Source organism: Rhinolophus hipposideros, assembly GCF_964194185.1.
Source record: "Rhinolophus hipposideros genome assembly, chromosome: 13".
Classification (NCBI taxonomy): domain Eukaryota; kingdom Metazoa; phylum Chordata; class Mammalia; order Chiroptera; family Rhinolophidae; genus Rhinolophus; species Rhinolophus hipposideros.
In genome coordinates this window covers 31,248,837-31,364,352 of record NC_138059.1, presented here as the reverse complement: position 1 = coordinate 31,364,352, position 115,516 = coordinate 31,248,837, and the positions used below count along the sequence as shown (strand labels likewise).

Sequence of the window (115,516 nt, the reverse complement as noted above, 5' to 3'; positions counted from 1 at the left end):
TTGATCTGAAAAATATAGGGACTATGTGGACACCTTTTTTCTCTGGTGAGATTAAAGGAATGAATTGTATGCTACACATATTCTGTGACTCCTTCATGTTACCTCACCTGGGGATGTTAACACAATGGGCATAAGGAGTATTCATGGAAGTCACTCCCACACTCCAGCAATAACTTAACGCTGTATGGAAGTGACCGTGAACCACAGGAACTTTTCCCACTAAATGTAAACTAAAGTATCCCTAACTGCATTTCTGCCTAGCCAGAGACCAAAATGTCTACAGCCACTCCATGCTACTCAGAGAAGAGAGCATTGAGAAGTCTGAGTGCAAAGAGACAGCAGCCTTAATTGCATTGAAAATATTTTAAATTTGCAAGCTTTACAAAAACATTTGACCATGTAAACATACATCCAGAGTCCCTTCCAAGGTCTTGGAAGGAGCCATACAAGGGGAGGCTGTAATAGTTCCCTGTTGCCACTGTAACAAACTACTGCAAACTTAGAATTAAGGGCCAGCTCACTGGCTCAGGCGGTTAAAGCTCCGTGCTCCTAACTCCAAAGGCTGCTGGTTCGATTCCCACATGGGCCAGTGGGCTCTCAACCACAAGGTTGCCAGTTCAATTCCTCGAGTTCCACAGGGTTGGTGGGCAGTGCCACCTGCAACTAAGACTGAACACAGCACCTTGAGCTGAGCTGCCGCTGAGTTCCTGCATGGGTCAGTGGTTGGAGCCGTCCTCTCAACCACAAGGTTGCCGGTTGGACTCCCGCAAGGGATGGTGGGCTGCGCCCCCTGCAACTAGCAATAGCAACTGGACCTGGAGCTGAGCTCTAGCTGAGCGCCCTCCACAACTAAGACTGAAAGAACAACAACTTGACTTGGAAAAAAGTCCTGGAAGTACACACTGTTCCCCAATAAAGTCCTGTTCACCTTCCTCAATAAAATCTTTTTAAAACATGTACCACAGTTTCTTTAAAAAAAAACAAAAAAACTTAGACTTAAAACAACTCTAATTCTCTTATAGTTCAGGAGATCAGAAGTCCAAAATCAGTTTCAATGGGCTAAAATCAAAGTGTAGGCAGGGCTGCATTCCTTCTGGAGGCTCTAGGGAGAATCCATTTCCTTGCCTTCTCCAGCTTCTAGAGGCTGCCCATATTCCTCGGCTTTTGACCTCTTCCTTCATCTTGAAAACCAACAGTATAGCATCTTTTCTTTTCTCTGACCTCTGCTTCTATCCTTGCATCGTCTCTTTCTACTTTTGAACTTCCTGCCCCTTTAAAGGAAATTTGGCTTATAAGGAGGGATAACCCAGAATACTCTCTCCCTCTCAAGGTCTTTAACTTAATCACATCTGCAAAGTACTTTTTACTGTGCAAAGTAACATTGTCATAGGTTCTGGGGATTAGGATATATGGACATCTTTGAGGGGATATTATTCAAACCACCCCAAGGGCCCTGAAACTTAAACTCTATTCCCTTCAGATAAATCTGCCTCCTCTTCCTCATCACCAAAATCTATTTGGTCCTGGGTTCTGATTATGAGAGTTCTAATGGGAAGGAATACCTGTAATTACAACTGGGACAAATGTTACAAAAGAGGAGAGATGCTGTGAGGGAAAACAATGTCTCAAAATACGTGACTTAATTTAAATGGAAGGGCAGTGATGTCTTTGAATAAGGGATATTTAATCCGAGACACAAAGGATGAGAAGTTAATTATGCAATGAATAAGTGAAGTGTCAGAGAGGATGGTATGTGTGGCCTGGGAATGGTGATGTCAGAAGGCCAGTGCAGCCGAGTTGTATCCCTTCCATTAAATCCTTAGCACTATTACAATGAACAGCACATACTAGGTGCTTAAAAATATTAGCTTAGTAATTCTCAACCCTGACAGCACATTACAATCACCACAGGAGCTTAAAAACACTAACACCAAGGCCCAGTATTTGCATTTTTCAAAGCTGCTCAGGGAATTCTAGTGTGCAGCCAGGGTTGGGAACCACTATATTAGACACAACTAAATGAGTGAATGAATGAATGGATGAAGAACACATTCGCTTGGGGTAGGATTTTATTTTATGAAGTTTTCTTGTGTTTAAGGAAAAGAAGGGCTTTGTCTACATTGATTATATATTGTCTTAGAAAATGCAGAAAAGACTTTCAAAAACGTAATTGAAAGCTTATCAGAAGAGACTCAAAGTGATCTAGCAACCATCCCAATGTAACCAGTTGTCTCTGCAGAAAAGAAATGTGTTCAAATAACAAGGTGTTTAAAAAGCACACTGCACCTACAAGGGAAGAGGCACTTCTTTTTGAGCTCTAATTATAGTCCAGAAGGCACTTTGCTTTGTTGTTGTCCTAACAAATGACCATCAGAGGGAGACATGCTCCTGAAAGTGTTTTCCACAGGTGTCCTACCTCACATCAGACTAGCTTGAATCAGCTGTTGTTAAAAACACACTGGGTTCTCAAGGCATAATCATGAATAAGTCACAGGGTATGAGACAAGTGGCATATATCTACACCAAAATTAGATTCATTTCAATTCTTCAACAATTTAAACATTTAAATCACCAGGGGGGAAAAATGAAGCGTATATGTGTGCAGGCATTGTATTTGCAAAACTAAGGAAAAAATTTGAAGACTAGGAAGATAATATTTTCCTTCAGCAACCAGCACAACTAAAAATTAAGTATTCAAGCAAAACTTTCAGAAAAGGATCTTTCTCTCTTTCTTAATTGCAAAGTAAACGTCTTAGATCTCCTTGAATTTCTGGAATTATGAAGGTAACAGCTGAACCCCTGGAAAGAAGAGTTTGGTTCTTCACTGCAATACCCACTTGTTTTTCTTTGCATTGTCGAACCATACAAATTTTAACACATATATTAGACAAAATAATGTATGTCTAATTGGTACATATGTAGTGCCTTGCCCGGATTAACCTCCCCTTCCAAAAGTTAAGTAACTGATCATTAGTATGGGAATCATTTTTGCCAAGGTTTAAGCAAATATATTGCTTTTTCAAAGCCTTTAAAGGTGAGTAGTGAGAGACTGGGTTCAGTCAAGGGAACAGAACTACTGTGTTACAGAACAGCGAATTTATTATAGGCATTCCACCTCACACACAAAGAGGAGTCCAGAAAGTGAAGGTTTGAAAGGGGGTGTTGGAGAAAGATAGAAAGTCACAAACTAGTCTGCCTGAGGATTCTGGGAAGCCAAGCATCGCTTGGGGGTCACTGAAGTGGGACCACTAAGGAAGAGCTGTTGGAGAGGTCTATGTAAGCTGTTCCCTCTGTGTAGCTACTGCATCTGTGAGTCCCATACCAAGTATCTGGTGGTGGGCCCAGGGCTCTGTTGGTCAGTAGGGCCAGCAGGCAAGAAGAAGAGCTGAAATGAAGTTCAGAGGGGCAAGGACAAGCTGAAAACTGTGGGCACCTTGCATTTGCAAGCCACTGTATCTGACTGTGGAAAGACTTTCAGAATGTAATGCCACTTCCGTGCTGTTTCCCAGTTCTCATGCAAGGTTCTCTTTGGGCTAATTCTAAACTGGAACCATCTAGGTGAGGGGACTCTGGTAAACATAGTTCCCACTTAAACAAGTTGTTAAAAAAAAATAATAATCCAGTACACATATAGGCTCTTACAACTAATTTTGCAGATGAGAAAACTAAGGGCCATGTAGTTAGGTACCATGTTTCCCCGAAAATAAGCCCTAACTGGAAAATAAGCCCTAGCATGATTTTTCAGGATGACATCCCCTGATCATAAGCCCTAATGCATCTTTTGGAGCAAAACTTAATATAAGACCCGATCTTATTTTCGGGGAAACATGGTAGGTTGCTAATACTCACATTGCTAATTTGAAGCAAAAGCAAGCTCAGAATTCAAGTCAGAAGGGTCATCTTCCACTCCACTATCATTCCTCTCATCCTCTGTGGAACTAAATGCTCTAAGTATTTCAAGAAAATTGCAGGAAAATTCCATGCCTCACTTCCGTGTTCCCTTCCTAGGCCAAGAATCTATGAGCGGCCTACATACCATCACTACACATAAATCAGACTATCTTCATTCCATAATCTCTGGGCACCTGGATTACAGGGATCTTTGGTGAGAAGTTATGCCTGTGACCACCAGACCTCACAATCACTGAGTTAATGAGATAGAAGCTATTAGGCATGTAAAAGTAGTATCTTACTTAGGATGGAGGACTATGTGAGAACTTGGGTGGCAAAGAACTCTAGAAATGATCTCCCAAAGAACACTGCTGCATATTATTGAAAAAGTCAAAAAAATTCTCCAGAGTGCATAAGAAATGACGATGTTCACATATGTGATCATTTATTTTGTACTTCAAAACTACCAGAAACTTGAAAAGTCAATATGTTTGTAAATTTTCTCAGATGCAAGGAAAGGCAATAGGAGATAATATGGGGATAGCTCATAGCCTAGGCTAGCCTTGCCTTTTTAAAATTCCTTTCTGGACATGTTTCCTGTCTAACCCTTTAATATTCCCACTCCTGAGAGCCTCTGCTAGTTCAGGGTTTGTTAAGCCTGGGCAAAGGAGAAGCTAAAGAAGGGATTATGCTGATCCCAAAAGGCCCTGGGATGTCTGCTTGGTCCAAATAATGAGCAGCTTGGAGGATTCCAGCAATCTCTGTTGTTCAAGTGTTTTCTTCAACCCTAGAACGGCACTTAGCTCACCCCAGGGGCTCAAACTGAGTTGAAATTTTAGGCTTAGAGGGATCTTAACTCCCATATTAGTCTCAAAATAAACTCCTGGCGATCATTCAGACAGAAGCAAAGCATATCTCCTTCTAAGTCTTGAAATATACACCAGGAAGTGAACTTTATCAGAACTTGCCTTAATTCTGCTCTTCTCTCAAAACACTGATCCTGTGGTTTCATTTCCACCTTTACAAAACTGTGATGCCTAAATCAGGACAAAGCCCAAGGCTATTCCACTCTGACAACCATTTTCTGCAAATACAACTGGACTAATACAACTTTGGAACCTAACTCTCCTGACCAACAAGTAAGGAAACTTTTGACATTTTTATAGGGGGGAAAAAGTGAACAAGTAATGCAAATTGTTCTTAGTCTTTGCACTTGTTTTAAGGCAAACCGAATAAGACTTACAAATGATTTTTATTTTTTCAAAAAACCTGAAAAATGTGTTTTATATGTCTATCTTCCAACCTCACAAGGTACATTAAAAAAAAAAAAGGGGGGGGGAAGTAGTTGCTTTTTATGTTTGTTTTGTCAATCATCCAGCAGACTATATTTTTAAGTCCCACATAACGGGCAGTAAGATTGTAGAATTTTTCTATAGTGAATTCACACTCTAAGATCTCAGCCTATCTTTACTGTGATCCCGAGACTGCATGTCACCTGCTTTAATTTTCACAAATAAAAAAAGAAAAAAGGAGAGAAAAAGAGAAAAACAACCCATAGCTAATTGCAAAATTGTAACTAATGCTTACATACCTGATTGACATAAATCCAGTTAACTGTAAGAATCTTAGGTTTAACCACTGTGATGCATATTCAGTCGATATATGAAAATAAACTCTGATATATAATCTTTCTGCTGTCTTCCTTAACATGGTGCCATACACATGCTGGGAAGTGGATGCTTTCCCTTTGTGCATTAGCAGGTATACTTATTGGTTTAGTGTCTCTGGAAAGCATACTGCTCCACCAGCTATTGTGAAGCAAAATCTGGGAATCAACTCTATAGTGAATTGATTTTTAAATAGAACTTGTCTCCAAATGGTTGACTTTTCCAACGTCTATGTTTAATAACTGCCATTTCACTTGTTTTTCTCATCATCTTTGTACTGCTGAAAATCAAGTTCTGAACTTTCCTTGATTGGGACACAGAAGCAGGTTTACATCATCTCCTCCTCTGCACACTAGACCTTATTACAAAGGATTGGAGCTCCTTAGAAGTTCTGTAGGGACCAGTTTCCAGTGCAAATGAGAGTACCCATATGCACAGCAAAGCCAACACACATGTGCCAGTTTCAGCCTGTTGCTCAGAGCATCTCCACCCCAGGCAACTGCTGCACCACAGAACCCATCAAACATGTGCTCACGTGGACAGATGGAAAACTCATTAGGAAGTACAGCCAACTCTGTGTTCCCACATTTCCGGGAGAGAAACCACATTCGGCACACAAACAATGCAAAAGCATTAGGGTCAATGCCTTTAAATCAAGTGAATGTCTAACCCCTTCCAATATCTTACACAAGCAAAGCCCATATGGTTAGCTAAAGACTTTGCCCTACAGGAAAGTACATGGTTAGGGCTAGACCAAAGACGCAAGCTCACCGTGTACTTTTTCTAAAGTTCTATCTAATTTTTCGTGTCTGCAAAATTGTTATACAAATGTCTTATCTCTTAAGAATACAACAAATAACTATAATAAAGCAACTTACATGCAAAGTACAAATATAAAGTGGGGAAGAAAGTACAAATATAAGAGATAAAAGCCATCTTATAAGGAATTATTGGTTAGTCATGCTTTTTCTAAGTTAACTCAGCACATCTTATTTTTGGGTGATAAGAGCAAGCAAAATACATTTAACTTCATCTTGACTTTTTTTTCTAGGATCACTGATAACAGGATTGAGATCACCCTAATGAAGGAGAAAGGTCCTTTCCACTCTATCTCCCACCACCTTGAGTGCACACTGGCCCTCCTTCAGTGGCCGGGTGGACCACTGTCCACACACTGCAGGAGGAGGTACGAACAGGAAGCATCTGGAGAAGTAGCGTAGTCTCCATTGCTGAGTTTTCTTTTGTTTTGTATTTTAGGTTCACTTTGGCCACTATTTTCTCACTGAGGCTTAGAACCTATTTGATTTTCCACAAACTAAGACCACTTGGTGATTCTCAAATTCACTTTGGGGGTGAACTTCAAGTAATTTCTGACTTATACACTTAACAAAAAATTTGCTTCCCAATTGTCCACATGGGGATGCATGCAAGCCGTAAGTTCACTACTACATGCTGACCCTGACTGACACTTGGCTCTGGCGAGCACGTAAGCTCTTCAAACAAAGCCTGCACATGTTTCCTACCATAGGACTCAAGGGCCTTGGGGCCTAACTACAATTTAATCAGCTCTGCCCTTTATTCTAAGTATGATTTTTGTGAAATTTTCAAACTCAAGTTTGTTTGCTATGGTCAGAGAGCTTATGCCAGTTATTTTAGGAGTATGAACAGCCGTAGACACAAAGATGCATGTCTAGAAATGATGAGAGAAGTGATATTGGTGAATGTAGACATATCAGGAGAAAATCTGGCTGACTGAGGACCATTTTGCAGGTATATGAGGTGATACCTCATATGCTGGTAATTTCCAAAGACATGCCACAGCCCTTAGGAGTTACTTGAATGATTTCAAGAATTGCTTACCTTTATAAGGGTCAGGAGCTGGCTGATGCCTTTCCTGTGCTGGATGGCTGCGTTGTTGGGAAGGTCATTCCAGCAGCACCACCCAAAGAGTGAGGTCATTACCCCCAGGAGTGATGGGGGACTTCTCTCAGAGGCTGCAGCAGGGCAGCCACTCTGGCAGTTGGAGTTCAGACTTTTTAATCTGATAATGATATGTTTTGATCCAGAAGTGATTCAAACTCCCAAACTCCTCCTAGATAAAGCTAGACCCACTAATCCCTAAAGGGGCTAAAAGCGCCTTCTTCTCTCACAAAACTGCTAAGGAATGTGTCATTTTACAAAGTAAATTTTGAATTTTGTTTTCTGCTATCCCAGTTCCTTTATTCTTCACAGAATATACTGTGAATGCATTCATCACTTGAATTTTTCTTCTCATATTCTGATATATATTGATGATAATCTCAATGTCTTAAAAAAACTAACAAATACAATGCTTCTGTTTTTGCCATTCTCAAACAAGGGATAAACTGCTCTACTTATCTTATAGGGATGCTACATTTGTGTATACATATATGCTCTTAGCACTGTCTCCTAACTACTCCCTTAACCTAAAACTTTCCTAGCATGAAATAGATTTGCTGATCATTGCCCAAACACTGTATTCATTCTTCCGTAGGTGTTTATCCTTTCCTTTTCCGTGTGTGCCCCCATCTCTGCATCTACTTGGCTCTACTCTTTCTTCAAAGTCCCTCTATCCCTTGGGACTTCTTTCCTGCCCCCCAACTTCCTTTGACACACAGGTCCACACTATACATTGGATACCTAGTACCTGCTGTCTGGGATTACTCACTCTTATGTATCAAGTTGAAACATATCAAATTGACAACATTCAATTATTTCTGACCTATATAACAGCACTTGCATATAGTTCAACCTAATATATGCATCTTCTCCAAATACAAATTCTGTTTGCTTTCCTAGTGTCTACAATAGTCCCTTACACAGTGTAGGTGTTTGCTATTAAAAAGAAATAGACCTCGACTATTCTTAAGTTGACAAAACAGTAGATAAGCTTCTATTTTCATCTAATAAATTAATATACTCACCATGGATTATTTAGGATATTTATGATCCCTCCTGCCAAAATTTCCTACTATAGCCTAAGATATAAACATAAAACTTTATGGCACTAGAAGTTATGGCTAGAGGCATTGCTTTATAAATACTATGGGGCTTTAATAGATTCTACACTTCAAAAAGATCATTCATAAAATTTTCATCAGTAAATTCTATATTCACTAGAGTATATTTCGTATTCATTACATAATTAGTTAACAACCTGGTTAGAAAAGAACATTAGAATATTGCACTTTATCTAATTACTTTACATTACATACATTCTTCTGCCCTTCTCCCTACTACAGTCTTAATTCTATGTATAGTTAATTATCATGATAAACTGAATTTGGATAAGGAAAATCTAGTGAAAAAACATACATATTTTTAAAACTATGTGTAAAGTATCTGATATCAAGTGCAGGGCCCCATAGCTTTCCAAAACAAAAATATTCAAAATACACCTAGCATGATGATTATTGAACTGAATTCAGTATCCTGAGGACAGAATACAATTACAACGGGGAGAAACAGAGAACTGGGCAGCCTATTACCTTGATTATATGCATATTGGCAGGCCCAGAATTATGTAAGGAGACTAATCAGTACTTCATTCCCTGCTTGCTCTGGTGCTGTGGATGGATCAGTGAAGTCCAGATTTCATTTTCAATTAGTCCATTTCTTAGAGTCACATTTTCCTCAGCTGATGAGTCATGTCTTCAGAACTCAACTCCAAATGCACTTACAGTGTTTTATACTGAGCCTTTCATTCATGTACTGTCAGAACATATAAAAGATTTCATGAAGCCAGGTAAACATCTATTGGAGTAGTCGTGGGGAAGAACGAGCTTCATATTAATTGATTCAGATTTCCCACTTGTCATTTATGAGTCATTCAAAACAAGCTGTACAACTTTGCTCATATATCTTTTTCATTTTGAGATTAGCAAAGTTCTGCAGGAGTCTTGATGAATATGGTCCATCTTAATGTCACAAAAAAATTGTGAAGGTGTCAAATTTCTTTCATTGATGGTAGGAAGCACACTTTCAACTCCTAATCTCTTTCACTGTCAAGACAGCCATAGAGGACATTTTAAAAAGTGAGACTTTCTCTTCAAAGACCTTCTTCCTTTATGGTCCCCAAAACACAGTCAACTTCAGCTATCTTAATCTTGCTTTTTCTTGGTGGAAAACTAGAATAACCTTTCTGCTGTAAAGTAAACAGAGAGGTCAGATATGTACATGGGAGGAAATAACTTCCATAACAACAACAATAAAAAAGGACAAGGATGTTAATATTAAAAAGGCAACAGAAAGTTAACATTTGTTTAAGCAATGGCTATTATAAATGGTTTTATCCTGTAGAAGATATATTTGGGGTTAGGTGTACAACTGTTAGGGCTGAGAGCGCCCCTTGCTGGTATGCGCAGGTAGCTCCACCCAGAGTACCGTTTCAAACACTGGAATGTCTACAAGTAACACTTGAACTCAGCTTCCCCTGTCTTTTTCCCCTTTCTTACAGCTATGTGACTTTCACTTTTTAACTTCACCCCAAATCTTTAGTGCACATCCCACACAAATACACATTTTAAAAAACATAATAGTTATTTTAAAACATTTTAAGAGGTTATGGTGGCTACAAACCTCCAGTGACTGAGTAGTCAGCCTTCAGTATTTATGAAATCTCAAAGACAGGACCATGGAGACTACGCTTTGGCATTGGTAAAATAAATGTAGGACATGTCAACGGCAGATCAGCTAAAGAAAAAATTTTTTCTATGAGGGATTTGTCTTGATAGAGAGATCCCATGACAGAGTGGTTAAAGAAACAAACAAACTTTATTTGTTAAACCGCAAATAAAGGCTGCTTGGATCTGGACACTGGCTCTGCCATTTACTAGCTGCCATTTACTAGCTTGACCTTGGGCAAGTTACTTAACCTTTCTGTGTGTTTTCAGTTCTCTCGGCTATAAACCGAGGATAATAATAGTACCTGGGGTGTTATGAGGACTAAATGAATTATACATGGAAAGTAATCATGATAGTGCCTGGCTCAGGGAAAGCTCTATAGAAAGGCTTGCTATAAGGTATATAAATATCAAATCACTATGGCGTATGCCTGAAACTAATATACTACTGAATGCCAACTATACTTTCATAAAAAAATTAAAAATAATCAAAATGAAGAAACAAAAAAGAAAGATTTGCTAAAATAAGTTGGAATTCAATATGGTGGGATGGATACCAGGCCCGCTTCTGACACGCTGGCCCTGCTCAGAGCATTAAGGAAGTTTGCCTATTTGGCTGCTGCTCCTCTAAGAGGATAAGCGAATTAGCATCAATGCTGACCACAGTTGTGCTGTGAGTTGCATTGCCTGTTGTTCTAGGACAGTGGCTCTCAAATTTGAACACTGCATCAGATTCAGTGGGAAGATATGCTGAACACAGCTTGCTGACCTTCATCCCCAGAGTTTCTGATCCGGTAGGTACTGGGCCTGAGAAATCGAATTTTTAGTAAGGTCCCAAGGGATGCTGATACTGCTGGTCTAGGGAATACACTTTGAGAACCACTGTTCTAGAATAATTGTTGCAATCCTGGCTGTACATTAAATTACTTGGGAGCTTTTAAAAACTCTGTTACCGGTCCCCAGCCATCACTAGTTTTTAGATGTCTCTAGGTGATTCCAGTATGCAGCCAAAGTTGAGAACCGCAACTCTACATCGTCTCTCTGCTGCCAAATAGATGCATTTAAATGATGGAGTGATTGCCACCTACATTTTACAAATTAAAAAAAATTGAGGCTCGGTGTGGTGTTTCCCACTGAGGTGCTTGTTTATACATTCTGATTCAGGGCCTCTACCTCAGATCTACTGCATCAGTCTTTAGGGGTGCGGTCCAGGAGGCACATTTTAATAAGTACCTCAGGAGTCCCTTATATACATTTAGTTTATTACCTGAAAAAACATAGCCAGTAAGTGGCAGAGTCCTCATGTCCTGTCTCTGATCTAAGTAGCCAGATATATTATTACAAAAGAGAGAAAGCTTTATATTTTAATCTGTTTTAAAATTTTTTCTGAGGTTATTGACTTAAGAAAGGACCTTATATACTTATATATTTATAAATACTATCCCCATATACTAAGTATTTTTATATATACAGCAGAGCCTGTGACAAGAGCTAGACCAATAATAAATTCCATTCACATGCTGCTTAGAGGCCACCTTTATTTCATCCATCTACTCTAAGATTTGAACCTATAAAGGAAGAGTTGGCAAAGAAAATGGCTCTGGAGTCATATTGCCTGCTTCCTTCCACCATTGATTACTGTGCAACCTGGGGCAAATCACTTAACCTCTTGTGCCTCAGTTTCCTCAACTGATTTACAGGACAGTAGTGAGGATAAAAGTGCTCAGACCAGTGCCTGGGAATAATTAGAGCCTATTAATGCTTTCTATTATGATTTTTACGTTACTGTTATTGGCACAGCGGATCTAAATTCTTAAAAAGTATTTTATAAACTTAAAAGTTGTTTTATATAGAGTACACTGTAGAAAATCCATGAAACTAAAATATACAAACTAGAAAGAGAATTTTCCAAAAATGCATGGTTATAGAAGGTAATCACTAAAGAATTTTGCGTTCTTCTTTAAAAAATTTTATGTAAAAACTCAGAAAAGCATTTCTCCCAGCCCTAGCGGGGGCTACAATAAAATATACCATATGTCTCTGATGACCCTCTAATTGACCTACCCTACCTAGAAGAGCTGAAAAAGAGAATTCTGGCTTACTCTTGAAAGTAGAATGACATTGGTTACTTAGTGGGGGGGGGGGGGTGAAAAGGCAGATTTATCAAAATTATAATGTACTAATTACATAATTTTACTCACCGACTGACTTTGTTGACTTCGTTGAATGTGGTGTTTTTTACTTTTGCTTTGTTCCGGAACTTCAATCTGCTAAACAGATTAGTAAAATGTCAGTCAGTACAGCTCTGAGAAGCAAGCATGCAAATAACTTATTTAACTAGCACATTTCCCCTTCTACAATAATCCTCGTAATGGCCCAGTCAGCAGGCACACCCGCTTGTCATCTGCATAGTCTCTCTTCATTTTCAAGTGTCTAAATGGTACAGTAATTGAGTCGCCAGAAGTTACGTGAAGCTTAGGTGGTTGCCTATGGATATTGTGATTTAATGCAGATTCTAAAAGGACTTCACATGAAATGAACTTCTAAATCCTGAAATAATCCACAGAACTCCAATCCATATGCTGAATCAAAGCCAAATGGGGCTTTGATTAATCAAAAGGTACCATTAATCAAAAGGGAAGAATCAAACTGAAGTTTAAGACACTTAAATCTACCTCATGTACACAAGGTAAACTTAATATAACAGTCAGGGTCACAGCAGAAAGCAGATGGTGCCCTCCTGGGGTGACTGAGGAGAGTTTTAAAAAGGAACTATTTAATGGAGGTATGGACAGGATTAAAGGGAATTAAAGAAAGGATGCTGGAGCCACCAGGGGCTAGCAATAAGGGGGGTAATTCTTAGCACCTCTGGGCCTGAAAGGGCAAGGAGAGCAGCTGGAGCTGGAAGGGGAGTAGCTATAGCTGCCGGGAGGAGAGGCCACCTACTGGAGCACAGCCCTCAGTAGAGTGCTGTGCCAACTGTAGAGACCCAGAAGGCACAGAGTGGGAGAAATAAATACCCACTCTCGCTTTTCTTTCACTCTTCAATCTCACTAGGTTTCCCCATTGGTGAGCCTGGTTGGAGGTCAGAGGGCAAGGTCACAGCACACAAAGGTCAGTCTCCAGGGTACAGAGAAAGTGGAAGAGAGTAGAAAGTGAATCTGGAGGGGCAAAGAGAGGATCTGGTACAGCCAATAAATGTGACCTAGCCAGGGTTTTGGGGAAAGAGTTCTTAGACTGTTCTTACAGGAAAAGAACTACTGTTAAACAACTATACATTATGTACATGTCTTATCACTCTCTCACTCACTGTGCCTCTTTATTAATAGCCTTTCTCCTCCAACAAATAAGCTCCTTGATGCTTAGTCTTTAACCAATGCATGGTAAAATAAAGGCATTCATAAATGATAGAATTAGGGGTGAATTATTAAGTTGTTTATTATTGCTTATTATTCATGAACATATAGAGCAGGACATTTCCAAATAAATGGGGTAAATAATATGACACTGCAAAAGAGCATTATTTTTTAACTATGGTTAACTTAATTTTGTTGTAAAATGTATTGTTTTGAAGTATGCATAGGACTTCTTTTAGGTTAGTATTATTAATAGAAAAGTTCCTATATTTGAGGCCTATCTCAGTATTTAAAAATAAAGTCACTTATTAAGTCTCACTAATGAGAACTTAATACTCTGATGTTTTATGTGTTTTTCTATATTGTTATTATTACTATTATTATTTTACAATATTACATTATAGTGTATAAATAGTCTTGGGCAGTGAAATACAGAATTATGGGAAAACTCTTGGAATTTTTCTCTCTCCTAGTCTCCTCATCCTCTATATAAAAATAAATAAAATGCTAAGTAATTTCTGATATAATCTGTTTCCTTGACTTATTTCAATAAGGCTTTACTAGGGGAAATAAAGTTGGGGGGAAATCGTAACCCTTTTTCATAACAGTATTCCTGAACTCTCTCCTTCATCGATAGTTTCTGATAATCTAACCACTTATTCCTGCATAGCAATTTCCCCCCCGGCTCTCTAAAACTTTGTTTTCCTGCTATGCTCAAGCCATTTTCGTGATGGCTGTAACATGTCTGCATGAGCTATTCAAAATATTTTTTAACTGAATGAGCTATTCAAAAGCCAACATTCCTGGGGCATCAGATAGTACCGCCCTTGGTGTGCCCCCTCCTTACCACATCACAGGAACACACTTCAAAGCACCCATCTCTGAGCCCAGTGGCGTTTTACATAGTGTGACCTTACCCAAAATGAAAAACAAGTAAGAGAGAAAAATATATATGGTGATAGTAGTTGGGGAGGGGAGTGAGAGGTATGAGGCAAGCGGGAAGCAGAAGTTCATCTTGTTGTCTGCCATTTTTCAGAAAAGCTATGTAGAGATTCAGACCCACTTTTAAGTGGACCTAAGGAAAAAGTATACAAATAAAACAATTAAACTAGGTATGGATTATTAAAAATATAAAATGTTTTACACTTGATCTTAGCCAAAAGGCCGAGAAGCGATAACAAAATGTTTTACAATTCAGAATATTATTCACCAGCATCATCCTGATATCTCTCATGTATTTCGATTATGGTTCTATATACAAAATAATAACAGCAATGATGCACTTCCAGAAACTCCCTAGGAGTACATCTACTGCATAAAATACATCTGCTTTTTGTAGTTTGTGTCTTATATTTCATTACATGGCAGAGATTGCTGATAGCCTACTCCATTATTCATTCTGCCCTTCTTTCTTAGTTATGTGGGCCTCAAGAACACATACATCTGCCAAGAAGGACTCCTTATGATTAACTGGGCCTAAATTCATAATCAGAGTCTAACAACCATTGTTTAGAGGCCTCTCATGCACGCTGCATATTAAGGAACAACCCACAAACTGAGCTGCCAAGCCTCCTGCACTTTGTATTGCTGGCTGAGCTGAATCTTATAACGGAGTTCCTGGAATTGTATTTCCACCAATGCGCTGAGACCTGCCCTATCCTATTGGAGCTGTGCAACTATATACTTATTCACATCTTTTTTTTTCTTTTTAAAATTTTTATTGGGGAATATTGGGGAACAGTGTGTTTCTCCAGGACCCATTTGCTCCAAGTCGTTGTCCTTCAATCTAGTTGTGGAGGCTGCAGCTCAGTTCCAAGTCCAGTTGTCTTTTTCAATCTTTAGTTGCAGGGTGTGCAGCCCACCATTGCATGCAGGAATTGAACCAGCAACCCTGCTGTTCAGAGCTTGTGCTCTAACCAACTGAGACACCTGGCTGCCCCTCATCTGCATCTTTACCAACCAATCAGAGTGGCTCCATAATGACCATTTCAGACTTGTGGTTCTGACCAATCAGGACAGTACTATTTGGACAAATCACCTTGTGCAAATCTGGATTTCTTATTTGCGTAAAAATGGTTCAATGAGGTACAAGGTAGGCACTTTCTCTACATATTTAGGCCTCCCCTTTATCTCAGTGGAGAGCACTTTCTGTTTCCACTAGAGGCTGCCTCTCACTGGTTTGCAAACTGTTCACCTGAATAGTTTCTCCTCTTTCTCCATCCCAGACTGGGGACTCCTGTTGGCATTAAGATTCGTGGCAGTGACTTTGTTGACAGTAATAACATCTGAATTTATTTGGAGAGACAACAACATACCCTTCAAAAAGACTACACTTACCAGCTCCTTTGCAGTTAGGTGTGGGCCTGTGATGTGACTAACTCTTGGCCAATGAGCTGTAAACAAAAATTTTGTGTGGGACTTCTGAGACAACTTCTTAAAAAAAAAAAGAAGGGAGCCCTTCTTCATACTTTCCTCATACTTGTTGCCTAGAATGTGGCTATAATAACTGGATCTCAAGCAGCCATATTGAGCATGAGGTAAAAGCCACTGAAGATGCCAGAGCGAAAAGCTCTCTGATGACATCATGGAGCTACCATCCCTGCCCTAGACTCCCTATCTCTGAGCTTCCCTTAGATGAGAAAGAAACAAACTTTTCTTTTGCTGAAGATACTTATCTATTTCTAACTAGTACAATTTATTTTCAAATAAAATAATCCTTGTAATTCTATAGTGGTTAAAAGTAGCACATATTAACAAAACTTATTTAGGTTTTTCTGTAGGAGTATTTTTTATTTCTTCTGGTTTGCAGTTAATACTGCTTTTAAGAATTTAACATATTTTTTTACTGTTGAGCATTTACATTTTTCTTTAGTGCATTTGTTTGACATCAAAGTTTAATGATCTCTTTATAAACATTTCAAAACTTACCTTTGAAAACATTGCCTAAAGCTAACTAAGCTAATTAAGTTGGCACTAATTTTCTTCTTTTATTCTTTCCTTCTTACTAGGATAAAACAGTACTATTTAATCTGCTTCTAGAAACCATCCGCTTTATTTATGGGGCTCATTTGGTTACAATTTCTTCAATTTCTCTCCCCTTCCCCATATTTTTCATGATTATTAAAACCTTGAAATCTATGCTGCCTTGCAAAATAGAGACCTCAGTTTCCTAGTCCATACAAACCCTCTATGTGATATGTGTCAGTTCAGACTTTATGTGTTTACCTAGCAAAGAAGTAAATGTCACAGTCACACATTTATGTGGCTACTTTAAGCTCTACTTTAAGCTCTATAGTTGTTCTCGTCAACTGTACTTTGATACAAGTCCCAGAAACAGTTGAAAGCCAAACAGCTGATCTGTCTGCTCTTTTTCCCTGCCAGAGTCCCATTCTACCCATGGGTTAGTAGATGAAATTCCAGATTGAAATGTGGACTATCCCTACAATATCCTCTTGAAAACCCAATTTCCAAGAGGAAGGGTATTAACTTATGTTTCCAAGAGCCAAAATAAGAAATAAAATAAAAAGTTTGTGGAAATAAAACTTGAGAATTTGGATAAAGCAATACAAGTATCGACTGATACGCTGATTTTGCAACCAGGGAAAAACTATAGATTTCATTTTGTGTGCAGATCTAAGGAATGTAGTGTGGTTATTTTTCTTGAAAACTTTATAAATAGATCACTACTTTTTTTTATTATTATTGAGCAAACTCTTTAGCTCTTCATGGTAGAAGTACTTCCTGCATCAACTAGCTTACATTTTATTCAACCACATTTGAGGGCACTTCTCCCTTTTAATGGGGCTATTTCAGTTAATTACTTTTCTCTTTCTTCTTTTTATGTATATAATAACTGGAGCCTAAGGGGATCCATCCTGCCTAAGAGGTTAGATTTTATTACTCTTTTAAAAAGAGCGTCCTTGATTTTTTTATTGCTTTGATTTGCTACTCTAGTACATTTTGAATTGTTTAAATACCAAGAGGCAGTACATTTTATTTTCCTTGGAGAAATATTTTCAGTTCTGGAAGAAAGAGATAAAATACAACTATTTGCTTAGAAAAAAACTGCAAAGTCAAGAAAGCAATGTTAAACTAAAGATGTCATCCATCCTCTTATTTAAATGAAAACATTAGAGAATGTTTCCAAATGTTTTCTGTTGTATTTTTAAAGATCAGTGTAATATTCTGAATTACATTTATAAATGGCAACCAAGCATTAGTATTTGTAACCATGTTTTAAAAAGCAAACTGTACTGTCTTATTGGGGACATGCTTTTATGATCTTGTAACAAAGCAAGTAGAACAGTTTAAAACTTCAGTAACTCTTTTCACAGCCTGCCACCAACCCTTTCAATGAGTCATTAGGTTCTTATTAAAGAGATGTAGACTAGAAAAATAAGTAACAAAGTAACAAAGTAACTTTCAGAAAGTAACAAAGAAAGTAACAAAGCTTACTTTCACATTGAGAAAAAATTATAGGCGCAAAAGCTTCTTTTACTCAATGGCTTCTCCCAACTGATAAAGGCATTTTAATAAGGCACAGTGGAAGTATCATGAGGCTGGGGGTTCTTTCCAGAGACAAAACTGTAGAGTTTAAGATAACTGCTGTTGTGTTCAAGACCCCTCAAGATCCCGACTTTATGATGTAGCTTTTATAGTAAATCCAGAATCCTCCATTTGCGGGGAGGCAGAAACAAAGGACGCAGAGTAAAGGATTAGAGAGTTCTTAGCAATGTAAGAATGACTTCTCCTTGGAAAAAAGGCTTGAATGTTAAAGACTGAGCTCCCATGGGGCAGAGGTGGGCCAGTGGATTCCTTCCTTGAGGCCTAGACTCGAAGGCCTAGGTTGCTGATCAGGGTAGTTTAGTGGGAACTTAAAGTGAAACGTATACACAAATAAGAGCACTTACCATTTCTGGATTCTCTGCTGCTTGCTTTATCATCTTTTCTGAGATCATCTTTTTCAAGCAGCTACTCAGCAGAAAAGCCTAAAAAATCCAGAAAAAAAGAAGTCTCTCAACTGAAGAGATCTTCATTCTTTTCTTTCCCTCCTCACACCATGAAGCAAATTTTAAGTTCTGCCCTCCAATAGTATGAGTTTGGATTTCTTCAACTTCCATAACTTTGTGTAAGGTACAATTAGCAAGTAATGATAAATTTTCTCAATCATGTAGATATATTTACAGTAAATTTTTAAAAGACAGGTAAGAAATGTCATGGATCTCATTACCTCTCTTTTTCCCTTTTAAAACCTCCCCCTCACATCCCATTTTTTTTCTGTTACTTTGTAAGCAGCTCATGTTTTACAAGCAACAAATAATAAAAACTGCTTATTATTATAACCAAATAAGTGGATGCTGTTCAATCTGATAGTGAATTGTATGCACAATAACTGAGAGACCTATTCTGAGGCATAAATAGTAACCTGTCTGCTTGAAAGACTATATTAAGCACCTTACGGCTTTTACTGAACAAAAAGAAATTAGTTGTTTTTCTTCACTTTCTTATTTTTCTGGTATCTTTAATCGTTCACTTTCAAGTCTGACAGTTGCCCCCAATATCACCTGTGGCTTTACTGTTCGTTCATCATGGTGAGTCCAAGACGTGTTATGCATAAAAGCTGGGGCTTCCTTGTTCCAGGATCTTTACCCCTATGTGCCAAATTTAAGGTACCCAAATTTAAGGTAACTGCTGTTGGGTTCAAGACCCCTTAAGATCCCAACTTCATGATGTAGCTGTTATGGTAAATCCAGAATCCTCCATTTGCGGGGAGGCAGAAACACAAGGACACAGAGTAAAGGATTAGAGAGTTCTTAGCAATGTAAGAATGACTTCTCCTTGGAAAAAAGGCTTGAATGTTAAAGACTGAGCTCCCATGGGGCAGAGGTGGGCCAGTGGATTCCTTCCTTGAGGCCTAGACTCGAAGGCCTAGGTTGCTGATCAGGGTAGTTCCTTTCCCATTATTTTTTTTTTCTCTTTCCCATTTGTTCCTTTCCCATTAATTCTTTTTCTCTCTTGTTTTGCTCTCAGTTCTTGCCTTGCTCTCTGTTCCCTTTCAGCGCTACCAAGGTTTGAGACAAGTGATGCTCAAAGTTGAGGCTATGTGACCTTAGTATAGCCTGAGTTTGTGCTCACAGATGGTCACTGCAATGGGAGTTGGATGGGGCAGAGATGATGGAAAGGAGGAAAGAGAGAGAAAACTCAGATTGTGGTGGTAGCCCATGTAGAAAACTCTTGGAGGATAGCTCATAGAAATAATTAGAGGGAGAGTGGGCTACATAGAGAGACCATCTCAAAGTCTTGCAGGACTATAGAACATGATAGGAATTCATTTTATTTTAAGGGGACAGAACGGTGGGAAGAGAGAAGAAAGACACTGCCACTAATAAAGAAGAGTAACATACTCATATGCAGGGTTTATATACAACAACAACAAATGTTGACTTCTTGGTTTTGATAAGAACTAACCCTGTTTATCTGTGTATATATGTAACCTACATAAAACCAGGGTATAAAATAGTTAAACAACTACCGCTGAGCTGATGCAGCTGGGGAGGATGTTTAATGGTGTCCCACAGGTATGATTTGTATTATTATACAATGTACATAAATATGTAGGTTAGGACTCTGCTATAAACCAGGTAATGTTTATTAAATATGAAAGTACTGAGCTTTCGTTTAAAGGGTTGAATAAAGATTTGGGCCCAAGTCCTCAGCTGTATGTATTTGCAAGGCACACAGCCACATTTCTGGCTTTTGAAGAAGTAGCGCCTGGGTGCATATCAATAAACCCACACTCCAAAGGAAATAAGACCTTACTAGGAATCATTTAAAAGAATGTGTATTATACCTCTCTATAGTGGTTTAAACTCATTTGCTACAGACGAGATTAAAAGACCATAATAAAATTTAACTATTGCACTTAGCATTCTGGGGGAGGGAGGGTGGTTTCACTACTAAAATCTATCTCTCCAAGTGACTGCAAATCTCGCCTTAACAAACATCCTGCAATTTCCCTAAGAATGTTTCATATTAAACGTACACCTGAGGACCCATTTCTTTTACCTAGGATTTTGGTTTAGCACTTCATGTTTTTCAGAGGCCTTTGATGTCTATTATCTCATGATCACAACTGTACTCCAAGTAAAGAGTTGAACAGACCTTTGGTTACCTAAAACCAGAATGCTCCATGGAACTTAGTGTGAACACCAGGGACTCAAGTTGAGCATAACGTTGACAAAAGAATTACTTTGTTATTTTTGTTTCATTTTAGAACATTTGTAGTTTTGACTCCAAATTGAAATTTCTTAAGTCAGTTCAGTAAAAGGAAGTTTTATATTGAATTTAGAAAACTAGATCTTGTTTTTAGAATTTCTATTCCAATTTTAGTTATAAGCCTGTGGCAGACATGGACAGTTTGCTATCCAACAGCCCCTTTCCCTTCTAACAGAACACTGTTACAACAGATTTTGTTTCAAATGACAAGTGCTCAGCTCCAGGCAATGACTCATGCTTATTCTGAACTGATTATGAATCCTGTTCCTCTTTGCTACATGCTTGATTTCTAGACTCCCTTGCAGCTAGTAGTGGTCATGCAACCCAGTTCTGGCCAATGAGACATAATGGAAAGCCTACCGGGGGCTTCTGGGATAAAGATTTTGCTTTCCAGATCAAAGGGATAGCATTTATCTTCTTGGAAAAGATTAAGAGAATTGTAGGGATGCCAGTCATCTATCTGTGGTATTCTTATTGAGATGATACAAATCTATATTGTCTAAACCAGGGGTCAGCAAACAAATTCAGCCCCCATCTATTTTTATAAATAAAGTTTTATTGGAATATTGCTGTACCCACTTGTTTACATACTCTCTGGCTGCTTCTGTGCTACAACAACAGAATTACGTAGTTGCAACAGAGACCATATAAACCTCAAAATCTGAAATATTTACTATCTGGCTCTTTGAGAAAAAGATTATAGGCCACTGTTAGTTGAGTCTTCTCTTATCTAGTAACAAAATTCCTTTTTAATTGATATAAGGCTGTGGTGACTAGTAAAATAAAACAAAACAAAAAGCAAACAAATTATATTAGGTCAAAAAGAGATTGTGTAGCATATTCTAGTACTCTGCTCCAGTTGGTAATATACTTCGTCCACCCCAGCAAGCAAGAGAGCATTTCAGCATAGGAGGTTTTCATGCTCTGTCCTGAGAACTCACCTGTTTGGTGTAAATAACAAACCACTGCCAGCGACTATCCTCGCTATACTGAAATCTGAGCTCTAAATTCTGGTTCAGAGTTCGCTGGGGCCCATCCATATCCAACAGAGTCCCCTACAGAGAAAAAGATATGATTTAATATTCAGTAGAAATTTAAGTGTCTCTTATGTGTTGGCAAAATACCAAAACAAGTGAGACTGCCCTTATTACCAAAAAGCTATCAGTCTATGAGGAACCATGAGAGTAAATCATCACTATAGTTGGATATAATAAGTGTTTAAGAGAACACAGATCTATGGAAGTAAATAGGATGGGCATCTAATCCAGACCAGGAGGGTAAAGGTAGGCTTCTCAGAGTTGGGGGATATGAGCAGAAATAGAAACTAAGTTAGTCACGTGTGGGGTTTGGGGGGTGGGGGGCCTGGGGGAACAAATGGTTGCTAGCAGAGGAAATAAACGCAAATTCACTGAGGTGTGAGGGAACTTGGCACATTAGAGACATGGCAAGGGATTAAGTGTGGCTGAAGCACAGGCTGCAAGGCATGTGAGTGGTGAGAGAAGTTTAGGGAGGGAGGGGAGGGCCAGATTCCTGAAAGCATGGTAGAAAGTACCTGGGGTTTTTGCTCTACAGCATCTCTTCCATTTTCTCCTAGTAACAGTGTCTCATATTCCCTTGGGAAAACCTCCCCTCTTCTACTGTGGCTTTCTAGGAAGGACTATCAGGAAACACTGCCCTCCTGGCTGGTACCTGATCCAAGTTCATGCCAATTGAACAAATATTCTCTGTGCTCCTCATCTGATTACATAGCAGAGAGACTCAAGGAGCAGGTCTTGATAAAAGAAATTCCTAGAAAATTTGAGCTTCTTTTGCTCCTGATTTTCCTAAATCTCTGCGTCAGCGCTTTCTTTAAATCAGTGGGTTAACCCATATCCTTCCAATAAATTCCTTTTTTCACTAGAGCCACAATTGTTAGTTTTTCTATTGCTTGTCATCAAAGGGCCCTAACTCTTACAGATTTTACAAGCTAAGGAGTCTGGACTCTATTTTGAGGGCAACAGGCATGTATTAAAAGATTTTAAAAGCTAGGTAATAACACAATTAGATTTATATTTTAGAAATATTGGTCTGACACCATCAATGTAAGAAATGAACTGGGAAACAACTGCTTTGACACTGAACAACAAATAATACATGACTATTAACTCAGGGAGAAAAAAAATTGAGGTGAGTCCTACACTTTCACAGTTTACTGTCTGGAAGAGTCTCCAGGATTCAGAGCAGGGACGGGGGACCCAAATAGAGCCCCGAGGTCTTGCTGAGTTGAGGAGAGATAGAAGTTCGAAGAAGTTCAGGTTAGAATTTGTGGGACAGAAGACCAAAGATAAGGGCTTTATACAGAGTAAAAGCTCTAGAGAGCTCCTTTCAGATTTTTAGTTGAATAATGATCAGTTTACGTGTGGGGATGTACAGATGTGCATGCACATCTATGTATGTGAGGCTTTATATGGGTGAATTGTAAGGTATGTAAATTATATCTTGATAAAGCTATTACAAAGGAAGGGAATGATTGTGTGGTACCGGTGGAAGGACAGAAATATAGGTCAGTGGAATGGAACAAAGAATCTAGAAATAGACCCACACAAATATGCCCAACTGTTTTTTGACAAACATAGAGAAGCAATTCAATTGAGGAAAGATAGCCTTTGTAACAAACAGTGCTGGAACAATTGGACTTCCATAGGCAATAAAGGAACCTTGTTCTAAGTTTCACACCCTATGCAAAAATTAACTCAAAATGGATCATAGACAAAAATGTATAACCTATAACTATAAAACTTTTAGGAAAAAACCTAGGAAAAGAACTTCAGGATTTAGGGTTTGGTAAAGACTTGACACCAAAAATGCAATCTATGAAAGGAATAAACTGATGAATTAGACTTCATCAAAATTTTTTGTTCCATAAAATGCCTGTTAAGAGGACAAAAACCATAGAGAGAGAAACTATTTGCAAACCACATATCCAACAAAGGACTAGTATCTAGAATGTACTAAGTGCTCTCAAAACTCAACAGTAAACTAACAACCTAATTAGTAAATGGGCAAAAGATATGAAAAGACATTTCACCAAAGAAGATAGACAGATGGTAAATAACAACATGAAGAGATGTTCAGCATCATTAGCCATGAGGGAAATGCAAATTAAAATCACAGTGAAATACCATTACACACTTATCAGAATGACTAAAATAAAAAATAGTGACTATACCAAATGCTGATAAGGATGCAGAAAAACTGGATTACTCATACATTGCTGATGGGAATGTAAGTTGGAATAGCCACCCTTGAAAACAATTTGGCAGTTTCTTAAAAACTAACATGCAACTTCTATATGACCCAGCAATGCATTCCTGGGCATTTATCCCAGAGAAATGATGATCTGTGCTCAGACAGAAAAAAAAAAAAAACTATACATGAATATTTATAGGAGCTTTATTCATAATAGCTAAAACTGGATACAACCAGGTATCTTTCATTGGGTGAATGGTTACACAAATATTGGTCAGTCCATACCATGAAATACTGCTCAGCAAAGAAAAAAACCAAGTACTGATATACACCACAACCTGGATGAATTTCCAAAGAATTATGCTGAGTAAAAGGCTACATACTATAGGATTCCATTCATGTAACATTCTTTTATTTTTCTTAAGGTAATCAATTCTTTTATTTGTATTTCTACCTTCTAAAAACACTCAATTGTTATAATTCATCGTAGTCATGTTCTGTAAAGTCACTGTACACGCTGAATTACTGAATACTGAATCATAGCCCAACAGGAAATGCAGGTTTATGTCCTATGAACTCTGGTCACAACATTTTCATCAACTGACCAATACATAACCTCATTTTATGTGTGTTTCTGTTTTATTTTTAAATGGTTTTATTGAGGTATGGTTGACATACAATAAACTGCACATATTTAACGTATACAATTTTATGAGTTTAGACATACACATACATCCATGAAACCATGACCACAATCAATGTAATAAATATGTCTATCACCTCTAAAAGTTTCACATAATATTCTTGAAATGATGCACTATGGAAATGGCAGACAGATAGTGGTTGAGGAGTTAAGGAGTAGCAGTGGGAGAAAGTGGGCATAACTATAAAAGTGGACATAGCTATAAAAGGCCAACATGAGGGTGGTGATGGAAATGTTGACTCTTGATTGTATCAATGTCAATATCCTAGGTGGTGATATTGTACAATAGTTTTGCAAGATGTAATAATTGAGAAAAATAGGTAAAGAGTACACAGGATCTCTGTACCATTTCTTACAACTGCATGTGAATCTACAATTGTATCAAAATTAAAAGTTTAACTAAAAATAATGAACTGTTTAAAGCAAAAATAATTGTAATGTGGCATGAGGCTAACAATATATGTAGAGATAAAGTTTGGCAACCACTATCATAAAGGACAGAAGGGGCAAATAGAAATACACGGTTGTCATGTTTTTACACTTCTTGTGAAGTGGTATATTTGAAAGTAGACTAAAATAAGTTAAAGATGTATATTAAAAACTCTTAAATAATCATAAATAAATAAAAAAGGAATAGCAAATTTAAAAAGCCAATGGTACAAACAAGTGGAATCATAAAATAAGACAGGAAGACACTGATAAAATGCAAAAGGAATAGACAAATCCACAATTATATTTGAAAATTTTAACACTCCTTCAGTAACTGATAGAACAATTAGAGAGAACATGTAGAAGGATATAAGAGATTTGAACACTATCAACTGATTGACGTGATTGACATAATTGACATTTATAGAATAATCCACCCAGTAGCAACAGAATACACATGCTTTTCAGATGCACATGGAACATTTACTAAGATAGATGAAATTTGGGGCCTCAAAACAAATTCCTGTAAGTTCAAAAGGACTGAAATCATATGATGTATTTTCTCTCACTCTAAGAGAGAAAAAGTGAAGCAGGCAAAAAGGTTTGGAGGCTGTTGGATCCATCCACGCAGGAAATATTGAGACCAAGTGATGAGGGTGGAGAGAAAGGGAGAATTCTGAAAAATAACAAGGTTGTAGAATGCATATGTCTCCACCAGCAATTAAACATGTAAGGTAAGAGAGAGAGAAAAGTCAGAGATAATTTCAACGTTACCTGTTTGGTAATTAGGGGGTGGTAATAGAAGTCCCATTTACCAACATTGGGAACATAAGAGAAAGAACCCTAGGATGGGCATGAGAAAGGATGAGTCTGGTTTGGGGAAAGGTTGAGTTTGAGATGTCCATGGGAGACCTGCTGAAGATGTCCAGAAGGCAATAGGAAACACTGGGCCTTTTGAGAGGAGTCTGGGTAATTGATTTCAGAGAATACATAGAGGAAAGATGCTAGAAATAGAACCCCAAGAAACCAGCATTTTTGGAATTGTCAAAGGGAGACGTGGCCCACAAAAAAAGGGAGGAAGGAGAGGGAGACATCTAGTACTCTTCCAGATAAAAAATTCCTGTGGATTCTGTGGATTTAACAGATGGTAGTACAGTTGCTTTAGTAGTATTTGTCCTCTACTAGTTAACCTCAGTTTCCTGTGTAAAGTGGATATTCCCATTTAGTTCACTGAGTTATTTTAAGAATTAAATAATAGATGTGGCAGTGCCCCACACAGCACCTGGTACAAAGCATGTACTCAACAAATCCAATCATAAGGGCTTCTTTTGGAAGATGGCCATGTAGGTATGATGCCAGTGGACTTTAAGTATAATTGGCTGGTCAGCATCCAATTTCTAAGGGTAGAGATCGCGTCAGTACTAAGTATATATTAAGTGTTCTATACATGGTAGCTGTTGTTTCTGTATTCTGTTATTACTATAGCCACCCTTCAAGCAATAGAGAAGCCTATTGTTGGAAGGTGGAAAGATGGCTGTCGCTACTTCTGTGAGTGGGAAACTTATACCAAACAATAGATAAGGTTTACCAGTGCGTGACACTTACTGTGGCTTAGATGTTAGTTCACTCAAGGTAGATTCAAATGGCAACTTTGTCGCCCTAGTGTCAACATTGTCACCCCAAAACAATAGGATTTTAAATCACGAGTGGAGATGTCAAATCATGAGTAAGGCAGTGCCAAGATACTCACAAGGAAAGTGACCTGCCAGCACTTCACTCTGTTCATCTGGAAAATAATGTCCTGGGTCTGGTTATCAGGCAGGGTTATGCAGCAGCTGATCTCGTTATTGCCCACAGAAAGAATGGCCCCACAGCCCGGTTCCGGGTAGTCACAGGTACAAGGATCCAGCTGCATGTATCCATAATGCTGTACCTCCTGGGACAGCTCCAAAAACTGCTCCAAAGGAGGGTGTGGGAGATAGGAGGAAACAAAAGACCATTTGATGAAAACCTCACGTCAGAAGCTACTGCCATTCTAGGAGGACATATGGTATTAAGTTACAGTGAATGCACCTTTTTCTTCTGGACAATATGAAGGAAGACAATGTGCCCTGTGCTCTCTGACAATAAGGCCTGGGGTAGTTCGTGTTGGGTTCTAACAGGGCACAGACCATTTCTTCCTCATGGCATTACGTCTCTACTCCTGTTGCAGTGCTTGTTACATAGTGGGAATGAAAATATTGGATGTGTGAATGATAAATGAAGAAATGAGTAGAGGGAATAAACGAATGAGCAGATGTGATTCATCTCAGTAGATTATAACAGCAAAATAAACAAAAAGTACACATTTAAAATGCTGTCTTTTAAAAAACTAAGCTGAAGTCTATGTAGGAGGAAAGTAGTTCATTTTTACAGTAGTTCATTATGTGATGGTGGTATAATTGTCAAAGAAACAGATTTTGGAAATAGACACGAAATGAGAGCAAGAGTAAGTCTGCTTTCTTAATAGAGTTTCAGACAGCCCCAAGTGTCAAGGGAACACTTTTATGTGATGTTTTGAAGTTTAGATTTTCCCTCTGCTTCTGACATGACTTAAGAACAGAGGACAGCTGCAGTTCACAATTGTGGTCCCAGCATCCTATCCTGTTAATGTCTACTAAGGACTTTTCGTTCTTTTGAACAAAGTGATTATTGATGGTTGCATTTAAATAAACTGCTATCAGCTTGGTGACCTCTACCTTGTTCTTCCAGTTTTCACCATGGTCCTGCCTGCTAGTATGTGAGATGTGTGTGCACAGAGGGGAATTCTCACTTTATCAACTTTAACATATAAATTAGAAAACCACCCAGTGACAACCTGGCTCATTCCGGTTCCTTTCCTGAAGTAAGGTAACTTACACCTCCCTTTCAAGTACTACATGAAGCACTCTCTAAAAAATGCGCTGAGACACATGCAGTACCTTTGGTACAAGATGGGAGAAGTATTTGAGGCTCCTCTCCCTCCCAGCCACCTGTTGTACTAACTCATTGTGCTGTAGCCCAGACATTCCACTTAGGAGATGCATTAAGCTGCCAGGCCTCCTTTTGGGCCAGAAATGACAGGTTGTGAGTAGATGCTACCTGTGCAGGGGTGGAGTGAGGGGCTGAGTAATTCTGCCACACAAAGCACATAGTTTCATGCTCTTCCTACAAAAGTTTCTTATTTATTATATAGTATAAATCTTTAATTGTTTAATAACACTTCAAAAGTTGTAATAAACTTTTAGCTGCAATGCTCTAAAAGAGATGAAAACTTTTTGTTTAATTAAATATTAAGCTGCATTTCACAAGAAATTTGGTGATGAATAAGTAACTTGTTTAAAATACTTGCTGGCATTTGCCATTCAGCAAAAGGGTGCAGTCATATTACTGATTGCATGAAAACCAGAAGACAGAAATCTGCAAGGATTATCTACTTGAAAATAGTTTTCTTAAGAAGACTGTGGGGCACCCCCATTCAAGACCCCCGACCCTTTACTTTTAATATGCTATCCTCTTTATAAAACTCAAAAAAAAAGGAAAAAAGACCATATCTGGAAAAGATAATTTAACATGTGTAACTGCAGTAGGTATGTTTATATATTTTCATTTAGATCAGGGGTTTCCAAATGTTTCTGTGGAGCCACATAGTAAATATTTTCCATTTTGCAGGCATATAGTTTCTATTGCAACTACTCACCTCTGTAGCTCTAGCACAAAAGTAGCATTGGACAATACTCAAGTGATTGAGCATAGCTGTGTGCCAATAAAATTTTATTTACAAATACAGTTGCCCATACACCATAGTTAGCCTATTTGATTTAGATAAAATGACTGCTTCTTTAAATGAATTTCACTCATTTTCAGTTCTGAGTTTTTTTGTATATGTACATAAAGTAAAGCAATAGTTGCTAATGTGTTGGCTCCATTAGCAGAAGAATTTCACCAACATTTAAATAATGCTGGTGTTATAGCAGTATCTTTAGATGCTTCAAGAGAAAATCACTTAATTTGAATAATGATTCAATGTTTTTTCAGATAGTAAAACACTCACACACACCCTGTCCCCAAGCAGTGTGTATGACTCAAACAAGCCATATTTTAACAGAAGAAATGGACTCTGCTTCATTGTGTTGTCTTTTTTTATTCTTTACACTTAGTCAGTGTTCACCACTAAAGTATTGATTTTGAACAAAATGCAAAGAAAATTTAGAGGACTGAATTTAGAAAACAAATTGATGCATGTGAAGTTTTTAAAAGACCACCATAAAAATAGTATCATAAAGACTTCTGGTCAAGATGGAGGAGTAGATAAATACTGTGTTTGCCTCCACCCATGAAAATTACAACTAAACTACAGAACAACTATCATGAAGAACCACCTGAAGACTAGCTGAACAGAAATCCTACAATTAAGGATATAAAGAAGCCACAAGACTGGTAGGAAGAGTGAAGATGCAGAATGGGCTGGTCCCACATCACATGTGGGGGTTAAAAATTAGGAGGAATATATCAGCTGCAGAAGTCACCCCTGAGAATTAAGGGATACCAGTTTCACACCGGCTCCCCAGCCCAGAGTTCCAGGGCCAGGAAAAGAAGTCCTCATGACTTCTGCCTGTGAAAACCAGTGGGGATTGTGGCTGAATGAGACAAAGGGATGCTGGAGATCCAGACATTCCTCTTAAAGGGCCCATACATGGACTTACTTGCTGAGGGATTCCAGAACTGGGACAGGAGCTCAAAGGGCATTGAGGAAATACAGGGAGGAACTGAAATGTCTGGTTTCAGAGTGAGGGCTGGAAAGACAGCTTTCTTTCAGACAGAAGTGCTGGCAGATGCCATTGTTCCTTGGTTGAGTCCTCCCACTACAGAGCCTGCAGGCACAGGTAGGCACCAAATCTGAGTCTCCATCAAACCTGGCTAACACCATTCACCCAGCCCTGGTGATTCCCTGAAACACTGCCTTACCCAATTTGTGGGACCACCTAAGCCTCTTCCAGCAGTTTTTCCACACAAATAGCCTGACTTGGCTCATTCCGTGGACTTTCTAACATTTCTCAAACATTCACAACCCCCAAACAAGCAGCAGCTGGCTTAGGCATGCCCATAACTCTTGGTGAGTGGCCCCAAGCTCAGCACCAGTGGCAGCCAGCCTCCTAGTTCTCAGCTTAGCTCTTCCAGGTGCCTCCAAGTCTAGCACAAGTGGCAACCATCTACAGATCACTTTGTAGCTCATACCAAATGGCACCAGACTGGGCACACGCAGTGGCTGACCTTGGCCTGTACCAGAGCCCCTACCAAGAGGTCCCAGAAACCAACACACTCAGTGACCAGCTTCAGACCACACCAGACAACCACCTTACCACCTCCATAAACGACACACCCAAAGGGTAAAGTAGGCAGGCACCACTGTCCCACTAAAGTGAATCCTAATCTGTGGGGTCACCCCTGCACAACAGCCCCTCTACTCTAGTCACAGTCATTCCTCACAACCAAACATCCAGAGAGTCAATTCCTCCCAATAACATGCCAACAGCAATCAACATTCAACTACAATTGGAGGACGCACACAAACTACACAAGGGACATACCTAGAGCACCTGGCTCAGGTGTCTAGGGAGACTATGCCACTGGCCCACTCAGGACATCTATCAAATTAGTCCACTCTACCAAGACCAGGAGATATAGCAGATTTGCCTAATACATAGAAACAAACGCAGAGAGTCAGTCAAAATGGGGAGACAAAGAAGCATGTCCCAAATCAAAGAGCAGAACAAAAACTCTAGAAAAACAATGAAACAAAATGGATACAAGCAATCTACTAGTTGCAGGATTCAAAACACTGGTTATCAGGATGATCAATGAACTTAGGGGAAGAGTAGATGAACTCAGTGAAAACTTCAACTGTGAGATAGGAGACATAAAAATGGAGATAAAAAACATAAAAAATAACCAGTCAGAAATGAAATCAATAGTAGATTAGATGAAGCAGAGGCTTAAATCAGTAATTTTTAAACACAAGAAAGCAAAAATCACCTAATCAGAACAGCAAAAAGAAAAAAGAATACAAAAAAATGAGGAGAGTTTAACGGGCCTCTGGGACCACACCAAGTGAAACAGCATAGGGGTACCAGAAGAAGAAAAGGGAGAGCAAGAAATGTAAAACCTATTTGAAGAAATAATGATGGAAAACTTCCCTAAACTGGTGAAGGAAATAAACATACAAGCCCAGGAAGTGCAGAGTCCCAAAAAATATGAACCCAAAGAGGCCGACCCCAAGACACATAATTAAAATACCAAAGGTTAAAGACAAAGAGAAAATCTTAAAAGCAGCAAGAGAAAAACAGTTAGTTACCTAAAGGGAGTTCCCATAAGACTGCCAGCTGATTTCTCAACAGAAACTTTGCAGGCCAGAAGGATTGGAACGAAATATTCAAAGTAATAAAAAGCAAAGGACCTACAACAAAGATTGTAATACCCTGCAGGGCTCTCATTTAAAATTGAAGGAGAGATAAAGAGCTTCAAAGACAAGAAAAAGCTAAAGGAATTCATTACCACCAAGCCAGTATTACAAGAAATGTTAAAAGGACTTATTTAAGAAGAAGGGAGAAAACAAACAAATCAAAGAAGATCAAAAGTATGAAAAAAATGGCAATGACTATGTATCTATCCATTATCACTTTAAATGTAAATATATTAAGTGCTCCAATCAAAAGACATAGGGTAGCTAAATGGATAAGAAAACAAGACCCATGCATATGTTGACAACAGACCCACCTCAGATCTAAAGATACACATAGATTGAAAGTAAAGAGATGGAAAAAGATATTTCACACAAATGGAAATGAGTAAAAATCTGGATTAGCAATACTTATATCGGACAAAATAGACTTTGAAACTAAGGCTACAATAAGAAACAAAGAAGGACATTACATGATAAAAGAATCAATCCAACAAGAGTACCTAACCCTAGTAAACATCTATGTACCCAACATAGGAGCACCTAAATATATAAAACAAATATTGACTGACATAAAGGCAGAGATCGACAGTAACACGATCATAGTAGTGTACTTTAAAACCTCCATTGACACCAATGGACAGATCTTCCAGACAGAAAATTATCAAGGAAACAGTGGCCTTAAATGACACAGTAGACCACATTAATTTAATGTATATTCTTAGAACATTTTACTCCAAAGCAGCAGAATATACGTTCAAGTGCACATGGAACATTTTCTAAGATAGATCATATTTGAGGCCACAAAATAAATCTCAATAAGAAAAGACCACAATAGTATGAAACTAGAAATCAATTACAAGAAAAAAACTGAAAAAACACAAACACATGGAGGTTAAATAACATGCTAGTAAATAATGAATAGGTCAATGAGAACAAGGAATAAATCAAAAGATCCCTTGAGATAAATGAAAATGAAAACACAATGACACGAAATCTATGGGACACAATGAAAACAGTCCTAAGAGGCAAATTCATAACAATGCAAGCCTACCTAAAGAAAACAAAAAAAAAATCTCAAATAAACAATCTAACTTTACACCTAATGGAACTGGAAAAAGAACAGCGAACAAAGCCTAAAGTGAGTACAAGGAAGGAAATAATAATGATCACAGCAGGAATAAATGAAGTAGAAGCTTACACAACAATAGAAAAGGTCAATTTTCAGAGCTGGTTTTTTGAAAGATAAACAAAATCAACAAACCTTTAACCAGACTCATCAAGAAAAAAAGAGATAAATAAATAAAATAAAAAATAAATTTAAATAAAATAAATTTTAATAAAATAAAAAATGAATGCAAAGAAGTGAAATGGACACCACAGAAATATAAAAAAAAATTTAAGAAAATTTTATGAGCAACTATATGCCAAAAAATTGGACAATCTGGAAGATATGGATAAATTCCTAGGATTAGACAATCTTCCAAGGGTGAATCAAGAAGAAACAGAAAATCTGAACCAACCAATTACTACTAATGGAATTGAATTAGTAATCAACAAGCTCTCAACAAACAAAAGTCCAGGACCAGAGAGCTTCATAGGTGAATTTTACCAAACATTCAAAAAAAAAAAAAGTTAACACCTGTTCTTCTCAAACTATTCCAAAAAATTGAAGAAAAGGGAAGGCTCCCAAGTTCACTTCATGAGGCCGCCATTCCCTGATTCCAAACCCAGACAAAGAAATTACAAAAAAAAAAAAAAAAAAAGGAAAGAAAATTATAGCCCAATATCCCTAATGAACAGAGATGCAAAAGTCCTCAACAAAATGTTAGCACACTGATTTCAGCAAGACATTAAAAGGATCATACATCACAAACAAGTAGGATTCATTCCTGGTATGAAAGGTTGGTTTGATATATGCAAATCAATGTGATACACCACATAAAGAAAAAGAAAAATCATATTGTCATATCAATAGATGCAGAAAAAAACCTTTGATAAAATCCAGCATCCATTTATAATAAAAACTCTCAACAAAGTGGGAATAGAGGGAATGTACTTCAACATAATAAAGGCCTTATATGAAAAACCCACAGCTAACATCATATTCAATGGTGAAAAACTGAAAGAAAGCATTTTCCTTAAGATCAGGAACAAACCACTTTCACCACTTTTATTCAACATAGTATTGGAAGTCCTAGCCACAGCAATCTGACAAGAAAAAGGAATAAAAGGCATCCAAATTAGATAGGAAATAGTAAAACCCATTATTTGCAGATGACCTGAAACTATATATAGAGAGGACCCTAAAGATTCTAAAAAAATTAAAATCCATTAGAACTGATAAATTAATTCAGTAATGTAGCAGGATACAAAATTAATATTCAGAAATAGGTTGTTTTTATACAACAATAATAAATATCAGAAAGAGAAATTAATAAACCAATATCATTTATAAATGCACCAAGAAAATACCTAGGAATAAATTTAACCAAGGAGGCAAAAGATCTGTATTTGGAAAATTATAAGACATTGAAGAGAGAAATTAATGAAGATACAAATAAATGGAAGCACATACTCTGCTTATAGATGGAAAGATTTAACATCATTAAAATGTCTATAGTACCCAACACAATGTATAGATTCAAGGCATCCCTATCAAAATACCAATGGCATTTTTCACAGAACTAGAACAAATAGTCCTGGAATTTATATGGAACCCAGAAGACCCTGAATAGACCCAGTAATCTTGAAAAATAAGAACAAAGTTGGAGGTGTCACATTACTTGATGTCAAACTATACTACAAGGCTATAGTGATCAAAACAGCATGGTACGGGCATAAAAACAGACACACAGATCAAAGAAAGAGATAATAGTGCTCAGAAATATGCCCATATGGTCATTTAATCTATGACAAAGGAGGCAATAATATACAATGGAGTAAAGACAATCCATTCAATAAATGGTGTTGGGAAAACTGGACAGATACATGCAAAAAAATGAAACTGGACCATCTTACACCATATAGAAAATACACTCAAAATGAATGAAACACTTAAATGTAAGACCTGAAACCATAAAACTAGAAGAAAACACAGGCAGTCAACTCTCTTGACACTCCTGTTAGTAATGTTTTTTCTGATATCTCTCCTTGGGAAAGGGAATCAAAAGAAAAAAAAAAAGTAGGACTACAACAAACTAAAAAGCTTTTTGCACAGCAAAGGAAACCATTAACAAAGCAAAAGGGCAACCTGGTGAATGGGAGAAGATATTTGCCAATGATACATCCAATAAGGGGTTAATAAGCAAAATTTATAAAAAGATCATACAACTTGACACCAAAATAACCAACAATCCAATTTAAAAATGGGCAGAGAGCCTAAATAGACATTTCTCCAAAGAAGACATACACATGGCCAATAGACATGAAAATATACTCAACATCACTAATCAACAGAGAAAAGCAAATTAGAACCACAATGAGATATAACCTGATACCTGTCAAAATGGCTATCGTCAATACATCAACAAACATCAAGTGTTGGTGAGTATACTGAGAAAAGGGAACCCTCATGCACTATTGGTGGTACTGTAAATTAGTGCAGCCACTATGGAAAACAGTATGGAGTTTCCTCAAAAAATTAAAAATAGAACTACCTTATGACCCAGCAATTCCACTCCTGGATATTTATCCAAAGAAATCCAAAACACTAATTTGAAAAGACATATGCACCCCTGTGTTTACTGCAGCATTATTCACAATAGCCAAGATATGGAAACAACTCAAATGCCCATCAATAGGCGATTGGATAAAGAAATTGTAGTATATGTATATATGGAGTATTTTTCTGCCATAAAAAAAGAATGAAATCTTACCATTTGCAACAATATGGATGGACCTTAAGAGTATTATCTAAGATAAGTCAGAGTTAGAAAGACCAAATGATCTCACTTATATGTGAAATCTCAAGAACAGAATAAACAAGCATACAAAACAGAAACAGACTCATGGATATAGAGAATAAACTGATGGTTGCTAGTAGGGAAAGAGATTGAGGGCTGGATAAGAGAGATGAAGCGATTATAAAGTACAAATTGGTAGTTACAAAATACTCATGGGGATATAAAATACAGAGTGGGAAATATAGTCACTAATATTGTAAAAACTATGTATGTATAGTGTCAGATGAGTACTATACTTATTGGGAGTATCCCTTCATGAATTATATAAATGCCTAACCACTATGCTGTACACCTGAAACTAATATACAATAATACTGAATATCAACTATAATTTAAAAATATGTAGTCATGGAACTACAGCATAGGGAATATAGTCAATGGGATTGTAACAGCTATGTATGGTGTCAGACGGGTAGTAGACTTGTGGGGTTATAACTTTGTGAGGTGTGTAAACGTCTAATCATTATGTTGTTTTCGTACACCTGGAACTAATAAACAAAAAGAATATAATTAACATTTAAAAAAAAACCAAAACCCTTATATATGTTGCCTACAAGAGACTCACTTCAGATCAAAAGACACACAGACTGAGAGTAAAGGGATGGGACAATGATATTTCATGAAAATGAAAACAAACAAACAAAAAAATCTGGGGTAGCAATACTTATACCAGACAAAATAGACTTTAAAACAAAGGCTATATAACAAGAGACAAAGAAAGACCCAATAATTCCACTTCTTTGTGTATTTATCCGAAGAAACCCAAAACGCTAATTCAAGGGAAACATGTGCACCTGTATGTTCATTGCAGCATTGTTTACGATGGCCAAGATGTGGAGGCAGCCTGGGTGTCTGTCGATGGTTGAACGTATAAAGAGGAGGTGGTACATATACATATATATGTATGTATATATATAATGGAATATTACTCAGCCATAAAAAGGGATGAAATCTTGCCATCTACAACAACATGGATGAACCTACAGGGTATTGTGCTAAGTGAAATAAGTCAGGCAGAGAAAGACAAAAACCATATGATTGCCCTTAAATGTGGAATCTAAAAAACAAAATAAGTGAACAAAACAGAAACAGACTCATAGATACAGAGAACATTTTGATGGCTGCCAGATGGGAGGGGTGTTGGGGGGATGGGTGAAAATGGAGATGGGATTAAGATGTGCAAAATGCGTTATATACAGTCATTGGTATGTAAAGTACAGCATAGGGAATATAGTCAATAACACTTTAATAACTATCTATTGTATCAGATGGGTACTAGACTTATCAAGGTGATTACTTTGTAAGTTATATAAATGTCTAATCACTATGTTGTACACTTGAAAATAATATAATATTGTATGTCACTTGTAATCAAAAATAAAAAATTATTTAAAAGAATAAAAATTTTAAAAATAGTATTATAAAATCAGATAAAATAGTCATCATGGAAAATTTGTTTTGTGGCAAAAATACAAATTTTGTTAGAGCATAGCAGTATGGTTAAAACCAATATTCTTACTAAATGAAAAAGTTTATAGAGCATAAATGTCCTTAGAAGTGGTAATTGTATCCAAAGTAGCAGCAATATTCTAGCCATCAAAATAGATGCTGTAGGGATGGCCGGTTAGCTTAGTTGGGTAGCGCGTGGTGCTAATAACACCAAGGTTGCCAGTTCAATGCCCACATGGGCTACTGGGAACCGCGCCCTCCATAAAAGAAAAAAAATAGAAGCTGTAATTGTAAAAGTTTACAAACACGCAGAGAAATTGAACTCCAAAACTTCTGTGACAAAGCTATGATGGAATACCAAGGAGGAGAATATACTAAATCATGGCAGTATGTGCTTTTTCCTTTTCTTCCCCCAGGCTCATCAGTAAAATATCAGAGTGAATATTTTAGTGGTGAATAATGGCAAAGTCTTAAAGAATAAAAAAAGACAACACAATGAAACAGAGGCCATCTCTTCTGTTAGAATATGCCTTGTTTGTCAGACTTGCATGTACTTCTTGGGGGCAGAGGTGTGTGAGTTGGCACCATCTTCACAAAGTTTTAAAAATGGCTGTTTAGAAATATATTCTAAAGAATAATAGAATGTGTACTCAAAGACAGAGGATGCAGCTGCAGTGTGTAGGCAACTTCAGCCAGGAACCATACCAGGTGTTGGGTATGGTTACATTATTAGACACAGTCCTGAGCCTCCTGGCGCTCGCTGCCAAAGTGATTTATAGCAGCAACAGCTGGAAACAACCTGACTTTCAATCTCAGGAAACTGGTTAGCTACATGATAACAAAACATAAAACGGAATACGCTGTGGTCATTAAAAATGTTGAGGGTCTGTATTAATTCACTTGATAAAGGATTTACAATATGTTGTATTTTTTGGATTCTTTAAACAAAAAAGTCTTTATTAATTTTATAATCAGAAAAATCAATGAAAGTATTCTCGTTGCTTTAAAAGAGTCCCATGTTTAGTGCTTGATGGGCTTATAAATTACCAACAGCTCAATTCCAATATGTTTAACTCCCTTCCAAGGGATTTCTTTGGGTGCAATATTTGATTCACCTTTGTTTGGTTGTCTTCTTTCTGGAGAGCCTCTAATTTCTGCCTCTGCAACTGGGTTGGTTTGGCCCATTCTTTTTCAATGTCTTGTATTGCCTTAAAACGACATAAGTTGTAAAATTAGCAACTTAACAGAAATGAATTACTCTGACAAAAATGTACTCGTGTATGAAAGGCTATAAAAAACAGACCCAAGAGGACCTAGTATGTCCTAAAAGTTACTTTTTAAATTAGTGGGTATAGAAAGATTGTTCAATGGTTTGGGGACAGCCGGCAGCACTAGAGAAAGAAAATAAAGTTAGCTCTTTTCCCACACCACCCAATCAAATAATTTCAGATACATTAAACATCTAAGTGTAAAAAACACCATAAAAGATCCAGAAGAAAATAAAGGTTAATATTTTTATCTGATCTTGAGATAGGTAATATCTTTTTAAGATAAAAATACAAAATGTCACAACGAAAGAATATATAATACATGAAATATAAAACATCTGCACATAAAAACCACTAAGAACAAAACTAAGAAGTAAATGGCAAACCAAGGAAAATGACTGTATCCTATGTAGCAAAGAGTTAATATTATTTCCATAAAGAAATAGGAAAAAATGTCCTAATAGAAAACATCCCTAATAGAAAAATGGACAGAGGCTATGTATTGGCAATTGACAAAAATGAATTCCAAGTGACAAACATGCATATATATTTAACCTCACTAGTAATCAAACAACTTTTTTTCCCCTCTCAACTTGGCAGAGACTAAAGAATATATAATATTCAGGGTTGGAAACAGGAAGCTTCATATAGAATTGGTACAATTGAAATTGGTACAATTAGCCTGCCCTGCTTTTATTTATCATGCTTTGAAACGGTTTTCCATTGGTCTCAATTAGACTGTTAACCCCTCCAGGAAAGACCCTGTGTCCTTCACCTCAGTGTGGCTTGTCCAACATCTTACATACAGCAACATGCAATAATTCTTTGCTAATTATCAGGTGCTTACTCATACCTTAGTCTCAACATAAATCTATATATTTCATCCCTCAGTGATATTGGCAGGTTTTACCTTATCTCTACGAGGAGAATGAAAAGCTGAATAAATTTTTGACATTGCTGTTTAGAGAGAAAATGAGATGAGTTTAGAGAGAAGAAAAATAACTAATATTTACTGAGAACCTGTTTTAGATAGGATTTCTCAGTTACTTTTTCCAAACTATTATGTAAGGTAGGAAAATTACCTCATTTTATACATGGGTAAATTAAGATCTAGAGAGTTTAGGACTTTCAAGATGACCCAGCAAGTTGTCGCAAAGTTGGATTAAAACCCAGATCTGACCACTACACCAGGCCATCCTATCCCTTCCCAAGCCACTGAATTCTTGCCACATAAGAGCTACTCAACCCAAGACTTTCTTCTTGTTGCCAACTGTTCTCAAAACTGAACCTTGACACCACACTAGAATAGATTCCGCATGGGTGTGAAGAATTAAACACCATTTTCTGTCCTGAATTCTTCTTGCGGTCAGAGTCCTGTAAGGGCGGTTAGCTCAAGGCAGCGATGTCTGAGAGAAAGCCTAGCTAAATAAAGAAGGTAAACAGCAATCATGGCAGTAAGTCCTAACCGAAGACACATCAATAATCATTAGGGCACCTGGGACTCAAACAGATATTTAAATGTCCTATAGGAGAGGAAACATAACTGTTTTTCTTTCACTACGTTTGAAAATATTTTACCCTGATGAAACGTAGGCCCAGAACTGACCAAGCCTTCAATATGAGTTCACAAGTCATCGCTCAAATGCATTATATACAGCACCTCCCTCCAGATGAGGAAATCAAGTTTAGACAAATGTCTCTACTTAGTTATGTGGTTCCCCAAAGACTGGCTGATGGAGACTCACACAGAACCGAATTTTTCAAACCATGTGAAATTGCATAAGTCATGGTTTTCATGAGCTTCAATCACACATACGCTAGTGCTCTCTGCAGAGAGTACAATAGTGAGAAATAGAAAACATGTGCCTCTTTAAACAAGGCATCAGCCACTTGGCCTCAGCTGGTTGAAGCATGGCTGAGCAAGGCCAGGGATGTGTGATCAGCTTGGTGGGCCGTGAACAAGGGCACCGGGCCACGGGGGTATTAGGAGGCTAATGAGCAGCCCACAGTCCCCTCACCAAGCCAGGGGCCCTGCCTGGATGAAGGGCCACTTTTTTCAAACTTGCACAAAGTTACCATACGGGCACTGATGAAATACAGGCCCAGAATAGACCAAGCCTTCAGTATTTTTGAGAAAACCCCCAAATTTATAATTTTATATGCAATCTTGCATTTTGTTAATGTCAGTAAAATTTTTAAAAAGAAGAAGAAAAGAAACACATTGTGGGAATTCACTTGATCCTGGACATCACTGGACACATCTGCTTTAGAAAAATCAGAAGCGTAGGCCTTAATAGTCATATATGATAGCACCGTTATTTATCAGTACTCATAAGAACTTTTGCATTAACGCTTTAAAGGGATGATTGTTCCTCACTCCTTCACATATCCCAGGCACCCCGGACACAGCCTCTGCCCTTGGCAATTCAGAGTCTAGCTAGGGAGATACATATGTGAGCCAGTATTTACAATGCTAGGTAAGAAGCATCAGAATAGGGGGTTTAAACAAAACACATGACAGCAGAGGAGGGAGGCATTTTCTTTTGGGAGGAGCCAAGGAAGGCTTCCCAAAGAAGACAGCGATTTGGGGTCTCTCCCTCCCTCCACAGGGGTATTAGGACGCTAATGGGCAGCCCACAGTCCCGCTGACCTTGGGCCTCTTTTGATTTCTCAGAACCTCCCCTCAGATTCAGGGAATACTAATGATGACGATGGTAATGGCACAGGTTATTGTGACCTCACCTCCAACTTTTTGAAGACTTTGCCAGGCAAAGAGCTAAGGTTTGAATAACAGACTACTGAAGCTGTGAGAAAACTTAGGGCCTGTTAGCTCCACCTCACTGCTTAACAGGTTGTAGTTCTAGTTCCAGAAGGAAGAAGTGTCTGGGCCAAGGCCACATGGAGAAAGAGCCAGTGGCGGAGCAAGGGACAGATTCATCTTTGAAACTGCAATTCAATATGCTTTCCACAAACCCTCTTTTTTCCAGCTATTATATAAGCAGAGGAAATACCATCCATTCTCCCTGGGGTGCAATTCTGTAACTAAGACAGATAAAAATCATATTACGATGCTGGCCGTTCCTACCTCTCACCACAATGTGACCCTGGAAACCATGCCACAACGACCCTATTTCCCACAGGAACAATATTAGAATTAGGTAACGCATTCTCAACCAAGGATGTCCTAGCAAATAAACCATATATAAATGTAGTCACACAACAGCCTAGCCAACTGTCTCCCCGTGTCTTTCCTTAAGGAAAGAAGAGTCTGTGAGATTGTACCTTTCTGGGACTCTGTTCCGTCCTTGTGTTTACACCTTATGTCTCTCTGTCTGGTCTCCAAAAGATGGTTTGCAGCCAAAGACGGGTAAGATATCTCACGGGAGATACAATCTAAGCCAGGCAGAACTGAGTGGGAACCCCCAATGAGCTGCCTTAGAAAGATATGGGAAAGGGCCTTGCCTCCCCTGTCCCCTGCCTGGGAAAAGCTGTTGCCGGCTCTTTTCCCTCACACCTGTTTGTGAGAGAAGTCATGAGGACAATAAAGATAAGTTCTCTGCACTTATCTCAATGGAGCTGTTACAATATGAGAGACTTGACCCTGAGAAGGTACATCCCTTAAGTAAAACATCATGGGAACTTGTGCTTCGGCTGTTTATAGACAAAGGGTGATTGGAATAAACATTTTTCTGCTATGATGTATGAGTCTCACAGACCGTGTAAGAAACCATGTTACTTTCTTGTATTTGTATACCTATCAATAAAAACCTTCAGTCGGCCTTATTCTGGGCTCCAGTCCTCTGAGACTGAGAGACCCCTGGCCTTTGGAGAGATTTAACTGCATTAAGTCTCTTTGTTTCTTCTTAAAAACTTAACCCAAGCCACCCCTCCTCACACCCTCACTGCCCATGTTGTGCTGGACGCAACATATGAATAATAATGTATCATAATAGCAAGGATACACTGGTGATGAGCCTCAGTAAACATTTTAAATGGTAAATTACATACTAACTAATATAACATGGGTATAAGTACACTGAACATGATTATATGTGGATCAAAGTATATTATGAAATGAACTCAAAACTATGTTCTAGCCATAAAAATACAACAGTGGACATTAAACATGTATTGAGTGATACTTTGATATATCTTATCATTTATATCTAATTAAATTCTAATGAATTTAAAATCATTTTAAATTTTAAATTCCTTAGAATTTAGAAGAGTCTTATTTCTAGAAATGATTTAGTAGATGGTCTTGGTCTCTTAAAAAGTCACCTAAGGAGGACTGGACATTAAGGTTGTGACTTATCTGACATTCTGGTTGCTGGGATCCATTTTATCTGCTCAGTTATGCACCCAAGTTCTTAGCCCTGTGCCAAAAGCCAAGGTCCCTGCGTGAGGCTGGTGGTCTAGTGGGGGAGATGTGTACATAAATAATGTTCTATTTTGTCAAAATGAAGATACCGTTGATTCTCAGATAACCATGATTTTGTGTGACACTAAGAAAAAAACACTGTCAATTAAATAATGACACAGTGCCTTGTGACAGTCCTGTATGGTGTATAAGCCAGTCATGCCAGCCTCTTCCAGTAACTCCTTCCATTTCTTCTGAGGCATTTAGCAATTTCTCTTGCCTTCTACTGCACTGCTCAGCCTGTGCTAGGCAGACCATTTGTATATATCTTAGTATAAAGCATAGCAGTTTCCTGTCTCTGGGCACATAAAGCACCTGGCTGTTGCTTTGCAAGAAAATATGTAACTCCCGTGTTTCCCTGAAAATAAGACCGGGTCTTATATTAATTTTTGCTCCAAAAAAATGCATTAGGGCTTACGTTCAGGGGATGACATCCTGAAAAATCATGCTAGGACTTATTTTCTGGTTAAGTCTTATTTTTAAGGAAACACGGTATGGTCATTTCTTTAAAGATGAACATTGCTTTACTAACTATAAAAAGGAACTCTGCCACTCTTTGTTTTTTCAGTGTAAGTGATAACTCCCATTCTATGTAGAATTATAGTGTAACTAACTTGCTGAAGTAGTTTAAAATGCAAATAGGCTCAATACATGCAATATATCAGCAATACATCTACTCAGCTAAAGGGAAAACAATACAGCTTTGTATCAGTTAACTACTGCTGAATAACAAACCACTCCAAAAATATAGACTTGCTTAAAATAATACAATTAAAGCAATGCAATTGCTTAAAACAAAACCAAAGTCACCTAAGGAAGTATGAGCCAAGAAGGCTCTTTTCTTCTGCTGCTCTTCAGGAAGCCAAAGCAGCACACTCCACCCAGTGAATATTACAGTAGGCTTTATTAATGCTTGTTATTCCTTTGAAAAGCTCACTGAAAGTAATAACGGACCTGCATTTCTCCCCTCTCTTTAATTTCAGTTTATAAAAAGCTACAGAATATAGCAGCTTAGAATCATGCTACATAAAAGCCACCAGCAATAAGTATTGTTAAATCCCTTTTCTTCATCCCACTGAATCCTTTGTCAGCAAACTTTGTGTTTCTTCTTACAACGTGGAGGGAGAACATAAAACAAGTGTGGTAAGATTTAGGGTTTAGTCTGAGTGAGATGAAAAGACTTGGGAGAATCTGAACAGGGGAAGGATCTGACCTGCCACTCTGCCTGCTGTGTGAGAACAGACTGTGGGATCTCTCATGGAACTCCTTAAAAGAGGTTTCCACACCTCCCTCCCAGAGCTGCCAGGCCTCAGAAAGGATCGGGCTTCCCATGATGCTGACTTGGTGAACCCTGTCAGGGGTGCTGGTGAAGCAGGAGGGAGAACTGAGATGGAGGTAAGCAGCCGCGTATGATGAGGCAGCCTGTTGACCATTACACTGCTTAGCAGAACCTTCACCACGTGAGCTGGAGAAAGGAGTGGAGGCCAAACTCTAAATTTACTTTTCTGGGGGTTGGTGGGTAAGGGGAGACGGGATCAACTACATAATTTGCAGGGCCTAATGCAAAATGAAAATGCGGGGTGCCTTGTTCAAAAACTATTGAGAATTTCAAGATGTAGCAGCAGAGCATTAAACAAGCATTGGGTCCTTCTGAGTACATGGCCCAGTGCCGGCTTCACAGGCCACTTGCCTGTGAAGCCGCCCCTGGGGGCAGAAATGTCACTTGTTGGCTCAGGGAAAAAGAATATAATGCTAAAGTGAGATTTAGGGACCATGTGTAACTTTCAATTATCAGGGATGTCATTTTTAGGCTCATGTAGATTAGCCTAGACGAAGGGTGTCAGCTGCAAATTCAGACAATGATTGTTAAAATGGAGGTAAAATTCTTTTTTTTTTCCTCCAAACACTCTACTTTTTTATTTTGATACTTTTTACTGTGGTAAAAAATATATAACATTTATCACTTTAACCATTTGTAAGTGTACAATCCAATTGCACTAAAAACATTCACAATGTTGTGTCATCATCACCTCTCTCTATAGCTAAAACTTTTTTATCATCCCTAGCATAAATTCTTTCTCTTTTATGCGAAACAATAACTTCTCCCCTCCCCCAGCCTCTGGTAACCTCTATTCTACTTCTGTCTGTATGAATTTGCCTACTCTAGATATGGAGATAAAATTCTTAACTAGCATAATTTTTTCTAATGGCTTCAAACCCAAATGACTTATAATATATGGTGTTTTGATGGTTCTTGGTTATCCTCACCTGCATATAGATCAACTTTACAGCTGCTCTGCAGTCCATCAGCATGGAATCGAGGGATGGGTCCATGTACCTGCATAATTGAGGAGTATTAGGTTAATTAATTTAACAATGGGTACACCTGGGAGCTCATGGGCTCTGAAGTGGTGCCTTCTACACTTTGAACCTAGACCCCCTTTTCTAACCAAGCTCCACCCATCTACTTGCCTAACCTTCAATTTGTCCCTCCATCTCTTCTGTTTCCTGTCTCTATACTGTAAGCTCTTGCCTGGTGGGCACTGAGAGCAAAGATGCAAAATAATAATAATAATAATAATAATAATAATAATAATAATGATAAAAGCTTTAGGGGAATGCTCTGTATCCCTGTTCACACTCAGCCCCCCTTGAGTCACCATATCCTGTATGCGTTTTCCCCACCCACAATACCTGGCATTCTCATCTGCCCCGTGCCCACATTCATATCACCATCCTGTACCCAGGTGACCTTTGTCTCTTGCCTCAGCTGCTCCAGTAATCTCCTCACCAGGCTTTCTGCCTCAGTCGTGTTCCCTCAGTCTCATGCTCCACATTCCAACTGGAGTGGTCTTTCCTGAGTAACCTTTCGATTCTCTTAGTCCCAGGAGTTAGATTATTTATCCTGCTCACTTCCAAGTCCCTTCATGGTATTCCCCAGCTTTCATTTCCAATTTCATCTCTTACTCCCCTCCCTTTTTCTCCCCTCCCCCACATTCTACATTCCAACCATATTTTCTCCCTTCTCCCTCTGCCTGGAAGACCACTTCCCTCACTGACCTCCTTCCCTGGCTTATCTGCCCCTCCCGCAAGCCATATTTTCATGGCACCTCCTCTGATCCCTACTCTGCATGGGTGTGTTGGGAGCCCACTCTGTGCTTCCTCAGCACCTGAGTTTATCCTGATCACTGCTCTGATTAAGTTGATCTTGACATTAGGTGTGAAGACCCCTGAGCTTAAGGGCTGGGTCCTATTCAGAGTTGCTGCCTTGGCAAAGTGACTTGCAAATAACAGGGCTCCATGTCTGTCTAACGGAAGCAGAATCACCAGGATGAAATGAAATAACAGTTACTGTCTAAGCACAGTATCATGCTAAGAATTGACAGAAACTGTCAATAAAGGGTGAGCTACGGCTGGTCTATAACAAATCTGAAGGCAGAGGTAAGCAGAATCACTGCACTCAGATGTATAGGGTGAATAGACCGATAGCATTGGCTTAGATAAGGAAAAGGATGAAAATGTTACTTAAAGATCAACTTCATTCTTGGACGTGCAGAGACGCAACTGAAGTATTCCTATTCCTACTTATATTCCATTTAGCTATTTTACCCACTCTCCCAGGGGCCCCCTGCGGCAGAGAATAGGAACTGTTGCATCAGAGAGTTAAGAGGCTCCAGACCCATCCCAGACTGGGGCTCTCAGAGGCCAGGGTAGGCACCCTCTGGTCTGGAAGGAACTATATCATCATTGGAGTGATGCACCAGGGAATTTATGAACAGAGAAAGACTCCAACTAGGTCTCATTGCAAGGCCTCACCTGCTGGGAATCCCACAGCTCGTGGCAGTCGAGCTAGCCTCCCTGCTCCCAGCCAGTAAGACCTCACGCTGGAAAGCGGACCCGGCACCTGTGGGATGCTATGCCAGGTTCTCACGTTCCAGTGATCTGATTCTCACCTCTAACAGATGAAGTGGGACCTCCTTTTATCCCAGTTCCCATGAGCAAAGGCAATCTGCCTGGATACAAGATGCTGGCTTATTATGCAGTAGACATTTTATCATACACTTCACTTATGATCTAGAATTTACCTATTTAATAAAGACACAGGCAAAGCCCAATTTCTAATTCAAGCTTCAAGGTGAGGAACAGAATCCTCATTTGTCCTGTATCTCAAGTTCTCTGGAGAACTCATGAGCAAAAAAGTCTAAGCCCCAAGGATTTTTGTTGTTGTTGTTGTTGTTGTTACTATTATCAGCATTATAATCCTCAATATAACAATAACAAACCAGACCAAAAGTTACTGAGTATTTGACCCCATATAGATAACTTTATTTAACCCTCACAATAATTCTATGAGGTATACACTATTGTTATTATTCGCATTTTACAGATAGAGAAACTGAGGCTTAGAGAGCTTGTTGAATAACTTGGCTAAGGTTATTCAGCTAAACCCTATGAGGGTTGGGACTTAGATTCATATACTTTGATCCCAGAAATAACTGAGTTCAGCCTCTTGCTATACTAAGCAGCTTCCGTAACAGCTACTCTATTAATGCTTAGATGGAATTGCTAGGGGTTTTTCCTTTTCCCTTCTCAGGGTTTCACAGATTTTGACCATTTCTCAGAAATACTTTTGAATAACAGTAAATGAACTTCTAGGCTTGCTGGGAATATTCTTCCAGAATTCAAAACTGCAGACTAGAGGTCTAGCAGGGCATCACAAAGTCGAGATAACTACTATTCCTAGATTTCAAAATGCCTTTCTTTCAAGCTTCTGAGCTCAGATTACAGAATAACTGGGCTGGGAGAGGGTAAACCAAAGAAGCAATCCAATACAGCCATGGGAATAAACACTGGGAACTACAGGTTATATGATGTGTGTGGGGGGGGGTGAGCTGGGGAGTGTCCTACTTGTTATTTTCTGTTTGTTTGCTCTCCATAGAGCCCTGTTTTTCTGGGAGAAATGATAGTATTTTCTGCAAAGTGTCCTTTCAATCTGGGAATATAGCTGGCCCTGTTATAGATGCGTTTATTGTTGGAATCCTTTTAGGAATGTAAGCTGACTGTTTACAGTTCAAGTGCACTACGAGTTGGCGGAGTCTACCTTTTGCCTTCAGGGAACACCACAGTTCAACAGATGAATCAGACCTGCTTGTAACCATCAACAAGTTCCTTCAATTAATAGTCAGTAACCCATTCCAAAACAAGTCCACAGCCCACAATTCTTCACCATTACCTGCTTCAATCCCACCCCAACAGCCCTTGTTTTTCAAGCCGTATCTTCATGGCTGCCACCCTCAAGATACCACCCCTCGAGTATTTCCTTGAGACCAGTGAAAGTCATCCTCAACATCCTATCCTTTCAGACAAATATCCTTGTTCTTTCCCCACTCTCTCTCTTCACTGCTTTCCTCTTCACCTTCCCGAAATTCCTGCTCTGTTGTGAGCTGTTGGGCTGTGAGACTGACAGATTCTGATCAGCAATGGTAAGACAGCCTCGAATGCCTACTGTCACAACGCTTACTCACCACTTCCTGAGTCCGACCTTGCAGTTTTCCACTTCAGAACTTCGGAGACTCACATAAGGGAGTTCAAACTCTGCCAATTTTTTCATGACTAGAGAAAGGGGAGAGGGTGTCTTACGGGTTGAAACAGCACAAATAGTTTACATACAGTGGCCTTAAAATGAGAACACAAAGCACTATGTTGGAAAGAATAAAATACAATAATAATATTCTCTTACACATGTATGTAATTTTTAACTTTCTAAATTTTTTTTCAGAAAAATAAATAACATTTTATTCTCATAAAATACCAACACCTTGAGAGAGAGCGATTTTTACACTGTGATACAGATGAAGAAGCGGTATCTTATGGCCCCTCCTTTGATCCCTACTCTGCAAGGCTGTGTTAGGAGCCCACTCTGTGCTTCCTCAGCACCTGAGTTTATCCTGATCACTGTTCTGATCAAGTTGATCTTGACACTAGGTGTGAAGACCCCTGAGCTTAAGGGCTGGGTCCTATGCAGAGGTGCTCCCTTGGCAAAGTGAACCCTGGCAGGTTCAGAAAGATCCAGTGCCTTCACCAACACACCCCAGATCCCAGTGGCCACGCCCACACACAAACCCCTTAACTTCCAACTCAGAACCACCTCCCCACAGTTTCATGAAGACATCTGTAAACTACTTGGAGATAACTGATAGCATTTCAAAACTGAAAAATTTGCAATATCTAGAAATGCACTGTAGAGAAAAGTAAAAGCGATATGAATCATACTGTCATCTTTCACTATCTCATTGCATCTTTTTTAAGAATCTAAGAACTTATTTATGTCATCTGCATTTTCTAGCAAATATTCTTTAACAAGGAGAAATGATGGCGATGGGCTATGCCCTGACGCCTAGAATTTAACACTCCATCCACAAGGGAATTGTAGTGTGGCTTGGTGGTCAGCAGCCAGGGCACACTCGTGAAGGTGACACGGACATCATTTGGGACTGGGGCAGATAGGAGAGGAAGTGCAGTTACTGGAAAACCCTGACCTCTTGTTCCTATCTGTGCCACCTCTCTGGAGCTGCTCATCCCCAGCTCATCCTGAATACAGACACAACCTCCCACCCTTAAACTTTTGATCCAGGGGCTGAGAAACGTAGTAGAGACCAGACACTGGGGAGTTCCCCTGGGGGATAACCAGCCTCTCAGCTATGACTCCTGCATCTCCTGGGTGGAGTGCCTGCCCATACCTGCCCTCCCTGCATTCCTTCTCTCCTTACCAGACAGCTTGCCCTCCTTGTAAAACCGAATGAGAAATAGGCCGAAGTAGCCCAAAAGCTCCCGACATAGTCCAATTTTGTGTGACACCACCTTTAACCAAAGACAAGAAAAAGGGATGGGGAGGGGAGTTAAGAGTATCCACCATGCTTATAGTAATGTGCAGAAAGAAGTTGAAATTGCCAATAAACATCTATAAAAGTGCTTTAATGGGCTAGCAGACATTAAATGTTTTCTAAATCTAAAAATGGTACATACTCATTTGAGAAAATTTAGATATTCAAAAAAGGTAGAGTGAAGAAGAAAATCTGTCTTACCACAACGGGCCTGAACTGGCCTCAGCTGAGGCTGGTTGCCCCCCTCCAACATGTGGAGTCTCTGAGATCATTTTGGACTTTATTGTCCACTGGGGGGCAGCAGTCATTCTCCATGAACGTCTATACTTCTGTAAGAGTGCCCCCAGGGCCCTGCACATCCGTTTGCCTTCCTTGGGGCTGGATAGCCAGACTGGGAAAAAGGACATTCCCCCACCGCTTGGATGTCATATAAAAGTGTACCAGCTATTATCTGCCTTTGACATTCCAGGCCTGCTTCTCTCTCAAGTCTCCTGTGATGTTCAAGTCTAATTTATATGACATTTTTGCAGTGAACTCCTCAGATCCCAGGCTGGGGCTGCCCTGATTTCATATTTCTTTTTGACCTTCCCATCAAAAGGCTTTCATTTCAACACCAATGGGTTTGTTTTTACCAACGGGTCACAAGGCTGTAACATTCACCTGCCCTTAGTAGGACCATCCATGTTACTCTAGACTCTCTCCCTTTCCACCGACCCAGCCCAATCCCTCTTTAAGACTGGGCTCCTGAATGATTTCTTTGCATGCCTCACCTGAATTCTCTAGGTCATCTCTAACCCCCACAGACTCGCCTTTACAGCACTGTGTGTGAGCTGATGCTTCAACCGTGACTCCAAGTTCTCCTGGTGGAAGTTATCCTAATACCAGGCTCAAAGAGGGACCTTTTCTTGTCAGCGACCTGAAAATTAGCTGGTGAGGCAGTCTTATTAGGTGGATTGTATGAGAGGGTTTCCTTAGGACAGCTTTGCAAATAAAGAAGAGCCTGGGAACTTTATATAAGTTTACTCAACACTTAACCCCATTCTCCTTTCTACCTCATTCTCTTCCCCACACCTCTGTAAAACAAACAAACAAATAAACAAACAAAAAAACCCAAACCACAACGCAGGGCTCTGTGCATGGGTGAGTGTGCGCTGGTAGGTAACATTGTAAAGACATCTTGTACTAAAATAAATATGACCCATGTCCACTCAAATTATTATATTTCTCTCTTCTCTGACTCATTCCGTGAAGACCGCAAGCTTACATGCCAAGGCAGATAGAGGGGTGGGAAAAGGAGAATGGAGAAGCTTTTATATAATTTATATAGACATAAATACAAGCACCACCTTTTGAGAGGAGTAAGCATCTACGTAGAGACACAATATTTCCTTCTTAGCAAATATTAACAGTGCTTCAAAACACAAATGCCAGCAATAAAACCACATTAGCACAAATGCATAAAAAATGAAAAAAGGATTTTTAGTATACTGTTAGTCTTTAAAGAGTCCAGCAAGATGGAGGTGAAGTCATCGGTAACAGCAAAGTGAGAGTAACAAGAGCAAGTGTGCTTGAGAAGATATAGACCATGATTTTTAATTACAAAATTTAAATTAGTTTTATGCTAGATATAGAATTTCCCAGTCCCTGGAAGAGAACCCACATTTCTGCTTGGCCAAGTGCTCACTTTACCTTTTATAGAAACTCCACCACCTTGAAGGGAGAACCTCCAGTTAAACTTACCTGATGCTAATGACGTCAGTGTCATGGATTGGAATTTCTCACAAGCAATGTGATTGGAAGAGAGAAAGCACATTTTTCTGAGATTATAGATGTGTCTAATTAAATTTAAGCTATTAGCTGCAAGGTGAACAGGACAAAACAGGTGGTACTGTAGAATCCTAGCTTTACTGCCCTACTCACTATTTAGCACTCCCTCTACTATCAATAACAATACCAATTATGATCAGTAACCGGAACCCACTGTTGAAGGAACATGAACTATTTCTATAATTCCTTAAACACTGTCTTGAAAAGTTAAGTAACTTACCCAAACTCACACAGCTACGACATGGCAGCTGTCATGCGGGGCGGCCTGCCGGGTCTCTGCTCCCACTCCCCACATAAGAACACAGGATGTGGTGAGGCCAAAAAGTAACACCCACGGAGCCATAGATGGGGGAGTCATACCACTATGGTCTCACTGGAGGCTGGATTCACACAACGTGCGACCTGCTATCCGCTTTTCTGCCAACCGACCGACTCTCCTCGACTCTCCTCGATTCCACTCCCCAGTGCAGCCCCGGCAGTTATATTAGTGGCCAATGGCTCAATGGTTACAGCTGACAACCAACCAGCCACAGCTGACGGTCATCTACTACCCGAGCCAGTACCTTTCCACATGAGGCCGAGAGCCTGGAAATTGCTCTCTGGGGCTCTGTCCCCACAGCAGTATTGTTATTTGAATCCAGGACTTGTTCGAGCCGCAGCAGATAGGAGACCCCAAACTCCCACCAGCAGGCAATTCCAGCTGCAGGTATGTCTAAGTTGGCCAGTGAACCCAGTGTGTTGAAAAGATGTCAATAATGATGTCATCAGGCAGGGCGGGTACTCTCCAGTGCTCCACAGGCCCAACCATTTCCAAATTATCTTACATTCCTCAGCTGCACCTGAGTTACCCGCCTGGCCCCAGAGGTATCTGAGTGTGTGGTCCTCACTATTACTGTCCTCCTCCTTCACTCATGTGTCTGTCTCTCATTTTGTAGGTTCCAGGAAGGCAATTGAGGGAACTGTGATTTGGGGTTTTTAGGTTTCCCCTAAAACATTGAGCATCAATGGCGTTTGATGCTTTTTAGAAAGATCATTCTGGAAATCAGTATAGAAGATTAGCCAGACTGGAAGCTGGGAGACTAATTTCAGGGCTGCTATAGAAATCTAGCTGAGAATGATGAGGGCTCGAAATAGGAGGAGTGAATAGGAAAGAGACTTGGGAAACAGTGGCCGGAGGACTCAGGAGACAGGGAAGAGCCCGGGGTAACTTCCCATTGGATGGCCTCAGCAACCAGTCAGCTGATACCATTCAACCAGGTCAGCAATACAGGAGCCATGAAAAGGTTGAGGTCGGGTGTGTGCAGTGACTTTAGCAAGAAAAAAGGTCCAAAACAATCATGCTCAGACAGGGCCAAGACCTAGAGAAGGGGTGTTTCCTAATCTGGGGACGCAAACTGCTCTTCTGAGGCCAGGAGGGTACAGGTGGGCTTGAATCTGAATCTCTAAGCTAGAAAGAAGAGCCACAATGCAGGGAGGAGCCACCCAGCCCCATTGTCTTAGGTAAAGACAGCTTGAGAGCTGGGAGCCCAATAGGCAACATTTCTGTTCATTTCCGGCTCAGAAGGCATCAGATACCATGACCCTAGCACGAGAACTTTCTGTCCTTGGCAAGGTCCTAGAAACTTCCCCACTTCCTCCTGTTTATAAGTTTTTATGCTCCTAGGTATGTGTCTCTGGAGGATTAGAACAAAAACCCTCTGAAGGAAAGGGGATTGGGAGCATATGTGGATGTGAAAAGACGTGTCCCCTCAGCAGCCCAGCTCAGAAGGAGGATAGGCCTAGGGGAAGAGCTGGTAACGACCACATCTGAAGAAGGGGGGGATGCTTTCTGGGTCATCCTTGGAGTTCTCAGAAAACTGACTAACACCGGGAATGGTACAGAATTAGACCCACTGGGGTGTGGATTTCAGGGGCTTTCTCTGTGGGGGAAGAGGGACACGTCTTTCAGCCTTTGAGAAATCCACTGTCATTATCACTCTCTCCTAGAATCTGTCACCAGTCCACCTGAATGCAGCCTGTTTCATACTCATCTGGGCTCCACCCTCCCTCCTGCTCCCAACAATGGGGCACCCCATAATAAAGCACTTTTCATATTTCCAGGATACATCCCTGGCTGAGTTCCAGGAAACTGACAACAGCCTTAAGAATGCCCGAAGAGGTCTCCGGAAAATTGATGCCCACAGGGAAAGTAAAACCAAAGGGGGTAGGGGAATGGCTGCAGCTCAGATTCCTTGGTCAGTCTTCCAGAAAATCCCAGCATCTCTACCGATAAGTCATCCAGAGTAAAATGACAGGCAGGAAGCTTGTGGAAGATAACCATATCCTAGTCCCTGCCTTCAAGTAGAATACTTCCTAAGTTTAATTTTGGGGCTGGTCTTTAGATGAAGTTTACCTCTAGGACTCTTTCGACAGTGTCTGATGTTAGAATTTCAGCTTGAATGCTCCTTCCGTCAGGCAGAAATATGTCCAGAGAGGCTTTCTTGGTAGTGATCCTAAACGTGTCCTGTGAGCAAAGGGAAAGCATGGTAAGCCCACACAGCCTCAGTGGGGCCCCTCGCTGACAGTCAGCAGTGTCCTGTCCCAGGACCCTGGGGGTACACAGTACCCAGAAGCACATGAGAGCAGAGATTTGGAGGATGGAGTTTAGGGGGTGCAGGGTGGGGATTAGAAGGGATATGGAGAGAGGCCAAAGCAAAGCATAACATGCAGCTTGAATGATTTCTAAATAAACCACAAGGCGTCCACTTTAGGAAAGAATCATCCACGTGACCCTTAGTGGTCTGATTTTAACTCTCATTTTGAATATTTCCAGGCATCCCTAAAAGTCCATAATGTACAGTAATTTATGATTCTGCTATAGCAAAAATCTCAAGTGTGCAAACTCTGAGGCCTGGGGCAGCAAGTCACTGTCTGCGAATGGGTGCCCGGCTGAGTGCAAACGCCCCCAGCTCAGTGAAGCTCTGCTTGTGCTTATGTATTCTGTGAGGGGACGTATGTGTGCTAGAGGTGAGTGCAAATCTGGGGACCTGTGAGGTTCCTGGGTGGGGTGCTCTAGAATGTCAAGGACACACGAGACACTGGAAGGCTCTCAGAGTTTAGGAAAGTGCAAAGCTGAGGATAGTGCTCAGTTACCATAGAGAGAAGGACCCCCAGGAGGGGCATGGCCAGTGGTTGCCCAGACAGGCCTCATAGGGTAGCTGCAACTGGGGGTAGGCTGTTTTTAGCACCTCCCAAATGGGATCCTATCAGTTCACAGAGCTGCCTCATGTCCAGGAGGCTGATTCAGGTCACAGCCTTTCTCATCCCAGGATCTACAATAGGATTAACCCCTCATGTGCCATCATCCATTGTATGCACTAAGTTCACTTCTCTCCTAGGGGTTTAGAATGGTACCAGCTATGGGTCATCTCTGGGAGAACTGAGAGTCACTCAAATCGTTTTCTGTGTTCTAAGCCTACTATATAAGCCAGAATATTAGTAATGCAGAGGGCGGAGTCAGGGGTGCGCTGTGATCTCTTTTTAGGGACTAAAACTCTTTATCCAGCCCAAATATCCTTTCCGGTATCAGGCTGCGGAGAAGAGATCCAAATGGTCAACCTGAAGATTGGAGATTGCAAACTTGGGGCTCAGGTAAGCTGACCAGGTGAAACCCTTCCACCTTAACAGGCAACACCTCCCTTTTCCTTAGTCTTCCTGAACACACCCCCACCCAACCATGATCCTTCCCCCATTCCCAGACAACAGATTAGGCATTAGATTTTATAGGAAACCAGAGGGATCCAACAACTCAACCACATTGTCCAGTTATCTCAAAAGGCCAATCACATTAGTGTCAGGCTTATTTTGCTTAATTTTGCTATCAAAAGGCAAGCTTTGACTTTAAATTTTAACTCCCCCTCTCTCTCATACTTATAATTACTAAGTTTCTATGTAAGTTTCTATGATTCTGAACCTAAGCACTTTAGAAGAGAAAATCGGCTATTTTCCAAATTCAAAAGGTTGGTCCAAGAAAACAACATATGTTTATGAATGTATTATGTCTATACATATAGGCAACTGTATAAATAGCATATTATTTATGAATGCATGCATCTAATTTGTTATATACAAATATACTGTTAGGTCCTGATACTGACCATTGTGCTGTGTGCTAACTGCTTCACATACAGAAGCTCTTTTTTTTTTTAATTTATTTATTTTTTGGGGGGGGATTTCAAAATTAGCCCCTTTATTGTTGTATTGCTATCAAAGGTCATTTTGGATTGCAGGCACATTGTGAAGTGTCAGAGGAAAAGTGGGGCAGAAGGGGACAGGAGAAGAGCTCTGTGCAGTGCTGACCATCTCTTTACGGTGAGGAGAATCAGCCACAGAACAGAACACTGTTAGTTTTGCTGTGCTGGATAAAGAAAAGGAAGGGGTGGTCACCACAGAACCTGGGTGTGATCCTTGCACATCGAAGCATCATGACGGCAGCAGTGGCGGCTGCGGCCTCCGTGCCCTCCTCGTTGATCTCCACAAAGGACTTGTGCACAGCCTTGGACAGATACAGATCTCTCCGCGACGACATCCTGGAAAAGTCTGCCTTGCCCGTCTCAAAGGCATCGGTCATGCCCAGAGAGCAAAGGACATCCTTCATATCATAATTCTCCTCCAGCTTAAATCTAGGGAGGAACACTTCCACCTCTTCTTCATCCAGCATGTCTGGCTTTGTCCATTCTATGAATTTCTCATAAGTAAGTGCTTTTTCCACCTTTTCCAAACCGACGTCTTCATCTGGAAGCATGATGATAATGTTCAGCTCTTTGCCGACATAAGGAAGCACCAGAATTTTGGTAAATACTTCTCCTGTGTAGGTCGTATGAAAGGTGGATTTCTTAAACATCATTTGCACAGGTTTCTTCTCATCCTTGCTGACTTTAAATGGTCTTTCCTGGGTCTGCTGTTTGTTAAACTGTTTATCCCAGTTTCCCTTGAAGTAGATGGCATTCACCAGAACAAGAGGAGTCTGTGGACTCACTGAATTTGGAGACAGCAACTCAGTAATTTTACCTTCTGTCTTGTTAGCCACCCAGGTGTTTATGTGTTTTCTGGCCTCCTCTGTAGCTTTCAAAAAGTCAAGCTCTTCCATCTCTGCTTGGTAGAATTTGCGGCAGAAATCTTTGAAAGATGAGTTGAAATCATAAGACTTTTCTCCAAAGAGCCTGTTGGCAATTCTAAGCAAGTACTTCGTAACAGTCCTGTTAACTTCGGTGAGAATCAACTGGAAACCCTGGTGGACATCTTCACCCCCACTGCCGCTTTTATTTAAAGAAAATGCCTGGGCCATCTGGGCCGTGGTGTTTCCCTTTGCTCCCATGAAGACCATCGCCAGGGCAGAGGAGATGCTCAAGGGTGAGAAAAACACGTTTTTCGAGTTGTCTTCACCCAGCTTTTTCAACAGGTTGAAGGCAAAGGTGCCATTTATTTCTGATAGAGTATCCATGACGGCGAGTCGCAGACTGTCGGCGGTGCTGCGGGAATGAGCGGAGCTGCTGCCCAGAAGCTCTTTTAATTCTCAGAATAACTCCATGAGGTATATATACTTATTAATCTCCCTTTTTTCAGGTGAAGTAAAAGTTCACAAAGGTTAAATAACTTGCCTGAGGACACACTAAATGGTGGTAGAGGCAGGAGGCAAGGCCAGCTCCACATGACTCTAGGGCCTGGGCCCTAAATAGAGTGGACACATTCCCCCAGCTGGTCCAGGAAGGTTCTAGTATGAGCCTGGCATCCAGCATTGCTGTGGACTGAATGTTTTTGTCTCCTGGCCATGCTCTCGCCCCCACCCCACCCCGCATTCATATGTTGAGGCCCTAACCTCCAGTATGATGGTATTTGGAGAAGGGGCCTTTGGGAGAGGATCAGTGTCAGGTGAGGTCATATCTCATGATGGGATTAGTGCCCTTATAAGAAGAAAGACCGAAGAGCTTGCTCTTGCTCCATGCATGCACAAAAAACTAATTTATTTCTCATAGGTCTAGGAATTTCTGTTACTTAAGCTACCTAGTCTGTATTTTGTTATGGCAACCAAAGTGGTCTAATACAAGTATAATAATTATACACTCCTTTCACTCCCCAAATTGTCTGTTTGGATAAGGTATATAGCCACAGGTTATCACCATAATACCAGCATAAGGTACTATGTTATGCTGTTTCCCTCCACATAAAATAAGTTTCCGGCTACATAAGAATTTGCCACTTACTGATCACTGTGTTTGTCACTTTTCAAACAGTCCTGTGGCTTCTCCCTATCAGAACTGGCCTTGAAATCAGCAAATGCAGAACCACCTACCAGGTTTTCCCTCCAAGGAAGGGGTGGTCACCACAGAACCTGGTGTCCAGTGCTGGGACAACCATTTCCCAGAATCCTTTGAGAATCACTCGAAGCCCTTGCACAGAACGTCAGGGCCACTGGTTTGCCTCCTCCACAACATAGGCTCTGCGCAATCCCCATACAACCTCAGGCCATACTTTGTTCACTTCTACTTTTCCCACTCACTGCATGTGACCTTGTATAAACCTGAAAGGTTCCTTTCCCTTTTTATACTTCATTTCTTCAGCTCTAAAATAAGGATGGTAATAGCGCCCACCTGATAGGGCTCAGGTGAGGATTCAAGGAGGTAACACGTGGAACTTGGAACGGCACTCATTACAGTCACTGAAATGGCAGCTTTATTGTTTTGCTATTGTTGGAAATGAGGAGGAAGTTATAGCTTTGATTTGAATTAGTGGCAACAGATAAAAATTAAAGGAATCAAGGAAAGATTCAGGAAGATGTTTTCAATACTCATATCTAATCAAGTTTGGAGTCCTGTACATTTTACATCTTAAACTATCTCTTGAATCCAAATCCATCCCGTTTTCATCTCCAGAACCTTAGACCCACAGACATCTCCTCTCTCCTACATGCCTACCATGGCCTCCTTATTGGTCTCCCTGCCTCCATTCCATTCTTTCCCTCCTACAAAGCACTCTCCACACAGCAGCAAGATTTTACATATATACTGTTTGGGGTTTTTTTTCCAACTTAAGGACGTTTATTTGAGGTAGTGCGGGGGAGGTGATTAAAGCCCCCAAAGTCCTTGGCATGCCCTTTGGTACTCAAAACACAGGAGTGAAATATTTTTTAATGCAAACTTAACAATGTCCTCTTGCTTAAAATCCTCCAATGTTCTTGCATTGCTCATTGGACACTAAAGAGAAAAGCATTGTTTTTCTCTACTCACACCAATACTTCTGAGACTAACTACCTGGAGTTAGTACAGACCCCATAGGTTCAAGGCTCAGTCCCACAAGACTGCCCCTCCCCAGCTTCAGACACCAATCGCAAATCCAGGCCTCTCATACTTCAGGCCAACCAGCTATAAATTGGGGGTTCCCGTGACACCCTCCTCAAGTTTGACGATTTTCTAGAACAGCTCACAGAACTCAGGAAAGCTCTTTACTTACAATTACCCATTTATTATAAAGGATACAACTCAGGAAGAGCCAAATGGAAGAGGCAAGGTATGTGGGAAGCGGCACAGAGCTTCCATGCCCTCTCCACATATACCACCCTCCCAGCACCTCTGCATGTTCACCAGCCCTGAAGCTCTCCAAATCCTGTAGTTCAGGGATTTTTATGGAGGCTTCCTCACGTAGGCATGACCAACTATTAAGTCAATCTCTCACCCCTCCCCAAGGGGCTAGAAGTTGGGGCTAAAATTTCCAACCCTGTAATTATGCCTTTGACCAGTCCCCATCTCGAAGCTATCTAGGGGCCCCCAGTCACTAGTAATGCCATTAGCATACAAAAATACACTGTGTGTTTTTTTAAAAAAAAAACTGCAGTAACATTGGTTTACAACATTATATGTTTCAGGTGTGCAACATTATAACTCCACGTCTATATATGAGTCTAAGAAGTTCCGTGCAAGACAAGCCTATCACCCCATCACTCAGGAAATTACAAGGGTGCTTGGAACTGTGTCAGAAACCCAGTTCAGAGACCAAATATATATTTCTTGTTCAGTCACAGACCCCCAGCCTTTTGCCATGGGTCAGGTTGAGACAAGTCAGTTGGCAACCACCCCTTAATTTTCTTTTCTCCTTCTCTCTAGCAATTATCATGTTTCCCCGAAAATAAGACCCAGCCAGACCATCAGCTCTAATGCATCTTTTGGAGCAAAAATTAATATAAGACCTGGTCTTATATTACTTTATATTATATAAGACCAGGTCTTATATTAAAATAAGACATGGTATTATGTTATATATTATATTAAAGACCTGGTCTTATATTAAAGTAAGACCAGGTTTCATATTAATTTTTGCTCCAAAAAGCACATTAGAGCTGATGGTCTGGCTGGGTCTTATTTTCAGGGAAACATGATACCTGCAGGTTGCCTCCCGCAATGGAGTTCTGGTTTCATTAGAAAGAAAGAGGAAGGAAGTAAGGGTATTCTCCTTCAGCTGGGGCTGCCAATTTTGAAACAAATGGCCATTTTTTCAGAATGGAGAGAGGCTATGTGAGAATGAAGTCAACAAAGAGAAAAAGCAGAGCTTGGAATAAAGAGTGGGAAAAGAGTGCCAGCCAAACTTCGACTTTTCATTTAAATGAATAAATTTTGCATTTGTGACTTTAGTCCTTGCAACTGAAAAAGGTCTGACTAATAAGGAAGTAGCTGAACTCTACCTTATCCACTCTAAGTGTTTATTTGTTGAATGTTTTTGGCTTTTTTTTTTTAATTAATTTTATTGGGGTGACAATTGTTAGTAAATTTACATAGATTTCAGGTGTACAATTCTGTATTACATCGTCTATAAATCCCATTGTGTGTTCACCACCCAGAGTCAGTTCTCCTTCCATCACCATATATTTGATCCCCTTTACCCTCATCACCCACCCCCCACCCCCTTACCCTCTGGTAACCACTAAATCATTGTCTGTGTCTATGAGTTTTTGTTTCTCATTTGTTTGTCTTGTTCTTTTTGGTTTATATACCACATATCAGTGAAACCATAGGGTTCTCTGCTTTTTCTGTCTGACTTGTTTCACTTAGCATTATTCTCTCGAGATCCATCCATGTTGTCACAAATGTTCCTATATCATCTTTCCTTAACGCCGAATAGTATTCCATTGTGTATATGGAATTGTGTATACCACAACTTCTTTATCCATTCATCTATCGAAGGACATTTTGGTTGTTTCCATGTCTTGGCCACCGTAAACAAAGCTGCAATGAACATTGGCGTACACGTGTCTCTATAGAGAAATGCTTTTATATTTTTGGGGTAGATACCCAGGAGAGCGATTGCTGGGTCATATGGTAATTCTATTCGTAATTTCTTGAGGAACCTCCACACTGCCTTCCATAGCGGCTGCACCAGTCTGCATTCCCACCAACAGTGTATGAGAGTTCCTTTTTCTCCACAGCCTCTCCAACACTTGTTACTATTTGTTTTGTTGATGAAAGCCATTCTGACTGGGGTGAGGTGATATCTCATTGTGGTTTTCATTTGCATTTCTCTGATGATTAGCGATGTTGAGCATTTTTTCATATGTCTATTTGCCATTTGTATATCCTCTTTGGAGAAATGTCTCTTCAGGTCCTCTGTCCATTTTTCAATTGGGTTGTTTGTTTTTTTGTTGTTGAGTTTCATGAGTTCCTTGTATATTTTGGATATTAGCCCCTTATCAGAGGAACTGTTTGCGAAAATCTTCTCCCATTCAGTTGGTTGCCTCATTATTTTGTCAATAGTTTCTTTTGCTGTGCAGAAGCTTTTCAGTTTCATATAATCCCATTTGTTTATTTTAGTTTTTACTTCCATTGCCTTTGGAGTCAAATTCATAAAATGCTCTTTGAACCCAAGGTCCATAAGTTTAGTACCTATGTTTTCTTCAATGCAGTTTATTGTGTCAGGTCTTATGCTTAAGTCTTTGATCCATTTTGAATTAATTTTGGTACATGGTGACAGATAGCAGTCCAGTTTCATTCTTTTGCACGTAGCTATCCAATTCTGCCAGCACCATTTATTGAAGAGGCTGTCTTTTCTCCATTGTATGTTTTTAGCTTCTTTGTCAAAAATTATCTGTCCATATTTATGTGGTTTTATTTCTGGGTTCTCAATTCTATTCCATTGGTCTATGTGTCTGTTTTTCCGCCAATACCAAGCTGTTTTGATTATTGTAGCCCTGTAGTACAAGGAAAAATCAGGGAGTGTGATACCTCCAGTATTGTTCTTTTTTTTTAATATTGCTTTGGCTATTCGGGGTCTTTTGTGGTTCCAAACAAATCTGATGATTTTTTGTTCTATTTCTTTAAAAAATGCCATTGGGATTTTAATGGGGATTGCATTAAATCTGTATATGGCTTTGGGTAATATGGCCATTTTAACTATGTTGATTCTTCCAATCCATGAGCACGGAATGTCTTTCCATTTCTTTGTGTCTTCTTCAATTTCTTTCAAAAATGTCTTATAGTTTTCAGCATATAAATCCTTCACATCCTTGGTTAAGTTTATTCCTAGGTATTTTATTCTTTTTGCTGCAATTGCAAAAGGAATTGTTTTTTCTATCTCTTTTTCTGAGATTTCATTGTTGGTATATAGGAAAGCAATGGACTTTTGTACGTTGATTTTGTAGCCAGCAACTTTACTATATTCATTGATTGTTTCTAATAGCTTTTTGGTGGAGTCTTTAGGGTTTTCTATGTATAGCATCATGTCATCTGCAAAGAGTGACAATTTAACTTCTTCATTCCCAATTTGGATGCCTTTTATTTCTTTCTCTTGCCTGATAGCTCTGGCGAGGACTTCCAACACTATATTGAAAAGCAGAGGTGATAGGGGACAACCTTGTCGTGTTCCTGAACGTAGAGCAAAGGGCTTCAGCTTTTCACCATTAATTATGAGGTTAGCTGAGGGCTTGTCGTATATGGCCTTTATTATGTTGAGGTATTTTCCTTCTATACCAATTTTAGTAAGTGTTTTAATCATAAATGGATGTTGTATCTTATCAAATGCTTTTTCTGCATCAATTGATAGAATCATATGATTTTTGTCCTTTATTTTGTTTATGTGATGTATCACATTGATGGATTTGCGAATGTTGAACCATCCTTGTGCCCCAGGGATGAACCCCACTTGGTCGTGATGAATAATCTTTTTAATGCATTGTTGTATTCGATTTGCTAGAATTTTGTTTAGGATTTTAGCATCTGTATTCATCAGAGATATAGGTCTGTAGTTTTCTTTTTTTGTGTTGTCCTTACCAGGTTTTGGTATCAGGGTAATGTTGGCCTCATAAAATGAGTTAGGGAGTACTGACTCTTCTTCAATTTTTTGGAAGAGTTTGAGCAGGATTGGTATTAGATCCTCTTTGAAGGTTTGGTAGAATTCACTGGTGAAGCCATCTGGTCCAGGACTTTTGATTTTGGGAAGGTTTTTGATGACTGATTCAATTTCCTTACTGGTGATCGGCCTGTTAAGATTTTCCAGTTCTTCATGATTCAGCCTTGGAAGGCTATATGTTCCTAAGAACTTGTCCATTTCTTCTAAGTTATTAAATTTGGTGGCATATAGTCCTTCATAGTATTCTTGGATAATCCTTTGTATTTCTGTGGTGTCCGTGATAACTTCCCCTTTTTCATTTCTGATTTTGTTAATTAGTGTCTTCTCTCTTTTTATCTTAGTGAGTCTAGCCAAGGGTTTGTCGATTTTGTTAATCTTTTCAAAGAACCAGCTTTTTGTCACATTAATTTTTTCTATTGTCTTTTTGTTCTCTATTTCATTTAGTTCTGCTCTGATTTTCGTTATTTCCTTTCTTCTGCTGACCTTGGGTTTCGCTTGTTCTTCTTTTTCTAGTTTTTTAAGGTGTAACATGAGGTTATTTATTTGGGATTTTTCTTGTTTCTTGAGATAGGCCTGTAATGATATAAATTTCCCTCTTAAAACTGCTTTCGCGGCATCCCAAAAATTTTGGTAGGATGTATTTTCATTGTCATTTGTTTCTATGTATCTTTTGAGCTCTCCTCTAATTTCTTCTTTGACCCAGTCGTTCTTTAAAAGTATGTTGTTTAATCTCCATGTATTTGTGTTTTTTCCTGCTTTCTTTTTGCAGTTGATATCCAATTTCAAAGCTTTGTGATCAGAGAATATGCTTGGTATGATTTCAATCTTCTTAAATTTGATGAGGCTGATTTTGTGTCCCAATATATGGTCTATCCTTGAGAATGTTCCATGTACACTAGAAAAGAATGTATAGTCTGATGTTTTAGGATGAAGTGCTCTATATATGTCAATTATGTCCAATTCATCTAATGTGTCATTTAGGGCTGCGATTTCGTTATTTATCTTCTGTTTGGATGATCTATCCATAGCTGTCAATGATGTATTTAAGTCCCCTAGTATAATTGTGTTTTGGTCAATTTCTCCCTTTAGTTCTGTTAGTAGTTGCTTGGTATATTTCGGTGCTCCCTGATTGGGGGCATAAATATTGATGACTGTTATGTCTTCTTGTTGTATAGTCCCCTTTACCATTATGAAATGTCCATCTTTGTCTCTTGTTATCTTTTTCACCCTGAAGTCTGTTTCATCGGAAATCATTATGGCTACACCTGATTTTTTCTGGGTACCATTTGCTTGAAGTGTCAATTTCCACCCTTTCACTTTGAGTCTATGCTTGTCCTTGTAGCTGAGATGTGTCTCTTGTAGGCAGCATAGGGTTGGGTTTAGTTTTTTGATCCAATCTGCTACTCTGTGTCTCTTTATTGGTGAGTTCAGTCCATTTACATTCAGGGTGATTATTGATATGTGAGGATTTCCTGTCATTCTGTCTTTAGTTTTCTGGTAAGGCTGTGTCTCCATTGTTTCTTTGCCTTTTTGTTGTTGTCTGTTATTTCTGTGTGGTAGTATTCTATGATGTTTCCCTCTGTTTCTTCTTTTATTACAGTACATATTTCAGATTTGGATGTTTTTTGAGTGGTTACCCTTGAGTTTATGTAAAAGAAAGTTTGATATTTAGAGTATTCCAGTTTCTTCAGTACGCTTACTTTCTCTATTCCCATATTCCAGTTCAGGCCTTTACGCTCCCCCTTTTTATGTTTCGGTTGCCACAAGTTGTCCCTGTTGATGGTGGTCTAATAGCCTCCTTTAGTATTTCTTGTAGTGCAGGTCGTGTATTAGAAAATTCCCTCAGCTTCTGGATGTCTGGAAAGGTCTTTATTCCTCCTTCATATCTAAAGGAGATCTTTGCTGGATATATTATTCTTGGCTCATGATTTCTCTCTTTCAATAGTTTGAATATTTGGTTCCATTCCCTCCTAGCTTGTAGAGTTTCTGCTGAAAAATCTGATGATAATCTAATGGGCTTTCCTTTGTAAGTTACCGTCTTCTTTTCCCTGGCTGCCTTGAGGATTCTTTCTTTATCATTGATTTTAGACAGCTTCAATACAATGTGCCTTGGTGAAGGCCTGTTGGGATTGAGGTAATTAGGTGTTCTATTTGCTTCTTGGATTCGAGGATCCAGTTCTGTCCACAAGTTTGGGAAGTTCTCATCGACAATTTGTTTGAATATATTCTCTGTTCCCTTCCCTCTTTCTTCTCCTTCTGGTATACCCATTATTCTTATATTGCTCTTTCTGATGGAGTCAGAAAGTTCTTGTAGAGTTCTTTCATTTCTTTTAAGTCTCAAGTCTCTTTCTTCTTCCCTCTGTGTAAATTCCAGGTTCCTATCTTCGATGTCACTGATTCTTTCCTCCATCTGGTCAACTCTACTACCTAAGCTGGATATTTTATTGTTAATTTCTTCTATTGAGTTCTTAATCTCCAGAAATTCTATTTGGTTCTTTTTCAAGATTTCAATCTCTTTTGTAAAATGCTCATGGTGTTCTTTGATTGTGTTTCTGAGTTCATTAAACTGCCTTTCTGTGTTTTCTTGCATCTCGTTCAGTTTTTTCAGAATTGCGATCTTGAATTCTCTGTCATTTAAATCACAAAGGTCCATATCTCTAAGTTCCTTTTCTGGAGACTTTTCACTTTCTTTCTGAGCTATCTTGTTGCCTTGGTTATTCATGGCAATCACTGATTTACTATTTCTCTTCCTAGGCATCTACAGGAGTGTCTTCTGCAACAGGTTGATAGGTATGCGAAGAGCTTTTGGAGTTCCAAAGCTCTTTCTGCACCAGATTCAGAGCCCGTTTGTTTCAGCAGTTCTGTTTACTCCTGCAGGGATCCGCCCAGATAGGTGGGGCCAGGGGCGGGGTGAGTTGTGAGAGGTGGCCCAGAGCAACGGCGGCGACCACCACCACAGCCAGCCCCGCCTCCACAGCTCCCTCCCCCTTGCAGGAACCAGCCGAGCTGCGAATCCGTGTCTGCGGTCCACAGCTCCCAGAGCAGCAAACATTCCGTCCTCTGATCCGACACTGCCACTTTATCGCTTCTAGCACCGGGCAGGTGGGGGCGGGGCGAGCTCTGGGAGGGTAGGGAGGGGGCGGCCAGTCTCCGTGCCCAAGGCTTCCGTTCTCCGCTCGGCAGTGAGGGCTTAAACCACCGATCTCAGCCCTCTTCCCTCAGTCTTTGCTCCGAGGTCTGCCGTGAGCGAGCGTTGGGTTCAGCGGTTTTGTATGCTGCCCCCTCAGCCCTGTGGGCCGTAAGCGGAGCCCTAGCAGTCCGAGTCCTTCCCTCTCCCGCAGTTGCGGAAGATCCGGGCGCAGCGGGCTCCGAGCACTGAGCTAGGTCTGTGTCCTGCGCCCGCGCGGCTCCGTCTCCGCACTTCTCCTCTCCCTCCTCCCCCGCTCGCGCGATTCACCCACCTGGAGGTGAATTCAGTAGTGGGCCTCTTCGTCTTGCCTGTCTGCTGTGCAAGGAGTCCTTTGTGGAGTTATTGTTGTCCGATTCGTTGTAAATTCCAGGGGAGCGTTACAGAGCCTCACCTCACGCCGCCATTTTTTTTGATCCCTGTTTTTGGCTTTTTTATACTTAATTTGTTTACAGCTGGATTAGATGGCTGCTTAGATGATAAACTCCTTCAGAGCAGGGATTATGCAATAAATTTATTTTGAACAGTGCCTGCACAAATAGGTATTTGAAAAATCTTGGTGCCATATTTCTGAAAATAATCCAAGTGAGAGGCTGAAACAAAACTATGATGGTGTCATCTAAAATGGAACATTTAAACATTGCTTGTTTATACACATTACCTCCCTCTCTAGACCATCACTGCACATTTACAATACTGGTATTTTAGAAGAGAACATTAATATTAAAGTCTCCAATGTTCTGTTTAACACAGCAACAATGGTTTCAGTTGAGATAACTTTCTCTCAGTGGGTAACCTCCACATTAAGGCAGGCACAAGTTTCAAGGATCACCCAATTCTTTGCCATTGGTTGGAATGAGACACATTGGCTAGCAATTGGCCCTCAGTCTCCTTCCTTCTCTCTGGCATGTCCTATCAGTTACTTCAGTCAATAGAGTTCTGACTCATACTCTATTTCAACCTTCTTCACTTTCCCTGAACCACCAACCACATCCTTCAACCCACCAGGTGGCCTCGCCTCCTATAACTACAAAGGTAACATCAAGAAGGGACTCACTCTATTTATACTCATAAATCTTGGATGATGAACGTTGCCTAGCCCTATCTTTGTCTTTCTCTTTGTCTCACACTTGGTTTAAAAGGCATCCTTCCTCCACTCGATCCCAATTTATTCAGTCCTCCTTCCCCAAGTACTTGGTGCCATTGCTTATCAAGACCAAACCCGCCCACTCCAGTCTCAAACTCTCTTTTTCTACTGGCTATTTCCTACTAGCAGGAAAATTTACTCAAGTCTCAGTTTTAACAGAAACTCTGCGTGGATCCTTTCCAAGAAAAGAATCTGACTGGATAGACTGTGGGGAAAATTCTGTTTTCAGCACTGCGATAGATATGAAAAGAGTCATATGTTTAAAGACAACTAAACACATATTTTTCTTTTAAATGATGCCTTTTTAACTACAGGAATAACAAAAGTTGTTTTAAAAAGTAAAGGTAATCATAAAAATTATTTATTCAGCAGTAAGAAATAGTTACATATGTATTAAGGTGATCAAAATACTAAGGATTTATTTTTTTTAATTGTTACATAACAAAATTGGGGAGAAGAGGGGAATGGAAGAAGGCGATACTAGAAAGCTGGAGGAAAAAAAAATAGCTGAAACCCTCATCCCCCATAACAGGCAGTCAGTAGATAATGTCTACAAATTGAAGAACAAGAGAAAGTTAGAGATTTATGTCATTAACCTCCAGATTTTTAAATCTCTGAAGAAAAAGCTAAAAGATTTGAAAGCTATTGCCTCTGGAGAGCAGGAGATGGTTATGCTATAATCCTTTTTAGCGCTATTTTACTTTTTAAAATATGAGCACATTTTGCTTTGGAAAAAATTTTTTGAATATGGTAAAGAGGATAAATTATGGCATCGAAAAACCTTTATATTACGAGATAAAAGCCAGTGTGCAACCGGTAAAATATTCTAGGTTTGGCATTGTGATCAAGAAAAGTTTGCCTCTCTTTGTGATGTCTGAATTTTATTAGAATGTGTATAATTAGTAAAATGTAAAAGTAACACACAAAACACAATTAGAGGGAAAAAGCCAACTTGGTAGATTTGGAATGCAGAAAAACAAAACCTTAACTAAGCTGTCATCCTGATCTAGGGTGGATCAAGAAACAAAATGAACAATTCACACTACAAAATTGAACACATTTATCTTTAAGAAACATTGAAATTCTCCCACACCACGGACTGCCTGAACACACTTAAACCCATGTGCTAATTCCTTTCATCAAATTTAATAATGAGAAATTTGTTAATTTTCCAAAGATCAATCAGAATGCTTTGTTGATTCTCTCTGAGGTAGAGGAATGTCTGATAGCCATGGTGCTTATTCCTGAGTTTTCTTATCCAAGAAAATCCATACTTGGACTCGCCAAGCTCTAAATTTCCACCACTTTTAATAATGGGCCCTAATCATTTAGCTACAAGGGAAACATCCTTAAGAGGAAATGAGGAAAATGAGGAAATATATCCTTGAAACATAGCCACAATGGGCAAAACTTCCCAAATACATAAGTTACCCAACTTCCCAGGCACACAAAAGCCACTCCAAATACCTTCTCTGCCTTTTTCTCCCAAATACATTGTTCACACGAGGACGTAGAACATGACAGTTTAAGAACCAAGAACATAAAAAGGTCTTTAGTCTAAAGACTTCAGCTTTGCCTTTTCAAAAGTCCCTTCATCTACATCTAAGATGGCTATACTGCATCTTTTTAATAATAAAATCCAAATATTATCATTTATCAATATACGTCTTACTTCCCAAGCTCCTAGAGGCTGTATCTTGTTTACCTGTGTATTGCCTGCAACACTTGGAAATGTGTTCTGGTGGAATGGCAGTGTACTCTCAAGTAAGAGGATTCAAGTCTCAGCTCTGCAAGTTTCTTCTAGCAATTTTACCTTGGAAAAATTTATAAAACTCTGAGCCTCAGTATCCCTGTAATGACACTGCCTAGTTCTTATGAGGATTAAAGGATGTGTAATTGAAAATAGCTTAGAACTTAGAATCTACTAGGTGCTAAAGATATATTAGTTCCTCATTTGTTTGTGGATATTGTATACAATAGAATTTATAGTACTTCCAATAAAGCTATACACTTACATTAAAAACCAATTCCCTTCATCTCGAAGGTGATCGATCACAGAACATAGTAAGTCAAGTGAGTCTAGATACACAAAACAAGGGGACCCAGTGGGAGGCAGGGCTAGGTAGGCTACAACCACTCGAGAAATACCTCACAACCTCAATGGAGCAAGGGCTCTGGATCCAGGCTTCCTGGGTTCAGATCCTATCACTTACAAGACAGGTGTCCTTGGACAACTTACTTAACCTGAAACCTGAAAAACAGATACTAATAGCACCTCTTCTAACAAGTTGGAAGGGAGAAATGAGATACTGTACCTAAAGCACTGGCCTAGCCCAAATTAAATATCCCTGTAGAAGCAAACCCCTCTTATTTTTGCAGCTTGCCTTTGGCCATCGTTGGTAAAAGCTTCCCTCGGACTCCTGGAGGTCACATGTATTCATGTTTCTTATGTTGTGCATTCTTGCCCAGAGACGGGAAGATGTTCTTGTACTTGCTCAGCCCTGGAGAGCCAGGTCTGTGAGCCTGTGATTATTTAGCAATAACCACCTGGAAACTGAAGGCCAAAAACATATGAGATGCAGTGAAAATATCCAGGTGGGGTCTGTATAATACTGAGGTGAAGAAACTGCCTCATCCCTCTCCTTGGGCTCCTTCCATGGTCTGGCACATCCACGTATCACCACTGCTCATTCCTGCCCTCACAGTTCCCACCAGCCCTGCAGGAGCAATCCTTTTTGCTGCTGGTATTTCACTCTGGCCCTAGAAGGGGCCAGGGAAAGGGTCTACTGGCAGCTGGAGAAGGCCCACACCCCATAAGAAGTGGTGACTGCTTCCCTTTTCCTAATATCGGTCATGAGTCTCCCAGACCACCAGATATTACAGCTTTGTTATTTTTTCCTCTAATGGGAATAAAAGCTAGAGTAAAATCTTATCTCCCTGCCTACTCCAGAAAGCTACCAATACAAGCTACCAATCACTTTCTTTAGAAAGGCTCCTGACCAAGGTGCCTTCCACCACAGCCCCCAGACACACGCCCATCCTGTGTCAAGTCTCCAATGTTCTGTTTGACATGCAACACTGATATCAGTTGAGGTAAGCGTCTGTGGGGCTGATGGCTGGAAACACACACATGGTTAACCAAGAGACATGTTCTGCATCAAAATATGACATTAGTAAAGAAGAGCAATCTTACCATCTGTACCCGTTTTAAAAAATCAATGAAGACATCACTTCTCAACATGTTTGGGTCCACGGTTACTGAAAAACATGGACAGCAAGCTAGGTTAGCACGGGGCTGGGTTGACTTTTCTATTAAAATGCTCTGTCCTCCAGGGAACCCTCCAGGCCTTGCCAGCGCGCTGCTGCCTCCTCAAAGACAGTGGACCTTGTGACCTCTCAGATACATGAAAATCTGTAGAGCTTGCCTCCTCCAGGCAGCCCTGACAACATGAACCCCTCACACTAATGCCACATGACTCTTTCCAGGAATCTCCCTTTATTCATGCATACCCAAATCGCTCCATATCTATCTTACCAAAGTGGATGCATGAGACATCCCGATGATATGGATAAAGGCCATGCCTGGGAAAGTGACCCCACAGCACTGTGATCATTTGTGAAAGGCCAGTTGTTAAAGGAGGTTGTTTTTTTTTAAGATGTGAGAAAATAAACCAAGAGAGAACAAAAATTTTAAAAATATTACATTTTGGGTGGTGAACACACAATGGGATTTATAGACGATGTAATACAGAATTGTACACCTGAAATCTATGTAAATTTACTAACAATTGTCACCCCAATAAATTTAATTTAAAAAAAATATTACATTTTGAGTTGGGAAGGGCTTATTTAACAGGTCTGAAGGAGGTATATTCTCCATTACAAAAGATGAATGGGAAATAGATCACTTCTAAAATTTTCATTTACTGTGTTTTAAAAGAAAATGTGCAGCCATGAGAAATAACGAGGATAAGTCTATAATTGCTGATCTAGAATGATCTGTCAGATATATATATTTTAAGAGGAAAAAAATCAACATACAGAAGAATTTTTCTTTCTTTTGCTACGAAGGACATCTGTGGAATTGTTGGTGAAGTTTGAATAAGGTCTCTAGATTAGAAAACATTATTGTATCACTATAATTGCCTGATTTTGATAATCATATTGTGGTTATAGAAGGGAATGTCCTTGATCTTAGGAAATACAGAAGTATTTAAGGGTGAAGTGGTTTGTGTGTACAACACAAGTGTCTCAAAAATTATATTTATATGTATACATACACATACATACACACACATCATAACACAAACACACACAGGAAAATGAAAGAGAATGAAACAAATGTAAAATGTTAACATTTGAGAAATCTGAGTGAAGAGTATACAGAAATTTTTGTGTTATTTTTTTCGCGACTTTTCTGTAAGTTAGAAATTCTTTCAGAATAAAAAGTTTTTAAAAATCAGATAAAGTATGTAAATTTCAATTAGTGTTAAATCATAAAATCCTCTCTGAACCCAAGGTCCATAAGTTTAGTACCTATGCTTTCTTCTATGCAATTTATTGTTTCAAGTTTTATGTTTAGGTCTTTGATCCATTTTGAGTTAATTTTGGTATATGGTGACAGCAGTCTAGTTTCATTCTTTTGCACATGGCTTTCAAATGTTTTCGCTTCTTATTTCTTTTCTCCATTGTATGTTTTTAGTTCCTTTGTTGAAAATTATCTGCCCATATATATGTGTGTTTATTTCTGCATTCTCAATTCTATTCCATTGGTCTGTGTGTCTGTTTTTCTGCCAATACCATGCTGTTTTGATTATTGTCACTTTGAAGTATAAATTGAAGTCAGCGAGTGTGATATCGCCAGGCTTGTTCTTTTTTCTTTGGATTGTTTTGGCTATTCAGGGTCTTTTGTGATTCCATACAAATCTGATTCTTTTTTCTATTTTATGAATTTGATTACAAAGGCAGGGGAAGTAAAAGTAAAAATAAATGAATGGACTATATCAAACTAAAAAGCCTCTGCAAAGCAAAAGAAATCATCAACAAAGCAAAGAAGCAACCAACTGAATGGGAGAAGATATTCACAAACAATACCTCCAATAAGGAGCTAATATCCAAAATATATAAAGAATTCATACAACTCAACAACAAAAAAAGAAACAGGGCAGAGGACCTGAACAGCCACTTCTCAAACAAATGGCCAACAGATATCTGAAAAATGCTCAAGGAAAATGCTATTAGGAAAATGCAAATCAAAACCGCAATGAGCTACCACCTCACACCTGTTAGAATGGCTGTTATCAACAAGACAAGTAATAACAGGTGTTGGAGAGGTTGTGGAGAAAAGGAACCCTCATATACTGCCATTCGGGATGTAAGTTGGTATAGTCACTATGGACAACAGCATGGAATTTCCTCAAAAAATTAAGAATAGAATTACCATACGACCCAGCAATCCCTCTTCTGGGTTATCTACCAAAAAAAATCTGAAACCATTTTTCCATAAAGATATGTGTACCCCTATGTTCATTGCAGCATTATTCAGGGTAGTCAAGACATGGAAAAAACCAAAGTGTCCTTCGATAGATGATTGTATAAAAAAGATGTAGTTCATATATACAGTGGAATATTACTCGGCCATAAGAAAGGATGAAATACTGACATTTGTGACAACAGGGATGAATCTTGAGTTTATCATGCTAAGCAAAATAAGTCAGACAAAAAGTCAAGAACCATATGACTTCACTCATATGTGGGATATAAAACTGAAAGCATCAAATGAACAAGACAAACAAACAAAAATCATAGACACAGACAACAGTTTAGTGGTTATCAGAGGGCAAGGAATGGGGGGGGTGATAGAATGGGGTAAAGGGGGTCAAATATATGGTGATGCTAGGAGAACTGACTCTGGGTAGTGAACACACAATATGATATATAGATAATGTATTACAGAATTGTACACTTGAAACCTATATAATTTTACTCACCCCAATGTCACCCCTTTAAATCTAATTTAAAAATTTTTAATTTCAATTAGTATTGAACAAACAGGGATATAATACACTCTATTATACACTAACCTCAGATAGTTTCGGAGGAATACATAAGACACCTGTAATAGTGTTTATTTCTAGAAGCCTGGGGGTCTGGGGTGGAAGGAAATGTACCTTTTATTATATACAGTTGACACTTGAACATCATGGGGGTTAGGGATGCTGACCTCCATGCAGTCAAAAATCTGAGTATATCTTTTGACTCCCCCAAAACTTAACTACTAATAGACTTTTGTTGACTGGAAACATTACCAATAACTTAAATAGTCGATTAACACACATTTTTGTGTGTTATATGTATTACATACTATATTCTTACAATAAAGTAAGCTGGAGAAAAGAAAAAGTATTTCTAAAACCAAATACAAAGGCCACGTACTGTATGATTCCATTTATCTGAAATGTCCAGAACAGGCAACTCTATAAAGACAGAAATTAGTGTAGTTGAGTGACAGGGGCTGGTGGAGGAGAGGACTAGGGAGTGCTCTCGTGACTGATAATAGGTATGAGGTTTCTTTCTGGAGAGATAAAAATGTTCTCAAATTATATCATGGTGATGATTGTAAAATCCTGTAAATATACTAATAACCACTGAGCTGTATACCTAAATGAATGAATTTTATGGCGTATAACCTAAATCTCAATAAATCTGTAATGAAAAATCCAAATACTTACCATTTTGCAAATATTGTTCCAACTGGTCCCTCCTTTCATCCGCCATAGATGTAGTCATCGCAAGATAGTACTTTGGTGGAAAAGGAGGCAGGCAATTTCCAAAGACCCGTCTCAGCTGAAAGATCCAGAAAACCCACATTTATAGCCAAGAGTCTCTAATTCAAGATTAGTGAGACATCAAAGCCTCTGCTTAGGGCACACCCCACTCCAGCACTTTATTTAGTGGCAAAAAGGAGGGATACTTTGGCTTAAGGAGGAATTTATTTCAGTATTGGTTTCTAGAGATATTATTAGACATATCACAGAGGGATGACTTCAGTCTGAGTTTGGTAGGTTTGGGGTACATTTTGATTTTTCATTTGTTTTTACAAAACTTTCCACTACTCACATCATACAATTTCTTTAATTTATATCAAAATAGTATCTATGATATCAATGACAATGGTTAGGAATTTAATTCTCCACCAAATCTGAACATAACAGATGCTTACAGCTGTGCTAATATGGCAGCCACTAATCCACCTGTGGCTAACAATCCCTGGAAATGTGGCTAGTCTAAGTTGAGATGTGCCGTAAGTGTCAAAACACAATGCAGATTATGAAGACGTAGTTGCTTAAAAAGAGAATGTAAAAGATCTAATAATTTTTATATTGATTATATGTTGAAATGATAATATTTTGAATATATTGAATTAAGTCAAATATATTAAAATTACTTCAACTTGTTTCTTTTTATGCTTTTTAATAAGGCTACCAAAAATTTTTAATTGCATATGTGGCTTATTTTATATTTCTTTTGGACAGTGCTAGTTCATAGAATTCCTGTAAGGATAACATGCGATCCCACTAGAAATCCAGTCAGACCCTTCCCTCCCTCCTACCCATCCACATATGACCCAAGACCATGGCACTTATATTTATGCAAGTTAATAGTGGGTGCATTAAAAATAATTTTTAAATTAAGATAAGCAAAGTGTATCTTCTTCATTCCAGTCCTACACTTACAGTGGTGGCTTGAAGATAAGGCACAGCATCATTCTCTTTAAAATAGGAGAAAGGAAACCAGTCAGAAACCCAGTCAGGTTTTAATATGGCACCTCTGGAGCAGGAGGGCTAAAATTCTATTATCAAGACCAATGGCTTAGGGTGACCAGATGGCTCAGTTGGTTAGAGCCCGAGCTCTCAACAAATTGCCGGTTCAATTCCTACATGGGATGGTGGGCTGCGCCCCCTGCAACTAAGATTGAAAACAGTGACTGGACTTGGAGCTGAGCTACGCCCTCCACAACTAGATTGAAGGACAATGACTTGGAGCTGATTGGCCCCAGACAAACACACTGTTCCCCGATATTCTCCAATAAAAATTAAAAACAAACAAATACAATGGCTTAAAGAAAATGAAAGCAGAGCTGAGAGAAATGAGACTGCAAACAGGTAAGAATTTTAATTCCATGGCCTTTGTCACAAATACAGTGTGTATTTGGCAAATATTTACTTTGTACAGGTTCTAACTTCAAAATAATGGAGAACGTTACCACTTCTCTCCACCCCCACTGCTGTCAGCCCAGTCCAAAACACTGTCTCTTTTTCAGATTATTGTACTTCTAAGAGATCTCTCTGTTTATGCCCTTGACTTCCTTCAGTTTATTCCTAATTCAGAATCTAAGATGATACTTTAAAATGTAGGTTAGATCATTCTACTGCCTTGCTCAAATCCTTCATGGTTTCCCATCTCACTCAAATAAAGACAAAAGTCCTTAAAATGGTCTAGAACTGTGCCATCCAATATGACATCCATTAGCTACCTGTGACTACTTAAATTTAAACTTAATTAAAATGAAATTAAAATTCAGTTCTTCAGTCATACTAGCAACATTTCAAATACTCAATAACCACTTGAAATATAGCAAGTTCCTACTGAATTGGATGAAGCCAATGAGCATTTCCATAGCACAGAAAATGCTATTGAACAGTGTTTGCCTAACATCTAGAAAGTTGATAACTTTCTAGATGTTATTAATTGCCTGCCTGTAGGACAGATAGAGCATCCTGATGTGTTTTGTTTAGTCTGCTAGGTTGTTGTTTGATTTTTAGAGAATTTGAATTTGACCCCAACATTTATTTTTGTGATATAAAAATTTTTAAACTCGTGTCCTAGAGGGAATGTAGAATGGGATAGCCACTTTGGAAGATAGTCTGACAATTTCTTATAAGCTAATGTAGTTTCACCATATAATACTCTATAATATTTACTATGTAATATCCAGTAATCATACTCCCAGATAAGTATGCTAAATTTGAAAACTATGTCCACAAAAACATGCATGTGAATGTTTGTAGCTGCTTTATTCATAACTATCCAAAACTAGAAGCAACCACGATGTTCTTCGATATGTGAATGGAAAAACATAATGTGGTACATCCATACAGTGGAATATTATCCAGCAATAAAAAGAAATGAGCTGTCAAGCCATGAAAAGACATGGAGGAAACTTAAAAACATATTGATAAGTGAAAGAAGACAGTCTGGAAAAGCTGTATACTCCATGATTTCAATTATATGACATTTTGGAGAAAGCAAAATTATAGAGATAATAAAAAGATCAATGGTCCCCAGGAGCTTGGCATGGGGGGCATTGAATTGGTGAAGCAATTTTTTAGGGTAGTGAAATTATTCAGTATTATACTGTCATTGTGGATACATGATGCTATGCTGTTGTCAAACCTATTAAACTTTACAACACAACCTTAACATATGAAAATATTTTAAAAATCATTTAGGAGGTAGGAGAAAACCCAGGATGGAATGCAGAATATGACAAAAAAAATTAACCATATTACAAATGTCTGAAACATAGCAACGAAGGGAAACAAGTGGAGTGATCAGTGGAGTCTGTAAAACTAAAGGCAAAAGAAACTGTACATAAGAACTGTGTTCTAGTTGATAAAGTTGTTTCCTATGTAGGTACAGCTTAACAACTCAAATACTGCTATATGTGCATACAGAATCAAACAATTAAGTAAACACACAGATGGCAGGAAGTGGGAATCAGGTTTCTCACTGTTGGAGTGGGAGTTTACAGATAAGTAAGGGGAGTCGGCTAGAAAGATCCATTGGTAATGGATTACAGTTGGGGATATTGGTATAAACTCACGTTTAGCTTAACATACCAGGTATAATAAAAACTACTGTGAGGCTGATGGGTGGCTCAGTTGGTTAGAGTGTGAGCTCTAGGCAACAGGGTTGCCAGTTCGATTCTCATATGGGTCAGCGGGCTGCGCCCTCCGCAACTAGAGTGAAGACAACAAGCTGCTGCTAAGCTGCCACTGAGCTCCTGGGTGACTGGATGGCTCAGTTGGTTAGAGCGTGTGCTCTCAACCACAAGGTTGCCGGTTCGACTCCCACAAGGAATGATGGGCTGCGACCCCTGCAACTAAGATTGAACACCCTTGAGCTGAGCTGCTGCTGAGCTCCTGGGCTGCCAGATGGTTGAAGCATGTGCTCTCAACCACGAGGTTGCCGGTTCGACTCCCACAAGGGATGGTGGGCTGTGCCCCCTGCAACTAAGATTGAACAAGGGCAACTGGACCTGGAGCTGAGCTGCACCCTCCACAACTAAGACTGAAAGTACAACAACTTGACTTGGAGATGATGGGTCCTGAAAAAAACATACTGTTCCCCAATAAAGTACTGGAAATATACACTGTTTCCCAACAAATTCCTGTTCCCCTCCCCCAGTAACATCTTTAAAAAAAAAATCTACCGTGAATGTTTAAATTAAAAAAATAATTATTACAGTAAAAGACACATTGCCATTAATCCTCCTCAAAATACTTCCCCTCACTTTGAACATACTTATCCCATCATTCTTGCCACTTTCTGAAGCAGTTCTGGAAGTCCTCTTTAATGATTGTCTTTAGTTGCACTGTTGTGGTTGCCTTGATGTCCTGAATCGATTCAAAATATATACCTTTTATGGTCATTTTGACTTTAGGGAAGAGCCAGAAGTTCCATGGTGCCAGCTCTGGTGAATAAGGTGGATGAGGACACACTGTAATGTTTTTATTTGACAGAAACTGCTGTACCAGAAGCGATGTGAGACACAGAGCCTTCCCACTGTCATCAAAACATACAGTGAATGCTGCTGCCGACTGCCATCCAATGGAAAGGCAGGGCTCTTCAATACGGGAAATGGCACATCGAACCTTAGTAACAGTGTGTGACAAGTTTCAACTTGTTCAGTGCAGTCAGTCAGGTGCGAGCTACGTTTGAGAGAAAGTGTGGTTTAAAGTGTGCTGTAAATCATCCTCCATCATAACACTCCATGTCACACGTCGCTTCTGGTATATGGCAATTTCTGTCAAATAAAAACATTACAGTGTGTCCTCATCCACCTTATTCACTGGATCTGGCACCTTGCGACTTCTGGCTCTTCCCCAAAGTCAAAATGATTCAGGACATAGAGGCAACCACGAGAGCACAACTAAAGACACTCACGAAAGAGGGCTTCCAGAAGTGCTTCAGAAAGTGGCAAGAATGATGGGATAAGTATGTTCAAAGCAAGAGGAAGTATTTTGAGGAGGATTAATGGCAATGTGTATTTTACTGTAATATTTTTAAAATTTAAACATTTACCATATTGTTTGATCACGCCTTGTAGGTACAGATGATTACATATAGAACTATTTACATATATGTGTATACACACATATATATTCCTTACTCTGTCAGCTGAGAGGAACTGGAAGCAACAACAGTGCAGTAGCAACGAACACACCTAGAACCCAGATCTCGGTTTCTAATACTGTTCTCCAATAAAAGCTTCCAGGGCTCCATGGAGAAATGGCTGAATCTAGGACTGAGGCAGTAAAGATGCAAGATAAGTCTGGAGCACTTTGTAGCACCAGAAAACAAGGAAGTGCTCAAAACAACAACAGCAGCAAAAACAAAAAAATCAACAATAGAGGGATATGAAAGAGACATAGAAGCAAACTGAAAGTGCTCCCATAGGCCAAAGCTAGAATAATTTGAGCAACAAAATGAAGTAGTATTGAAGTATAACCCAAAATATAAATATCCAGGAGTCCATATAGATACAAATTATTGAACAAATAAATAAACAGAAGCGAATAGACAAATCTGTACAGAAGAATCCCAAATAATTTAGACACTCATCCCGCAAGGAGATAGAGTGTATCTTCCCACTCTTTAAGTATGGGTTGTGCATAGTGACTTCCTTCTAAAGAGTACACTATGGAAGGGGAGGAAGAAGAGTTACAGAAACCTGACAAACACTGCCTCAGTAAGGTGATCGAGGTCAACATGAACAGTAATAAGTCATGTTGCTAGCAGGTGCCCTTGATATGACGTGACTAGAATGGCATTTGACCTTTGTGGTCTCCCTTCCCAAAACACATCACCCCAGTCAGGTCATGTGAAAACATGAGATTCCAAGAGAGGGACATTCCACAAAATATATGACCAGTACTCCTCAAGACAATCAGTCATTAAAAACAAGGAAAGTCTGAGAAACTGTCAGAGCCAAGAGGAGCCTAAGGAGATATGACAACTAAATGTAATGTGGTATCCTAGATGGACTCCTGGAACAGAAATAGGACATTAGGTGAACACTAAGGACATTAGGTAAAGTCTAAATAAATTATGGACTATGCTTAATAATATTGTATCAATACTGGTTCTTTAACTGTAATAAATGTACCATGTTAATGGAACACAATAGGGAAAATTGGGTGGAACTCTGTACTATCTCTGCAATTTTTCTGTAAATCTAAAACTGGTCTACAAAATTAAAGTGTATTTTAAAAGAAATGATATTCTGGCTTCTCTTGAAAAATCAGAAGGTGTGGAATAACTGGGTTCCCATTCTCCCAGGCAACCATCACCTTTGGAGACCTAAGCAGCTCCCACCACTCCTCATTGCCTCTCACCTGATCCACACCTTTCGTTTAAATTACCTGCCTGACCCCTGTAGCCATTTAAGTTTGCAAACTTTCTTCTAAATCTAGTAGTATAAAACAACAACAATTCTGTTTCCTTTAAATTCAAGGATGTTTTCCCGTCATGCCAGAGACTTTCCAAAGGCAACCAGGATGGAGCATCATCCCCAGTAGGGCTGCTCAAATATCCTGGAATTTCTGTACCCCATCTCTGCTAATTCCATTAATAGAAGCAAAATCCTGTCTTCTTCGCATGCAATTGTTTTTTGATTAAGTGATCTTTAAAAGGCAATTGTCTTCGTTGGCACATGTTCATAAATGTCACAGATGCTCCAAATTGGTTTGAATCACAGAAGACTTGAACCAGCAGGGCTGCCTGGGTTATCCATCTGTAGGAGAGCAGCTTTCAGAAGCCCCTTCCCTAAGGCCAAGGTCTGAAAGGGGGAAAGTCAACAAGGATTAAGGTTCTAATACGCATCACAGAGCAAAAACTCTCCCAGCAGGTTTTACAACCTGAGCTCATTTCTCAAACAATCTTTCCCCTCCCTTCTCAATATTGCTGGAAGGGGGAAGATAAACATACCGTAAACTGCAGTCAAGTCTGCCAAAAGTCACTCATCAACTCACAAGTTCTTCAACTCTATCAAAATATAGCTTTTTCTATTGGGCTCAACAAAACATAGTTTAGGTATTAAAGCCAGGAGCATGCTGAGAATTTTCTGGTGCAGCCCACTCTTTCAAAAAATTGTTTCAAGAGACCAAAAGGATAACACACTTCTGTCCCTTTGTTGTGAGGTGTTTTAGTTTGCTTGGTCTTTTTTTTTTTGGAAAGACCATGTTCAGATAATATAATTTTTTAATCCCAGCACAATCTCCTACTGTGATTTTTCCATTGTGCAATTCTGCATTTTAACATGAAGAAGGCTTTACCAGTCAATTGAAAATATTACCTCCTTCTGGGCTATGCACTCACAGGCTGACCGGAGACAAATGGAATTATAGACACAATGGCCTTTCTACAGTCTCTTTCTCTAATGTTGACTCACTCATGCCACCTCTTTAAGGTCCCTTATAATCAAAATCCCAGATTCTTCAGATAAAGAGCCATAACTCAAAGCAATCTGGGCTGTGGCAGCTGGTACCAAAGAACATTAGCCTGCAGCTTATACATGATCACAATTGTTCCTATCACCGCCATTCACGTTGCCATCCTCCCACCTTGACAATGAGGGTATCTGACAACATACTTTCACCTTGACAAGATTACTTAACAAGAAGCGTAACCTAAAGCTTAGGGAGAGAAATGACTGAAACCAAGGTCCTACAAGCTGATGAGTGGCAGACTTGGACACATTTTCTTCACTACTTTTTCCTTCTTCTCCCCCTCATTTTCCTCCCCCTTCCCTCTTCCTCCTCCTATTTTACCAAATCTCTATTGAATGTGTACTAAAGCAGGATTCTTTAAAATGCTGGGTATGCATGCCTACAGCCTTCATTCCTTTATTTAATATTTGGTTTTGCAACTAAGTAATCAGGGCAGACAAAATATACAAACAAAAACAGAAACATGGCAAGGTCCTGCACAGGAATCAGAGAAAGGCATCTCATGCCATCAAGGGGGACTTCCCAGAGGAGGTGAGGCTTAAGGGGGGCCTAGAGAAAGGTCCGGTCCCTGACCAGTTGGCCAGAAAGCTGGAGTCGTTCTAGGAGGGGGACATGAGCCAGGCAGAGCCAATGAATAGGCCAGCCTGATACAACAGCGAGTTTGCCTGGGAAACAGGGAAGATCAGGTGAAAGAGGGGAAGGAGCCAAGCTGGGTCTGCCCTGGGCAGGAAGAAAGCCTGGACCAGTGCACATGGTCTCACACAACTGTCCTCTCCCAGTGAAGGATCCCCACTGCCATGTCTGATGCTGGTAGAACACTTGCAAAGAGGAAAGCATCTTTTCATAGAGTCCAGTATCACTTACACAGATAGCCTAATTTTAATACGTGGCCAAAATGAGCCAGTTAAATGTTACCTTCACAGATTTCTTTCAATGCATTTGAGGGAGATGGTGCAGGTAAGGGCAGGGACATAAATCAAACTGGTTTTATTCATCTAAAGGCACAGAAAGAAGTCAGGTCAGGCAGTTCACATGGTGGAGAGATGGGCAGCTTTCAGCAGCAGTGTGGGCAAGTTGCCAGACCTGAAGGGAGCCTCAGCAGGGGACAGGACTGCAGGCAATGACTTCAGACAACTGACCTCTTGGAAACATAACCACGTGCGCCCAGGTTTGGTCTTACATGCATTAGCTTCCACACAGCTTGGCTGAGAAGGATCAGGGACGATCTCACCTAGACCAGGGGCTCCTCCTCAATCTTAGAGTTCTAATACACAAGCAATATAAAACAATATATGACATACGAAATAGAAATCCAGATCTTAAAGCCAAAACTCACATGTGCTCAATTCATAGTCTTCACCTGATTTAACACAGTGAATGGCATCTAATAGGAACTTAGTACATTTTTCTTTAGTAAATGAGTAAGTCAGTTAATTCTATAAGATGAAATTTCTATCAGGATGGGATGCAGAATATCTCAGAAAATCAATTGGAAATACACTTATATACTCAACACACACACACACACACACACAAATAGAGCCTTTATATTGTTTCCTTTTTTATAATGTAAATCAGATTTAGAATTCTGAGTCATTTCACATCTTTTATGGAATAGGAAGAATAAAATCCAGATGAAAAGTGGCTGGGAGAGGTCACCCAGTGTTTGCCTCAGACTTAGGGTTGCTAGATAAAATACAGGATTTCCAGTGAAGTGTGTCCCAAATATTGCTCGGGATGTAGTTATACTTAAAAAAAAAAATGTTTGTTGTTTATCTGAAATTCACTGGGGGTGCTGTATTTTTATTTGCTATATCTGGCAACCTTACTCAGACTGTCTATAAAACGGGAGTGATGACGATTGTAGTACAGGCACTTGCTGGGCAGCTGGAATTAAATCCTGTGCCTGGAACTCTGACGACAGAAAGCAGATCTTGGTTGCTTGGGGCGAGAGTGAGGGGATCAAGGGCAAAGGAGACAAGGGATCTTTTAGAATGTGGGAACTGTTCTATACCTTGATTATGGTGGTGGTAATTGTATACATTTACTGCATCACTCTAAACACCTAAAATTGGGAAATTTTATGTTATTCCAAAATAAAGCAAAAGAATATTAGGTTGGTACAAAAATAATTGCGGTTTTAAAGATTAAAAATAATTGCAAAAGCAGCCATTACTACTTTTGCACCAACCTAAAAGTTTGAACTCAATCATTTGACTCAATTGTTGTACTGATACAATTTATTTTGTTAACTTTGGTAATAAACCACAAAACAAATGGGTCGGAACAGTTTCTGGAGATCAAATCCTGGTTCCAACCCTTACGAGCAGTATGACTTTGGGCAAGTTGTGCCTCAGTTTCCTCATCTGTTAAATGGGACTAACTATATTCCTAGTTTATCGAACTGTTGTAAAAATTAAACATGCTATTACATATAAAGCTCTTGGCACCAACCTTAGCACACAGTAACTGTTAGTTTTTGTTTTAAATTAATAATAAATACCAATAGCCACCTAAGATCTAACTAGTTTCTTTAAAATGGGAATTTTTCCTACAGAAAAGCAAAACAATGATAATTGCAAGGTATACGGTAGTTGGGAACCAGATAAAGAAATCTCCACTTTAGGATCTTGAATAATCTGGGACAAATATGAAGTATTCATTAGCATCTATTGTATACCCTACAGAAGGCACTGGGTTGTGGCAATTCAATATTTAAGGGTCCACTGCAGTGAATAACAAACAGCTTCTTGTTCATGATTTCCAAAACAGAAGATCAAAAGTTAACTCAGTTTATGTCTCTGTTTCTGGACCTGCTAGGATTTGATAGCTCCAAGTTTTTCTGAAAACAAGCATTCTCCTGAGTCTGTTGGTTAAAATGGGCCAGATTCAGGAATTCTTCAAGCCTTTCGGTCAGTCAGTGTTTACTGAGCATATATTATGTGCCAGGTTATATAAGAAACTGGTCCCTAATCCTCACAAGTACTCTGTGACATTGACATCCATAACCACCTATTTGCTTCTTATTTCTGATGAGAAAATTGAAGGTCAAAAAAGAGGTGAGGTGACCAGCCAAGAAAGAGTTAGCCAATTCCACCGTCCTCCTGCTTTTCACCTTGTGAAGGCTACCTCCCCAATCCTACCGCACATTGCAGGAAAGCAGATGAGGGTGGGAGATGATACCTCAACTTCCTCATCCAAATGCCTAAAACACCTATCCTTTCTCTTCCTTTGAGATCCCCATCTGCCTGCCTCTGCAGTCTTCCCAACATTCCTAACACGTTTTGGTCACAAGTAGCTTCTATCTAATGTTTCAGAAGTCTGAACCCATGCCCTTCCTCATCCAGTCATCTGACAATCATTGCTGAGGACCTCTGGTGCACAGGCATTGTACCGTGTGCTAGCAATTCAAAGACACCACACAAATACACAACTACGGTACAGCTGGCTTTTTGTATATAAGAGCAAGAGGGCTCACTGCAGTGAGGTTTTTCATAGAAAAAATGAAACTGAGTGGTCCATCAACAGATGTTTAAAGAAAACATAGTGTGTCTATCTACTAGAATCCCAGAGATTGTCTGAATGGACTCTCCCCAAAATGTTAATAGCTATTGCCTAGGCAAGATTCCTTCCTCACTCCCTCCCTGTCATGCAGGGTGTCATGCGGGGTCTCTGGTCCCGCTCCCCACATAAGAACGCAGGATATGGCGAGGCCAAAAAGGAACACCCATGGAGCCACAGATGGCAGTCATACCGCTATAGTCTTGCTGGAAGCTGGGTTGGAGACACAGGAAGCAGGAGCCACACTATCCACAACCTGCTGTCGTGCAGGGAGTCACGCAGGGTCTCTGGTCCCGCTCCCCACATAAGAACGCAGGATATGGCGAGGCCAAAAAGGAACACCCACGGAGCCATAGGTAGGGGAATCATACCACTATAGTCTCGCTGGTGGCTGGGTTGGAGACACAGGAAACAGGAGCCATACTGTCTGCAACCTGCTGTCTACTTCTCTGCAATCTGTAAACCGCACTCCTTCGTGCTAGCTGCAATCCTCTCTTGACAGCTCAGCCACCATCTTCTTGCTAGCCTCCATTTTCTGCTAGTTTAGCCATGGCAGTTATATTAGTGCCGAATGGCTCACTGGTTACAGCTGACGGCCAACTAGCCACAGCTGATGGCCAGCCAATCACAATTGATGGCCATTTACTACCTGAGCCAGCATTTTTCTATGTGAGGCCGAGAGCCTGGAAACTGCACTCTGGGGCTCTGTCCCCACACCTGCCCATCTACTTCTCTCTGGCAACCAATGTCACTTGCTAGTTGCAATCCGCCATGCTAACTGCACTCCGCGCTTGCTATCTCAGCCACCATCTTCTTGCTAGCCCCCATTTTTTGGTAGCATAGCCACGGCAGTTATATCAGTGGCCAATGGCTCACTGGTTACAGCTGACGGCCACTAGCCACAGCTGATGGCCATCCAATCACAGTTGATGGCCATTTACTACCCGAGTGAGCACCTTTCCACGTGTGGCTGAGAGCCTGGAAACTGTACTCCTGGCTGTCCCCACACTCCCTTTTCTTTCTTTTTTTCTTTCTTTCTCTCTTTCTCTCTCTCTTCTCTCTCTCTCTCTCTCTCTCTCTCTCTCTCTCTCTCTCTCTCTCTCTCTCTCTCCCCCCCCCTTTATCATCTGGATACAAAATCTAAACAGTAAATTAATAAAAAGAAAAATCTGTGCATGGGAGTGGAGGAGAGGGTGAAGTTTATTTCCAAACTTTACTCCTCTAACCCCCATTTTGAAGACATTCAATACTTCTTTACTAGGATAATAAAATCCATTGGAGCACGCTAATAAATCAGTCTTCATCCCAGAGAAAATGCTATCAGGACATCACAGTGAGAAACTACAGTGGGAAATGTCTTGATATTTCCCTTGATATTTCTCCTCTCTTGATATTATTGTTATAATAATAACAATAGGTTTCCAAGCCTGCCGGTACTTGAAGCCTATGAATGCAGCGGTTTGAAAAGAAAAATAAAGACACATCTTTTTAAAGGAGGGTAAGCTTAAGAACTGTCGGAGGAGGGAGATTAAATACCACGTACACGATTTCTAAGACTACACCTTGGTCTAGACTTGGTTTGCTCGTTTTGAATGGGGACATTGTCCTGGGGAACAGCTGGCACTGAATTGGAGCCCACCATGGCCCAGCACCCTGCTCGGTGGAGCTGGTGGGGATCGTGGGGCTGAAAGGGTTGGTTGGGAGAATCACCTGTGCCCTGTTCCCTCATCTCCTAGCTGTAGACGATTAGGAGAAACAACATGTATCCACTGAGTTATCTGCCAAGCAACTCACAATTAATCCTTACCACAACCCTGTATCGCAGATTAGGAAGGAGCCTGAAGCCCTCTAAAGACCCAGCATCTTGCCACAGTCAGGCGCTTGGACCCCACTGGGCGTACTTTTCCTCACTTGCCTCAGGGGCACCGGCTGGTACTTGCCGCGAGCCCTCTCACCTGTTCGTTCCAACGATGCAGCTGGCTGTAGCGCACCCTGCAGAACAGGAACCCGTCCAGGTACACGGAGTACAGCTGCAAACACAGACGCCCCACCCCGGGTTAGCCCAGCGATCTGGTGGTGAGCCCCCACCATGTCACCGCCTCCTCCTGGCCCAGGCGGACCCCGGTCCCAGGCGCACCGTGTAGCGTCCTCCCAGCGCGTCCGGCTGCTGCTGGGACACCGGAATGCAGAAGTGCATCTTCATGGCTCGGGTGGTGGCGGAGGCGCGGTCTGCGAGTCGGGGCTCCGCCAGCGCTCGAGGAGCCAGACGGGAGGCGGCGCAGCATGCGGCTCCGGGCCCCTGGAGCGGAGGGTTCAGCCTAGCTGGCCACGCCGTCCGGGGCGGGGCCCTGCTGCGGCTCCCCCTTTGCCCTCGGAGTCCGCAGGGGGGTCGGGCGGGGCTGCGCAGCCTGCAGGTGCCCGGTGCGCTGTGACCAGTGGAGAATGGAGCGCGTCTATGGCCAAGGGCTGGGCATCGCCCTCCGCCCACAGCCAGTTTACAGCCGAGGCAGGGCTCCCAGATGCCTGAATTCAGAATAGAGAGCGACCCTAGAGAGTGCGACAGCCGTCCTCTGGCCAGGGGTTTCACCCTGGAGTCCATGGACTCCTGGGGGCCACTTGGGGTGGGGAAACTGTGCGTGGGTGAGTGACTGGGGAGATATAATTCTTCTGGGGAGGAGGTCCAGAGTTTTTATCAGATTTTCAGAGGGTTCCCTGAACCCCCAAAAGTTAAAAATCGTTGTTCCGGCCGCATAGGTGTCCTGCACTCGAGCTAAACTAGTAATTCACAAGCTATTTTCCACCTCACTCCAACATTTCAGGGTTGGGCTGTGTGCTGGAGGGTAGGAGGTAGGAGGTCGCGGGTGCACAGCCAAGGAGAAACCAGGCTTCTCCAAGTGTCCAGGGCCCCATTCTGATCCCTGTGGCTTGCTGAATGTCCAATCTCGCTCACAACAGGTCTATGGTGAAAGACAGAGACAGATCACATTCAGACCCCAATGTCAAACTCCCAATGTTGATGGTGTCTTTAAGTAGGTGGCTTGACAGGATTGAAAAAAGTTTGTGTCCCATTCCCTGCCAACACTGCCTGCAGTGCACTATGAATTAAGATTTTACAAAAATACATAAATCTAGTAATTACTCTGACTAGTGTGATTATATTAGGCTCAGTTCTTTTTCTGTTAATATTCGTCAAATGTAACACTTAAGGATTTTTAAAATCTTCGTGTAAATGGACCACTGCAATTCAAACCCACCTTGTTCAAGGGTCAACTGTGTTTTAAATGTGAGGTCAGGAATCTGAGTATTCAACTGGGGTGTGGTGGGCTGGGCCCACGCTGTTCAACAGTTAATTGTATTTGTAACCCTGCTTTCATATTTTTTAACTACTAAATATTTTTCCTTTTTTCCCCCCTTCTTCTGCCTCTCCCTTCCCCTCCGGTTCAAGCCATTGTTTCTCAGTCCAGTTGTGTAGGACACAGTTCCCTGGCCCATGCTGATATTAGGAGCCTTGGGCTGCACCACCACCCTCCACCCCAGCCCCACCCCCAGTCTGAGGCAGTCAGTTGCCAGTCCTCAGTGGGCCGCTCACAGCAGCTTTTGTGGGCTGCTGGCTGCTCACGGCAGCACACGGTAGCCCGCTGCAGCATACAGCAGCCCATGGCAGCCCATGCCACCTCACGCTAGCTCACGCAGACCTCCAGCTGCTCACCACCTGCCCAGCTCCAGGGAGAGCCGTTGTTCACAATCTTAGTTGTAGAGGGTGAAACTCACTGGCCCACGTGGGAATCGAACCAGCAACCTCGGCTCTAGGAACATGGCGCTCCAACACCTCAGCCCCCCGGGGCCAGCCCAATATTTTTCCTTTTAAAAAATATGTGTGTTTCTTTTTTTAATTAATATACCAGAAACCTCATTAAATGGAAGTGGCTTGGGCCTCTCTTGATTTCTCAAGAAGCTCTGGTTTCAAATAGATGCCAGCATTCAGTTAATTATATTTCTATAAACCCTTTGTTATCTGGACTAAGCATCCCAAGTTCTTTCAACAGTCTCTCATTTTTAGTTGCTGTGGAAAGTAATCCTCCTAATTCTCTTATTTTAGTTAAATCAGATTAGAGTTTCTCCCACCTTGCCGTGGCCACTGGAATTGAAGGAAGGTAGAGGAGAGCAGCAGCCACACGTGTGTCCGTCACACGGTAGGCACTGGGCTGTCTCCCTGCTTCCTTCTGTCCTTCAATCCTCCCATTACTCTCCCAGGTAAACATGAAGAGTGACAGAACAGGACCAGAGAGTGGAGTAACTTTTCCAAGACCACAGATCATTTTATCATATGCATGAGTAGTTTATTCCGGGATTTAATCAGAATCATTGAATAAAGTCCCTTAAAATGCATGTCACCACTGGGTGAGAGCTGAGTGCCTGAAATAGAAATATGAGACTAGTGAAGAAGAACCAACACTTGCTGAGCATCCCTTATTTCCTGCATGCTTACTGTGTGCCAGGCTCTGAAGTACGTGATGCCGTTGAATTTCCTCTAACAGCCAGGAACCATTGACAGTTCTGGTTTTACAGAAAAGGGGATTGAGACTTGGAGACTTAAGTTAGGGAGGCAATTTAATGTAGTGACTAAAAAAATGGCAACAGGAATTTATATCCCAGCTTGGTGTCATTTAGTTGAGAGGCTTTGGGCAAGATAGTAGACTCTTAAACTGCACTTTTTTCCTCTATGAAATTGTGTTAATAGCTCTACTCACCTCAAGGGGATTTCCAGTCCAGGGTAGATGGGCCTTAGGGCTTTTCCTCTGCCTTTGGGCCATCTCTGATCTGGAGAGCCACCCTAAACTAGGGCCAGGGGTGTGGGTGTCTCTGAGTGTCCCCTGGGGCAGAGGCTGGCCAGGTAGGCTCTGGGATCTGGCCAGTGATCTTCAGGGCAGCAAAGCAGAGCATCCTGGTCAGGCCTGTCCTCCTGGGAACTTTCTTCTGCCTGTTTGAGCACTAGTTCAACCCCATTGTGTTGTCCAAACAGGCCATTTCCTCTCTTTCACTGATGCCAGCACTGAAACTGAACTGGAACAGGATCAGCTTCTGCAAGTCCCTGTCCTCATCCATCTCTGACGTCTGTTCCTCCTAGTCATCTCTTATTCACTCGTGCAGTCAGTGACCTTTTTTGCCCAGATTATTTTGTGTTTTATTTTTTCCAACTTTATTGAGGTATAATTGACATAATTTTGTGTAAGTTTACAGTGTACAATGTGGTAATTTGATACATGTATATATTGCAAAATGATTCCCATTATAAGATTAGTTAACACATTGATCACCTCATATAGTTACTGTGGGGTTTTTTTGTAGTGAGAACATTTAAGATCTACTCTCTTAGCACTTTCAAGTATAAAATATAGTATGGTTAACAAAAGTCACCATGCTGTACATTAGATCCCCAGAACTGATTCATTTCAAAACTGAAAGTTTGTACCCTTTATTTACCATCACCAATTCCTTCACCCCCAGCCTGCAGCAACCACCAATCTACTCCCTGTTTTTATGAATTTGTTTTTTTTTAAATTCCTCATGTACTGTCTTAATATAAGACCAGGTCTTATATTAATTTTAGCTCCAAAAGACACATTAGGATTTGTGTTCAGGGGATGTCATCCTGAAAAATCATGCTAGGGCTTGTTTTCTGGTTAGGTCTTATTTTCGGGGAAACATGGTAAATGACATTACATAGCATTTTTCTTTCTCTGACTTTACTTAGCGTAACGTCCTCAAGGTTCATCCATATTGCTGCAAAAGGTAGGATTTCCTTTTTATGGCTGAATAATATTCCATTGTATATATACATACCACATTTTCTCTATCCAGTCATCCGTTCATGGACACCTAGGTTATTTCCATGTCTTAACTATTGTAAATAATGCTGCAGTGAACATAGGGGTGTAAATATCTCTTTGAGATATGATTTCTTTTCCTTTGGTTAGATATCCAAAAATGGGATTGCTGGATTATATGGCAGTTTTTTGAGGAATCTTCATACTATTTTTCATAGTGGCTGTACCAGTTTACATTTGGGCAAACAGTGCAGAAGAGTTCTTTTTTCTCTACATCCTCACCAACACTTATTATATCTTTTGTTTTTGAAAGCAGTTATTCTAATAGTATGAAGTAATATCTCTTTGTGGTTTAGAGTTGTATTTCTTTGATCATTAGTGATGCTGAGCACCTTTTCATGTACCTGTTGGCTATTTGTATGTCTTCTTTGGGAAAATACTTATTCAAGCTTTTTGCCCATTTTTAAAAATTGAGGTGTAATTGACATATTAGTTTCAGATATGCAACATGATTCAATATTTGTATGTATTGCAAAAGGGTCACCACAATAGTGTAGTAAACATCCATCACCATACATATAGTTACAAAATGTTTTATCTTGTGATAAGAATTTTTAAGATTTACTCTCTTAGTAATGAAATGTAGTATTTTTAATTATAATCCCCATGATGCACATTGCATCCCTGAGACTTATTTATTTTATAACTGGAAGTCTGTAGCGTTTGACCACCTTTACCCATTTTACCCACCTGCCTCTGCCAACCACCAATTTGTTCTCTGTATCTATGAGCTTGGTTGTTTGTTTTTTAGATTCCACATATAAGTCAGATCATATGGTAATTGTCGTTCTCTGTCTGACTTATTTCACTCAGCATAATACCCTCAAGGTACACCCATGTTGTTGCAAATGGAAAGATTTCCTTCTTTTTTAATGGCTGAACAATATTCCATACATACATATCACTCACATTTTCTTTATCCATTCGCCCATTGATGCACATTAAGTGTGCTTCCATGTATTGGCTACTGTAAATAGTGCTGTAGTGAACATGGGGTACACATGAGGTGTGATCGAAACATATAGTGAATGTTTTAATTTAAAAATATTTTATTACAATAAAAGACACATTGCCATTAATCCTCCTCAAAGAACTCCCCCTTGCTTCAAACACACTTACCTACCATTCATGCTACTTTCTGAAGCAGTTCTGGAAGTCCTCATTCAAGATTGTCTTTAGTTGCGCTGTCATGGCTGCCTTGATTTCCTGAATCAATTCAAAATATTAATGTAATTTTGACTTCGGGAAAGAGCCAGAAGTTGCACGGTGCCAGATCCACTGAATAAGGTGGATAAGGACACACTATAATGTTTTATTTGACAAAAAGTGCCGTACCAGAAGCGATGTGTGACATGGAGCGTTGTCATGAAGGAGGATGAAATCGTTTGCCCATTTCATGTTGATGTACTGTTCATGATCCATGATTTAAGGCACACTTTAAAACACACCTTCTCTCAACCATAGCTCACACCCAACTGACTGCACCAAACAAGTTGAAACTTGTCACACACTGTTACTAAGGTACAATGCACTGCTTGCCATATTGAAGATCCCTGCTTTTCTGTTGGATGGTACTCGGCAGCAACCATTCACTGTAGTTTTTGATCACAATGGAAAAAGGCAAGTTTCTAGTACGTCAATTTCTGCCAAATAAAAACATTACAGTGTGTCCTCATCCACCTTAGTCACTGGATCTGGCACCATGCAACTTCTGGTTCTTCCCTAAAGTCAAAGTCACCATGAAAGGTAAATGTTTTGAATCAATTTAGAACATCAAGGCAGCCACAACAGTGCAACTAAAGAGACCCATGAAAGAGGACTTCAAGAACTGCTTCAGAAAGTGGCAATGATGGGACAAGTGTGTTTGAAACTGGGGGGGGTGGGGGGGGCGGGTATTTTGAGGGGGATTAATGGCAATGTGTCTTTTACTGTAAAAAATTTTTTTTAATTTTTATTTGAACATACACGGTATTGTTTGATCACACCTTGTTTATCTTTTGGAGTTAGTGTTTTCATTTCCTTTGAATAAATACTCAGAAATGGAATTGCTGGATCATATGGTATTTCTATTTTTAATTTTTTGAGGAACTTCCATCCATAATGTTCACCATAGTGGCTGCACCAATTTACATTTACACCAAGAGTGCACATCCTTTTATCCACATCCTTGCTAACACTTTTTATTTCTTGTCTTTTATATAATACTCATTCTAACAGGCATGAGGTGATATCTCATTATGATTTTGGTTTGCATTTTCCTGATGATTAGTGATATTAAGCACATTTTCATGTACTTAATGGCTATTGTTTAACTTCTTTGGAAAAATGTCTATTCAGAGCCTGTGTCCATTTTTCAATCATATTTGTTTTTTTATAGAGTTATGTGAGTTCTTTATATATTTCGGATATTAACCCCTTTTCAGATATATGATTTGCAAATATTTTCTCCCATTTCAAAAATTGGCTTTTTGTTTTCTTGATTGTTTCTTTTGATGTGCAGAACCTTTTCAGTTTGATATAGTCCTACTTGTTTATTTTTGTTTTTATTGCCTTTGCTTTCAGTGTCACATCCAAAATATCATCACCAAGACCAATGTCAAGGAGCTTACCACCTGTGTTTTCTTCTAGGAGTTCTATGGTTTCAGGTCTTATGTTCAAATCTTTGATCCATTTTGCATTGGCTTGGAGTATGGTATAAGATATTAATCATTCTTTTGCATGTGGCTGTCCAGTTTTTCTGGTAGCATTTATTGAAGAAGTTGCTCTTTCTCCATTTCATATTCTTGGTTCCTTTGTCATAAATTAATTGATCATTTATGAGTGGGTTTATTTTTTGGCTCTCTATTCTGGTCCATTGATCTATGTGTCTGTTTTTATGCCAGTATCACATTGTTTTGATACTATGTCTTTGTAATATACTTTGAAAGCAGGGACTGTAATGCCTTCAGCTTTGTTTTTCTCAAGATTGCTTTGGCTTTTCAGGGTCTTTTTTAGTTTCATGCAAATTTTAGGATTGTCCTATTTCTGTGAAAAATGCCATTAAAATTTTGATAGGGATTGCATTGAATCTATAGATTGCTTTGGGTAGTATGGACATTTTAACAATATTCTTTCAATTCATGAGCACAGAATATCTTTCCATTTATTTGTGTCTTTAATTTCTTTCATCAATGTCTGATAGTTTTCAGTATAAAGGTCTTTTACTTCTTTGGTTAAATTTAGTCCTAAGTATATTATTCTTTTTGACGCAATTGTAAATGAAATTGTTAATTTATCTTTTTCATAGTTCATTATTAGTGAATAATGTAACAGAAATTCAACAAATTTTTGTATTTTGATTTTGTATCCTGCAACTTAACTGACTTTGTTAATTCTAATAGTTTGTTGTCTTGTGGGTTTTTTTTGGTGGAGTCTTTAGGATTTTCTGTATATAATATCACGTATCATGTCACTTGCAAATAGTGACAGTTTTACTTCTTTCTTTCTGATTTAGATGTATTTTATTCCTTTTCTTGCCCAATTTCTCTGGCTAGGGCTTCAATTATGTTGAATAAAAATGGGGAGAGTGGGCATTCTTGGTTTGTTACTTATCTTAGAGGAAAAGCTTTCAGCGTTTCACCATTGAGTATGATATTAGCCTTGGGCTTGTCACATGTGGACTTTATTATGTTGCGGTATGTTCCCTCTATACCCACTTTGTTGACAGTCTTCAAAATAAATGGATGTTGAATTTTGTCAAATGCTTTTTCTGCAACTATTAAAGAGGATCATGATTTTTATCCTGCATTTTATTAATGTGGTATATCACATTGATTTTTGTGGAGCCATCTTTGCATCCCTGGAATAAATCCCACTTGGTCATGGTGTATGATCCTTTTAAAGTATTGTTGAATTTAGCTTACTAATATTTTTGTTGAGGATATTTGTATCTTTGTTCATCAGGGATATTGGCCAGTAATTTCCTTTTTTTTTTTTTCTTGTGTTTTTGTTTGGTTTTGGTAGCAGGGCAATGGTGGTCTTATAAAATATTTGGAAATGTTCCCTCTGCTATATTTTTGGAAGAGTTTGAGAAGGATTGGTATTTATTCTTCTTTAAATGTTTGGTATAATTCACCAGTGAAGCTGTCTGGTCTTGGACTTTTGTTTGTTGGGATGTTTTTGATTACTGATCCAATCTCCGTAGTGATAAACAGTTTGTTCATATTTTCTATTTTTTCATCATTTGGTCTTGATAATTTCTATGAATTTATTAAGTTCTTCTAGGTCCTCTCTTTTTTTCTTAGTGAGTCTAGCTAAAGGTTTGACAAATTTATCTTTTTAGGGAACAAATTTTTAGTTTTGTTAATCTTGTCTAGTCTTTTCATTCTCTATTACATTTATTTCTTTTCAAATCTTTATTATTTCCTTCCTTCAGCTAATTTTGGGCTTAGTTTTTTTTTTTTTCTTTTTCTTGTTCCTTGAGGTACAATGTTAGGTTATTTGAGGACTTTCTTTTTTCTTAATGTGGGTGTTTATAGCTATAAACTTTCCTCTAGAACTGCCTTTGCTGCATCCTTTAAGTTTTGGTATGTTCTGTTTCCATTTCCATTTGTTTTAAGATATCTTTTGATCTCCCATTTGATCTCTTGTTTGATCCATCGGTTGTTCAGGAGTGTGCTGTTTAATTTCCATGTATTTGTGAATTTTCCAATTTCCCCACTGTTATAGATTTCTAGTTTCATACTATTGTGTCAGGAAATATGCTTGATATAATTTCTGTCTTAAATTTGTTGAGACTGTTTGCACTTGAGAAGAATATATACTCTGCTGTTGTTGGCTGGAATATATCTGTGTATATCTGTTAGGTTCATTTTGTCTATGGTGTTGTTTAAATTTACTGTTTCCTTATTGGTTCTTTGTCTGGATGATCTATCCATAGTTGAGAACAGGGGTATTAAAGTACCCTAGTATTATTGTATTGATATTTATTTCTCTTTTAGTTCCCTTAATATGTATGCTATATATTTCAGTGCTCCAATGTTAGGTGCTAAATATTTACAATTTTTATGCCTTCTTGATGACTTCACCTTTTTATATTATATAATAACCTTCTTTGTCTTGTGATATTTTCAGGTGAAAGTCTTTGTGTGTGTGTGTGTGTGTGTGTGGTATAAATAAAACTACCCTGCTCCCTCCGTTATCATTTGCTTGGAATATCTTTTTCTACCCCTTCACTTTCAGCCTGTGTGTCCTTCAAGTTAAAGTCAGTCTCTTGTCAACAGAATACCACTGGATCTTTTGTTTTTTTAATTCATTTAGCCATTCTGTGTCTTTTGATGAGAGAATTTAATTTGTTTATAGTCATAGTAATTATGGATAAGTAAGGACTCACTATTGCCATTTTGTTGTTTGACTGTTTTTTAGTTCTTTGTTCCCTTTCTTCCTCTCAAACTGCCTTCCTTTGTGATTTAATGATTTTTTTGGTGGTATGTTTTCATTCCTTTATCATAATCTTTTGTATATCTACTATAGGTTTTTGTCTTTGTGGTTACAATGAGGCTGTCATAAAATGTACTTAAAACATGCTATTATAAGCTGATAACTTCAAGAACACATAGAAATTTTATACTTTTATTTCTTCCCCCTTACATTTTAGTTATTAGTGTTACAATTTATCAATGAATATTATTGAGCTCCTCCTGTGTAACCTATACTATGCAAGGTACAGTGCTCAAACATGCCCAAGAGATAGGTATAATAACAGCTAATACTTTTTGAGAACTTACACTCTGCCAGGTTTTGTTCTAAACTCTTTACATGAATGAACTCATTTTATTGTCACAACAACCACCTGAAGTAGGTACTTATATTATCCTCATATACAAATGGGGAAACTGAGGCAAAGAGAAATTAGGAAACTTGGTCTAAATGGCAGAATTTGTAGAGTTGTGATATGAAACAGGCAGTCTGCATCTACAGCCCTGCTCTATTAAGTTGGTTTGCAAGACCTCCCTATTATTCCCTGATACAACAACATTGAAACTAGACCAAGTAATAACCCCTCAATGGCCTCTAAGTGAAACAAAGTATCACATCTCTCACTTTAAATCAAAAGCTAGAAATGATTAAGCTTAGTGAGGTAGGCGTGTTGAGAGCCAAGATAGGCTGAAAATTGGGCTTCTTGGGCAAAACAGTGAAATTGTGAATACAAAGAAAAAGTTATTGAAGGAAATTAAAAGTATAACTCCAATAAAAATATGAATAAGAAAGCAAGAGACTTATTGCTGATATGAAGTTTTACTGGTCTGGGTAGAACAAGCCAGCCACAAGATTCCCTTAAGCAAAAGCCAATCCAGAGCAAAGCCCTACCTGTTTTAAATTCTATGAAGGCTGAAAGAGATGAGAAAGCTTCAGAAGGAAAGTTCGAGGTTAGCAGAGGTTCATTCATGATGTTTAAGGAAATAAGCCACTTCCACAACATAAAAATGCAACGTGAGGCAGCAACTGCTCACATAGAAGCTGCAGCCAAGTTACCCAGAAGATCTAGCTAAGATCATTAATGGTAGCTACTAAACAACAGATTTTCAATGAAGATGAAGCCTTGTATTGGAAAAAGATGCCATCTAGGACTTTTATACCATGTTTCCCCGAAAATAAGACCAAGTCTTATATTAACTTTGCTCCAAAAGACGCATTAGGGCTTATGTTCAGGGGATGTCATCCTCAAAAATCATGCTAGGGCTTATTTTACGGTTAGGTCTTATTTTCAGCGAAACAAGTAGCTAGAGAAGAGATGTCAATGCCTGCTTTCAAAGCTTCAAAAGATAGGCTGACTCTCTTGTTAGGGGCTAATGAGGCTGGTAACTTTAAATTGAAGTCAATTCTCATTTACTGCTCAAAAAAGCCTAGGGTCCTTCAGAATTATGCTAAATAGACTCTGCCTGTGCTCTATAAATGGAACAATAAAGCCTTGTTTATGGTACATCTGTTTACAATATGATTTACCTAATATTTTAAGTTCACTGTTGAGACCTACTGCTTAGCAAAAAGGATTCCTTTCAAAATATTATTGCTCATTGACAATGCAACCACTCACCCAAAAGTTCTAATGGAGATGCACAATGAGGTTAATGTTGTTTTTCACCTTTTATTTAAGTATGTTTTTCCAGGACCCATCAGCTTCAAGTCAAGTCGTTGTTTCAATCTAGTTGTGGACGGCACAGCTCACAGAGGCCCATGTGGGGATCGAACCGGTAACCTTGTTGTTAAGAGCACCGCGCTCCAACTAAATGAGCTAACCGGCCACCCCGTAGTTAATGTTGTGTTCATGCCTGCTAACAGCAGTCCATGGACCAATGAGGAATTTTGACTTTCAAGTCTTATTATTTAATAAATACATTTTGTAAGGCTATGGCTGCCATAAATAGTGATTCCTCTGATGCATCTGGACAAAGCAAATTGAAAACCTCTGGAAAGGACTCACATTCTAGATGCCGTTAAGAACATGTGTGATTCATGGGAAGAGGTCAAAATATCAACAGGAGTTTGGAAGAAGTTGAAGAACCCTCATGGATGACTTGGAGGGGTTCAAGACTTCACTGGAGGAGGCAAGTGGAGATGTGACTGAAACAGCAAGAGAACTAGAATTAGAAGTGGAGCCTGAAGTTATGACAAAATTGCTACAATCTCATTATAAAACTTTCACGGATGAGGAGTTATTTCTTATGGATGAGCAAAGAAAGTGGTTTCTTGCAATGGAATTTCCTCCTGGTAAAGTTGCTGTGAAGATTATTGAAATGACAACAAAAGATTTAGAATATTTCGTGAATTACCATGCTTCCCTGAAAATAAGACCTAGCCAGACCATCAGCCCTAATGCGTCTTTTGGAATAAAAGTTAATATAAGACCCGGTCTTATTTTAATATAATATAAGACCTGGTCTTATATAACATAACATAAGACCAGGTATAATATAATGTAATGTAACGTAACGTAACATAACATAACATAACATAATATAATACTGGGTCTTATTTTAATATAAGACCCGGTATAATATAATATAATATAATATATAATATAATATAATATAATATAATACAACATAATATAATAGAGTAATACCAGGTCTTATTTTAATTTTTGCTCCAAAAGACGCATTAGAGCTGATGGTCTGGCTAGGTCTTATTTTTGGGGAAACACGGTAGTTGATATAGCAGTGGCAGGGTTTGAGAAGATTGACTCCAATTTGAAAAAAGTTCTGTGGGTAAAATGATATTAAACATTATTGTATGCTACAGAGAAATTGATGCAGCCAACTTTATTATTGTCTTATTTAGAACTAGCCATAGCCACTCCAATCTTCAGCAACAATCATCCTGATCAGTCAGCAGCCATCAACACTGAGGCAAGACCCTTCACCAGCAAAAATATTATGACTTGTTGAAGGCTCAGATTATTATATATCTGAGCAATAAAGTATATTTTATTTTTTTATTTTTTTATTTTTTTTATAAAGGATTCATTTCCTTTTTAAGATTTTGTGTTTTTTTTTTTATTGAGGAAGGGGAACAGGACTTTATTGGGGAACAGTGTGTACTTCCAGGTCTTTTTTCCAAGTCAAGTTGTTGTCCTTTCAGTCAGTTGTGGAGGGCGCGGCTCAGCTCCAGATCCAGTTGCCATTGCTAGTTGCAGGGGGCGCTGCCCGCCATCCTTTGCAGGACTCGAGGAATCAAACTGGCAACCTTGTGGTTGAGAGCCCACTGGCCCATGTGGGAATCGAACCAGCAGCCTTCGGAGTTAGGAACATAGAGCTCTAACTGCCTGAGCCACCGGGCCGGCCCAATAAAGTATATTTTAATTACGGTATGTACATTGCTTTTAGACATACAATAAAGTATATTTTAATTACGGTATGTACATTGCTTTTAGACATGCCATTGCACACTTAATAGACTACAGTATAGAGTAAATATAACTTTTATATGCACTGTAAAATGAAAAAAATTGTGTGACTCACTTTATTGCAGTATTCACTTGATTGTGGTGAATAAACTGGAACTGAACCTGCAATATCTCTGAGGTATGCCTCTGTTACAGGTCATATAGATGTCAGTCATGATTATAACATAAACACAGACCTCGAACATCAGAGTTCGAAGGACCACCCAAAGCTATCCCAAAAGATGCAATGGAAGGAATTTGTTGCCTCTCCAAAGTGATGGAAATATTATTGAGCAAAATATCACCCAGGTTGTTAAAAAAATCTGAATTAACCATTGCTGCTTAATACCGTGTTTTCCCCAAAATAAGTCCTAGCCGGACAATCAGCTCTAATGCATCTTTTGGAGCAAAAATTAATATAGGACCCGATATTATATTATATTATTATATTGTAAGACCTGGGCTTATGGTAAAATAAGACTGGGCCTTATATTAATTTTTGCTCCAAAAGACGCATTAGAGCTGATTGTCTGGCTAGGTTTTATTTTGGGGGAAACACAGTAATTATACCCAGGATAATGATCATAAGCACAGCTAACCTTATAAGGGTTTAGTCAGTGCCAAGCACTACTTTAATACACTGTACTAACTCGTTACATCTTCAAAATGACCCTGACATAAGTACTATTATCCCCTTTTGACATCTGGAGAAACAAGCACAGTGAGGTTAAGGATCTTTCCCAAGGACACACACCTCACATCCCTCTGCAGTGGCCTCCTCTGGGCTGCTTCCCACCTCTTCAGATACTCTCCACAGCCCCCTTCTCTATACTTCAGGGCATGGCTTCCCATCTCACCTCGTACTGCAGGGTTGGTTATTTCCCCTTTGTATCTCAGTTCTCCTCAATGAGACACTGAATGACTCCAGGTCAAGGCTACTTCAGAAGTGTGCGGCATTGACTTGCCTTTGCCCAGCCCTGCCTTTGGACTCATGCAGGGAGTTCTAATTGAGAGCAGGGTGAGATTTTATAAAACAGGAAGGAACTATTCCCCTAAAACCCTGTGCACTACAAGAACACAAGCTGTACTACCTGGGGACCCCCAAACTAAGCGTCTTTCAAAAAGGTGAAAGAATATACCCTGGAGTTTTGATATCTTAAAGGTTCCGTTCCTGAGCCTTTTGTGCCCCCAATCTTATCAGTTTATTAACATCTACTATGTCTTTAAATATGACCATACACTAGCCACCACCTATGATCCGTTACTATGGTGACATTTGGTTTAGACCGAGGCAGCACTTCTCAGCCTTGATTGCACATTGGAATCACCAGGGAAGCTTTTAAAGCAATACTGATGCCTGGGTCCCAGCTTCAGGGATCCCAATTTAATTGGCTTGGGGTACAGCCTGGGCATCAGGCTTTTAAAACTCCCAGATGTGAAAGCACTGGAGAGTGAATAAAGCCCATTATGGTCAGAGCTCCTCACAGCTCCTAGAATTCTGAAGATTGAGATTTGGCTCCAACTGCCTCTGTAAAAGATGAGGTCTGGTCTTGGAAAAATGCCTCCCAGGGAAGCTGCATTAAGAACTTCATCCAAGCAGCTTGCTGGGATAAAATTGAAGTCTGTGAAACGTTGCCTGGGTTTTATTCAGTCTTTTTCATCCATATGTACAATGAATATTTGTTTCTCGTGCTGCTAGAAACCTACAGAGGAATAGTGAGTGGATGCCCAAAATGCTGAGCAGAAAGATTGGCCAATAATAAACATGTACTTACTATGTGCTGGGTGCTATTCAGAGTACTTAATCCCTCACACAACCCTATGAAATAGATACTATTGTGCCCATTTTACTAATAAAGAAACTGAGACACAGAGAAGTTAAGTATCTCGCCCAAGGTTACACAGACAGTAAATCCCACAGCCAGGATTTGAAATTTGACCATTTGGGCTCTGCAGTACAGTGTAGGATACAAGGACACTGCAGAAGCCATGAGAGAGACAGTGGGGCATGGCCAGAGGAGATTCTGTGTGAGAAAAGGGCTTTGTGTGGCCCTCCTACAGCTTCACCCAGGAGAAGCTGCAGGGGATCACCACATTTTTAAGAGGTTCTTTGCAGCAGGTACAGATCTCAGTTGAGCAGGGAGGGCCATGAACCAGGGACACCTATTTCATCACTCTTGGTGGTGATGGGTCTTCTAGACCCAGGGGAGAGTCACAATACAATACAACTGGTTTCAAACTGAGTGGTACAAGCAGAAAATTTAAGAATTTAGATTCATGTATGGATTACAGAGCAAAATCTAGCAATAAGGGACATAAGGAGCCTTGGGGGACATCACTGTCTTTTTCAGTTGGGTGTCAAGGGGCATAGCAGGACCTACCTGAAACTGCCCCATGGCACAGATCTCAGACTGATGCCTGAGCTGGCAGATCATACATAAGCTTGAGGCATTTTATTTATTTTTCTGTTTGTTTACAGGTGATGGTTATTTTTATTAGTTAGAAGTAACAAGAATGTTTCTTGCTTTTTTGAACAAAGGTAGCAATTCCAAGCCAGAAATACTTTCGTTGAGGGTTTTTGTCATTTTGTTTTTGTTTTCTTATTGAAAAAGCAATATCCACTTATTGTAGAAAACTTAGAAAATAGAAATAAGCCAAGAGAACAAAGTGAAAAGTTTCCCAACCCCAAGTCTAAAAGTAACCACTGTTAATGCTTTGGTTTGTACCTCTTGGCACACGTTTGGAACAATTTTAGTTTGTATCTTTCTAGTCTTTTTTACTCTGGGTGTATAAACTCCCTCCCACCCCCAAAATGAGGCATTTTAACATATGCTATTTCCTGAAAACACCCCTACAGGCTCTCTAGAGTGATACTAAACAATTGTTTTTATACAAGAGATCAAGCCAGGCTCAGCTACACCACCCAGCACCTGGCTTCAACTCATTGAAGGGTAGGGGCCTCTGGCCAGAAGGAAGAAGCTTCCATAGGTGGCAAACTCTCCACCTGGGCAGTTTTTATATACAGCAATCCCCTCTAACACTGGCCAGTCCTTTCCATGTGGCCTGGCCTGAGGCCCTCAGACTCTGACATCTCTGAGTCTGCCGTCTCCACAGACCCGGATGATTAACCATAAAAATGAGCTAACAAAGGTATTCACAGGAAAATCATAAATCCAAATAATATTTGTAAAGGGGCTGCTTTAAGAAGTACTCAGTATCACTTTCTGCTAGCAGATCAAGTCCTGGCAAATACATCGAATATTCGAACTCATGTAGCACGTGTCATCCCTTATGTTTGCCCAACACCGCACATTGTTTAGGAGCACTTTGATGAGCACTTCCACATTCGACCTTCACAACAATCCAGAAAGGTGGGAAGGTATTATAATTTCCATGTTACTGATAAAAAAATCATTGAGGCTCAAAGAGTTTCAGTGATTTGTCTAAGGTCTGATCAGGACTAGTGAGGACTAGTGAGTTACAGAATCACAAGTTCTCATAAGTGAGAGAATCAAAAAGTTCGTCTAAACCAGGGAAAAACCATTTAAGACTAGAACTGAGTGTTGACTCTGACCCAGTAATGACCACCTGGGGCACTGGGTTAACCAAAGATAGGGTAATGGCAATGGCTAATATTTCTTTTTTGTTAAACAATTTTATTGAGATATAGTTGACATCTAACAAATCACATGTATTTAAACTATATAGTTTGATAAGTTTTGACATATGTGTACCCTTATGAAACCATCACCACAATCAAGATAGTAAATATATCCATCACCCACAAAAGTTTCTTCGTGCCCCTTTGTAATCCATCCCTCCCGCCTCTCTGCCTCCCCGTTCCCAAGCGACTGCTGACGTGTTTTCTGTCGATCAGTTTGCATTTTCAAGAGTTCTCTGTAAGGGGAGTCATGTCCTATATATTTTTTTGGTCTATTTTTTCACTCCACATATTTATTGTGAGATACCCAGGTTTCTGTGTATGTTAATAGTTTTTTCCTTTTCATTGCTGAGTAGTATTTTATTGTGTGTATATACTACAATTTATGTATTCACTTATTGATGTGCACTACAGTTGTGCCCATTCTGGCTTAAGAGCTTAACATTTCTTGGGTACTTACTTTTGGCTAAACATGCTTCTAAGTGCTTTATATATATGAAATCATTTGACCACTTGGTTAACGTCGTAACATAAGATAGGCACTCCTCTGCTCCTTTATCAATGAGATAACTGAAGCACAGCATGGTTGAGTAAAGTGCCCAAGGTCATGCAGCTGTTAAATGGCAGAGTCAGGATTCAAACCCAGACAGTCTGATTCTAGAGCCAGCATTCTCAACTGTCCTGCTAAACTGCTATGATCATTTAGCAATGCCTGTCATGGGCAGGGCTGGGGAGATGGCAGTTGTACCAGGTGTTTGCAGTACCCAAGCTCTTAACTGCCATCATTTGTCATCTAAACTCTCTTACCACATGTTGAAGTCCCCTTACAACATCCACTTCAGCTATTCATAGACTAGAGTACATTTCTAGGTATGAATTTGTTCAGCACTAGAAATTTCTGTCTCAACAATAGTGTCATAGCACAGTTGGCCTTATTTTTTCAAAAGTTTTTTTTTACTTTTGAAAATAAATCAGTGTAAACTAGGAACATATGATTGTCACTGACTAAGTAATATCTTTGAAAGTTTAAAAAGAGAAATAGCTCTTTTTTTGACAGTACAACTGGAAATGACTTAACCAGCCCTTTTCTGAGTGCACAGGGCTTTTGAGGAATGCCTTTTCAGAAAAATTGTTTTGTTTCTGATTTTGATTCTTTTTGGCTCCTCTTCCTGTTCCTTAGTTGTGAGGATACTGTGTGAATTACAGTGACGCCCCACAGCTCTGAAACAGAGTGGGGCTCTCCCTGCCCCTTGAAACCCTATTGTTGAAGGGTTTAAATAAAGAAGATTTTGTTTCTTCAAGAGAAATGAGAGCCGTGGCTCCATGGCTGAGAATAAAGGAAGAGTATTACCAGCCGTGCCAGGACGCACTGTAAATAACATGCCTGTGTTCATCCTGCCTGCTGAGCCTGTCTTACTACTCAGCTATCAGACTTTGATTTCAGTTAAATAAACATGAACTTGAGGACAACCAGCTTTTCTGCATCTCTCACAGGGGAGTTGTAGGAATAAGGTTCAGTTAGTGGCTCTAGCAGTGAGCTGGTCAAGCAAGGGGGGCTGGTATTCAGTCAAGAGGGGAGAGTGTGTTTAGTGGGTATCTGCTGTGTGACTGGCTCTGTGCCTGGGTTGTGGGTACTGTGGTGGATGTGCCAGCTGCCCTATGCTCATGGACTCTCATGGGGAAGATGGACATTCAGCAAGAAAGAAAGCAACTAGAATACACTCCAAATATGATCCATTCTATAAAGGACAAGCTTAGAGCACGGAGCCTGTGAGGGCTTGGAAGTGAGAAGGGAGCCATCCTGAGTCGGCGGGGCAGTGAAGGCTTATCTGGACCAGGAACATTTAACTGAGTCCTGAACAGTGACAGTGAGTTGGGATTAGCCAGATGAAGAAGCTAAGTTAGAGGGTTAGAAAGAGGAGGGTTTAAGGTAGAAAATCAGCAAGTTTGAGAAAGCCTCAAGTTCTCCTGGAGAAACAGAAATAAAGCCACTGAACTGGAGTGGAGAAATGGGAGGCAAGGCAGGGCCACGGGAGCCCCATTTTGCTAATGAGGAAAAAGGCTCTGAAAAGTCAACTAATATGTCAAGCTTTTATAGCTGGAACTCATAATCATTGTTATTTTCATACAGCATTTGACCATGTCATCCTAATTTATAAGTCCTTTAAAAAATATGCCCATTTTAGAGATAAGAAACTGAGGCACAGAAAGGGTTTGTTCAAGGTGACATAGCCAAATACATCAGAGCCAAGATTTAAATGTCAAAGTTCTGCGTCCAAGCTCTCTCACTGCCTTAGGTGGTGGGTTATTATTACTGTCCCAAGTTTAAAGATGAGAGGAGTTTAGTAACTTATACCCTGAAAGACACAGCTGATGAGGGTCTGAGCCTGAAGTTGAATACGAAAGCCGATGGTTGTTTCTTGTGTTGACCTCTGATTAAAGCCAAGCACAACACACTACCTCCCCACACCCACACTCTGCCCTCTGAAGGTGGTTCTGCAGAAGATGACCCACCCCCTCACCTTGGCCATGCTGTGTGAATTCCTGGTGATCTGATTTGATGTGAGAAGAGAACTTAGAATACCTGTAGAAATAAGGTGTTAGCTTAGAATTCTTTAGAGGCAAGTAGAGAAACACATTGGAGATATAAACAAAAAGCAAAAATTTACTTAAAGACACAGGTTCTTGAAGAACACAAGGGCAGGATACAGTTGGATCTTGGGAAGGGATGGATCTTGGGACTGGAATATTTCTGAAACTCGGTTTCTCTTTTCTTCTTTCTGCACAGCTGGTAATCAGTTTCCATAAATCAACTGACAGAATATAGCACCTTATAGCTCTTCCCTTCCCCCACCCTACTGTTCATATTATCTATAACAATTCCAGCCCTAGAGAGAATCATTCAGTCCACTAGACCCTGGGTTGAAATTTCTGGGAAAGAGAATTTGATCCATCAGCTATGCCCAGAAAATGGCCATAGACTGTGCCTGCCAGGACTCACATGTGCATTTGTGTGTGTAGGTATAGATTAGTACCATGAGAAAAATAAAAAGTAAGATCATTTGCTTATAGGCTTTACTAGGCCTGACTTACTGGGATATAATGCCCCGGAGTTCACTTTCCCTTTCTCCTCCTACTTCGCAGAGGAAAAAAAGTAAGTCAGTAGTAATGATGGAGTATCATTGAACAATTTTAAAAATTATATCTACAACTCTTTCGAATCACATATTAGGCTGAATTTTGGCTGCATGTGTCAGAGTTCAAACTCAGTGTAACTCAAACAAAAAGGAAATTTAATACTCATGTAAACTGCGAAGTATCTGACTTCAGGCATACAAAGTTATACAATTAAGTTCGCGAACTAATCGTAGGAAAAGTGCTACATACCTCATTGCTGAATATCACTACCATCAACTTTGAAGCACTCCCCTTGGGAAGCTATGCACTGACGCCAGCACCTAGTCCACCCTTCAAAGCAATTTTGGAACTCTTTCTGGAATGGCCATCAGAGCTGTCATCATATTACCCTTGATGTCCTGAATGTCATCAAAATGTCTTCCTTTCAATATCTCCTTTATCTTTGGGTAAAGAAAGAAGTCGTTGGGTGCCAGAGCAGGTGAGTAAGGAGGGTGTTCCAATACAGTAATTTGGCTAAAAACTCCCTCACAGACAGTGCTGTGTGAGCTGGTGCATTGTCATGATGCAAGAGCCATGAATTGTTGCAGAAAAGTTCAAGTCATTGTTGTCTGACTTTTGTGCGCAGCTTTTTCAGCACTTCGAAATAGTAAACTTGGTTAACTGTCCAGTTGGTACAAATTCATAATAAATAATCCCTTTGATATCAAAAAAGGTTAGCAACATCGTTGCAACAAGTTCGTGAACTTTATTATCAGACCTGTACATGGATCCTGGAGCTCAAATATTTCTGGTCTCTTTCTGTCTGGCTGTCTCTCAGTTCTACCTTCTCTCCAAATTGGCTTCATTCGTGTCTTCTACAGATAACTGCTTCCAGGAAGCTGGGAGAGGTGACCACAAGCAGCCCGAATGTAGACCTCATGATCCCAGGCAGTGCTTCTCAACGTGGGGAGGGAGGCAGCAGCGCCTCCTAGAGAGCATCTTGAAATTGTGGTATGGTTTGGGTTCTCACAATGATGGTGGGGAGCTACTGCTTAAATTTAGTGCCATATCCAGCAAAGAATGGGATGGTCCTATAAAAGAAGAATTGTCTCATGTTCCACACAAGTTTCTAATGTCCCACTGTTCGTTTATGTTGATGGAAAGCTTATTTATAATTGAGCCTAGACCAACCTTATTTTATATATAAACATAAAGTCATTTGTGAACTTTTTAAAAATATATAATTGACATATAACATTAGTTTCAAGTATACAACATAATGAATATATGTATACATATATATAGTACATTGTGAAATGATCACAATAAATCTAGTTAACATCCATCCACAGTTAAAATTTTATTTCTTGTGATGAGAACTTTTAAGATCTACTCCCTTAGCAACTTTCCAGTATACAATACAGTATTATTAACTATAGTCACCATGCTGACATTATATGCACTTAACTTATTTATTTTATAACTGGAAGATTGTACCCTTTGACCCCCTTCACCTATTTTGTCCATGCCCCCCGCCCCCGACAACCACCATTCTTTTCTCTGCATCGATGAACTCAGAATTTTTTTCTTTTCCTGTTTTAAAAATTAAGATTCCACATATAAGTGAATCATATGGTATTTATTTTTCTCTGTCGGGCTTATTTCACTTAGCCTAAGACCTCAAGTTCTATCCATGTTGCCACAAATGGCAAGATTTTCTTCTTTTTATGGCTGAATAATATTCCACTGCATACATCTACATTATCTTCTTTATCCATTCACCTATCAGTGGATACTTAGGTTACTTTTATGTCTTGGCAATTATAAATAATGCTGAAATTAACATAGAGGTACATAAACCTTTTTGAGTAAGTGTGTTTTGGGTTTTGTTTTGTTTTTTTGATAAATACCTAGAAGTAGAATTGATGAATCATATGGTAGTTCTATTTTTAAATTTTTGAGGAAACTCCATTCTGTTTTTCATAGTGGCTGTACCAATTTACATTCCCACCAATAGTGCACAAGGGTTCCCTTCACATCCTCACCAACACTTGTTATTTTCTGCCATTTTGATAATAGCCATTCTGACAGGTGTGAGGTAATTGCTCATTATGGTTTTGATTTGCATTTCCCTGATGATTAGTGATGTTGAGCATCTTTTCATGTACCTGTTGGCCATCTCTATGTCTTCTCTGGAGAAATGTCTATTCAGAAAATGCTCATTTTTAAATTGGATCGTTTGTTTTTTAATGTTGAATTGTACTAGTTCCTTATGCATTTATACATATATATATCTTTTCCCATTTAGTGGGTTGTCTTTTTGTTTTGTTGATGGTTTCCTTTACTGTGCTGAAGCTTTTTAGTTTGATCTAGTCCCATTTGTTTGTTTTTCTTTTGTTGGCCTTGTCCAAGGAGACATATTCAAAAACGTATTGCTGAGACTGATGTCAGAGCATTTGATTGGGTGAGTACCACTGCCTTTCTTCAAGTTCATGGATTCTTCTGCTTCATCTGGTCTGCTGTTTAACCCCTGTAGTGTGTTTTTCAGTCCAATTACTGTATTCTACCGCTCTGTGACTTCTGTTTGGTAGTTTCTTATATATTTTCTCTCTTTGTTGAAATTCTCACTTTATTCATCCATTCTTCTCCTGAATTTGGGGAGCATCTTTATGACCATTATTTTGAACTCCTGATCAGATAAATCACTTATCTCCAATTTATTAAGAGCTTTTTCTGAGGTTTATATCTTGTTCTTTCATTTGGAATATATTCCTCCTTTTCTTCATTTTCCTTGACTCTTCTTCATTGATTTCTCTGTGTTTGATAAACAGCCACCTCTCCCCATCTTGAAGGAGTGGTCTTATGTTGAAGATGAGCCTTATTGTTCAACCGTGCCCTAGCTTTTGTTTGTCAAACCTTTATGATTGTCCAACCAGTCTATTTTTAGTGCTTTCTAGGTTGATGATGTACCAAGACCTGTCAGTGTCCCAAAGGGGAAGATCTTAGTCAGCACCTAGATTCAGACTGATTAGAAACCAGACCCTTAGGCAGCAGCTTTTAAAGTATGCAAATATAATCTCTTTTAGGAGATGGGTGTTTTTGTCTGCTTCCTCTGTGCTGAGCCCTCGAGTGATAGACAGGTAAGAACTGTTTCTTTCTTTGCTATTATCCCATTGAACTTGTGAACACAAGCCCGTTAGTTAGCCACCAAACAGGTGATCAAGGAATGTTCCCTGGGTGGCAATCACAAAAACCAGGACACCAGATGTAAAACTGTGGCACGAGACGTGTGTACAAGCTCCCCTCCTGGAGATACCAGTGCTCTGGAGAATAGCAGAGGGAGAATGCAAAGATAACATCCACCCTGTGAGGTCTCTGGAGAACATTACAGATGGCCTTAGATGTGTGTTTAATTAGAAGCCTTCCCCTCAGACTGTAGCTATGAAGATAAGCTAATAGGTCTCTTTCACAGAACAGCTGGGCTCCTCAGTATGTCTCCTCTCTGCTGCTCTAATCTTCATGCGGGTGTTAGCCAGTGAAGAACTTTCTCCATTGGTTACAGTCCTGTGGGGCCCACAAGCATAAGCCCCACAGGCCACCAGAGTCAGGAGATATAGAGGTGTCCTCTAGGTGGCAGCCACAAAAATTGGGGGGCCAGACAAGTGTACAAGCTTCTTTCCAGGAGATTATGACAACCTGAAGCAAGGCATAAGGAGAATGAAAGATGGCATCCACTGCCCAGAGAGCACCTCAGTAGGACCCTACATATATTGCTCAATTTTACCATACACTGAATTATTCATGAATACTAACTGCCATGTGTAAAGTGAGAGAAAATTGTACTTTGTTTTGTTTCAGATTTTACCAAGGACATTAGTGACATTAGATAACACGTCACTAATAGTAGTGTCATTAATGGTATTGGAGATACCATGCAGCTCACCTGCATACATCTCCATCTGTCATTGACACAGTCATGGTTATTCTACATGTTTGGGGCAAACATCTGATTATCTTACTATATCTTCAAGTGTAGTCATGCCCAGGCATTTACATATTGATGCATTATTAATTTATTATAAACTATTTTATTAAATTATTTTTATAAGATATTTTTATATCTCTTTTGTTAAGAGTTAGGAGAGCATATTGATTTTTTTTAATGACATATGTGTTATCTATGAATTCTCTTTTGGTATATTAAAGGGATAAAAAAAATAATTGTTTATAAAAAGAAAGTGTTAGTTTTAAGAACCACTGTCCTAGAGGAAGAGGGCAGTCTGCTGCTCCCTCCTAAGGAGCACTGAATTGCTAACTCATAGTAAAGAGACTCTGATGGGCTGGTATGGGTCAGGACCCATCCCTGAACCCAGAGCTCACCACAAAGTGCTCTTCTTGGCTAGCCTGGTTAGCTGAGCACCCTTTGCTTGGGGGCAAGGAGGGAGGCAGGGGAGGCAAGGCTCCAAGTTACATAGCCCCACTAGAGCCACAAGGAATTGGCAGGGGTCCCCAAAGTAAAAGTGGAGTGTTCTTACCACATGCAAGGAAGGGAAGCTGAACAGACTAACATGACAATAATCCACAAAAATCAATACACACCAACTTAAAACCTAAGCAATGGGAAAGTGTTGATGAAATACTCTCTATCACAGCCTGCAGGGCTTACAAAACAAACCAGATTGCTAAGGGTAAGGAGAAACAGAAAATTATCATTAAAATGCAAGCAAAACTGCAAGAGAAAGCCATGAACCGCTCTAAACAACAGTGATGATGCAATAATAACAAAGCTTCCACCTAAAATTGGCAGGAATTCTGGCAATGCCATGCACATGCACAGTGGGAGATGGCAACACCCCAGAGCAGGGTTTGACAGCCTGGCTCCTTGGTTGAATGTTAAATCAGTCCCTAGGAAACACTAGCAAAGCACTAATTTTGTAACACTTGACTGCATATAAGCAGTTATATATAATAATGGCAGTCTAGGGAATAGTATGCTCTTGTAAGAACCAAGGAAAAGACTTTCATTGTTCTTACCAATTGGTGGTCCATCTGACATTCCTTTTTATGGGCTGCAGACTGTATTTTCTATAAAACAAAGCCTGAGGAGAGCTTCATAAATGTCACATCTCCCAGTTGGGTTTTGCATGGAACGACAGAATTGAACCTACAATACTGATACTCTGATTTGCTGATAGACGAGCTATACATAGTTAATAATTCACTTCCCTTTATTTAATAAATATTTTTGAGCATATTCCATGGCCTGACATAGTACCTAGCGATACAAAGACTTGAGACTCATAGTCTGGTGGGAGACTACAGTCCACAAACATGTGCTGAGTGGTACGATGCGCCTCTCCCCTCAGCCCCTTTCACTCCACTTTGCATTCTAGCCCTTCTATTCCTGGACCAGCAGTCTTCCGCTTCAGGACCTTGTTTTTTGTTGTTGCAGTTGTTTGATTTGATTTGTTTGTTTGTTTACTGTTCTCTCATCCCCAGACACTTGATCCATCCTTCTCTTCATTCAGTTCTCTACACAAATGTCTCTTCCTTGGACCACCTGCCTATCTCAGCTAAAATAACAATCTTCCCTTTCCCTCCCAGCCTTTTATTCTCCTACTCTCACTTCTTTTATCTCCTAACTCAGTTTAATTTGTCTTCATAATATTATCAGTAGTTGATGTTAAGATGATGGTCGATTCTTATTTTTTGAAGTTTTATTTTCCCAACACAAAAGTGCTTTTTCCCCACAGTATAACAAAAAAATGAAATCTTGTGTGTATTGAATAGTAAGTAGACAATTTTTTTCCACTTGAAAAGTTACATTTTGTATAAAAGTTTACAAATAACGGTTTTTATTTTGATTTTTTCAGTATGAAAAAAAGTTTTCATGGCATATTACGATGTAATGCTAATTGCTTGTAGGATAGTTAAATGTCAGTATTGAAACCTAATCTTTAGCTGCCATCTTGTAGATATGAATGAATGTTCACCAAACATGTATTTTGTATTTTGTTGCATTGTACACTGCTGCTAAAAAGCCAAGGAATTGACAAATGAAAGGTGAGACGATGAAGTTCGCAAACTTTCCACTGTGTAAGCGGACAGTAGAAAGTTCGCAAACTTAATTGTCAGCCTTATTACTGTTTTTGCGTTAAATTTAGAAATGGCCTATGTAATATTTATCAATTGATACCTACAATATTGTTATGTTTAAGAGGACTTGACATTGTAGGGTATCCCACATATTAGCCTTGTGATTTTTTTTAAGTTGAGGAGTATAATAGAATTAATTCAAGTTTATTAACAATACTATAATGTTTAAGATAACTAGCAAATCACTGTCAAAATTTATTAGATTTTCTAAGGTTGTTTGAGCATTGGGGAAGGTTATACTTGTTAGTCTAGCATTTGAGATGCTTAAAATTGAATATATTAAATGTATAAAGAGTTTGACATTTACAGAACTTGAACTAAGTTGTAAAAGGAGCTGGTGTTTACTTTGGAGATAGCCTTGATTCCCTCTTTCTCTCACATCCCATTTCTGATCCATTGGCAAAGCCTGTGGCTCTTTCTTTAAAATATATCCAGAATGCTATCCCTTCTCACTTTCTCTTACTTCCATCCTGGTCTAGCCAACATTATCTCTCACTGCTTCCACCCCCATCCTCTCCTCTAAGCCAGGTCCTATCATTCCTGTTCCAACCTTCTGGCAGCTTCCTTTCTCCCTCAGGGTACTAACTCCCTCCCATTGCTCCTACTTTTCTGACTCATCTCCTTCCGCTCTCCTCCTCCTTGCTCACTCTGGATTCATGGCTGAGCCAAGTAAACCCCTGTGCTAGGGCCTTTGTACTTGCTGTTCCTTCTGCCAGAAGGTCTCTTTTCCCAGATGGCCACATGGCTCATCCCTTGCTTTCTTCTGCTAAAATGTCACCTTCTCAGAGATGTCTTCCCTGACCATCCTATGCAAAACACTTCATGTCCTCCTCCCACCCCTTCACTTTCTGTCTCCCTTGGCTTGCTTCATTTTTCTTCATGGCACTTACCACTATCCAACAGATTATACACATATTTTAAAAAGTGCCTTCAGGGACGGCCACATGCCTCAGTTGGTTAGAGCGCGAGCTGTGGACATTGGGGTTTGCTGGTTCAATTCCCACATGGGATGGTAGGCTGTGCCCCCTGCAACTAAAGATTGAAAACGGCGACTGGACTTGGAGCTGAGCTGCGCCCTCCACAACTAGATTGAAGGTCAACAACTTGGAGCTGATGGGCCCTGGAGAAACACACTGTTCCCCGATATTCCCCAATAAAAAAAAATTTTAAAAAAAGAAAGAAAAGAAAAAGCATTTTTTTTAAAAAAGGTGCCTTCAAAGGCAGCAACAAAATTCACACTGACATGTCAAAGGGAGATTGTATTACATTTATAATGGTTTCAGAGCTGATTGTTTTACATTTTTAACATTGAGTATTCCTATGTTAAAAAAATAGAGCAGTGCTATGTAACTAACGAACACTAAGTGTTTACAACCTGCTAGACATCATTCTAAGCACTTTATCCACTTAATTCTCACCAATGAGTTGGTTACTATTACGACCCCCATTTTTTAGGTAAGGAAGTTGAAGCACAAAAAGGTTAAGTGTCTTCCCTAAGATCACACAACCAGAGGTTGGCAGGGCAGTAATTCCAGGCCAGGCCACCTGTCTCCAAGGCCCAGGCTCTTCACCACTTAACTAGAATATTTTATTAAAGGCTCCTTCCCTGTGACTCACAGAGGAAAGGTCTAGGCTTGTCTCTGCCACAATTTGGACAAACAGCTTAACCTCCACTTTGACCTGCACAGGGGTTCCCTTTTATCTCTAAGTCTTGATTAACTGACTTTAGAGAACAGAATTTTCTGCCTATGAAGAGTGACACAGGAATTTTCTGCCTATGAAAAGGGAACAGGAGAAAATTGATGTAAAGGATCTGGTTCATGGGCCCATTTAGAACCGAGACCCTCTCTCCAGAAAAATTGGCATGCACACACAATTTTATGGACAGCTTCAGGGGGCTCCTAAATTCCCCAAAGCCCCAGATCCTAGGTTAAGAACCTCTCATATGAACAATAAACCTCAGACCATTCTAAAGGAATGTTGGTCCTCTTTCTTTGAAGAAAGTTTTGAAGAAAAGGCTGGGTTTTACACATTTGAAATTGTCCAGATGTGGTTCAATTGCAAGAAGGGAGAATGAGGGTCCTCGGTGCTTCCCAAACTTCCTCGCTGTACATGAGTCACCTCGGGCAGAGGATTCTCAGCCTGTGCACTACTGACGTTTTCAATGGTATAATTCTTTGTTGTGTCGCTGCCCTGTCCATCATAGGATGTTTAGCAGCATCCCTAGTGTCTATCCACTTGATGTCAGAAGCAAGGGGACAAAGTCACCCCTGTTTGAGAACCACTGACATAAGAAAGCACTTAAAAAATAAGTCTTGTCCACACAAACATTTGTACCTGAATGTTCATAGCAGCATATTCATAATAGCCTAACACTGAAAACAACCCAAACTTCCAGCAAATGATGGATTGATAAATAAAATGTGGTATATCCATACAATGGCATATTATCTGGCTATATAAAAAATAGAATATTGATACATACTACCACATAGATGAACCCTGAAAACACTATATTAAATAAAAGAATCCAATCATAAAAGACCAAAAACTATATGATTCTATTTAAATGAACCATCCAGAATAGGTAAATCTATACAGACAGAAAGTATGTTAGTGGTTGCCTGAGGCTGGGGTGATGGAGGGATTGGAGAGGAATAGCTAATGGGCACAGCGTTTCTTTCAAGGTGATGAAAAATGGTCTAAAATCAATCATGGGGTTGGTTGCATAGCTCTATGAATATACTAAAAACCATTGACTTGTACATGTGAATTATATCTTGACCAAGCCTTTAACAAAAAGAAAAAAAAAAGAAGTCTCTGCTGCCCCCTCTCTCTTACTTCCTATCCCAGACCTACGGATAGGAAGGTTCTCCAAGGGGCAGATCTTGAGAAATGGGCTTGTGTCTAAAGCTCCCCAAGTGATCAAGATACAACTGGCAGGTTCTCCAGTGTCTGGGAACCTCCACCAACCCCACTGTTCTCTCCAAATCTCAGGCTGAGAGACCTGGTTTTTTTTAAGATAATATATGTATTTTTTATTGAGATATAATTGTCAAATTAGTTTTAGGCATACAACATAATGATTTGATATTTGTACATATTGTGAAATGATCACCACAATAAGTCTAGTTAATATCTATCATACATAATTACAAAAAATTTTTTCTTATAAGAATTTTTAATATCTACACTCTTAGCAAATTTCAAATATATAATACAGTGTCATT

General features: G+C 39.6%; 2 protein-coding genes across 2 annotated transcripts; both read right to left on the bottom strand.

Moving 5' to 3' along the window:
• Positions 1-8,610: 8,610 nt before the first annotated feature.
• SNX31 (sorting nexin 31) lies at positions 8,611-86,810 on the bottom strand. Its single transcript, XM_081070264.1, has 14 exons — positions 86,679-86,810; positions 86,497-86,571; positions 73,919-74,033; positions 70,381-70,445; positions 53,876-53,986; positions 49,543-49,633; positions 48,298-48,385; positions 45,041-45,110; positions 38,200-38,292; positions 26,943-27,146; positions 21,774-21,887; positions 18,468-18,545; positions 12,403-12,471; positions 8,611-9,723 (listed from the first exon to the last, which is right to left on the bottom strand). The coding sequence occupies exons 1-14, from the start codon at positions 86,742-86,744 to the stop codon at positions 9,628-9,630; spliced, it is 1,335 nt and encodes a 444-aa protein (XP_080926390.1). The 5' UTR covers positions 86,745-86,810; the 3' UTR covers positions 8,611-9,627.
• Positions 55,844-56,983, bottom strand: LOC308506643 (serpin B6-like; the record flags this gene model as incomplete). Its single annotated transcript, XM_081070367.1, has 1 exon — positions 55,844-56,983. Exon 1 carries the CDS (start codon positions 56,963-56,965, stop codon positions 55,844-55,846), a length of 1,122 nt encoding a protein of 373 aa, XP_080926493.1. The 5' UTR covers positions 56,966-56,983.
• Positions 86,811-115,516: the final 28,706 nt, after the last annotated feature.

Coding starts and splice junctions, on each gene's coding strand:
- SNX31 (XM_081070264.1), bottom strand. CDS start 86,744: ATGAAGATGCACTTCTGCATTCCGGTGTCCCAGCAGCAGCCGGACGCG. Junction 53,987..70,380: donor TTTTAAAACGGGTACAGATG/GTAAGATTGCTC, acceptor CTTTGCTCACAG/GACACGTTTAGGATCACTAC. Junction 38,293..45,040: donor TAAAGTTGATCTATATGCAG/GTGAGGATAACC, acceptor TGTCGTTTTAAG/GCAATACAAGACATTGAAAA.